The 144179-nt window shown below is 39.0% G+C and overlaps 1 protein-coding gene across 5 annotated transcripts; it reads left to right on the forward strand.

Annotated features, from left to right (window-relative positions):
- The first annotated feature begins 3914 nt into the window (after positions 1 to 3914).
- NDFIP2 (Nedd4 family interacting protein 2) lies at positions 3915 to 81660 on the forward strand. Of its 5 annotated transcripts, XR_009536791.1 has the most exons (9): positions 3917 to 4264; positions 39784 to 39949; positions 43945 to 44078; positions 47012 to 47105; positions 55013 to 55137; positions 60088 to 60154; positions 62855 to 62960; positions 68488 to 68613; positions 81205 to 81660. XR_009536791.1 is itself a non-coding variant. In XM_060129225.1 (8 exons), exons 1-7 carry the CDS (start codon positions 3944 to 3946, stop codon positions 62956 to 62958), a joined length of 1011 nt encoding a protein of 336 aa, XP_059985208.1. In that variant the 5' UTR covers positions 3917 to 3943; the 3' UTR covers positions 62959 to 62960; positions 68488 to 68825. The 5 variants fall into 5 exon arrangements, 2 of the variants coding, with proteins under 2 accessions (XP_059985208.1, XP_059985207.1); XM_060129225.1 differs by lacking the exon at positions 81205 to 81660 and having other exon boundaries at positions 68488 to 68825; XM_060129224.1 differs by lacking the exons at positions 68488 to 68613; positions 81205 to 81660 and adding an exon at positions 64359 to 65896 and having other exon boundaries at positions 3918 to 4264.
- The last annotated feature ends 62519 nt before the right edge of the window (positions 81661 to 144179 follow it).

Consider the following 144179-nt stretch of genomic DNA (forward strand, 5'->3'; position numbering starts at 1 on the left):
AAGAGACAAAGGAAGTAGATACCTGATTGTCAAGTTGCTCGCTTTACAAGATTTCCTCTCTAAAATTGTAGAGCTGAACAGATGACAGGAATGTCAGAACCAGTTAAATAAGGAACACCATGTGAAGCTAAAATGAGGTTCGAGCCTACAAACTGCTTAAAAAAATCCACATACATGGTAACAGAGATAAAACTGCAGTAATAATTATGCTTATTTTCATTTACTAAAATGACGATAGTGTCTTGTATTTTCTAAAATCTACTTTAGAATTTAATATACAGAAAATAATGGCTAGTGAATTTTTATTAGGTAGAGATAGAAATCTTCAGACAGAGAATGTGATTTTACCTCTTTTTGATCATTCTCTAGATAAATATACAAAATCATACATATTCCAAATGCAACAAACTGTTAGGACCTATGGTCACACTAACCATCAGTAGCTACTTGAGGAGTAGTTCTGTGTTGTAGAGGAAGGGATATAAAAACTAAAAATCACTGAAGAAGTAAGGAAAATTTGGAGCATTTGCCTACCTGTGATTTAGGCCAGTGTAGATGGTCATGTGCAGGCAATGGTATGTCTGCTGCTTTTTTTTTTTTTTTTTTTTTTTTGCAGTACGCCAGCCTCTCACTGTTGTGGCCTCTCCCGTAGTAGTCATTGAACATAATTTTGATAATAACGTTCTATCACTTTATATCTTATAAAAAAAAGAGTTGCCTGCCAACATTTCAGTTCTACTACAAGGATCAAGCCATCAGGCACAGCAATTGTCTTCTGACAGTGTGCCCTGAGGGGGATTCAGGATAGAGAAAACCAGAAAACATTCTGTGCTTTGAATATACTGGCCCTTAGATAGTTAAGATGCACATCTAAGGAAAAATTTCAAAGGACCCCAGATTCTTGCATCTTCCCATACGTAGATAAGCGCTAAAATCATTTTAACTTGAGATGTCTGTTCTTTGTGATTAGCAGTAATCTTTTTATGCTTGACTACATGTTTTTCCCAGCAAAAATAGTTCATAGATATCCTGGCTCCGCCCTTACCTCTTCGGAGCAGTTCCTCAGAGCTATCTGAGAAGCTGTCTCAGAGCTGCAGTCCTCAGAAAGTTCCCTGAGTAAAACTTAACTCACAACAATGTTTTGCGTTTTTCTTTCAGTTGACAATATTGGTACTTGTCTAGGTTGGGCTCTCGAGGAAGCAGATGCTGATATGAAGTTATGAGTGCAGGAGCTTTATTGGAGAGTTAACATCTGTGAGAGAAAAAGGATTGGGTGCGGAGAGCTGTCACATCATACTGCAGAGCTGACAAAATCTCAGCTAGTTCAGCAGGGAACTCTGAAGCAGAGATTGCCCCTTAAATGGGTCCAATGTGAGGCAAAAGTGGGGCTAGACTACTGCCTTGTTTAGTAAACAGCAGGGTGCAACCCTGAAGACAGCATGACCTCAAGGTAGAAAGCCAAGCCAAGGAAACATCAACAAAACTAACAGCTGGATGGCGCTAGGCAGAGTGTGCTTTCATGACAGGGAATCCAGCCATCTTATCTCCATGTCTGTCACACTGGCAGTGTGGCACTAGTTAAATTTTTGGTGGCTGTGTATTTGGAGATGAATATTGATTAGGCCAGAACAAGAGATGTTAGTGAAGTGTACTCTAATTCTAAAATCCCACTTGAGTTTATAGTGGTAGACCACCACCAATTCCTTAGGTAACTAGACTTGTCATCACCAAAAGATTAAATATCAAATTGTCGCCACCAAAAGATTAAATATCAACATCTCAAATGTTGCTTAAGGGCTCTAGAATGATAAGAATATCATTACCCCCATATCTTCCCCAAAAAGTTGCTCCTAGTGGGACAACTCAGGGCCTCTGCTTGTGATGGCCCATTACAGGTCACACTGGCTTCGTGGAGAAATGGGCAAAAGGAGCTCAGAGTAGCTCTTTGGAGAACAATGAGAATCTCTTATTTCATACAGATCAAGGAGGTGGCATTTAAGGAAGTCAGATTGGCTCTTTGTGACACATCACTTTTTTTTTTTTTTTTGGTCTTCTGCAGAAGTTTCACAGTAGTGGTGGACAGAAAGAGACAAGACTTGTTTTGTTTGTTTCTTTGTTCGTTTTAAGGGTGTATTATACCATGGTGCCTAATATAGTGGAGGCTCTGGAGTCTGTCACTACTTACGAGTGATTTGGCTTTGGACAAGTGGCTCTCGGTGCCTTAGTTTCCTGATTTGTTAAACCGGGATTGCAATCATGCCTACATCATGGAACAGTTGTGAGGATGAAATGAGATAACACGTGCAGTTCCTGGCTTGGGAAGGGCTCAATACGTATTAGCTGTTATTCTACTTCTCTTTCCCCTCTTTCTCTTCCTCTCTTCACTGAAGACCCCCTTTCCTGTTGAATTTTGTCACCTCTCTAGATTAGCAAAACATTTACAAAACTTGGGAGGAGAGTAAAATTGAAAGAATTTGTTACTCTAACAAGATTTAGGATGTTTGCTTTTTGTCAGGACGTTGGTTTTCACCGGTATGTTCCCATTACTGTTCAGGTGTGCTAGGTGTAAAGAATGGCCTCTGTCCTGAGCAGCAGTCTATTTGAAAAACAAATGGACATATAAATGATTAATGAAAGTGCAACTGCATATAAAATTAAGTTCTAAATGAACCGTACAGACCATAAATTGTGTAGGAATCTAATTTCATTTTGCTGAACTGGGGGTTGTTTTGATCATTGAAAGGTGATACCATTTGGGGTGAAATTCTGTGAGAGTGAGTGCTTGTACAGTAACACAATGAAATGTCATGTTTATTATCTTAGAGTCTAAAACACATTAAGTTAGACCTAAAGAAAGTTTAAGGACATTTAAGTATGACAATATCATTGCCTCTTATTGTTAGCCTATTAATTAACACTCTCTAACCACCAAATGTGTCAAGATGGCAAAAATATGAAGAACTGCTCATCTATTTGAATAAAGCAATCAGAGGAAGGCTTACATTTTTTCAGCTGATCTCTCAATGAGTTTCTCTCTTTATTGTATTTTTGCTATTTTAATTAGGTGATCAGGCCCACCCAGTAGCCTTCTTCATTCCAGGAATCTCCTTTGGCGATTCAGGAGGGAAGTTAAGTAAAAAAGATAGCTGAGCCAGGTCACGTGGGATCATAGTTTTCAGGGTATAGAAAGCAGGTCTTTGGGTTAAAGAGTACGCTGCCCCATCATACTCTTCTACTTGCTAGAGAAACATGCTTTGCACCCCGTGGGAGATACTCACACATAGTAGGTCATGTGTGGTTAACCGGATACTGAGATCGACTGACAATGTTAAACACGGAGTAATTCCTTACTGTTAAACCCTTTGGAATTATTGATATGAATATGACCACAAGAGTCCTATATTGTTTCATTATTTTCTTGTATCCTTCCAGCAACCTAGTGCTCTAGAGGCTAGAGGCCTCTTTTCTTGGCGAGATACATGAGTATGACTGAAGAGTCCCTGTTGGATTCTTAAATCTCTTACTACCAGCAAGGGGACAAACAAAACAAGCTGACAAGACATCCCTTAGCTCACTGATGATTCTGAATAAGAGTTTTAGGAAGGTCCTAGAGACGGATCTCTGTGCCTTGTCCTAGGCTGGGTGAGTAATACGAGGAAGTGTTGGGAAACAGGGTGACCTGTCCTCAGGTGTTCTAGGAATGCGTCCCCGCTCTCCTCGACATCTGTATCTGTGCGCTGTGACTGTGCCTGCGCGAAACCCGTCCAAACAAAAAGACCAATCAAGGACGGTGATGTTTTTTCCCCTGATCCTTTTGCCACCACCCACTCCGGACAGGCTGACAACCTAGATTGCTCCCTGGGACTTGCCTGACTTTTCCACCTCCACCCACCAAGCTAAACGCCGCCCCCACCCCCCGCCCCCCCGCCGACTCGCGACGCGGATGGGACGGCGGAGGACCCAGCGAGCATGCGCGACCATCCCGAGCATGCTCAGTAGCGCTTGCGGGGCCCCGGACCTTCGGCCCAGAGCTGCGGCCGACGCGGAGGTTTCGGCGGCTTCTGTGGCGGTGACGGGAAGTGAGGTGGTGCGGCTGGACGACCGCGGCGGCACAAACAGAGGCGGAAGGGTCGCTGCGGCGACGACGTCGTCGACCCGGGTGACCGAGGGGGCTGAGCGCCGAGGGCACTCGCCCGCTCGGAAGCCGGATCCCGAGCCGGGCAGGATGGATCATCACCAGCCGGGGACTGGCCGCTACCAGGTGGTGAGTTTCTGGCCCCAGCCCGGGCCTCCTGCGCCGCCGAGGACCCCGGGATTGCCCCCCGCCGTGGCCCCCAGAGTCCCTTTCCTCGGGTTATTCGCGCAATGGACGTGCTGGCTAATTTATTTTTGGCTCTTCTGGCAGGACCTTGCTTCCTTCACACCTTTCGGATGGAGCCTGCCTGTGGCTCCTTTGAGACCTTTCTTTCCACACCCCACTCTCCTTCGAGGTCCCCATCCCTCCGCTGTTAGATACCCCTACGCCTCCCTTTAAAACTTGTATCTGTTTTATGTCTCACTTTCTCGGTCATTTCGTTATGCCCTGACCCAGACACTTCAGAGATATTCCTGCGGATTGTATACTGGAAATGAGTTCACATACCTGCTGGGAAGGTGTCGCCGTCATAGATGGAGTCGGTGGGGAGGAGGCAGGTGTAAGCCCTACGTAGGGTGGGAAGTGAATTTGGTAAAAAAAAAAAAAAAAATGTGGGCTTAAAAATGTGCAACTGTAGAGAATAGTCGTGGGGCTGAACTTGTTTCTCAGCTCTAGTTAACCTTGTCATTTTGTCCTTTTCTGTTTTGTTAGGATTAAAAGTGATTGCCTTCTGTTTTCTATCACTTTTTTTTTTGGTAGGAGGGGAAACAGGAAGTTTTACTTAAAAAATGCTAATCTTGTTTGAAAATTTTTCTTTAAATACAAGGTTTTCCAGCTTAACCGTATAAACCTTTGTATGTTGAAATGAGTGAAAAGTGCCCCTCTATGTTTTCCGTGTCAAATTTTCTAATTTTTTTTTCTCTGATACTAATTCCGGTGGTGTCATTGGAGATTCCTACGTAAACCTTATTTAAAAAATGGACCCAGCAATAGTTGACTGTTTCGTTGCAGCTAGGTAGCATGTTATTCTGTAAACTTTGAGGTGGAAATTTAGTTAAACCTATTTACTGAGGGAGAGGAGAAAAACATTAATATGGAGCACAGACGATGCAATTTAATAGTACTGTTTGTGAAATTTACAAATATAGATATGTTAGTGCAGATTTCATGTTTCAGATCTATTTGCACAGGAGACACTAAGTTGTAAAGTAAAGAATTTCTATTAATAAGTGTATTTTGACATATGCAAAGGCTACTGAAAGATGAAATCCCAATGTATGTAATTTTGCATTTTTTTTTTAAGATAAAAGCTCAGGAGGCTTCCACTTCATCTGGTTTACATCTGGTAAAACCTCCAAATGATGTATATTCTGAATTCTGTGAAAATTTATCAGTATTTTTGGAATGGTTTGGAAAATGTTGCCAGTTTGGGAAGGCATTTTTCAGGTTGTTAGTGTATACACATTTTATTTTTTAAGGCATTCCTATTTTTGCAGATGTTAGTAAAAATAAAATGCAATAGGTAAATATTGAATACCTATTGCATTTACTAGTGGGATTTCTTTTCTCTAATCTCTTTTCTTTCCTGTTGCTATTTGTTTCCCTTAATGGTGTTAACTGATTCGAATTCTTTCTCTTTGGGGGTTTTGCTTATCAGAATCCACCATGTTCACATATGAAAATCACTACTCAAAACTTTTTTTTTTTTCCTTCGGTACGTGGGCCTCTCACTGTTGTGGCCTCTCCCGTTGCGGAGCACAGGCTCCGGACGCGAAGGCTCAGCGGCCCTGGTTCACGGACACAGCCGCTCTGCGGCATGTGGGATCTTCCCGTACCGGGGCACGAACCCGTGTCCCCTGCAACGGCAGGCGGACTCTCAACCACTGTGCCACCAGGGAAGCCCTCAAAACATTTTTAATTGATGTATTTGTGCCTTAAAGTAATTTATTATAGTGTCACATTTGCTTTCAGTAGTTATGATTATTATTTTTAAGAATTCCTAACACCAAAATGTTGGAAATTGCTGTCAGCTTTAAGATATTTTCTTTTTCTCTACAACTCCTTTCAAAATAAGTGGACAGTATCTTTTTTTTTCTTTTTTTAGTAAATTTATTTATTTATTTTTGGCTGCATTGGGTCTTCGTTCCTTCATGCAGGCTTTCTCTAGTTGCGGCGAGCGGGACTGTTTGTTGTGTGCGGGCTTCTCATTGCAGTGGCTTCTCTTGTTGCAGAGCACGGGCTCTAGGTGCGCGGGGTTCAGTAGCTGTGACTCACCGGCTCTAAAGCGCGGGCTCAGTAGCTGTGGCGCACGGGCTTAGTTGCTCCGCAGAATGTGGGATCTTCCCGGACCAGGGCTCGAACCTGTGTCCCCGGCATTGGCAGGCGGATTCTTAACCACTGCGCCACCAGGGAAGTCCCAACAGTATCATATTTTATTGCCTTTTTTTCCCCCCCAAACTGGAGATGTGTCCCACAGAGACTTTGGATGGGTGGAGGTATTCCTTCAGAGCAGAGGGCAAAAATCTGCCCTTCTAAAGATACTTCTTGCTTCAAGTAGGTAGGACATCAATTTGTTTTCCTTGTAATGTGAAGTGTTTGAAAATCTTAGTACAGTTTACATTCAGATTTTGATTCCAATTCCTGTGTAATTACGTGGTAATTTCATCTGTCTAGAATAACTCTTAGTTTTGTTGAGAATGGCCTGATTAGTAACTTTACCTAGGTATATGCCCCCCACCCCAAACTACTGGAGATGTGTCCTACATAGACTTTGAATGGGTGGAGTCATTCCTTCAGAGCAGAGGGCAAAGGAAAAAAAAAAAGCATCTGAGGTGGTTTGCAGCAAGCTAGGGACCAATCTACAGCTTACAGCTCTGGCTTGTATAATGAACACAACTGTTGTGTGGCTGACTTTAACTCAATTTTGTTTTTTTTTAAAAACTCTGGAATGATTAATAACAATGGAGCAATAAACAGGTTCAGTTGTTGAATGTTTAGAGCTGACTAAGTAGGAGACAGGAAAACATGCTTGGTGTTGAAATGGTATACGATATTAATTTTCCACTTATTCATAGAGTTAAATTTTAGCTTTCCGTATTGGTAAGTTAATGGTGATGCCTAGGACCATCAGAATGACTTACTACCATTAACCAATTCACAAGCTTTATGTGGAAACTACTTTTTCTGTGATCTCTCCTCCATTGTTAAAAGTGTCCAAATTTTGTTAAGTGATAACAATGTACAGAGCTACAAATACAAAAAGCCTTGACTTGTTACCCTTCTAATTTCAGAAAAAGCCAGGTAGTTCCATTGTGTTATGGGAAATTCAATTTTGTCTGGTAGGAAATGGGCAGTGTTGCCAAACTATGAAGTAGGTGACTTGGCTTGGAACTGTTATGCCACATTCTAACTTTGATGTTCTCCCTTTTAAAGGTTTTGTGTATGTGAACCACCAAGCTGACTACTAAGCTTTCAGAGGTATTCTGTGTATAAGTTAAATTGGCACTGTGGATTGTAGCAGTAGTTTCCCAAACTGTGTCATTCAGAATGATGATAATAGATGGTCTTAGAAGATTTATAATATATATTAGCATATAAAGACATACATTTGTACATTTAAAACCATGAGAGCTTCTGCCGTAAAGACAGTGATTTGGATTTGTTTAACTTAGCTCTTCCTAAACCTTGACCACAGATTTTTAGAGAAAACTTTGATTATATTAACATTTCCAAAATGTTAGTTTTCTATAAAAATAATGAACTATCCATACTGTGATGATATAGATACTTTGCTGTTATATATGAATTAGAGTTGCCCTTGATAAATCAGCTGGTAAGGAGGTTGACTATTAATAGTTAACAAAAACCCTCACATCTTTTAAAGTTATCTGGGCTTATATTTAGGTTGTGCTGATTACAATTTGTGAGCCCTTGGCTTAGTTACATAGCATTTTGAGGCCTCAGTTTCCTCATATTAGTACCTACCTCATTAGGATTATTATGAGAATTATATAATGTAGTGCAAGTAAAAAATACAGTGTAGAGACTGGTACATGATAAATATTATGAATAATGTAAGGTAAATAAACTATAAAATATTGTATATATTTCAGTTTTTGCTAGTGACTATGTTTTTGTCTCTTGTTTTATTTAGCAACATGAATATCAACTAGTTCTTTGTTGTCCATGTCAAGAGCAGTGAAAAGTCTTAAGATCTGATTTTACCGTGTTTACAAGCTGATAGTCTGTTAATTTTTCATGGTTGCTGGCAGAAAAACAGGAGACTCCCAGGTCAGAATCAAATGACATTATTACTCACAGCCCTGCAGACTCATGAACATCAGCATATTTGTGCTGGTTTTCCTTGTAACCAGGTCCCATGAGGGTGATGGGTCTAATGGAAGAACAGAGTGGATCACAGCTGAGGAACTCAGGACCAAGGGTCTAGTACCTTTTTTTTTTTTTTTAGCAAGCTGCAAACATTGTAGCAAATAACGAACAAGCTAGTTCACCTCTCTCTGAGAGGCAGTTAAATGCTGTGGTAACCTTGACCTTCTTTCACACTCAGCAAGAATGTGCAGGGATACTCAGGCCCATAGCAGCCTGCCTTACCCAAGAGTACATTTTATGGATGAGATAATATATGGTGATTTTTAGGTGCAGTTGTTTACTTTTGTTTTCCATTTTAAAGAAGTATTTCAGTCTTTTACTTTACGATGCTCCCTAGTTTTGCCTTCCTCTCTTGGCCCAGCTAGATTCCTTTGATCATCACTTGTTTGTTTCCTTTGAACTTATCAATATCCTTTATCTGGTTTACATTCTTACCACACCTCTTTTACATCATCAAGTTCCATTGCTTAATCTATTAGGTACTTTTCAGTTGTCTTCTTGCTTAAGTTCTTTTACGTTGACATTGTGAACGTTCTCCTTGAAACTCCTTCCTCATTCCTGAAATGAAGGAGCTTTCTACTCTTTACTCCCCTGACTTTCCTTCTCTGCATGAACTCACTTTGTACTTACTCCTCAAATGTTGATACTTTCTATGGCATGGACTATTGTAATAGCTTGCTTAGTGCTTTCTTCCTTCATCTGACCATCCTTCTGTGTATTGTTTGCGCTGCATAAATTGTATTTGTAGAATATAAATTTGATTTTCATTTCTTTGCTTAAAAATCTTTAGTGGCCTCTTACTGAATATCCTCCCCTGCTACTTTAACATTAAAACTTTCAGGGAATTCACTGGTGGTCCAGTGGTTAGGACTCTGCACTTCCACCTCAGGGGGCACGGGTTCGATCCCTGGTCTGGGAACTAAGATCCCACATGCCGCACAAGGCAGCCAAAAACAAAACAAAACAAAAAACTTTCAAATATATACAGAAGTTGAAAGAATTGCACAGTTAACTTCCATATACCATATACCAGTTGTAGGGTCTACAATTCCCAACATTTTGTTGCATCTGTGTTATCGTATATCTGTCAATCCTTCTTCTTCTTATTATTATTTTTTGAGCTTGTTTATTTATTTATTTGTTTATTTTTGGCTGTGTTGGGTCTTTGTTTCTGTGCAAGGGCTTTCTCCAGTTGCAGCGAGCGGGGGCCACTCTTCATCGCAGTGCGCGGGCCTCTCACTGTCGTGGCCTCTCTTGTTGCGGAGCACAGGCTCCAGACGTGCAGGCTCAGTAGTTGTGGCTCACGGGCCCAGTTGCTCCGCGGCATGTGGGATCCTCCCAGACCAGGGCTCGAACCCGTGTCCCCTGCATTGGCAGGCAGACTCTCAACCACTGCGCCACCAGGGAAGCCCCTCCATCTTATTTTTTGAGCTTTCAAAATAAGTTGCAGATATCAGTGTACCTCACTGCCAACCACATGCTTATCATCAGCCTGGAGTTCAATATTTATGGTTTTTTCCTTTAGGATAAAATTGACATATAGCGAAATGCACAAATCTTCCATGGCCAATTAGATGAGTTTTGACAAGTACATACATCTGTGTAACCCAAACCACTTTTGAAATATAGAGCAGGGATCAACAAACTACATTCTAACTCTTGTTTTGTAAATAAAGTCTTGTGGTAGCACAACCATGCCATTCATTTACAGTGGCAGAATTGGGTATTTGAGGCAGAGCCCAGAAAGCCTGAAATATTTGCTATTCTGCCCTTTACAGAGAAAGTTTCCTGACCACTGGGAAAGAACATTACTGTCACCCTAGAAAGTTCACTCATGACCCTTCCCTGTTGATTCCAACCCACCAGGTGATCACTATACTGTTTCGTTTTTCACTTCGAATGAGCTTTGCCTATTCTAGAATCATACAGCATATAGTCTACAAAGCTTCTTTCACTCTGCAAGAAGTCTAGGAGATTGATCCTGTTATTGTGTGTATCAGTAGTGCATCCCTTTTTATTGTTGAATAGTATTTCATTGTATAACTTGTACGAATATAGGGCAGTTTGTTTATCCATTGATCTGTTGATAGACATTTGGGTTGTTTCCGGTTTTTGGCTCTTACGGACAAAGGGGTTAGGAATATTCTTGTGCAAATCATTTTGTGGGCGTACGTTTTCATTTCTCTTTGGTGGAATTACTGGGTAATAGGGTAGGCGTATGCTTAATTTTATGAGAAACCATCAGACTTTTTTCCAAGTCTGTGTACCATTTCCAAGTGTACCATTTTACACTTAGACCAACAATGTATGGAAGCTTTGGCTGCTTCACCACCTTGCCAAACGTTTGGTGTTTCAGACTTTTTAATTTTAGCCATTCTGGTGGGCTTATTGGATTTTTTTAATATGAATTTATTTATTTTTGGCTTTGTTGTCTTTGTTGCTGCGCGTGGGCTTTCTCTAGTTGCAGCGAGCGCGGGCTACTCTTCGTTGCTGTGTGCGGGCCTCTCATTGCAGTGGCTTCTTTTGTTGCAGAGCACGGGCTTCAGTAGTTGTGGCACATGGGCTCAGTAGTTGTGGCTCACGGGCTTAGTTGCTCCGTAGCATGTGGGATCTTCCCGTAGCAGGGCTCAAACCCGTGTCCCCTGCATTGGCAGGCGGATTCTTAACCACTGTGCCACCAGGGAAGCCCAGGCTTATTGGATTTTGAAGTATAAGTTTCTGTTCTTAACATACAAGTTCCTTGAATGGACCTTTCCATACCTATACAATGCCACATCTTAGCAATCCCACCCCCTTCCTCTCCGCCCCCCTGCCTGTCTTAATTTTTATGCACTAACTGCTGGAGTTCAGCAGGGTATACTTATTATTAGCTTCAACCATAATGTCTTCTCTCTTACTTACTTCCCTGACTTTACATGTGTTTATTTCTCACCTAACGTTCTGTACCACACCCCTGTGGTTTGTTTGCCTTATAAAATCCTGTTCCTAGATGTAAAAACTCCTACGAAATTATAATTGGAAGAGGGAGGCAGGGTGAGTTTCTTGCATCTGTCATCTCTACATCACGGCAGAGGAAAAGTTGAGAATCACAACATTAGAGAACTTGTTACACTGAATTGTGTTTTTGTGTATCTTTGTGTACCTTCTAGACTGCTGCTTTTCCTCAGAGGTGCTTCGGGGCTCTGTGAATGTCTGATTTTTATTTCATCTTTAATAAAGATTTTAAACTTTTAAAATACTGTAACTCAGGAAATTCACTCTCAGATGTGTTTAAAACCAAGTTTCCATAGCTTGAATATTAGTATTATGTTAATTTGTGTTGCCAGGGTAATTTGGTTTTGAATGGACCCCACATGGAAGTTTCTCTGGCTGTTTCTGTGCATGTAGCAATAGTAACTGAGAGTGTGTTATTAGTTTGATTGAGTACAGTTCATTTAAAAAAAATTATACAAATGAGTAAGCTACTTTAGAACACCTGAGCGGTGCTGAGTCAGATGCTAGCCATCACTTAGGCATATTTGAACAGTACATGATCCAGTAATGGTGTAGTATTTGTGCAGTAACAAGTAAATGCATTGGAATTATATCCTGAAAATAACATATTATAGATAGTTTATGTGTGTATCTTGTGTTTTGAGTGCCTCTTGTCAGATTGATACTTAAGATAAGGTATGGGAGCAGTTTTTAGATATCATTATTTTTTGTTTGTTTGTTTTTTTGCGGTATGCGGGGCCTCTCACTGCTGTGGCCTCTCCCATTGCGGAGCACAGGCTCCGGACACACAGGCTCAGTGGCCATGGCTCACGGGGCCCAGCCGCTCCGTGGCATGTGGGATCTTCCCGGACCGGGGCATGAACAGATATCATTATTGATTAACTGTGAAACTGAGGTCCTATAACTCATTTATTCAATATTAATTTATAAAGTATCTCTGTCAGTCAAATTCTGTTTTAGGTGCTGGTGAACAAGACAGTTAAGTTTGTGTCTTATGGCTCATACTTTGGTGGAGGGGAGGCAAATAAATAAGTGAGCATAATTTCAGATAGTAATAGATGGTTTAAAGAAGGTAAAGCAGGATGATGGTATAAATAATACATTTTATCGATAATAAAATAATAATAGAATAATAATATCTTTTTGCATTATGTCAGGAATATGCTGAGAGCTCTGCTACGTGCTTTACACACATGAGCACATTTATTCCATAGAATAATTCTGTGAAATAGGTAATGTTATGATCTTCATTTTGCAGATGAAAAAAATGAGACATAAAGAGGTTACATATATACAGGCATGTGTGTGGATCTAGGTGTGATGGATCTGGTATTCAAATCTAGGTGTTTTATTTTTATATTGCTTTGTAACAAACTACTCAAAACACAAGCATTTTATTATGTTTCAAGATTCCTTGGTTTGGCTCTGATCAGCAGAGCGGTTCTTCTGTTCCATGTGATGTTAGCTGGGGCTCCAACCATTTGGGGGCTTGATTGGGTTGGAACCTCCAAGATGACTCATTCCCTTCGCTAGCAGTTGTTGATGACTGTTGACAGGAAGCTCAGCTGGCACTGTTGAATGTTGATCATTTCAGTTCTCCTCTGTGTGTCCTCTTCATGTGCCCTCTCACTGTGACCTTGGCCTTTCATATCACAGAAGGAAGAGGAAGCTGCCATTCCTCTTAAGGCTTCAGCTTAGAACTCCAGAATGTCATTTCAGCTGCATTCTGTTGGTTAAAGCAGCCGTAAATCCAGCCCAGGTTCATAAGGAGGGGAAATAAACCCCATTTCCCAATGAGGGAGAGGCAGTGCACGTACATGGAGGCAAAAAATTGATGGTGGCATCTTTGGAGATGGTATGCCTCACCAGTGGGTTTGACTCCTCAGTGGATTGGAATCAGGATTATTAGGAAACTGTCCACTCTGCAGGTGTGACACTCAGGCCAAGACTTGATTGAAATGTTCTAGCTGATGAGTATTTCAGGTGTGATAAGGGCCTGTCGTGCAAATGAGCTTGTTGGTTTAAGAAATAAGAAGAGAGCTGTGTGCCTAGAGCAAGGTGAAGGGGGATGGCTCAGTGGAATGGGACAAAACAAAGAAATCAATTTTATGATAGATTTGATAGAAGAATGGAACTCTCGTTTGTAATTTTTGTTTCGTGAAAGCAGTCAAGTCCGGTTACATATCTTGCAAGGTGCATTGCCAGATGAAAACGTGGGGTCCCGGCCTTGGGTAGGAAAGCCAGTCTCCACTTCCGAGAGGCCTGCTGTCTTAGCCCACAGCACCCCCAAGGGATTGCAGCCTCCATGCCAGGACTTGCTAGATACTGCTTTGCTTGGGAATGTATCATGGTGACGCCTGCCTGGGATGGGCATAGCTACCACCTTGCCGTACTCCTAGTCATGAGGTGGTGAGTTGAGCTGAGCCAGGGCGTTCAGCTGCCTGAGAATCTTTCCTGGGGAGGCAGACTGCCTGTGAGCCGAGGCACCAGGTCCCTGGCACATGCTTTTTTGTCCCATTGGAGTTCACTTATAAAACTTGGATTCAAAGATAAAATTATTAAGAATTGAAAGGTGACCATAGAGCATTAAACCCCAAGCATGAGGCCCTCCTGAGGCAAGGTTCCACGTGACTGCACTGGCCATGTGTTCGTGAAGAGGGCCCTGAAAGGAATCTCACTATGACGGTGGTAGTGGTGGTGGTGATGATCTAGAACCAGGGGTCAGCAAACTTTCTGGTAAAGGACCAGATAGTAAATATTTTAGGCTTTCCAGGTCATGTGGTCTGTGTCACAGCTGTGTGCCAGATCTGCTGCTTTAGTGCAAAAGTATCCATACTTAATATGTATACGAGTTAACATGGCTGTGTTCTAATAAAACTTTATTTACAGAAACAGATGGTGGGCTGGATTTGGCCTGCTAGCTGTAATTTGCCCACCCCTGGTGTAGATGAAAGAGGAATGCACCTCATAAAGGCCTTAAGTTTGGGCCTGTTGCAGGATGCTTCTGACAAATTTTTATTTCACTGAGTCTTGAAATAAACCCTTAGGAACGTGGTAAAAGTTGTTTTGCATCACTTACTTTTTGTACCTGGTAATCAGGCAGGCACTTGGTCTATCACTAGAATTGGTGTGGAGACCCCGGTTAGAGTATAAAATTTCCTATGAGAACAGCAAAGACAAGTTTCTCATGTCTGATGGAATCTTCATTCTGTTGGAGTGGTCACCTCATTGAGGCCATTTAAAATCACAATACCCCCTTAACAGTACTCCCTAGCCCCATTTCCTGCTTCATTTTTCCCATAGTACTTATCACGACCTGATAATTTCAAATCTTTTACGTGTTTAATTCCTACCTCCTTCTTTCCCCTGAGTGTAAGCTTCATGAGGACGGGTATGTTTTGTTCACTGCTGTATGTTCCAGTATCTGGCATATGGTAGGCACTTAGGAAGTATTTGATAAGAATGACTGAATGAGTGGTGCTAGCTCAAGAGCAATTCCATAGACTCAAAACCTTGCTTATGTTATTTTATTCTCTTATTTTTATAAGAATTCTTTTTTTTTTTTTTGCTACTGAGACTTGGGCTCTCTCAGATTGTGTGTGTGTGTGTGTGTGTGTGTGTGTGTATGTGTGTGTGCATGTTTTGCATTACCTTACAGCTTAACAGTATGTTGCTTAGTGTCTGTGTCTCTCTCCTCCTTCCTTCTCCCCTTCTCCCTCTCTCTCTGTCTCTACACACACACACACTTATTTTTATAAGAATTCTTTTTTTTTTGCTACTGAGACTTGGGCTCTCTCAGGTTGTTTGTGATATATGATTGGCCCCATAGGGTTGTTCAGTAAGGAACCCATGAAGCCATGTGCAGTGGTCCTGCTTAGTACCTTCATTGACTGTGGAGTTGTGGGTACTGCTTTGATTTTTCTCATCTGCTTTATATTGACTACTTAGAGACTATTTTCTTTTTATTCTTTCCTTAATGTCACACCTACATGCTAAAACACTGTCTGATATATGTGTATTAATAATATATTATTTTAGAATTTTATACATATTCTACATGTGTAGGCCTGACTTAAATTTAAATAACTATGGAATACATTCTGCTGACCTTATTAAATGTAAATTTACTCAAAAGATCCTTGTAGTTAAGGCTAGCCTATCTACCATTTGGTTATATAAATCATCCTCTATGTTTTCATGCCATGTTGTTGTTATGGTTTCTTCCAAAAGTTTGATCACTTAGCTGGAATTAAGGTGTAGGTAAAATTCTTGTTAAAGACATGCCAAGTGCAAGTTGGGAAATACTGCAAGTAGTCTAAGATTTACTATCAGATTATTTCAAGGTTTTGACTTTTAAGATTTGAATATCAGCGATTTAGTATTATAAAAGTTTAGAAATGTGCTGTGGTTTAGTTTGTCTATGATGTTTCTCCAGACTTACCCTTTACATTATGTAAAGAAATTGTGCTATTTGGCAGAGGCTTTGAGAATAAGGAAATAAACTGGATAGTTTTACTTCTTTACTAATTTTGAGTCTCGTAGGACTTGTAGCCTGTTGGATGTTAGACTGAAGAAATCCAATAGTTTTTAGAGAACATTTGTTCTCGTTTGGGTAGGGCATTCATTTATATCAGCATGACTTTTTGTGTGATTTCCCCACAAGGGGAAGGATTAACACTGGAAATAACACTTGAGACCCTTTTAAGTTTTTGTTTGTAACCTTAGAGAACAACATGAGCCTCCGCTAACCTCACCTTGCTTACTTTGTTACTGCCCTGCACGCGTGCCGTGTCTTGAACTGTAAACTGTAATACTTTTGTTCTCTTGCCCGGCTCCTCTCCAGGCACCACTCCCGACCATGATCTCCCCTGCCTTCGGACTCTTCTGGCTTTTGAACATGTGATTGCCCTTTTTTCTTTTCGTTCTGCTTCCTCCGGGATGAATTTCTATTCTTTATTCAAATCTGTTCAGATGTTCTTTTCTCCAGAAAACCTTCCCTCACCGTCTCCATTTCCTCCCTTTTTTTTTACCAAGTTCAGTGTATTCTTTTAACACTGTGCGCTTATCCCTATCATAGTCCTTATTCCATGGTATGTATTTTGTAGGCTCAGTGGGAAGTAGGGCTTAGGTCTATCTTGTTTATAATAGTATACAGTGTAGTTCTGGGCCCATTATATAGTGCCTCGTAAATACTTACTGAAGAAATAAATGAATGCTGTTTCTGAATGATTTCAAGTGTATCCATGAGGTTACTGATATATTTATAAAGTGAACAGTTTTCCAGAGTTCTCTTATGTAAAAGTAACAGTATGTTGCCCAGCCCATACAGTGTTGATATTCTGAATATCCATAATTAGGGTATGTACTTTGCTTTTAGAATAGTACCGAGAAACCTGTTTAGATGAATTCTGGTAGTTTTACATAATTCCTCATCTGACTGGTGACTTGCATTTGCCAGATAATTAACCATGGGTAGGTTATTTGGCTTACTTATGGAAAAAGGAAAATAAATTGTTTCCAGATATTGTGGAAGTAGTTAGTGATCATTTTCTTCAACCGTCTCATTTTACAGAAGATTGCCTGAGGGAGGTCTGCTTAAGGTTATGCAGCAAAGCTTGGAGGACAAATTTTATTCTATTACTTGTAAACATGTCAGCTGAGTTAAAAGGTCCTGGGAAACAGAACTTTCATTATAGTTAACTTTCTTTGATTGACGGCAATGCCAGACATGAGGAGCATGGATGGTATAGGATGAACCTGGTAGTTTCCAATCTTGGCTTCTCACTTACAAGCACTGTAACCTTGGGCTGATTACTTAACCTCTGTCTGCCATAGCTTCCTCATCTGTAAAGTAAGGATAGTATAGGTACTTCCCTCATAGAATTATTGTGAGGATTAAGTGTATGAAAAGCTCCTAATATTTGGTTAAATTGATAATTAGTGTTCACATTTTATGACTTTTATTTCTTTATTGATTTTAAATTTTTAAATTTTTATTGAGGCATAGTTCATTTACCATGTTGTGCTAGTTTCAAGTGTATAGCAAATATATATTGATATATATATCAGGATATTGAGTATAGTTCCGTGTGCTATACAGTAGGTCCTTGTTGTTTACGTATTTTACATATAGTAGTGTGTGTATGTTAATCCCAAACTCCTAATTTATCCCTCCCCCACCCCTCTTGTGTATCTGTTGTTAATTCTTTGCAGATCCTCTGGTCATTTTTCAGAATTTGCTTTCCAGCTACTTTTTTTTTTTGCATGGTCACATGCACTGGATAAGTATTAGTTCCTTTATTTTGTTCTTTGAAGACATTCTTCCTAGAGCCCTCCATCCTCCTGTTTCTATCTGTAGTATTTGTTCTCTAGGCCTAGTACACAGCTGTCATACTGAGACTTCCCTTCATCACTTTACTATGTTGGATCGGCTATTTTTTGAATTCCATTTGATTTCCATTTATTTGGGATTTTCTTGTATATCTTTTAAAAAATTTCTAATTTAATTTTTTTGTGGTAAGAGACTGCACTCAGTATGGTCTCATTCCTTTTAAATTTATTGAGACTTGTTTTATGGACCAGTATATTATCTTGGTGATGTATTATGTGTACTTGAGAAGAATGTATATTCTTGAATTGTTGGATATAGTGTTGTATAAATGTCATATCAAGTTGGTTCATAGTATTGTTCTGATCTTGTGTCTTTACTGATTTTTGTTTTTGTTTGTTTGTTTTTGTTGTTGTTTTTGGCCACATCACACGGCTTGCAGGATCTTAGTTCCCTGACCAGAGATTGAACCCAGGGCCCGCCAGTGACAGTGCTGAGTCCTAACCACTGGACTGCCAGGGAATTCCTTGCTGATTTTTGTTTTTGTGTTATTCTACTAGTTGCTAAGCAAGGGGGTGTTAAAATCCGCTGTGGTTATGGAGTTGTCTATCTCCCTTTAATTATCTCAATTTCTTGCTTCCTATGTTCTGAGATTGTTGTGAAATGCCCCTCTTTATCTCTGGCAGTGCTCTTTGTCTTCAAGTTTGTTTTATTTGATATTAATATAGCCATTCCTGTCTTTTTTTTTTATTTCTCTTCTTATTTTTTTCATGGCATATCTTTTTCTGTTTACTTTCAACCTGAGTTCTTAATGTGTGCCTTTTGTTGGTGGCATATAGTTGGATTTTGCTTCTTTATTCACTCTGACAGCTTCTGCCTTTTAACTGGAGTGTTTGTATTTAGTGTAATTATTGGTATGGTTGGTTTACTTCTACTGTTGTATTATTTGCCTTCTGTTTGTCCTCTTTTTTTATTCCTCTTTTCATCCTTTTCTGCTGCCTTTTGGAACATTTGATCAAAATAATTGTTTTAGTTTCCTTTTCAAAATTTCTATTGCTTTTTAAGCTATTCCTCTTTATATTATTATTATTAATTAATATTAATGATATTATTATTTATCAATTATTAATGTTAATATTATTATTTTTATTATTTTTGTGCTTGCTCTAAGATTATAATAACCAGTGAAAAGTTAGATATATATATATATATTATACACACACACATATATGTTTAACATTAATGTCATATGACTTCATGTAAAAAGTAGAACTTTGTGACTGTATACTGTGTACTCCCTTCCCCCTGCCAAACTTGATGCTATAGTTGTCATATGTACTACCTGTACATTCACTGAAATCCCCAACAAACATTATCATTTTTGTTTTAAATAGTAACACATTTTTTTTTCTTTTAAACGTTGAGCCTTCTTTTAATTTATTTATTTTTATTTTTGGCTGTGTTGGGTCTTCGTTTCTGTGCGCGGGCCTCTCACTGTCGTGGCCTCTCTTGTGGAGCACAGGCTCCAGACGCGCAGGCTCAGTAGTTGTGGCTCACGGGCCTAGTTGCTCCGTGGCATGTGGGATCTTCCCAGACCATGACTCGAACCCGTGTCCCCTGCATTAGCAGGCAGATTCTCAACCACTGCGCCGCCAGGGAAGCCTGTAACACATATTTTATAAAACTTATGAGGAAAAAAGAATCTTTTATATGTACTTAGACTTTTACCGTTCCCTATGCTCTCTCTCCATTCCTGAAGAAACAAGTTTTTCTTTACTATCAATTTTTTTTCAGTCTAAAGAACTTCCTTTATCATTCCTTAAAATGCAGATCAACTCTTATCAATTTTCTTTCTTTTATTCGAAATGTCTATTTTACCTTCATTCCTGAAGTATTAGATTTTTTGTTTTGTGGGGCAGTGCTGTGCTCCGTAGCTTTGGGATCTCAGTTCCCCTACCAGGATTGAACCCAGGCCGCGGCAGTGAAAGCGTGGAATCCTAACCATTAGGCCACCAGGGATCTCCCCTATAGATACATATTTTGGGTGTAGAATTCTTGGCCGAGTTTTTTTTCTTTCAGCCCTCTAAGGTTTTGTTCCATTTTCTTATGATGACCATGATTTCTGATGAGGAATCTGTAGTTATTTGAATCATTGTTTCTCTGTATGTAATATATTGGTTTTTCAGGCTGCTCCAATAACTTTTCTTTATCTTGATTTTTAGAAGTTCTATTATTATGATGTGTCTAGGTGTAGTTTTCTTTGAATTTGTTCTGTTTTAGCCTCACTGAGGTTGAATTTGTAAATTTACTCCTTTCACTACTTTGAAGAGTTATGGACATTATTTCTTCAGTTTTTTTTTTTTCCTGCTGCAGTCTGTTATTTCCTTTGAGTCTCAAATGACATGTTTTCTAGACCTTTTAAAGGTTTAGAGTCCCTGTGGCTCTGTTTGTTTGTTAGCTTATTTATTTTTTCAATCCTTTTTCTTTACTCTTCTTTAGAATGGATAAATTCTGTCAATTTAAATTCACTGTCTCTTTCCTCTATCTTCATTGTGCTATGGATCCCACCCAGTGAATTTTTTATTTCATGTATTTTATTTTTCCAGTCTAAAGTTTTTATTTGGTTCAATTTTTTGTTTTCTATTTACCTGCTGAGATTCCCTGCCGTTTCATTGATTTCAAGGTAATATTGCTTTACTTCCCAGAACATAGTTGTAATAGCAGCTTTAAAATCTTTGTATGGTAACAGTAATCTGAATCATCCTAGAATTGGCATCTCTTGATTGCCTTTTCCCTGTGGAGTGATTTATATTTCCTAGTATTTTGTATTTCTGGTAATTTTGGATTTATACTGGATCTTCTGAGTGTTTTGCTATGGTACTCTGGAAAATGTAAATACTGTCTCCCATTCTGTGTGCAGTGGTTCAGATCTAAGCTTAATTCCTTAGGCCTTTACTCATCTGTTTTAGTTCATTCCTACACATGCATGGTTCTAGGGGTAGTGATTTCCCCTCACTTTCTGGCCTGCCTGGGCTCCATTTGTTGCATGCTTCCTCCAGCTAGAAATAGCAAGGGTTCTACTGAGGCTTTAGTAGCCCAAGACAAGGTGCCTCTCCACAACTATGGTTCTGCCTTGCAGCAAAGCTGCAAAAAGAACAAAAAGGGAAAACTCTTTGTGCAGGTTGCTTCTCCAAGGTTTAATTTCCCTCCAAATCCCTATTTTCCTTAATGTTCAGAATGCTCAGATAGTTGTTTTTCATATTTTGTTCAAGGTTATAGTGGCTGTCAGTGGGAGGGTTGGACTGTTGGGGGCTTATACTGCCATGCTGAAACTTGAGCCAACTAAAGATTTTTGAGGTTTTTGTTTTTCTATTCCCTGTATTAACTTTCCTTCTAATATTTTTGTTTTGTTTTTCTTTCATGTTGGAGGTTTTCTTTAAATTTGGGTGTTCTTTCTTTGCTTATTTATATTCTATAAGCTGTGTTTGTGTGTTTTTGACTTGTTAATCAAGGCTTGTGTCACTTCTTGGTGAGCCAGCCTTTTCATTGGGGACCTCCCAAATGTCAGGGTCTGCCATTTAGTTAGGAAGCTATGGCAATAGTTAGGTAAGCAATAATGGTGGCTTGGATTAGATAATTAGTGGCATTAAAGAGAAGTAGATGGGTGAATTCAAAGGTGTGTGTAGTGTATGTGTGTGTGTGTACTTGAATCAGCATCAGAAATACTCATAAGGGTAATCCTGTGGAAGGGTAGATTACTACCTGTGAATTTTTTTGGGAGGCATCTTGACATAGAAAGAGTCTGAATTTAGAGACAGTAAAATCTGAAACTGAATCCTGTCTTTGCCCCTAACTAGGTGTGTCAGTTCAGTTATTTAAAGTTTGTTCCGCCATACTCACCTCAGAGGATTGTTGTAGGAACTAGAGTAGATGCTATACATAAAGTGTCTTTGTTTTGTTTTTTTAAAGTAACATTTATTGAGCCTTTACTATGTCAGGCATTATTCTATGTATTTACAGGTGTTATTTTTTGTAATCCTTGTGAAAGCCCTGTAAGAAAATAGACTCCATTTTGTAGATGATAAAAATGAGGTCCAAGCAGGTCACAGAGTTGGTAAGTGCTGGAGTCTAGATTTGAGTCTTAAAAAGTTGATTCCGAAGCCTTTGTACTTAACCAGTATGCTTCATATCCTTAGTCCAACGTAGGTGGTTGAGGATAGTCTCAGAACTGTTCATGCCAGTATTTTGTTAGTTTGCTTATTGGTACATGATATATTCCTACGTAGTGCTTTTCACTGACATATTAATTAAAAGCAAAAATTACTGTAGTATGTAATGAAATATTTTTAAGTCCTCTTTTATCAATGTTTAGCATGCTAAAACATTAAGCATACTAACATTTATCAGTGTTTTAGTATGCTAAAACATTTAAGGCTTCTCTTTAAAGGAGAATCCAGTCTTTCAAAAGATAAAGTTAAAAACTTAGTTTACCAGAGTTTCTACCCCTCCAAAACTATTTGGTAAATTCGTTTTATTATGTGTGCTGAGATGGGTTTGCTGACAGTTGGAATTTGCGTACCATAAAGAACCACCTATGCAGTTTCTCTCTGGATAGTATTTTCGCTCTGGTTTCTTCAAAGGCACAAGTTATGACATATTTTTGTCTTGTGCATCTTTGCTCCTAGTGCAAATCCATGCAGTAATGAATTCACGTGTGTGTAAATTTTTACTAGAAAAAGTCATGTCAAGTGTTGTGGAAAATCTTGGTGTAACAGTGTTTTTTTCTTTTTTTTATTGATAAATACCTTTAGAAATATGGCATTATAGTGATCATTGTAACATGAGAATAAGTATACAGAAATAAAGAAATCAGTTTAGGGACACATAAATGTCAACTTTTTGAGAGAGAGAGTGTGTGTGTGTATTTGTATGTGTATTTAGCTTTTGATATTATGAAATTATTCAGATTATGTATTTACTTTTACAGCCAGTTTTTGAGGCTTTGCTTTGGCATGTAACACTTTGATGGATGAACCCTTTAACTATTGCTGCCAATGGCATCTTGGCATTTTCTGTGCTTCCTGGGTGACTAATCAACAACAGCATGTCTTGGTAATTGATTTTACTGTATTTAGTTTTGCTTGAGGATTCCGTTCTTAGCTTCTCTGTGTTTGCTGAGGAAAGAACAAAACTAACTCTGAAGAAGGTTCGTATTTCAGGCCTGGTCCTTGCTGGTGTTGGCTCCCTGGTTTACCTGTGATACAGTATGCAAACTTTAATTTTCTTTATTCCCCCTGTTGCCACTCTAGTCATACTGTATTATGCCCTTGCCTCAGAACCCTAGTTGTTAGAATTTAGAAGTTCTAGGGACTGATGGGTTGGGATTTGCACCTATTTCCTGCACCCATGCTGTATTAGGCATTTAGTAACCATTGGTTGAGCGACTGATAACTGGCTGACTGACTGAAAATGAATGAATTGCAGAAAGAAGATGAGGCTCGAAGACTCAGTCAGAGTTATACAGGAGGTGGTATATCTAGAACTCGAATTTAGATTTTTTGGCATCAAACTGTCTTCTATTCATTTAGCAACTACTTGATTATCTTAAAGAATGTGAAATCAAACTAGACAGTACACTATAGTAATTTTTTAAACGACAAATGAATGCTTGTGATAGTAACTTTAACAGTATTACATGGGATTAGTTGTCTTATGCCTTTGCAAATGAAACTAAATCAAACTAATTAATGACGTAGACTGGAGCTTCAGTGTACTCTCTGTGTAAGAGGCAGTATCCACAGCTCTGGATTCAGTTTTTGCTAAGACTCTTTAAAGTTGGCAGAGGAAAGTAAGGACCCCTACAAAAGAAACAATGAATAGTCAAAGGTAGGAGGAAAACCAGGGACTTCCTTGGTGGTCCAGTGGTAAAGAATCCTTCTTACAATGTAGGGGACGCGGTTTTGATTCCTGGTCAGGGAACTAAGATCCCCCATGCCGCGGGACAACTAAGCCCACGCGCCACAACTACTGAGCTTGCGTGCCTCAACTAGAGAGCCTGCGTGCCACAAACTACAGAGCCCACGTGCTCTGGAGCCCACACGCCACAACTAGAGAGAGAAAACCCTCACGCCACAACTAGAGAGAAGCCCGCGTTTTGCAACGAAGATCCCGTGTGCCGCAAGTACAACCTGACGCAGCCCAAAATAAATTAAATAAATAAATAATAAAATAAATCTTAAAAAAAAAAAAAGGTAGGAGGAAAACCAGAGGAACTACTTCGCTGGCAGCTAAAGAAAAACCAATTAGAACTACACTCAACTGTGTTGAATGTACACCATACCCTCCATATTCTTGGGTTCTGAAATCTGCGGATATGGAGGACAGACTGTACTATGCCATTTTATATAGGGATCTAAGCACCTGTGGGCCTTCAGTATCTGCAGGGTGGGAGTGGAGGGTCCTGGAATAAATACCAGGATATCCAGGGACGACTGTATTCAAGATTTTTGATAGGATGAGTAGGTTCTTGGATCTAACAATTAGGAAGAAGGTCATTGTTCTTAGTAAGAGCTGTTTGAGTGAAAGCCAGATGGTAATGGATTGGGTAGGAAATGGGAATTAGAAGTGCACAGATTTTTTTTTTCTTCTTCTAGGATGTTTGTTATTGAAGGAAAAGAAGGACGAGATGAGATGGAAATAGTTCAAAAAGCACAAGATAAAAATTTAAATTTTAGCTGTGGGCAGGTTTTTTCTAAGTATGGTGTGAATAAAATATACATGTGGGCAGAGAGAAAGAAGTTAGTGGAGAAAAGAAAGGAGAGACATATCATAAAGAAAAAACAAACAAACAATCCTTTGGGAGGCAGGATCTTCTCTGTACAGTTATTTGGCATTTAGGAGTAAAGAATATAAATGGAAGCCGTACGCTAAATTTAGAGCTTCAGGGGAGAGAAACTGAAGGAGTTTTTGCTTGAAATCCTGTTTTCCTCTGAGAAGTAGGAGGCAAAGATTTGGACTGAGAGTTCCATGGTTGGAAGCGGGGGCTAGAAGAGTGGCGGAGCTGAAACGCCTGCCATGGTGATGACTAGTTCTGATGGCCCTGCTGGAATTGGAAACTAAATTTGTACTTGGCGCCCGTCTATACAGTTACGGGATTTGCTTCTCTCCTTCTACCAGGAGATAGTAGACAGACTCACCCCAAATTGGGTGTTGGTGGGGTAGCTGTGGCAGAGGATATGGGAACTAGGAAATTGAGGGTGAGTGTCATGCAGGTTTTTCACTTTATAGTCCAGGCTACGTAGGATGGAAAGTAAACCAGGTGGCAGCAAATGGAAGGCCCAAGGAATAGACTAAGTGGAAGTAAGGGAGTAAAAAAGGCCAGGAGGTTGTGACCAGGAATTAAGAGGTAGAAATCTAATAGTTTCTAGTAGAAGCAGTTCTAGATGACTCTCAGGTCAGAGAAGTAGAGAACTGATGGAGTTATTAGACCATTCAACTTTGCATATTATTGCTTCCTGTTTCATAGCTGAAGTGTTAAGTTGGTTTAGCTGTCTTGTATTATAGTAGGAATAAAGGTAGAGGAGATGATATTGGAGGTAGGGGGCTGGCTTGTAAGTTTTACTCATTGGGGAATGATTTAGACCCTTGTAAATACTAAGAACAGGATGAGAGAAAGTCTGGCAGGCTGTAGAGACAGTGTGAATTTCGAGAAAGGCTCTTGACCTAGCATTGGCTGTATCCAAGAACATTTTCTTTGTCTTCTTGTTTCCAGATAAGGGGTGGTGGTGTGAGGATTAACATTTCGCGTTTGAGAGGCTTTTGAGGGATGTAGTGCCATCCAGGGAAACTAGGATTTTGATTAAATGTAGAGAAATCATTTTGTAAACTGACTGAAGGTGTAGAGGTTTTTAATGATCATATAGGTCTCTAGTGATAGAGTGGAAGTTAGAAGCTGGGATTGTAGAGTTTTAAATTAATCTGTTTGTTAATACAACATTTTTTTTTCTATTTTCTTGCCATATAGCATTTTGTTTTTTGAACTTTATTTTAAAATAATTTTAATTTTAGACTTACAGTTAAGTGTGGAAAAAATAGTACACAGATTTCCTGTACACCATTCACCCAGTTTCCTCAAATGTTGATGTTTTATCACATATGCTTTGTGATATTTTCTTTGTATATATGTGTATATATACACATACGCTATATTTTTTTCTGAAGCATTTGAAAATGAGTGGCAGACATGTTATCCCTTTACATCTAAATATTTCAGTGTATATTTTCTAAAAACGACATACTTTTACAAACTATTGTGCAGTTATCAAAATCAATGACATTTATGCAATACTGTAATCTATAAACATATTTTACCAGTTTCCCTACTAGTGTCTTTTATAGCAAAAGAAAAAACTTATTTTTAGATTAGAATCTAGTCCATGATTAGCTATTGTGCTTAGTTAGTGTCTTTTTGTCTCCCTTAAGCTGGAACAATTCTTTAATCTTATTTGTCATGGATTACATTAATGTTTTGGAATGATTCATATCAGTTATTTTATAGTATACCCCACAAAGTTCCTTTAAAAAATTATACTTTCACCCATTGGTTTTAGAACTCATTGTTTATGATTACCTGAAAGAGTTATAACGATGGTTGTCAAATGGTGATTTCCTAATTCTGTCATTTCTTCTGCATTTATTATGTAGGATTCTATAAGGAAGAACTCCTGTAGCCTCCAGTTTATTTATTCATTTATATTAGTATGAATTCATGGATTTTAATTTTATTCTATTGATTATTGTCTCATACTATCATCATTTTGAGGCTCAGATCATCCCAGATTTGACTATCTGCTCGTATGTCCTTGTGACAAGTCCCTATCATTTTTGCACTTTCCTGCCATATAGCAGTTAGATAATGTGAATGTATCTGCTTTCTAAAGTTTAGTTTGGATGGAGGAAGCACTGTCTATGCTTTATATGTAGGGCTGCAGTGGAAGAATGGTGACCGATACAACAGTTATTGCCACAGTAGCTTACTGCTGCTGTGCTGAGTGCTTAATGAGCATTTTCTCAGAGTTGTTTGTGGAAAGTTTGTGGAGGTTTTTTATCAGCTGGACGTAGAATAAAGCAGTTGGAACATTGGTGGTGTGTTGCTCACAGTGTTGGTGTGCCATCCTCATTGAAGTTCTAAGGAATAGATAATATTACTGACTGTGAAAATAGATTATGTAGACAAATATATAATGTGATTAACAACTAGTTAAGACAGAAGGGCACCATGAAGAAAACTCTTGTTATAGGTGGGAAAGAGACAAAGAGAAAGCCTTTATGAATCATTTTGACCTCCAAATGAGTTTCACTAGAATATCATAACACTCAAATGGTTACATGCTGGTATTACTTTATGTATTAGTACTGTTAACTGGTTGATGGAAAATAACAAGCATCGTCTATCTGGGTTTATGTACCTTTCTTTTCTTGTAAAGACAAGAATGATTATGAAAGGTTATTGAATGGATATAAAGTCTGTGGTGATTTTCTTTCAGTTTTAGTGTCATTGAGCAATTTTATAAATGTCAGTTTTCTAACGTGTAGAAACTTACTCCTGTAAGCATAGATGGAAATCTCTTTATCACATATGTCCTACATTAAGAACAAAAAAAGATTGTTTCATACTTTCTTTCATCTCTGTTCTAGAGAACTTAGAAAAAATACAGAATAGTTAAAAAAAACCCCAACAAAATACAGTTTTCAAGCACCCATGCTACCCATTTGTCTGTTAACAATCATTTTGAAACTGCTAACAGTTCATCTTATTTAAAATAATATGAATAATATATGATTTACACACACACAATTTTGTTACTTCTTTAACACTGTATCATGAGCATTTCCTATTTCATTAAGTATCCTTTGGAAACACCACCTTAAATGGCTGTATAGGATTCTATTATATTGATACAGTGTGTTTATTTTATTTTGGATGAATAGATTGTTTTCGGTTTTCCATTTTTATAACACTATGATGAACAACTTTACAAAGAAATCCTGTTTTAAGTTTCTGATTAGTTTCTTTGGATGTAGAATTTAAGAATTCTCTTAAAATGAGAATTACTAGGCTAAAGTATATTCTTATAAAAAGTGATATATACTTATTTTTTTAAATACAAGCAGTGTAAGTACAAAAGAAGCAATCTAGGCACCCAAATCTTACCAACCAGAAATAAATTATGTTGATATTTGGTGAACACATTTCCATTTGTGCTTATGGACAGGAATAATGTAATAAGAATGGGACACTACTCTTTTTTTTTTTTTTCTCTCTCTCTCTATTTTTTTTGTCTGCACTACATGGCATACGGGATCAGATCCCAGACCAGGGATCAAGCCCATGCCCCCTGCAGTGGAAGCGTGGAATCTTAACCGCTGGACTGCCAGGGAAGTCCCACTATTCTATTTTTTTTAAATGAGAATACAAAATACGATTTTGTTTGGATTTAACAGCAAGGAAAAAAATCCTTAAAGAACTGCTGAATTCTAGATAAAGGTTTCTTTACCACAGAGTTGTTAGGTTCTGTAGGATTTCACTAAAATTAAAAGAGTATAAAAATCAGTAAGAAATTGGAGTAATTTTTAAAACCTCATGTTTTAATTTTAGATATTAGAGATTAAATCCCTGCTGTGAAAGATGAGGTGAGTGGTATTAATACTTTCTCTCATGTTTTCTTTCCCCAGTTCCTGATTTTTATGTTGCTTATATTTTTACTTTTTCAGGTTTGCTGTCTGTTTGCCAGCGGCTATTTATTTAGTCTTTAGCTCAATGTTTAGCATTAGTTTTGTCTTTGAAAGGACTCAGTGTTAACCACCATATCTTTTCTCATTGCTTTTCTCCTTATTTACTTTTTATTTGCTTAATTTTATGATTGCCTGGTTTTCATCATGGAGTAGTTTTTCCCAAGGACTCATGGATGGTATATATACTTTATACATGGAAGACAACTTGGCTAGCTGGCTTTTTTTTGTTTGTTTTAATGTAAATATTAAAACTATGAAACATTTCAAGCATAAAGGGAAGTATAAAAAATGATGTAAAAGATATTTCTATATCCACTGTGGAGATAACAGATGTTATCATGTATTTATTACAGTATTTTACTATTTTATACTTTCTCAGCTTGCTTTATTCACTTACCGTGTTTTAAAGATTTATCTATGATGACTCATGTAGGTCTAATTAATAAGTTTAAAATGAATTGTTATACAAATAGTGGAATAATATTTATTCATTTTGTGCTGACCAGCCAGTTGTTATCAGTGTCTCACTATTACAAATAGTACTACCATGAGCATTCTTATATGTGCCTCTTTATGTGCAAGTGTGAGAATTTTCTAATATTGACGTTTACAAGTGGAATTATTGGGTCCTACACACCTTCAGCCTTACTAGGAATTGCCAAATTGATCTGCAAGGTGGTTGAATGAATTTATATTCTTACTAGCAGTAGTTCGACTTCTACTCCATTCTAACACACCGTTTTTGCGTCTTTAATTATTAGAAATATTTACTTTTTAAATTAATAATTTATGTTCTTCCTGTGTGCTGTTGTTTCATTTCTTTTGTCTAATAAAATCTGTTTTTCCTAGAGTCTTCATTTTTATTAACTTATATCAAAAGGTCACCCCTGTTGTGACCTGTTTTTGGTTTTTGTATCTCTATTCTTTAATAGTAAACTACTTTTTGATGGATAAAAGTCCTATGTATGAACATTTATTACTGTTCTGTGCTCAAAGTCACTGATGCTTCTTTCTTCAGTGTGTAGAGTCTCAGGTAGTTTATGCATTGACCTAGCCTTGCCAGCTCTTTGATTTTGTGTTGGGAGGGGGCAGCTCTTTGTGATTTTTGTGACTTTCTTTACTATTGACTGTCTTGTCTAGCTGTGGTAAGAATGTCTCTAGAGTAGTTACTCTAAAAACTTGGGTGATGTGGGGATGGAATTTATATTCTTCTTTAGCGTGTGTTAATTCAGTTATCTGTGGTTTTTGGATAACACCGTTAGTTTAATTCAGTAAGCTTTGGGGGACAGATATTTACTTATTAAGTTATGGTGATTGCCCGCAAAAGTTGAATGATTAAATATTTCAGGTTTCTACTATGTGTAAAAACACCATGGGAATCATAGAATATATGAGTTGTGATTATTGATCTTGAGATGTTCAGTGCATCCATTACTTGACCAAGCTCTCTCTTGCCTTTTGGTAGAAGAAAAACTCTGGGAGGCTTAGGGGACTGCATATTTAATGTGAAGCTTATTCTGTGTCCTAAACTCTGCTACTTGTTTTAGGGGATACCACGATGAATAAAGCATACTTCCTAAATTTCACATGCTTATGATCTGACTAGGAAGGTAATAATATTCCCAGATCTAATTAAAGGATCTCTAAGCTTCTAGGGACTCATGAAGTACAGCACAAACTTGGAACTGATAGTTTCCTGGAAGGAAATGGTTGCAGTTAGAGTTTACTAGCTCTTGTTTTTTATTCTCATGCCTGAATAGTTTTGCTTTTAAAACCTCTTGAATGTTCAGATTTTGATTGCTAGAAGGGGGCTAATTTTAATATTATTACTATAATTTAATATCTGAGATTCACTTCTCTATTATGAAGTATACTCTTTAGCCAATTTTGCTTTTTAAACTTTACCAGTTATGACATTTCCTGACTTATTTTGGTGCATGCAGGTAAAAAACTTTCTGGAGAATCTGTCAAAGGGTTCTTATTTAATTTGATTATGGAAACAGAAGAGAACCTTTTATTACAAGTTGCCATTGTCATTATATTTATCATTGTTTATGTTGGATAGGATATGTTGACTGAAATAAACATGCACGACATAAACGTTGTGAGTTCAGTTTTATTCAGGGACCTTACTGAGGACTATAGCCTGAGAGATAGCCTCTCAGCTCCGAGGAACTGCTCCAGAGAGGTAAGGGAGGAGCCAGGATGCCTATGAACTTTATTTGCTGGGCAAACCAGGTAGTCAAGATAAAAAGATTACTGCTAAGCACAAAGAAGACATCTGAAGTGAATGATTTTGGTGCTTTTCTGTGTATGGGAAGATGCAAGAATCTGAGGTCATTTGAAATGTTTTCTTAGATATGTATCTTAACTATCTAAGGGCCAGTATATCCAAAGCACAGAATGTTTCCTGTTTTTCACCATCCTGAATCCCCCTCAGGGTGCACTGTCCCTGGGCCGTGGCAGTAGCTAATGGCTTTATCCTTACAGAACTGGAATGGCAGGGAACATTTATTTCTTTACAAATACCAGTATGTTAGCTTATAAAAATCAGAACACTGAGCTATTTTGAAAACTCAGGGTTTGAATAGTTTTGTAAATTCAAACATTATCATTAAAATTTTCTTCTGCTTATAAAAAATGCGTAGGGGCACCTTCTCCATCGGGGTTTGTAAATTATGGCCCCCAAACCAATTAAGGAAATCTTAAACCCTGGAATTGCTCTGTATCATTATTTCCACAGCAGTTTTCTATATCCTCTAAGTGGATAATCTTAGCTTATTTTATTGCCCACCTTTGACACAGGCACCCTGCCCAGGAGGAGGGCCAGGCTGGTTGGGAAGCAGTTGCAGTGCCAAAGGAGAAAATTATCCTGACCAACATAGGTAGTAGGGTGGGCTCAGTCCCACCCACATTACTGTGAATCTATAATGAAAGAGGGATGGAAGGGATTTGAGGGAGACAATCACATGTCTGCCACAGATAACTTAATTGCTTAAGACCACAGCATAGTCATCAACAAATATATCTCAAAAAGCTGCTTGAGTTGTAGAGGACAAAAACCCAAGTACTGGCCAGATTTGAAAAATGCAGTCTTTTAAAAGTAAACTTGTGGGAGGGAGGGAGACGCAAGAGGGAAGACATATGGGAACATATGTTTATGTATGACTGATTCACTTTGTTATAAAGCAGAAACTAACACACCATTGTAAAGCAATTATACCCCAATAAAGATGTTAAAAAAAATAAAATAAAATAAACTTTGTACATGCAAAAGAAAAAAAAAAGTAAACTTAAAATATGTTATGTAACACATATTTTGGTATAAAACCACGAAAGATGAGGCTGAAGCTGAACATCTTCCTATGATAAAATATATAGACAGCTATGGCGTACATTATGGTCTTTTCATGCTCAATTCATGTGTGCTAGATTGAGAAATTAGCGGGAGACCAAGAAGGTAAGTGGGGGATGGCAGGGAGCAGTGCCCCGTAGACAGACAACCTTAGATGAAAGTATGAGAAATTGCCAGCCCAGCCGCTCAAATATCTTTTTCTCCTTTCTTTTTTTTCTTTTCTCTCTTTTTTTCCCTTGGACTATGATAATCTGTGTTAAGATCATATTGACCTATTGCTAAAGAGGCATAATTATAGGGCAGATTTGTAAATATGTATTTTCTTAGGTAAGATCTGAGTAAGCTAAATGGAATTTTGAAAAGTGTATCTTTCTGTTGATATAAACATTTAAGAATAAGGTCAAATATTTGTCATTTAATTAAAGGACTATGAACACGACTAATGAGCGTACCATATAGAGGACTTTGTATTCAAAGAGAGAATCTTAGGATCTAGCCGATTTACATTGCAGTTTTAGCATATAAAAAGGAATTTAACTGGAGGCTGAATTCTTCTGAAAATAGCAATTTATATAAGATCTTTATCCCATCTGTTTGGTTTCTTTGTTCCTTGGAGGTCATTGGGATGTAAATATACTCTAACTCTTTCTCCTTTAACTTACTAAGGTAATAACTAGCTGTTACAGACTTCACAGTACTTGGGTTATAGCAAGGTTATTTCTCCAGTCTTTCCATTTTATACTGTTGTGACTGGTGACCTATATTGCGTTTCCTTTTAATTTTAACCAAAGTTGATTCCAAATACTTTGGAGCTTATTTTTGTAGTGTTCAGCAAGACAGACATAACCTCCAGTTTTGTAGAGCTCTTACTTTAGCTGGAAAAACAGATTGTAAATGAATGAGCACATAAATAATTGCTATTGTAGTAAGTGTGCTAAAGAACAGGGTGCTTTAAGATTGTGTCCTAATCTACTTTTGAGAGATAGGAAAGATTTTCTTGAGGACTTGATTTTTTAAAAAAATGTATTTATGGCTGCGTTGGGTCTTCGTTGCTGAGCGGGCTTTCTCTAGTCGCGGCAAGCAGGGGCTTCTCTTGTGGAGCACAGGCTCTAAGGCATGCAGGCTTCAGTAGTTGTGGCACGCGGGCTCAGTAGTTGTGGCTCGCCGGCTCTAGAGCGCAGGGTCAGTAGTTGTGGTGCACAGGCTTAGTTGCTCCGCGACATGTGGGATCTTCCCGGACCAGGGCTCGAACCCGTGTCCCCTGCGTTGACAGGCGGATTCTTAATCACTGCGCCACCAGGGAAGTCTGAGAACTTGATTTTAAGCTAAGACCTGAACTGTGTGTAGAAGTCAACTAGGCAGTGCAGTATGGGAGGAAAAGAATTGTACATAAAGAGCCTAGAGCCCCTTTTTAGTATGTGATTATGTTTAATGTTGTTTTAAGAAATGAATTAATGAGTGGGTATCTAGGTCAGAAGCTCAGAAGAACTGTCTAGTGTGGCAATATAAATTTGGTCTTATGTTCTTTAATCACTCTGTTGCCCCATTAATTATCCCTCTCAATTTTTCCTTTAAAAAAACAGATACAGTTCCTCATTTGCATTCTTCACATATATTTTTCCTGTGGTTACAGTTTCAGATTGTGTCATTTTTAATAGAAAGTTGTATATACATAAACCCTGGGAAGGTATTATAGTGATATTACATTTTCTGTGGAAAAAGCTTTTTTATCATAGGATATAGTGTTAGGTACATTGTTGCCTGTGAGACATGCCAAACCAGAAATTAGAGGACTTTTGCATTTTGGTTTTATTTATTAAAAATTAAAAAATTCAAAGTAATTTATGCTTAGGGTGAAAAATCAAATAGTAGAGAATGATGAAATCTCTTCCCCACCTGCAGCTCTTTGCTGTTTCTTGTGTGTCCTTCCGGAAATTTTGGTTGCCTATATGTACTACACAAATAATCTCTTATTTATTTATTTATTTATTTTGGAATTTGTAGGAAAAAGCTTTTTAAAAGGAAGTTTTACTGAAATATAGTTGATCTACAGTGTTGTGTTTATCTCTCTCATTATTTAAAAAGACTCAGTTATACTGTATATATTCTTTTGCACCTTTCTTTCAGTTGACATATCATGAGCAGACAGTAACAGTTTAAAAATGAAGTAAGAATCCTTTTTGTTTAAAAGACACTTTGTTATGTCTTCATAAAACATCTGATGATACTTGGTTTTTAACAGTTGTTTTGCAGACTTGTTCAGGTGACAGAGCATCTGAAGCCCACTGTGTTCTTTGTAGAACACCATGAAATAATGATATTCTCTCATACTAACAAGAAAGGTTTTTATGAGCAGAAATATGCCTGTATTATATTATGAAATATAAAACTGTAACCAAACTTCTGTACTTCCAAAAGAAGAAGCTGAAAATTAGGCACGGCAAATATTTTTCCTTTAATATTTACTTGTTGCTTATGCGCTCTTTCCTAATCATTAGTATCATTTTCGAATCATTTGCTAATCATTGCTTTATCATAGGCTAGTTCTCAGAAGAAAGGTATCCAGAGACAGCAAAAGTTTAGTGGAAAAAATTTGGTGGGGAGTAAACCTCAAATTAAGATTCTGTTCATTTGCTTAATGGTATGTGTGTGCGTGAGGACGACTGCTGTAATTTAGTGTTATTGGTAGAAAATCTAGCTCCCTTTGCTAAGCAGCACTGTTTTGTGGGACTCTGTCTTCTGAGCTATTGGTTTTAACACTTGGGCTGTTTGTAGAAATTTCTTAGCACCTTATCCCTAGCAGCATAGATAAGGTAGCTCACTTTCTTCTTGGGTGACTAAAATGAGTAGCTTGACTCTACAGATTGATTTTACTGCAACACATACCTGTTAGCTTCTCTAAATCAGGTGTTAGATAAGGCAACATTGAATGATAGAGGCTACCAGAGGTTTTTTTCTAGAATCATGTTATCTTAGAGTCAGAAGGAACCTTTGTCATCTACTAATTTTGTACAAAGGCCAAGAATCCCATTATATGTCAGTTGACCGACCGTACAATTTTTTTTGAGAATGAACGGGGTGGAGAAAACGCTAAATTGAATGGGGCTGTGACACAACAGGTGTAAAGTGGGACAGTCCTGGGGAAAACAGCTGTATGGCCATCCTAGTTATAAAACAGTCTTGCCAGATAGTCAGTCATACAAAATCTGAAAGGATTTGTTGCCCCACAGAAAACCTAGTACTCTAAAAATTAAAAAGTTCTAACTAAAAATTAAAAATTTTTTTTATTGAGCTAAAATTTATCTCCTTGCAACTACTAACTCTTCTTCCCAGTTTTGCCCTTTGGTAATAAATGTAGTCAGAATATGGCAGTATACAACATATATTAGTTCTTTAGAAACTTTTTTAAATAAACAACTTTAGAGATAGCTCGGTTTTTATTTCCCAAAAATCTTACAGTTCTGCCCTGTAGTTCAATTTCTGTGCCCAAACTGAAACAAAAGAAGAGAAAAGAAATGAGAAGAAAGGTGAAAAAAAGACCATACAACTGGCTAACCTACCAGGCCCTGGTACAGGGCACTGTTCACTAAACAACACTTGACTGCACTTCCATAATTCTCATCTTGGTATGTTTAGAAAACATTCACTGAGATCTCTAGCTTCTCAGAAATAAAGTTTCTAGTTATTACATTAGTATTTTATCACCTTAAAATAGAATAAAGGGATATGTATAGGAGACACGCCAATTAAAGTAAAAGAAACAATAGTTTATACACAGGAAGGCTAGACCTCCAGCTAGCTAATCATAATGATTACAGTTTCCTTATCATTAAAAATACTTAATATACATCTATAAAAACTAGCGATAGATAGATACGTTTAACAAAGCCCTCTTGTCATCCTTTTACCCTTCGGACTAAAAAACTGTGGTTTAGTGTGCAACTTTTCATCACCCTGGTCACTAGATTAAAGATATTTTAATTTTCATGTGCTATTGCCCACATTTTTTTCCAGGAGGCTCATAAATAGGACAAGCTGGGAGGATAACTTTTTTTTTTTTTTTTTTTTGGCTTGCGGGATCCTAGTTCCCCAACCAGGGACCGAACCCTGCTCCCTCTGCAGTGAAACCGCCAGGGAATTCCCTGGGAAGATAACTTTTGAGGTGATGTGTGGATGGAACACAGAGCCTGGTTCATTACTGAATATATGTAGGTCCCACCCCACTCCTCCCCCACCCTTTTTTCTTGCTGTTTAGGTAATTGTTATAGAATGTAAAATAGAACCATTTAACAACATAGCAGCATGATTAAGGAAAAATTTCTACAAATTGGCATTGTCTAATTTGATAAACATGTAACTTAATTTGAACCCTTGTAAGAACTTAGGTAAAAGGCAATCAAATGTCGAAAAAATTAAACAATAGTCAATCTAAGAAAATGGAAATTCTTTTCCCCTGCATCGGCAGGTGGACTCTCAACCACTGCACCACCAGGAAAGCCCAAAATGGAAATTTTTATTCGAGCCAGTCTAAGGATTATAAACCGGGAGACAGTCTTTCAGAGAGCTCCTAGGGCTGTTCTGCTGGTTAGAGGTCAAAGCACAGTTAGTTATTTAAGTTTTTGAGACAAAGTAACATATTGGCAGTTTACATAGTGCAACAAGGTGAGTAGTGGGGTCATTGTGGCTCTTTACAGAATTGAGAAAGGAATGTTATCTCCTAAGGAGTTACCTTGCTGGCACCAGATGGAAATTAATTTTTTTGAGTGAGGAGGCATTCCTGCGTCTTCTAAGGGGATCTAGTTAATGTATAGTGCAGACGTACAATGCACACTAAAGGGGAGGGGGTAGTGCCTCAAACGGCAGAAAAATTTTTATGTTAAAATTTTCTTGTCCTTCCTTAAAAGTAATTTTGTCTCATCACACAGTAGGTTAATTTATGGAGACACCAAAGATATCAAAATACAGTGTTGCATTTAAAGTAAATTGGAAGTTCTATGCTACAGTGGGTAGAGATTGTTGACTGAGTTATTGGGTTTTATGGTTAACACAGAGCAACTGTTCACTGTAATATATATATATATGGGGGTTTTTTTTGGCTGTGCTGTGTGGCATGCCTGGATCTTAGTTCCCCGATCAGGGATCGAACCTGTACCCCTGCATTGGGAGTGCGGAGTCTTAACCACTGGGCTGTCAGAGAAGTCCCCTATATTATAATTTTGTAAAAATAAAACTGGAGGTATTAGGTAAGGCAGTTGAAATAAATTGGTGTGTTTTATAAGTTCCAAAGCTTTACTTCTGAGATCATATGTAAAAGTATCTTTAGTTATTCTTTTTATTGTAGTTATTTGAATATATTTTGACAGGTTTAAGCAGAGAGTTGGTCATTCTGGGGAGTGTATTTGTATATTTGATGTGGTAGGGGGTGTTTCCTGTGAGGAACTAGAGGAGAGTTGTTTGTCATGTAGGATTTTCTCTTTAGTACATTTCATCTACATTTGCAGTATTAATAGTAGATATGGAAAAGTGGCTTCCTCTTTTTTGACACCATTATTATTTGTTTAGTAATATTAATTACTATATATACTAAATATACTAATATATTCTAAATTACTAAGTATATGCTAAGTATTGATCTGTACTTTATTTGCCTTAACTTGTTCATCTGACATTTTTGCTCTTAAAAGTGTTGTCAAAGATGACTACATTGGGAATTCTCCTGGGTGCCTTGTAATGGGAAACAGAAGATGCTTTATGACACCAGGGCAGAGTGTTGCTATTCAAGAGGGTGCTCATTTAGTGCCTACTTGGAAAAGTGCTGCAAGTAAATAAATGTAAAAGCTCATACAGAGTTGACTTTATGCTTATTTGACCTTAGAATTCAGTTTCTGTGAGTGGATGCTATTGTATCAACTTTGGTGCTGTTGACTGAAGAAAAACACATAACCTAAAAATTGCGAGTTATGTTTTATTTGAGGACCGTACTGAGGATTATAGCCCCAGAGACAGCCTCTCAGATAGCTCTGAGGTGCTGTTGCAAAGAGGACGGCGAGGAGCCGGGGTGCACTGGAGTTCTTGCTGGGGTGGTGGGGGAGAGTAGGGCATGAGAAGATTACCGCTGATCACACGAAACAGACATCTTAAGTTAATGATTTCAGGGCTTTTCTGTGTATGCGGAGATGCAAGAGTCTGGGCTTATTGAAATTGTTCTTTAGATATGCTTCTTAACTATCTAGGGCCAGTATCCTGTTTCTCTCCATCCTGAGCTCCCCTCAGGGTGCACTGTGTGGGGTTGGCTGCAGTGGCTGATGATTTGATGGTGGGCAACATTCATTGTTTACTGGAATGGCAGGCAACATTTTTTGTCCATAGTGTTATGGAAAAAGTTGTCTTCTTAAACTTGAGATGATTTTAGGTTTGTTTATACTGTTTTGTTAAAAGTTATAATACCTTTATGAACTCCCAAAAGTGTTTTGCTAGTGTAATCGCTTACCAAGACACATGCAGACAGCAGTGAAGTAAATTGACCTCCTGTTTTACTTGGCATATTTAAAAAAATTCTTTAGAGGCAAGTGAGTGACTACTTATTGGACTGACAGAGTACCACATAATTTCTGCTTTTGAGTTTATAAAATAAAGTATATTAAATAAAAGGGAAGAAGGGTGGAACTAGTATTTGTTAAATGCCTTCTCTGTGTTAGGCATTATGCTGGATGATTTTCAAATATTATTTTACAATTCTGTGAGGATTTTGGTTGCATTCAGAACTTACATATGGAGACACTGAGGTACAGAGAAACTAAGTTTATCGATGCTCCTAGAAAGTGGAGTAATATTTCGCCTATTCTTTCTAAAATCCAAAAATGCATTGTATCACAACACACAGATTTGCTCTGTGACAAAATTTCTTTCCCTCCCTCCCTCCCTCCCTCCCTCCCTCCCTCCCTTCCTTCCTTCCTTCCTTTCTTCCTTCCTTCCTTCCTTCCTTCCTTCCTTCCTTATAAATGAAGTAAGAGGTGTGCAGCCACACTGCTTGGGTGTGATTCGTGGCTTTACCCTTGCTAGCTGTTGTGATGTTTGGCAAGTTACTCTAAGTCTCTACACGTCCAGGGTGGTTTTGGTTTGGTTTTTTTTCTTTTAATCTGTCAAATGGGGATAACAGTCTAATAGTCTCTATCTTACAGGTTTGTTGTGAGGATTGAATGAGTTAAGTGATAAAGATCTCAATATAGTATCTAGCATTTCTTGAACTTTCAATAAATTTGTTGTAATGACGTTTTTCAGAATTTTATGTGCACACTGACTTATTTTGCTTTATTAGTAATTCTTTTGGTACTTGGGAAAACCTCCTCAGAGTATTCCACGTTTTTGGAATGTATATATATTGTTATTCTATTTCATTAATTCATTTTACATTTCTAGTTATTTTAGATACTAGTGTAATAGATATGGTATTGTGGTTGTATTAGAAGTTTTCTTTGCAGTACACAGTGACTGATGCGTGGTAGACAATATTTATTGTAGGATTGAGAGAACTTGAATCTATTTGTAATCATGACTTTTTTCCTCTATAAATCCTAACAATTTGAACTTCATCCTTATTGTAAAGAAACTATAAAAATTCTAAACTTCTTAATGACTGATTATGTCTCTTAAAAATTTTGTTCATCTTTTTAAATGCTATTTTACCTTGTTTTTAGCTAAAAAATGATTCTTTGCCTGAAATGATCTGTAAAAATTTTTTTTTAGGTTGATTCACATTAATGTTTTCATTTTCCTTTGTTCTCTTAGCTTCACAATGAAGAGGATAATTCAGAATCATCTGCTGTAGAGCAGCCGTCAACTTCAAACCCAACACCACAAAATGTGCAGGCTGCTCCTTCAGTATCTGGACTTGAGACTGACTCTTCTCCTCCACCTTATAGCAGTATTACTGTGGAAGTACCTACAACTTCAGGTATTGTTGTTTTTAGTGTGAAACAACTAGTAATGTTTTTTGTTTTTTTTGCGGTACGCCGGCCTCCCACTGCTGTGGCCTCTCCCGTTGCGGAGCACAGCTTTCGGATGCGCAGGCCCAGCGGCCACGGCTCACGGGCCCAGCTGCTCCGCGGCATGTGGGATCCTTCCGGACCGGGGCACGAACCCGCGTCCCCTGCATCGGGGCGGACTCTCAACCACTGCACCACCAGGGAAGCCCTAGTAATGTTTTTAATAGCTCGATTTTTTGTTTTGTTTTTACCAGTATGGTTTTGTGTAATTATCAAGTCTGTTAATGGGCTTCTTCGGTTTTATGATTATTTTAAAAAAAGTTTTTCTAAAGGTAGTTTATAAAATATTTCATAGATTACCTGTCTCATTGTTTTAAAAATTAATTTAAAAGTGTAGCTTGTTAAACTTTCTTATGCTTACTAGAATCCCTTCCCAGTGGATTAGCCATATAACTTTTGGAAGAAATAACCATATATACATATATATTCATGCACACATATAATGCATACACACATGAATATATAAACATACCCATGTGTGTGTGTTTACTTATATAGTCGTAAACAAGGTATTATTAATGATGAATGTGAGAATGTGGTAAGTACATGTGAATGGAGGTGAAGCATACACATAATATCCCCCCCACTCATGGTAATATTTCCTGGATACAAGGCAGTGATTACTGCTTGCTACTCATCCTTGATGTGATTACTGCTTGCTACTGCTTGATCTCATCCTTGCAGGTCATTCTGAAGAACTACCCTCATCTATTTCTCTGGTCACAATTTGTATTTTCCCAGTAATGCTAAGTTAATCATTCTATGATGGAAGATGCTGAGAGTGAAATTGCAATCCCTTTGTTGTGGCTACTGTTGCTATTGCTGTTTAACAGACTACCTCGAACCTAATGGAGTAAAATAACAATCATTTATGCTTGTTAATTCTCATGGTTTGGGGGGAATTGGGCTTCTTTATGAAGTTCTCTGCTAGGGTCTCATGTGATTGTTGTCTGATGGTGACTCTGGGATTGGAGGTAATTGCAGGCTTCCTTACTCACACGTTTGCTGGCTGATGCTAGGGCCTCAGCTGAGGCTGTTGGCCAGAACAACTATATGTGACCTCTTGTTGTGGCCTGGGCTCTTCACTGAATGGAGGCTGGCTTCTAAGAACAAGCATTCTGAGAGAAAGCCAAATGGAATCTGTGACATTGCCTCAAAAGTCACAGTGTCACATCTGTCACATTCAAGCTGTTAGAAGTGAGTCACTTAGTCTCTATTCAAGATTATTGAGGAATTAGTCTCCACCTCTTCATGGGAAGAGTTTCAAAGAGTATCACCACCACAACTGTATACAGCCTCTTCCCTCTACCACCCTCTAGAGCTTCTCCTTTGACAGTCTGCCCCATTTCAATAAATGGCTCCAACAGGCCAGAAACCTGGGAGTCATCTTTTTGGTACCTTATTGTAAAATTACATGGTTTTTCTCCTTCAATTTTTGTTGTAATGAAATGTATTATTAACAGATTTCTTCTTTAAGCTAATCCATCCCTTTATTCTTAGAATAAATTCTTTTTGTCATCATGTTCTAGTCTCTCCTGGATTTAAATTTGTTAATATTTTTTTAGAGTTTTTGTGGCTTTATTAGTGTGATCTATGACTTTATGTGCTGTCTTTTTGGTTTGGGTATTAATATTATGGAAGCAACATAAAGTGAATTGAGAAGCTTCTCATTTTTCTGTGATCTGGAATAGTTTTGATAATGTAGCATGACATTTTTAAAGGTTAGATAAATTTCAACTGTGAAACAAGTGGAGCCTGGTACCTAGAAGTTCAGTTATTCTCACAGTCTCCTCTGTGATTTCTGGTCTTTTTAATTTTTTCACCTGTGCTAAAAGGCCATTCCTGACTATAATTGAGCACAAGAACTGAGTAATTCTAGAATTTGGGGTTTCTGTTTAATGAAAACTGTTGATATTATTTTTCTTCAGCTTTTTAGTCAGTGCTGTTATATTATAGGCATGGGCAGTGCCCGTTTTCTGTGGAGATTATGTTCTTCAGTAGGTCACCTTATGGCTGCTTTTATAGATCTGAGCAACGTCAGTTATAAAAGGTGACATTTGCATAGCGTTGCACAGTTCACAGAGTCCTCTTGAATACTCTTCTATTTCGTCCCATAGTAGCAAGTAATAGCCTCGCTGGGTCAGTTTTATGGATGAGAAAGTGGAACTTCACAGTGCTTAAGTGATTTGCTTGAGATCACATAACTTCTAAGAAGAGGAGCTGGGATTGGAGCTCCCCAGACTTTAAATTCTGTGGTTGAGAACCAACCACTGCCTCAAAGGGTAGAAGAAAAGTAAGGAAAATTAACAAGTGAAAATTAAAGGTGCTCCTTCCCAACTTTCACCTGTTATTGGTGGAGATATTTTTTCTATCTTGGGTCTTAAAATTTTTCAGAAACTTACACATCTATTTTTAATGTAAGGATCTCATCTCCTTGGATATATATATATGCCATTGTTCCAGTTTTAAAAATGTATAGTTTTAATGTTATTGTTTAAATTCATAATCATGGTTTTTACTTAAATTTTGCTTCTACTCCCATCTTCAGAGTTAAAGAAATCTATTTACTTGACGGTATATGGTGTTTTTACATCCTAATAATAAGTCTTTTCTAAGAATTTATGACTCTTGTGACTTTTGGTGGATAACATTCAGTATTATACTCCCACTAACCACTTCCTGTTATTAGATTGAAAATTGCCTAACTTCAGATCCTTAGCTCTTATTGATAGCATTAAAAATACTTATTTTAAAACCTATGTACAAAAAAAAACCCTATGTATATTAAAACACAACAGGAAAAATATTGCTGGAGTGCAGTGTTTTTTCATGTGGAAAATGCAAGAAAATCTGATAAAGATAGGTAAAATTGTAAACAATGTGGAAGACGTAAAAATGCTGTAGTTATGATGGAGGAAACCACAGAGGTGATGTCAAACGTTGTGGTGTGCACTACTTTTAGAATCTGCCTGTTTTTTATGTTGGTGATTCTAGCGTAAGTCTAATCAATTGATTGACCTGTGTGTATGATTTTACTTATACCAAAGTTGGCAATAAATGATGCAGTTTTTTAAAAAAATTAGCAGTCTATATTTAATACTGCAATATACTTCTGGAGATCATATTTCAAAAATAGCTTAAAAATTGGGGAGGGAGAAATTCTTCTAAAAAAGAAAACCTAAAGAACTAGGTAGATGGGGGGAAAATGGGAGAAGGGACAAGAGTAAAAAAAGAGTTAAAAATCATCAATCTTTTAGCAAAGAGAAATACTGAGTTTTCTTAGGAGTTGTTAAAATTGACCTGTGTAGAAAAATTAACGTCTTATATATTATCAAGTAAATATGAGAATAAATAAATAATAAAGTATTTGGAGTCAGGAAATCCCTGGCTTCTGCCACTTATTGATTGTGTGATACTGGGCAAATCACTTAACTGAACCTCAGAGTTGCTAAGGTTAATGTATTTAGCAGTGTTATAGTAAATGGCTAGTGCTCTTTCAGTGTTTGTTACCATTATTCCTGATATTTTTACTTTTTGTCTGTGAGATTATGGGCAAATAAAGTCTTTGAGCATAGCAATAGGAACATAGAGGATGCTCATATATGGTGAGGTGAGTTTACCTCCTTTGTGTTGCCCACATTTTCAGAGTCTCATTCTTGATGTTCTTGTTTGGTATATCAGCCGTTAGATGACATTTGTCAGTTCTTTCTCTTGATAATAAATATAGGACTAAAATAATATATACATTGTAGTAGTAATTTATATGTTATATAGCTTATAACATAGAACTACAAATAGTGATAGTCTTTAGTGGCGTTCTGTAACTTATTAAATTATGTTCTGGCTATAAACATAATATTAGTTTGTTTTAATGGTTATCTTTTTTAAAAATCCTTTTCTTCAGATACAGAAGTTTACAGTGAGTTTTATCCTGTGCCACCTCCTTACAGTGTTGCTACCTCTCTTCCTACGTATGATGAAGCTGAGAAGGCCAAAGCTGCTGCAATGGCAGCTGCAGCAGCAGAAACATCTCAAAGAGTAAGGCAATGTTATCATTTCCTTCTGAGAATATTATTTGTGTTAATTGATATGTATATTCAGTAATATCAAAAGTAATTCTTTGTGCTTGTAGTTTTTTTAGTATTTACTACTACTTATTTGTGTCATCATTTTTTGGCACTCTCCTATTTAAATTTACCTTCTGCATTCCTTGACCTTCTCATTCGATTTCGAATGGAATTTTGGCCACCGCAATGAGAAGCCTGCGCACCACAACAAAGAGTAGCCCCTGCTCGCCGCAACTAGAGAAAAGCCCGCACACAGCAACAAAGACCCAATGCAGCCAAAAATAAAAATAGAAATAAATAAATTAAAAAAAAGAAAAAAAAGTGATGTCCTATGATAAAATCTCTTGGACTGGTGTTTCAAAAAGAGTATGAAATTTTATATTCTTGCCATCATATTGACAGTGTTTTTTTGGCCTTCTACCGTGCTTTAATGTTTATTTCTTGAATTAACTTGAAATGATATAAAAATTCATTAATATGTATTTGATCATTGCCAGTTATTAAATTGACCATAAGACCATAAAGATATATGATTGCAGAGTTGAAGGGATCTTTTTGCCTAAATAATGAGCAATATGGTTTTGAAAGTCTTTTTTTTTTTTTAATATGATTATTTATTTATTTTTGCCTGCGTTGGGTCTTCATCGCTGTGCGCAGGCTTTCTCTAGTTGCAGCGAGCAGGGGCTGCTCTTCGTTGGAGTACGCGGGCTTCTCACTACAATGGCTTCTCTTGCTGCGGAGCACAGGTTCTAGGTGCGCGGGGGGCTTCAGTAGTTGTGGCGCACGGGCTTAGTTGCTCTGCGGCATGTGGGATCTTCCTGGACCAGGGCTCGAACCTGTGTCCCCTGCATTGGCAGGCGGATTCTTAACCGCTGCGCCACCAGGGAAGTCCCTGAAAGTCTTTTTCTTTCAGAAAAGCAATATCTGTAGTGAGACTACCATGATCGCATGGAAAGAACATTGGTATCCTGGATTTAAGCCTGCCTTGACCTAACTAATTATGTGATTTGGGCAAGGCACTGAGCTTCTCTGAGCCACAAAATTGAAAATTAACACCCAACTGAGGTTATGTATATGTAACATGGAGATAGTGAGTTTGTAAATCAGGTCATGTCAATCATTTGATCAAAACTCTGTAAGACCTCCCAGTTCACTCAGTAAAATCCAGGGTCCTTTAGTGGACTCTGGCTTTATTTCTTCCTGTTTTCTCTCTTATTCACTGTGGTTTCAACCATGTTAGCCTCCTTACTATTTTTGTAACATGCCAGGTCTGATTCCCTCTTAGGAACTTGGCACTGGCTTATCCCTCTGCCTAAAACACTCCTCTATGAGATATCTGCATGGCTCTCTTACCTCTACTTTAATTCTTTGCTCAGTGTCACCTTAATGAGGCTTATGCGACCACCATATTGAAAACTGTAGCCCTTACTAAACATTCTAAACATCCTTTCCTTACATTTTTTTTCCTAAACATCCTTTCCTTACTTTTTACTTTTTGCAGAGCATTTATATACCTTTTGTATAAGTAACTTATTTATTATGTCTTTATTTATTGTCCAGCTCCCCTCACTGGGATATAGGCTTCAGAAAGGCAAGCATCTTTGTTTTACATACATTCATACATCCCAAGTACCAGGAAGCAAAGTCTTATGTAGAATGGGTATTCTATCAATATTTGTTGAATATTGGAGGCAGTTAGTGATAACAGACGTTGTACGTGCTTCCAGAGAAGTTTCTCGACATTTGTAAGCAACTACAGTAATGTGTTTGTATATTATTTTTGTACACAAAAGTATTGTACTATATAAATGATTTTTACTTAATATATTTTGGAGATTGTAATTTATTTTTAAATCTTTACATTGCTTTTTGAATTTCATTGTTTTAGATATACAATAATTTATTTCATTGATCTCAAGAATTATAAACGGTCTGAGATTTTAGCCTACTTGCAAGGCAACTGATTAGCTTGTCACAGTTTTGTGGATGCTTACAGAAGACACAGGACTGCTGGGTCAGAGACAGGAACTTTATTATTCACAGCAGTAGTAGTAGCCAGGGTATTAGCATTTTCTCATGGCCGTTTCCTGAGCCTCAGGTCCTGCAGGGCAACTCAGAGAGGGCCAAGCGATGCCTCTGCTCGCAGTGTGGAACTCTGAGTTCAGGGGAACCCAATATTTTCTAATGGCCAATAAGCATGCCTACATCTCTGCTCTGGAGAGAGATACTATTTCTCCCTCCCAAAGCCATCTACTATATAAACATCCTTGAAAAGATAATACAGAAAAAACGTAGCCAATGCCTCTACCTGGGAGACATGTAGAAACATGAAAGACTCACAGAGAATTATCTCCTGACAGTTGCCCACTATTGATGTGCATTTAGATTGTGTCTAAGTTTTTGCTCTTATTAACATTGCTGTAGTGAATTATCTGTAATACATCATTTCTTATAAGTATATTTCATGAGCTGGAATTACTGTGTCGGAGGATGTGTACGTTTTAATTTTTGATAAATATTGCCAAATTGCCAACCATAGAGTTTGTACCAATTTAGAGTTCACCACTGATTATGAAAAATCCTCTTTCCATTTGACACTGATGCAGCAGTGTCACATCAATCTTTTGTGATGTCATTTTCATTAATTCGATGTTATTCAATTTTTATCTTTTTTTGTGTTTACTCTTAAAGTTACTCTTTTTAGGGGTGCCCATGAAAAATTAATACTTGTAATGTTTTTTGAGTCCTTATTATGTATCAGATACTATACTCATTATCTCATTTTGCCTATACAATACATTGAGGACATTAGATTTTATTTAAATTTTTATCTTTACACTTAAGATAATAAAGTTGTAATTATCAATAGTTTAGTGAGCTATTCTAATAGTTTATGTTTTACAGATTCAAGAGGAAGAGTGTCCAACAAGAGATGACTTCAGTGACGCAGACCAGCTCAGAGTGGGTAATGATGGGATTTTCATGCTGGCGTTTTTCAGTAAGTGAAAACTGAAACTATTTCCAAACTATTTGTTTGCATTTATTGGTTGTGTATGTATTTAAAGTAACATAGACAGTGAGGGAAGGCAGATATTGTCAGTGTGTGTCTTACCTTGTTTAAAATGTAAATTGATCCTGACGTTTAACTAGCTGTGATCATATGATACAAATCCTAGAATTTGTTAAAACGCTTATCAGGAAACTTTGTATTGCAGTTATTATGCTAGATGCTGACTGTATAGATATATATATAAGCATATTTAAAGCTAAATATGATTTTGTATGTGAAATGCTGCATGTCCATTTGGGGCTATAGGAGCATGTATAACGAAATGATAAATTCTGCTTTTGGAGCAGAGGACTTCCACTTGAGTGTCTTTAAACAGGAGGACGGTTGGAAAAGGAGATATTCTGGGGAACTGGAACAATGTGATTTGAGACACAGGAGTATGAAGTTCTGTCTTATTTGTGCAGAATGGCGAGTAATTAGAAGACCAGAAACCGTAAAATTTTAACTTTTTGCAACATTCTTAAATTAACATTTGACTTTATAAAGTAGACTTAAGCTACTTGTGGAAAGACTTCATTAGAGTCTTCATTATTTCAGTTCCTATCTCAGGAATGGCACATAGTACACTCAGTACATAATATTATGACACTCAAACTGTTTAAATTGATAAAATAATTTTTGGAAACCCAGTATTCAACTAAGTACATTTATTAGATTATGGTAGGGTTAATTTCTGCCCTCAACCTGGTTAAATGACCACGCTTTCATACCTTCTTTGATAGAATGCTGATTTAATTTATTTCAGCTGTAGAGTTAATTTTGAAGCTAGAACTGAGGAATATTTTACCTATGTAAAGTACCACATTCAACTTTAATAACAGACAAAAAAAAATAGACAAAATAGAAAATACATACTTCCTAAGTTGAGTTACTTTTGAGTCTGAAAATTCCCTTACCTTTTCCTCCATTTTCAAATGGTTTCTTGCTTCCTTTCCTTATTTCATTTCATCTACTGAAGAATAGTAGTTGAACCGCTCAGAAATGTGTGTGTGGATGGGCAGGCAGTTACATTTTTCTCTTCAGATTTACTAAATTATATTCAGGTTGGCAATCAGCTAATGTATATGCAATTTTTTTTTTTTTTTTATGTTGTACATGGGCCTCTCACCGTTGTGGCCTCTCCCGTTGCGGAGCACAGGCTCCGGACGCACAGGCCCAGCGGCCATGGCCCACGGGCCCAGCCGCTTCACGGCATGCAGGATCTTCCCGGACCGGGGCACGAACCCGTGTCCCCTGCATCAGCAGGCGGACTCTCAACCACTGCGCCACCAGGGAAGCTCCCTGTATATGCAATATTTATGTCTTGTGGTTTTAGTTATAATTTGTAGTTAGATATGATGTTAAGTATGATGAAAAGGAAATGAACACTTCGGCTACAAATAACTCTGTTTTGTACTGTTAGTCTAGTGAACTTTAATTTTTTTCTTAGTTTAAGTTCAACCTGGTAACCCTTTATATTAATAACAGGCTTCCCACATATTTTCTTTACAAAAAGAGTAGCATAAACATTAATTCCTTTCATGGTTATGTCTTTTAAGAAATCTTCATTGGAAAAAGAAAGGATTTAAATTTACTGTAGTTATTTGTAGTTAGTATAAATACCTGTTGCTTAGCAATAAAAACATGTTATTTGACACCATCTAATTATTTGACTCAGAGCTTAGTTATTATCTCTCCATTTCTATATTTCACTTAACCATGCTATCTTCTTATCAATCTTTATTTTTTAAATCTGACAGCATTTCACTGATACACCAGTGTTGTAAATGCACAGTAACCTAGGCACAAAAATAAGGTTGACCTTATTTTTGGCCACTGGTGCTACATTAATTAATATGAATATAAATATTTACATTTAATATATTAATGTAAATTACCTGCATTTTATTACATTTTTACTAAATTATGTTTCTACAGTTTATATCTTTATGCTTCCTGTTCTACAAATACTGCACCAGTATTATAAGAGTAAGATTATAAATTATTTTTCACCTTCATTTCCTGATACATTTCTTTGGGTAGGGTGTAGGCCAGTACTTCAGTTTATTTGCTTTAATGAGCATAGATTTATTTGTAGCCACTACCACCTAGTGGCTGTTCTACAAATTGCAACTTGCTATATTTTCCAAACTCTAAACTATCCAGTAGCTATTGTCTATGTTCTGTTCTATTGTCTATTTCTAAGGTCTGGAAATAGATTTTCTTTAGCGTGGTTTATAATTTAAGCATTTCAGGTTATACAAGTTGTGCAAATAAAACTGCAGTGATTATCAATAAGAATATTTCAGTTAAAACCTTCTGTCGGTTTCTTTCCTTCTCTGTTTTCAATGTCTACAATTCAGTCTCTTACCACATGTAACCCTAAAAAAAAGTTTACGCGTAAATTTGGTGAGATAATTGCTTGTCCATGTTCAGAAAATGTAAAGAACGAAATGTGTGTATCCCCTGATAATGTTTTGCTTCTCCTAATCCCTTGAAGTGTCACTGAAAAATGCCTTATGTTTGCCTTATGTGCTTGTATCTGAGCATACTTTTAAGAGATTTTGTCTCTAAAAGAATGGAATAGAAGTCAGTTATATGTTAGTTAAAAGCTAGAAATTAAGGTTTGGTTCGTTGGATAATTGACGTTCTGTGGAAATGACCTTGAACTCTAATGCTTAAAAATGTAATGGATTCTGTTTAGAAAACTTTTCTAAGGTTTAGCCTTTTGTACTGTGTGTGAATCTTCACGTCAGCATGCTATAGTAATAATTAATCACCGGCATTATTCCCATTTTAGACTTGAGGGAAACATAATTTAAAAGATATTAAGTTACTTGTACGTAACTTTAAAAAGAATTAGAAAGGTGTTTTGAAACGTGAATTCTGATTTGTAAGAAATTGCCAAACTCTTTCAGTTCTGTTCTGCATTCCTACCAGCAGTGAATGAAAGTTCCTATTGGTCTGATCCTCGTCAGCATTTAGTATTAACAGTTTTAAAAATTTTAGAAATCTAGGGCTTCCCTGGTGGCGCAGTGGTTGAGAGTCCGCCTGCTGATGCAGGGGACACGGGTATGTGCCATGGAGCGGCTGGGCCTGTGAGCCATTGCCGCTGAGCCTGTGCGTCCGGAGCCTTTGCTCTGCAACGGTAGAGGCCACAACAGTGAGAGGCTCGCGTACCACAGGAAAAAAAAAAATTTTAGAAATCTAATAGTTGTGTGGTAGTATCTCTTTGTGATTTAATTTGCATTTCCCCAACGATTAGTGATCTTGAGCATCTTTATTCAGTAAATTCTTCCAAGTACCTACCATGGATGAGTCATAAAAGTGACAGTTCTTAGAGGGGTTATCTGGGCACTACACATTGAAAAACAATGCATTGATGACTTATTCTGTTCATGTAAAGCTATGTTTTTAGATGAGGTCACATACTGTAAGTGAATCCAGAAAGGGGGGACATCTAAGAATTATAACTACACCTTAAGAAACTCATAATATTTGTGAACATTTTATTGAATTTGTTCTGTTCATAAGAAAAATAATTTTGTCATTTCATTGCTTATAATTTAGTGGAAATGTCTTAAAATTAATAAATTGTTAGCTTTATGTTTTTCTCAATGGCTGATAGTTTAAACAAAGAGAATTGCATGAGGATAAGATAGGAATTTGCCTTTATGCAGTTCAGAATCAAGTATAGTGAAACTGATTATTCTTTGGGAACTTACTGTGTTTGAAACCTGGTGCATTTATATATAATGAGGATTTTTCTGTGATAAAAAAATTTAATAAGTGCATAATGTTAGTATATTGGTATTCATTCATTTATGATACTCATTTGTTTATTTTCAAAGCAAGTATCAAAATTTAATTTAAAACTTTTTAAACTTTTCATTTCGAAATAATTTTAAATTTAGGAAAAAATTGCAAAAATAGTACAATTGCCATATAACTTTCATTTTCCAAGTGTTAACGTATGTAACTTCAGTCCAATGATCAACATTAGGAAATTAACATTACAAAATACTACTAACTAGTTTGTAGACCTTATTCACATTTTGCCAGTTGTCCCACTGATGTCCTTTTCTTGATCTAGGATCTATTTCAGGATTACACATTATATTAGTTTCTGTGTTTCCTTAGTCTGCCTCAACCCGGAACAGTTTCTTAGTCTTTCTTTGTTTCATAACAACTTTGATTCTTCTGAAGAATACTGGTCAGTTATTTTGCAGCATGTCTTTCAGTTTGGATTTAGCTCATGTTTCCTCATGATTAGATTCAGGTTTTGCATTTCTTTCCTTTTTTTTTTCTTTTTTCCCCCTCAAGAATACCACAGAAATGATGTGTTCTTTTCAGTACATCAAATCAGAAGCAATGATCTAGATATGTCTTAATTACTAGTGATGTTAACTCTCGTCAGGTTAAGGTAGTGTCCGCCAGCTTTCTTCACTATGAAGTTACTCTTTTCCCCTTTATTATTTATAAGTATCTTGTGGCTATTGAAAATTTTAAAGTGTAGCCTTACTAGTTAGTGGATAAACTACAGTGTACAATATTGCCTTCTAGATTATTCTGCTAACCTCTTTGGGTAGGTGGGAGGTGTATATAATGAAAAGATCACTGGATATAGGCATAAAAGACATGGATGCTCCAGTCCCAGCTATGCTTCTTACTTGGCTTGTGACTTTGTGTGGAGCCTACCTGTTCTCAGTCTTAACTTGTCCTTCTGTTCTTGTCTTCTTTCTTAGGCATGTATATGTTCACCTGCCTCTACTACACATTATTTCTTTTATGGATTTTACATACTTAAGGTTTAGTGTACAATTTATTAAATTCTCTTTTTTGACAACTGAGACAGACATGTCCTAGAGGATCCAGAATTGAGTGCTTTGCTCTTTCTGTACTGTGAAGACCTCTTCAGCTTTACTTCTGTTTTGTAGGCCAAGGGGCATAAAAAGTGAATCTATTTATGCTTCAGTAGTCACAACTTCTCTGTTTTCCTAGTGCTTAAACCAATTAAAGATGATTAAGTTATGCATTTGTCTATTCAGGCTGCCATAACGAAAACCCACAGTCTGGGTGGCTTAAACAATGAAAATATATTTTCTCACAGTTCTGGAGGGTAGAAGTCCAAGATTAAGGTGCCAGAAAATTTGGTTTCTGGTGAGGGTTCTCTTTGGGCCTGCAGTTGGCTGTCTTCTTGTGGTGTCCTCACATGACCTCTTCTCTACTTGTGTGCAGAGAGAGAGAGCTTTCTCGTGTCTATTCCTCTTCCTATAAGGACACCAATCCTATTGTATTAGGGCTTCACCCTTATAACCTTATTTAATTTTAGCCACCTCCCTAAAGGCACTATCTCTAAATACAGTCACACTGGAGGTCAGGGCTTTAATCTATGAATTTTGAGGGGACAGAGTTCAGTCTATAACAAATTATATCACATGAGCACAATTTATAGGAATTCATACTGCTGGCGGAGAGCATAAAGAAAACATGGTGGCTCATTAACTACTTTTTTGTTCTTTTGAATCTTATTTCTCTTTTGGCTACAATGATACATATAATAGATATCGGTAAATCTGATTTTGAAGAAATTGGACAGTGTTTAAATTATTTTTTCCCCAAAGCTAAACATACACATACTCAGGTGAAAATACACTTTTGGAATGTTTTGCTGTTTTGGGTTTTCTCCATCAGTGCCTCCTATGTTTCAACAACACGACATGCTTGCAAAATGATAGAATGTTTATAGCACACTGAGATAAAAGAGTAAGGTGCTCAGGACTGGTGGCAGTCTGTCCTCTGCCCCAGACCTCACCTGCCTGCCCTAAGGGCTGAGGAGAGACATATCTCAGCCTGTCATTAACACATAGGTAGCAACCAGTTGGGAATCTCTACTGCTGTTTGGTAATATAAATTCTTTAGTTTAAATAGATATAAAATTATTTTTTGTTATGTGCTTTCCCTAACCTAACACAAATATTAGCCAGTTTGATACAGAGTGGCTATGTGCAATAGATTATTCTACAATGATGGAAATATCCTATCTCTTTTGTACAGTATGGTAGAGAGTAAACAAGCTTTATTTATAGTAGTGTCTCTTGAAATTGTTTTGCAGGAAAGATGGGACCTAGTCTGTAGTGTGAAGAGATCATTTTGTATGGGTAGTGATGATGGCTAGCATTTTTTTAGCAGTCACCGTGTGCTAGCTTCTGTACTATGCTTAAGCTCTTTACATTCTCACTTAATCCTCTTATCAATCTTGTGAAGTAGGTACTTAAAGATCAGAGGACTGTGGCTCAACAGAAGTCAGCAGTGAGTCCAAGGTCATATATCTAGTGAGTGAGTACGATGTGACTCAAACACGAGTCTCTTATTTCAAAATTGATTTTTCTGACTATCACACCATATAGTACAGTTTCCCATAAATGATCAAAAAAGCTGCGACTAGAAAGTATTAGGAAGGAAGAAATTAACAGGAGTAGGGGCATTACTTCGAAGAAATAGCCATTTCATTTAAACTTATCCTAAAATGTTTCCTCTTTGTCTTTAGAATTCTGAAAAACTAGAATTTCTCTAGGTAATTTACTTTATTCTCCCTGAGGCTTGGTTGGAGATATTTAGGGTAAGAGACTGGGCACTGAACAAGATTTAGGTTCAAACTGATCTTTAGTTTTATTATTATTACTATTATTATTTTGATGATGTTGCTGTCTTGGACGTAAATAAGGTACTCTGATTATATCTCAAGGACCTATGTCAGAATGGTTTCTGCTATGAGAAATAGAAAACCCTTACTCAACTGTTTTAAATAGTTAGGAGATTATCTCACAAAACAAGAAGTCCCTGGATGAGCAGACCTCAGGTACAGACCATTATCAGTGCTGTGGCTCTGCTTTGCTTTACTTCGGTTTTCTTCACTCCCCCACTATTTGGAGTGATGGTTTAATCCTCAGGCTGATAGCAAGCTCCCTGCAGCAGTTCCAGGCATTACAGTTAAACGTGATACCCAGTGGAAGAAGGGCCTTTTCTTCTATTCTTTTTAAAAAACTTTCATTGTAGAAATTCTCAAACTAGACAAGAGTGTAATAAACATCTGTGTATCCATCTCCCAGCTTCAACAATGATCAATTCAAAACCACTGTTGTTTTACCTATATTCCATCTTCCTTCTCCTTGCTGTGTTTTTAAGAATGTTTTTCAGAAGTCCTATTAAAAAAAATTCACTGGCAAGGGATTTGGGCCTTCTGTGATTTTCCCAGACAGGACTCACCTTTGGGGGCTAAGTATGGGGTCCAGCCTTTCCTAAAAATACAGGCTCTAGAGGTCGGTGGGTTCCTGGGAAGGGGAACAACAGGTTTTGTTAGGTAAGAAGAGAAGGCAATGAACAGTATCTGCTCTGGGAACAATAGTTTATAATTTATTCGGCTCATCTTTAATATTGCTTTTTAATTTGGCTGGCTGATGATGGCTTAGACTAGACTTTTTGGGTAGGATCACATGGGAGCTACATTGTGACCTAATTTTTAACTGGTTTAAAAATGCAGCTTCAATAACAAATGTATGTATAAAAGAAAAAAAAATGCAGTTTCACCTTTTGGTGATAAGCTGTAAGGTATTGATTCTTGTTGACCAAACTGACAAGAAACCAAGCTTACTCACTTGTTAATGTATAGTAAATAACTAATACATTTGCAAAAGGTAAACTATAGTCTATAAACAAGACTTAATTAGTACAGAATTAAGAGAAAGAACTGCTGTTTCCATTGAGTTATGAAGTATTATTGATGTTTATATTATGTCTCCGTTAATTTGTTTCCAAAGTGTGGTCTTTAAAATAATTATTTCTCTTGCTTTCAGTGGCATTTATTTTCAACTGGCTTGGATTTTGTTTATCCTTCTGTATCACCAATACCATAGCTGGAAGGTATGGTGCCATCTGTGGATTCGGCCTTTCATTGATCAAATGGATCCTTATTGTCAGGGTGAGTGTCTTGATAGCCTCTATCACTTTTGTCTCTAAAATTAAAATACATAAAATTTCCTATGTGGTTCACAAATGTTCATTTTGTGTATATGAGCTCAATTATTTTGACACTTATTCTTAACTTCTATCCTTAACTATCATAGTGATCTCTGTGGTGTGGACATTTTATGACTGTATTATATGAGAGCTTGTTAGTATGTGGAAAGAAATTTTTGTTTGTTTGTTTGTTTTTAGTTAATTAATTTATTTTTGGCTGCGTTGGGTCTTTGTTGCTGCCTGAGGGCTTTCTCTAGTTGTGGTGAGCGGGGGCTACTCTTTGTTGCGGTGCGTGGGCTTCTCCTTGCGGTGGCTTCTCTTGTTGCGGAGCATGGGCTTTAGGCACGTGGGCTCAGTAGTTGTGGCTCGCTGGCTCTAGTGCACAGGCTCAGTAGTTGTGGCACACGGGCTTAGTTGCTCTGCGGCATGTGGGATCATCCCGGACCAGGGCTCGAACCCGTGTCCCCTGCATTGGCAGACGGATTCTTAACCACTGCGCCACCAGGGAAGCCTCAGTAAGTGGAAAGGACTTTGAAATCAGATAAATCTGAGTTTGAATCTCAGCTTTTTGTATATCAGTGTTCTAACTTTAAGTTTTTAAATTGTTCTGAGCATTAGTTTCTTCATGGTAAGCTGATAATAGCTGCCATTCAGTATTTTTGTGAGGCATGAACATGACATATTGAGAGTACCTTGCTCAGTTGCTGCACAAGTATATGTGCTCAGTAAATCATGGCTGCCACTATTGTGATATAGTGTAGGTCTGCCTAAAATCAGTTTTAAAACATAAAAATTTCCATTGGTTAGTGAAATTATCATGGACTTAAATATCTTCTCACTTTCTTTTTTATTTTTATTTTTTCTTTTTTGGTAACATTAAGAGCTAAAAAAGTACAGTACAGGCCTTTGAGGTGGTTGTGAGAACTCATCTTTTTTTCCTTTACATTCCTTCTAAGCCTTTCTTCTCATTTTCCTGTTGTTCTTGGAAATCACCCTCTGTCTATCTCGTTATCATTTACGAGGTAGTGTGTAGGGAGATAACAAGAAGTCCTTTTCTTTCTCCTATCTCAACAGCTTTTCTAGCCCCCGAATAATTTTTTGTACCCGTTGTACAGGCAGTAGTATTGTTAACATAATCTTCGCCCAGCTCTTTTCCTTTGCCTCTTGAAGGCCCCTTTTGGCTCCTTTTTACAAAGCTTTTCTCCTGATTTCTTTAGGTAAGGCTAGGAAAGTGGCTTTGTTAATTAATAACTCTTCTTAAAAGTTACCCACACATTTAAATGCTATATACAACTAATAAAATATATACTTTCTACAAATCATATATATTTAAACATTGATTTCTAGTTGAATGAGTCAAGTCCTCCTGAAATTTTCAGTAGAATCATATACTAATATGTCGGCTTTTATTAAGTGCTTCACACACTTCAGTTATGCACCTACATTGTCAAATAGATTTTAAAAATTACCCATTATAAAAATATTAAAACTTTGAATTTTATGTGTTTCTTCATTATTTTTAAACTTATTTTATTACTTCCCAGGGTTTCAGTAATCTTCTCATACCCTGTCTCTGTTCAGACTAGATTATAGGATTTGGTTATTAAACAGTTGATTCTTGGTGGGACCTGTGGACTGGCTTCTTCTAAGGTGATTAAAACCTGAGCCATTGTAAGAACTGCCCCCCTGGCAATTACTTGTTTCAATTTCATTTAAAAAATGTAGAGTGGGTTCCCACCATTAGCATAAATCTGTTAGGTGTTATGGGGCATGCAGAGATAAAGAGACAGCCCCTGCCTTTGCAGAAGTTATTACTAGAAAATCTTGAAAGAGTTGGAACTAGGTAATGTCCAACCTTGGTTATGTTAGTAATAGAATTAATTACAGTTATTCAAATGAGATTTCTTGTCTAAGTCACAGAACACAGAAAATGATTTGATTTTCTCAATTCTCCTGAAGTTATTGAATTGCTAGTATCATTCTACATTCATAAAAAAGAAATTAGTGCATTATATGCAACCTTTGCCTCTAGGATATCAGGGCCTAATTCTCTCTTAGAATCCCAGGTTGAGAAGGGGTTAGATTGTCTAGTAATCAACTCCAGTCAGTGTGATAAGATGGGGACCTTAAATTCAAAGACTGGAGTTTCTCTACGTTTTGTAAGGTATATAAGAGCGTCAAGTTTAATCACTGGGACTGTTGAGTTTCCTTTTAAAATACCTTTACTGAGTTAAGGTTAATATTATACCTGTAGTGTATATTGAGAATTGATATAAGAGAAGGATTTAAAAAAATCTTTTGTTATAGGGCTTCCCTGGTGGCGCAGTGGTTGAGAGTCCGCCTGCCAATGCAGGGGACACGGGTTTGTGCCCCGGTCCGGGAGGATCCCACATGCCTGCCGCGGAGCGGCTGGGCCCGTGAGCCATGGCCGCTGAGCCTGCGCGTCTGGAGCCTGTGCTCCGCAGTGGGAGAGGCCACAACAGTGAGAGGCCCGCGTACCAAAAAAAAAAAATCTTTTGTTATAAAATAACAGTAGCCACCATTCAGTGAGTACTTACTATGTTCCAGGCATAATTCATTACAGGCACTAAATTCTTTAACCCTGTCTGTATCCGTGATGCTGGAGACAAGCCAGCCATTTTATTGATGATGAAACTAAGAATAAAAAGTCTAATAACTTGCTCAGTGTCCCACAGTTTGTATGTGGATTTGAATCTAGCTTGATTTCAGTTCAGTGCCTCTTCTCCTAATTCTCTACTGCCTCTGTAACACTGTACTTTGACTTTTATTATAATGCTTAAGGCAATGAGTTTCCCTTGTAGTTCAATGCTGAGAGAAAGGTTTTCTCCTGAAAGCCTGGTGTTTCCTTTTATTAGATAATAAGCAATTTATAAATTAACTGCTGCTTTTCTTTTTGTTTCTGAGCTGCTGCGAACCTCATATTTAGTGTAAATATCTTTAGCCCAGATTCTGATATTATTTTTAAGGCTTTTGATGTTTCTATTATTTGTTTTAAAAGGCATATATATTTTATTAAAAACTGACAAGTCCTTTAGAAAGTAGACAGGATGTAAACAATAAAATACTGGTGTCATATTAATAAAATAAAATCAGATGAATTCTTTTTTTTCAAATTTAAATCAGATAAATTCTTATTGTTGGTTAATTTATTTTCCAAAATTTGATTTCTGCAGCCTGCGGTTGACCAGTCAACATGAGTTATTTAGTTATTTTAAAAAAACCAAAAACACAGCTTGGCTCAGCCCTATGACTTTTAGTATTTTGAAACACTTGACAACTTAGTAATGAGCCCAAAAGCTTATTAGTTTATCCTTTTTACATGGTAAGTTTTTCTCTTTGACTTCAAAGTGAAGGTAATTCTATTCTTCACTTGGGAATAAATAAAGAATAGCTGCAGGTTCGTATTTTTGGTGAAGAATGACATTGTTCTTTTCTGGTTGCCTCTTGTCGGGTAATATTATATATTAAATATATTTTAAATATTAGAAATATATATATTTAAATATATTTAAAAATTAGAAAGTTAAAAATGTATTGCTTAGGTTCTTTATTCCTTTTGTTGTTATAATCTCTAAAACCTGTATGAAAACCTTTTATTTCTAATTATTAATCATTTGATTAAAAAGTAGTGTAGTGCTTTACTACTTTACAAGCTATATTCCCACAATTTTCTGGTTCTCCCTTTATTGTACATATTTTAAAGGTGTAGGAGTATGTGGGATTTGCATCTATGATGGTACTCTGAAATCTCTAATCTTTGTAATTTCTAAAACTCTAAGCTGAGGACTTAGATCATGGTTCATATATTGTAAATACTTCCTGTGAGAATAATTTAAAAGCTTTTAAAAACAGATTTAGATAACCTTTAGTGGATATGCTTCCTCACTAGTAACATTACAATTTGTAAGCGTTTTTGTTATAACCACACCTATAAGATTTTTAAGCTTTTATGGAAATTACCAATGAATAGTTGGAAATAATAACCTATAAAGTTGGAGATAGATACATCTGAGGACAAATCTGCATTTAACAAACTCATTTTTAGTTAAATCAGATTCGGTTCAAAGACCAATGAAAACAGAGTAGATTAAATAAGCAGGAATATTAGACTGATTTAAAAAGAAAACTTTTCGAAGATAATAAATCATCATGTCCCTAGTCTAATCAAGGAAAAGATACCTGTGTCCAATATCATCAAACCCTGCCTTCCGTCTGTCTGTTCATATCCTCACTTCACAGAGAATATAAACTGTCTACCACGGCCACTAATAGGAACTGTTGAAATGCCGCTTCAAGGTTCATTTCGCTGTTCTCAGCTCACTGTTGGGAAATGAATGCTGGAGCATCTAGTTTGAAAATAAAAAGACTCTAATGAGTTGGGGGTCTTTATGTGCCTAGTATTCTTGGCAGTGATTAACACTAGGGGGTGTATAGAAGGTCAAAAGCTCTTCTTTTTAGAGGTCAGCAGAACATCCCCATCTGATAAGATTAAACTAATGTGGCTTTTGGTGTTAATATCTAAAGCAGCAGGTTGCTGTAGTGTGTTTGGGATGGTAGTTGTGGCTTTGAGAGATTATGAAAAAAGAACTGACATGTGAACTCCTTAATGAGAAAATGTTGGATTCAGATATATAGCACTTATCTTTCTTCTTTACAAGCAGTTTGAAACTATTTTTTGTTTCTAAAAGATTTTGCATAAGTGTGTTTGCTGTTATTTTTTCTCAAATAATTATATGTGTATGTCATTAAGTATTTTTTTCTTTTCTGTTTTTCTTTTTGTGCTGTTTTAAGTGCTAAAGATTATTTGAGGTAAATCATTCTGAAACTAAGACTTATGATTTTCAAATTTAGGTACACAAATACGGTTAATATATTTATGTTCACTCCACAGTTTTCTGATTATTTTACTGGATATTTCAATGGACAGTATTGGCTTTGGTGGATATTTCTTGTACTTGGTAAGTTTATTCTTAATGCATTTCAGTATGACTGATTTGCATTTAGTTTAACTTTGATGTTTCCTAAAAATGTGAGATGTAAATATACTGTTTTATAATTTATGTGGAAAAATTTTTTTCTGTTGTAAAATTCTCATATCCAAACACTTATATCATCTTGGCTATTCAGATAATTCTATGTAGCATTCTGGATTTGTGATTTAAAATTCAGAGCCTGTCAATTTAAAGAATCAGTGGTTGAATGATAAGTCAATCCTACAAAACTTGAAAATCCTAAAATGATTAAAAAATAGTTACCTTCAGCATTTATTTTGGAAAATATACATGCATAATTTTCTTTTAATGATCGTAGGAAGTGTTGAGAGGACGATAGTTGGATATTCTGTCCATTCTTTTATTTTTGGATCATTGAAACATTCTTGACACTTTGGAAGTGTACCCTGCATTAATCATTAATCAGTCAGGCATAAGGAAAGGCTTCATGCCTAATGATCACAGTACTTCTGTTGAGTTTTCTTCTTACAAGGCATGTCTTTTATTAATATTGATGAATTTTATGGATTTCCGATTTCCAATCCCTTGTGTTTTCCTCTTTAGATATATGATAATTAAGTTAATCTTAAAATCACATGATACCTTTAATCCACATTTCAAATTTATTTACCGACATGAAGAATACATTTTGTTTCTTTTTAGGTTTAAGAGCCCACATTTCTCTAGTAACATAATTATACCAGAAAATAGCATTTCAGTAGGTGGCAGTGTTCTCCTTGAGTTTATATTTAGTCCTGCTGTTGCATCTTTTGGATCTTTGGGGAAACAAAATCTTAGTGGTCGGTTAAGGTCACTAAAAATCCTAGATTGTTTCTCTAATAATTATAATGAAATTATTCTAATGTTGTGATTTTGTTGGGGAGGCAGACTTGTACAGAAGTTTAGCCAGTTTTTTGTATTGGTAATTGTTTTCTGACTGATTCTGTGCTCATTATTGAGTTTCTTCCTTAAAAGTGAAAAAATTGATAAAGTCTTTTAGGTATTTAAGCATATTGAATGAGATACTTGCTTATAAATATTATTAGCGGATTGAGGAGCCTTCGGAAGGCAACTGTGAGACAGAGTAGAATGCAGAGGGCAGCCCCAGTTCCATATCAGAGCCATAATCTAGCATTTAGGGGAATGTGAAAACTTAATTCATGATCAAAATGTTCGTCTCACATAATACTCAGAAGAGTGTTGAGCACATCATAGAATGCTGAGAAACAATAGCTGCTGAGTGATCGGTTTCTAGATGTGAATTGGCTTATTTTGGAAAATGCCTGAGCAGAACAAAATATGTCTTAGAATCAGCAGCTTCATAGACAAAAGAAAGGATTTCACAAATAATTTTGGTGTACATTTTTCAGTAGTACTTTTACGTTTGGATCACAATATCATTATCTTTGAACAGCATCTGGAAGGGCATGAGGGGAGAATTCAGAGTGGGGGTCACAAGTGGAAAGAGGATATGGGAAGCAGATGGGATCAGATTTAAGTGAAACTTATACCACTTGTTTAAGTCATTATTTGTATATCTCTTCTATCTTTCCTCTCTAATTTATTATAACCATGCTTCTTATTTTAGTGCTTCGATTATTGTCTTAGAATTGGGTTACAAATTTGAGTTGAGACTTTACATTTTAAATTGACAGACTCTACCTCCTGGTGAGGAAAGTTGCATGCGTACATATCTTTTGGTCCCTGCCCTCCCGCCCACCATTACCTAGTTAAAAATTTACTGGAGTCAATAAATGTTGCCCTTAGAATTGTATGCTTAAGTATATCAAAGACTTAGCTCTACTAATAATGGTAATGCTTTTTATACTTAGCTAATATTTTTCACCTGAAACTTTGAAGCATTTCACAGGCTTTGTTTAATTGATTACTAAAGATACCTGTGATTATTATAAATGATTATTAATGTAAATGATTATTATTTAAAAATACTATTTTACAGAGGAGAACACTGAGATAGATAGAAGATACATCTCAAATCATTTAAGAAATCACTAGTGGCTCCTTCCAAAGTCTTCTTTCTTGATTTTTCTCAACTTAATTTTTATTATAAATTAGTCTTTTATTACTTGAAAATAATAACTAATAAGTAAATTATTTACATAATGCACACATCTCTAAATACAAATCTTGCAGATGACAGGCACCTGATCTTGCTAGACAGGCTTGTTATTGGTTTTATCCCACAATTGTTAGCAATTACATGCATATGTTCTCTCTTGAATACTTTATATCAGTAAATATGTCTTAGTTTGCTTAGTAGTTATAGTAATTAAAGAGTTTGGTATAAAATGGGACTTCTATGAGTTGAATCAGTTTAAATGCATTAGGTAGCTTTGCTTTTTAAGAAATAATTTAGTAAGTGTGTATTTTTGTGTAATTTTGGATTTTCGTGGCTGGATTTACTTTACTTTAGATACATCTAGGTGTAACAAATTGAAAGAATTTGGGGGTGGCAGTTAAATTTTATTATATTTCCTTACAATAGATTTGTCATTATAATGTAAAATATATTATGGAATGACTGTAATCCTACACGTTAAATTCCTTAGACCAAGAGGATCTTGTTTATAATTGTCTATCTAAAATGTGTTGTGTCCCCTTTCTGTGTAAGAACATAACATATCTGTATTATTTCAACCTTCTCAGGCCTGCTTCTTTTCTTCAGAGGATTTGTTAATTATCTAAAAGTCAGAAACATGTCTGAAAGCATGGCAGCTGCTCATAGAACAAGATATTTCTTCTTATTATAGAGGTAAGAAATATTAATATATTAATTGTTTATTCCTTTTGTATTCAAATTCAGCTTAATGTGCTTAATGTGTACTCATGTTGTTTACTCAAATTCAGCATATTTAATAGATTTTTATACTGTTAACAGTCACTGAAATTAAAGAAGTTGTGAACTTTTAAGATAACTTCCATTTTAAAAATTGAATTTCATACATTTTAATTTTTAAAAATGTATTGTGAGTAAACTGAAACTTTAAATCAGACTTTTAAATTTCTTTTTAAAGCTTGACCACAGGATGTATACGAAGTAACCACCAGCACAGCATTTGAAAGCTTGAAAAACAAAATATGACAAAGCACTTACACACAGAGAATGGGCATTTTGCATAAAACAGTGTGAAATTCACATAGATATCTGGTGGATAAAACAAACAAAAAACCAAATCTGATTGAAAAGCAACTTGCCATGCACTGATCTTAACAAACTGGATCAATGAATAAAAGTTGTGTGAAGAAAATAGGAGCTTTGTTACTATTTTCTTAATGTGTGCCAGTTTGTATCAACAACCAAGGCTGCAACTTGAGTAAATGGGAATATAAAGAAACGAGCAGAGGTTGTCTTACTGGTTATCCAGTGAGTTTCTGGAGGCTGTGTCTATAGTAAAGGCATTTATTTATTGTGCAGCTAGTAGATCTTCACATGAAGAGACCTCATATCTCTACTCGCTCTACTATTGATACTTTTAAAGCAAGTACCATACACTTCATTGATTTGAACTTTTAAAGTAGTTGAACCGCATAAGCAAAATGTCTACTAAAACACTTAACTTCTGGATGTATCTTTAAGTACAAAATGCTTCAAGTTGCTATGACTTAAGTATAAATAAATTGTATGGTTTGTGATTTGGTTGCTTAAATTTTATGCTTATATGAGTTTTGCATAAGCTGACATGATTTACTTATTTCTGCTGAAGAGAACAATGATTACAATTGCATTTCTGGATTATATTTAAATATCACTTTAAATGTTCCACTAAGGTTTCTTCCTCCCCCTAGAAGATGTCACATTTTCTCTTTAACTGGTAAAATGTCTTTACAAGCAGTGACCTTAAGAGTTTGTCGGTATTACCTGTAAGATAAAAGGCAAAGTAATTTTACTAACTTAAATGATATTCTGTGAATATTCAGTGTGATTACCTTGTTTGCATTTTCAAGAGTTTAAACTCTAATGTAAATATTTTCTAGATGGTTAGAAGCCTAAACTTTAGAATATATTTTGATATATGCTACCTTATGTCATTCTTACCAAAAGGATATTATATACTTGATGTAATACTGCTTATAAGATTGGTTTTCATTATGCTGTCGTTTAGATAATTGCAACTTAATACATTTTAAGGCTAATTCTTTTTGTCCCTAGACTGCATCGACCAGACATTCCTTTCTTGTATCAATGTGAAATTTCCAGATCGTCTGTAAACCTGCAACTTTAATAAGATAGAAGACTACTAAAAGCAGAAGACAAATTAGTGAGGAAAAGATAGAGCTTCATAACTGAATGGCAGAGTGGTTTATGCTTAAAAGCCATTTCTGTTCATTCTCTTAAATATTTATATTTCATTTGTTTTGCACAGTTGCATATGTGCCCATTTAAAAGATTTGGGTATACTTGAAAGAAACCATAAAGTGGTAGCAGTAAAGTGCAGTCACATTTGATTAATCAGTGTTTGATATAATTGAAAGAGTTGAATGATAAACAGTCTTCCAGCGTGTAAATGCCATTGACTTCTGACCTGACATTTAACATAATAAAAATGAAACTATTAACCATGTCAAATACTTTAGTTTCTGGCTTTTAGATTTATCTAGTAACTCTACACTTGAAACATCCTTTGTTATATATAAAGTTTTTTGAAACCTGCAGTGCTGATTATTAGGCTTTGTCAGATTGTTGAACCAATATTTACATCATTATTTAGCAAAACTTTCTGTAAGTAACCATGCATAAATTACTTTCTGCATCTTTTTCTTAGAAATTATGTCTAGATAGATATCTCTTCATTCATTTTAAATTAAGTGAACTTAATATATATAGAAAATTTGGGTGTTAAAGATAGTTTTAGGACAAATTTTAAGAAAATGTGGGTATGCCACATGTCCTTTATAAGAAAATCTTTTTTTTTTTTTTTTTAGAGGGACTTGACAGTTTTAGGGTTTCTCAAATGAGAAGTTTGGTTTTTAGCATTGTTCATCTTAGAGATTCTTGCAGGAAGAGATTGTATTAGATAGTATATTTATTTCATTTAAGACATTTTTGAAAATTAATTTTCTGAATAAGATACTCTCATTTGCATTTTGTCTTTTAAAAAGCCAATAAAAAGTATCTTTAAATATCATTGTAATATTTTTTCCTTTAGATGTTTAGTTTAATTTAGCAAATAAAAACTTGTGCTTTTAATAGCTTCTTGCTTTCTGATTGTAGGATTAACTTGTAAAAATCATTTCCTGAGTTGAGATATGTGAAATATCTGTTTTCAAGTTATGGAAATGTGTCTGTGGAATATAGGGGTGTGAGTGTGTTGCGAGAGTGTGTGTGAATATTATTACAACTGGAATCTATTTTACATTCATAAGCTACTACATTTTACAAATCATTTTATGTCTCATCTGTTTTCTCTTCAGTTATATCTTTGCTTTTGAAATGCAACATTAAAAATGATGGGAATTATCTTGTAAACTTAAAAATCAGTTGATACAGCTATATAGAACATATGAAATATATTGCTTGTTTATTATTAGACACTGACTACTAAAAGATACATCTAAAACTATTCAGGGTCATTTTTCCATTTCTGAAAAAATAAAATTTATTACGCTTTATAACTTTTTTTGTATTTCTCTGTATTTTCTGATTTATTTCATTGTCTTTGATAAATAAAACATGTTTTGTTTTGCTAATTGAGCCTCCTATTTTCTTGTTTTCCCTCATTTATTCTCCTCCCCTGCTAGAATTTTTATTGTTTGTTAAAGAACCTGTGTTACACCCATTGAAGTAAAACAATAGCCTGGGGTAAAGAAACAAAATATTTGATTTAGTTGCCTGATTTGGAAATTAATTAAAGTTAAAATTTACTTAGAAGAAATGTGAACTCGTGCTAGGTCTCTTTATTGCACATTAATTTTCCTGTAGACCTGTACTTTGTTCTTTGTAATAGTTTTTAATGAAATTAAGCTATGATACATATAAGTTAAAATATCTAGATCATCTATCATACATCAATTTATTAAAATTTTATTTTTGTTTCTGTGGCGTTAATACTTAGTTTCTGCATGTGGATGTTGACCCAATGTCAAAACTTCACTTTTTGTTTTGATTTTTTTTCCCTCCAAATCTGTAAGATTCAAGTGTGATGTTACCTGATCCTCTTTAATTGGTACAATTCATTGGTAGTCTTAAATCTCATCATCCAATCAGGAGAATCAGAATATTATTTTAAAAAACAACATTCTCTTCTGGATTTATCAGATCCTACATACTTCCCTTCATTTCCTGTGAGCTTGGACAGAATAGCTGCTGTTGTGTTTTGGAGATACTTAATTGCCTTTGCACCCTGCCTTAAAGATTGAAAATCAAAATCCTTGTTAGGGTATCTATAAACAATTTTTGAATGAGTGTGAACTGGAGCTCAGAAGTTAATACAAAAAATATATTACATTATTTCTATTATATTTGAATAAGCTAGTTATGGCCAGAAAAATCCATTTTTATGTTTTTATGAAGTAAACTGCATTTAAGGTAAAAATACATTTTCTATATAGTGTGTTCAGGATACATCTTAGAAATTAAAAGACAAATTCTATTGTAGTTGGTTAAAATGAAAATCTCTTTTTAATAGAAAAAAATACTAATCTCTAGCCTTTTGAGTCTATAAGCTATATCCCATGCCTTTGAAGTTCATAAATTTTAACCTGTTAAGATAATAATCACTAATATTTCCAGCAAAACCTCTGATGACAGGAAAAGTGGAGTTCAGAAAGTCCAGTTGGAGAAAAATTCAGGGTTTCTTAATTTAATATAATTTTTTTCAACTGGTCTATACTGTCCCCAAAAGCACAAAGGTAATGATAGTGCATCTGATACTGTATTTAACTAGAGTGACATATATATCCTGAGTTTGCTCATAACAGATCTGGTTATTCCTATTTCCTCACCTTATGTAGTGCCTCCTCTCTCATAAGTGTCCTAATTTGGAGGAGAAATTATATGATCACCCTGTATATAACTCTACACTGTGCTGAGAAGTGACTGCCTAAACCCACTGCCCTTTGAGAGAAGTAACTGCAGTATTAGGGCAGGAGTCACCTAATCAGCCCTGCCTAGACACCCGTTTTTTTGGCCTGTAGAACACACATGGTACTATTTTTTTTTTCCTTTTTTTTTTTTTTTTTTTTTTAAATAGAAGTTGTATTGGAATGATTCCGCTTATGGTCAATAGTAAACAGTGAGCTTTTTGTATGTTTAAACTGCTGTTAATTGTTATTTTAATTGTTTGCTATTTAATTCTTCAAATAGTCATGAAATATTAGTGTATTATATTCTAAAACCTCATTCTTGATAAAGTTCAACTGTTAGAGGATAATGTGCCATTTAGTATTGAATGTCCTTGCCCATATATAAAACATGTTTTATATGTGTTAATAAAGTTCAGTAAATGTGGAAATGTGAACCTGTCATGCATGTTTTTCAAAATCAGTTTGATTCACAATATATTATCACCACCTTGGCCTCACAAAATGTTTATATGATCAAACCTATGTTACATGAAAACAACTGGCATGGAATTAGGTTGGAGTGTGGGAACATCATTTAACTTGTCACAGTAATTTGTATGTTGGGAGATAGATTGCAGTTTAATTTTAATAAATGCAAAAGCATCAGCTTTATGAAGATAATTTATGTTTCTTTCTACTTTGCAAAAGATTAGTCGTCACCATAGATCAGACCTGCTTATGGGTGTGTGTTCTTGTTTGGGACATATGGCCTAAAATGCAACCTTCCCTAAAGTTATTTAGAAAAACAGAAAAAGCTCATTCCATACTTCGTAAAAGTTAAGCAGTTAAAAAGAAAATGTTTATTTTGAACTCAACATGTTTGCTTGTTTTCACTTTTCTTTCTTGATGTTTTCAACTTAGCTTTCTTTTTTTTGTTTGTTTTTGTTTTGAGAGATTAAGCTACCTGCTTCTAAAAAACCCACTTAGTTTTCATGGAAACCATTAAAAAGAAAAATTCAGCAGCTAAATAGGGAAGAGATAGGGTTATTGCCCCTTTAACAGCTGAGGTTATAGCAAGCCCAGATCACACACTGGTTCACATAATCTTGGAGGTGGTTTTCCTCTCAAGCTTGCAAAACAAAAAGAACAAACAAACCCACTTTATTACTTTCCTACTCCTTCGTGTTTGTTTTAATTAAATCAGTGCTTTACCTTTAGTGACAGCGAGAAGGGCCACAGACTATCCTTCCTTAAAGCAGTTTCTTTTCTTCTTTTAGCTTTACCAGAAGCATAGTGAGATCAGCAAGTACAACAAAAGTTTGCCCAAAGCTCAGAAGCAATCTGGAGGACTCAGAATGTGAAAAGTAACAAATAACCTTGTTGGAAAGATGAACTCTTCAGAGGTATAAGAACTGTACTTGTGCATAAATCCCTAGTGTGGAAATATGTTATTTCGTTTCCATCAAACTTAGTTTTCTCAGCCATGTAAATTCCTGCATAGTGATTTGGTTTGACTAACTGGCATTTGGGCTGTAAACCTTTAATTCCCATTTTATTCATTCAGAGAGAAGACCTAAAGACCCTTAATTGCTGGCAAGCATTGGTGACCACTCATTCTAATATAATAAAGTGTGAAATATCACTTCCTAAATCCAGATTTTTAAAATGATGAGACTGTGGAAAGCGTCAGTTCACTGAGATTTATGAACCTTCTTTTTTCAAACAGGATAAAATCAAACAAAAGTTTAATAACATGTATACGTGGGAAAGACCCAGAAAAACTGAGTAACTCGCCAAAACCCTCACTGAACTCGCTGAAACCCTCACCTTAAATACCATTTTCAGCTGAGAGTTATGAACTTTTAAGAGACAGCTGGGTCGTACATATCCCTAATTCTACAGGATCTCCAGAGGTGGATTTTTGATTGAATGATTCTTTGAATATCTCTCTAGAGCTGTGATTGTTATTCAATATGGTGCATTATAGTCAACTGGGAATTGGGGGGAAATTAACATCCCAGCCTCAATTTCCAGAGGTTCCAATGCAATACATCTGCCCTGTGACAGCACATTTCCTTCCCATAGTTTGAAGTTGTGGATTTTGGTCTAGTAGTCCTGCTGATGCCTCTCTTATCATGTGTTTCTCTCTTATATCTATCTCCTTGTGTACAAGTGATAGGAAGTTACAAGTGTTAGGATCAACACATAAGTCAGACTTTGCAGGGCAAGGAAAAGGCACGTAATACAGATCTCAAACGGTTAATGAGCATTTCTGGAGTTCTTGCTTCATGACCTCTCTCACTGAGAGCCTTCTGGTTTTCCTGTCTTTAAACACACAGCGTGGCTCTCCGCAGGGCTGTATCTGCAGGGCAGTGTGGGAGCGTTGGGACAGAATAGAACTGTTTGTGCTGAGAAGGCAGTTACTTTCTGTAAAGTGAGCAGAATTGGATTAATTACCATATAGTTGATTTTTCTCGCCTCAAAAAAATATAATGTTTTTCCACTAGTATCTTCCCTTCTCTATCCTTGAGGAGCCTGTGGATGACTAAGAGAGGGAGCTTTGTGTAACAGAAAGACTGGGTTTTAGAGCTAGATTACCCCCGGACTCAATACCAGCTCTCATGCAAGCTCAGGCAATTTGCTTAACCGACACACCTCAGTTTCCCCATCTGTTTGTTGGGAAGCACAATATGTACCTGAGGATTAGGTGAGATTTATGCCAAAGAAAAAAGTAGACACTACATCTTTCGGCTCAGTGTGTTTGCTGACTGGGCTGCCAGTTAGTGTTAGCAAATGCCTCCAGGACCTGAAGTAAGCCCTTGCCTGATGTGGGCATTTTATCTGCCAGTCCCTTTGGAAAGGGTGATTATAGTAGCATCACGTTGATCGAGTGCTGGCTCCCTGTATCTCCTCTGTGGCAAGTGGAATTAAAGCAACAGTTGCCTAGATGATCATTGATTTTAAGGGGCCCAGTTATGCAAAGAGTGGAAGCGCTCCAGCTGGTGGGGCAGAGGAAGCGCACACACGTCTCTGGGCTGAAGCTCGGAAGCCTACAGGCCAGTCCCCTCAGAGTTCCACTGTGAGTTGATGAGATGCTGTCACTCTATCATTGGTGACTCATTGCTTTTGCTCAGGGAGCCAGTGCACTGAAATCCTGGTTGGCAAGTGAACAGAAAATAGGTTGGTGGGCAGGTGGTTTCTGATTCTAGGATAAATTACTTCACCAGCTTTCTCTTATGAATGATGGGTTCTTAGTCTTGGATTTCTTTATTTTTTTAATGTCTATGACTTTGAAAGGGAAACACATAGATTGGAGCTAAGTCCCTTGGACTCTACCGTGATCGTAGTTGGGGTGAGATGTTACTGAGTGTCAGTTCATAGTTCTTGAAGGGATCATGCTGTTGCCACCACATGAAATCCATCTCCTACCTTATTCCTCTTCCCATCTTCTTCAAAAAGAGCTTAAATTCTCTCTCTTTGGGGAAGCCTTTCTCATCCTCCTGCCCTGACTCTGGTCCTCTTGGTTCTTAGACCCTTCTATTATTCCCGTCAAGGCATTTATGACACTGCGCCATCACTGTTGAATTTTGTGTTTCTGTCCCCAGTGGTGGGTATTTTCTTGTATTCAGCTTTGCTTGCCTCCCCAGCACCTAGCACAGATCTTGACAAATTGAATGAATGGATGGATGGGGTGGGTGGCATAGCTGCTAGGGCCGGGATCTGTGTGTGTCCCTGGGTATGTAAGATGCTTTCTGCCCTTTAGCTCAGAGGCTAATGGAAGCAGATTTATAAACCGAAAAAGGTGCTAATGTGAGATAGATGGGAACAAACATCATGGGTCTGAGTAATTGATCTCAGAGAACTAGGGCACCCTTCACTGCACAGATGACACTGGAACTAGATCTTGAAAAGTTGGAAGTGTGCAATATGTTTAAACATTTCATATTTTACTATCTCTTTGCTCCTCCTCAGAAGGAACTAATTGTCTCTTCAGTTCCCGTGATACTGCACCTGAACCTCTTCGCCTTCTACTCTGGGTCGGAGTAATTTGCATTCATGCCTAGTCACTTCCGCTGAGGGTAGGATCCAGGCCCAGTGTAACTTCATAGTCCAGTGTGCCCAGCACACGCTTGCACCTTTAAAAAATCAAGTCCGAGATTCTCCACCTGTCGTTGGAGCCATTCACTTTACCGCTTGACATATTACTAACTTCAGAAGCCAGCAATAGTATAAGCACCCTCTTCTCCAAATATACGGGTACAAGAAATATATGGAATCAGTTGTGATATCTCCTTTTCACATATCTCTCAACTCCCTCTCCCTCTCCAGAAGTAACCACTGTTAACTATCATATACTCTCACAGACGTTTTCCACATACATTATTTTACTAGAATGGCCCTGTGTTCTGTGATGTCAGCATGACTTCTAATTTCATCAAGGTGAGATGTTCCCAGGCACAATGTTGGAGAGAATGTGCCTTTTTCTCTATATTCCAGGAGGCAGCTCTCAGGGGAGAGTATTATTTCTTCCTGCGAATGTAGTTTATTCCTGAGAAACCAAGGCTTATTTCCTTGGTCCTTTAGTCTCTAGATGAAGGGTGACTTGTGGCTTCAAGGCCTTTGGGAGCTGGGCTGCTCCAGGATCAGGTATTTGCAGCATTTAAATGTCCTGTCTTATGATCTCTTACAGCTGTTTTGGTGAGAAATTCTCTAGAACCAGGTTATTAGGTGGAAAGGGGTTGGGGTTGATGAGGATAACCAGCCTGGGTAGGTTTAGAGAAGAACAAAATGATTCTGGGTTTAAAGTTAATTTTCCTTGCTTCATGACCAAAATTGTGTCCCAGGGTTCTCTGACTAAAGCAACAGATATTTAAAGCCCCTCCTTTCCTTTTCCCAAATTTTTCCTGCCTTGGGCTCAAGTGTGACATCTGTAGCTTAAGCAGCTATCTTGTGCCATTGAGGCAACAGTTGGTAGACTAAGTATGTAGAGTGGTGAGGAAGGAGGAGCCGTGAGGTTCCCTGACATCATCGAGCATTGCACCAGCCCTGGACCCACCTACCTTCCAACTTTTTGCTCAATGAGAAAAATAAATTATTTGCTTGGTTGTTATTAGTCAAGTTTTTTACTACTGATACTTAAGAGCAATTCAAACTGATACACAGGCATAACTATCTGTTTCCCCAAAATTGACAGGAGAACTGCTCAGGCCATCAGAAGCCACCAACATGAAAAAGAAGTTAGAAGTCTTGCATGCCCACAGGGTTACTGACCATCCAAGCTCCTTGCACCTGGTTTATTGATTGTCAGTCAAGTCATTGCAACAGCAGTGTGAAAGCAGTGGGTTTACATCTGCTTTACTCTGCCCCTTCATTCTCTTGATTTTCCAGTTGGGAGCCCCACAGAGTGACGAACTTCTCAACAATTGCTTCTAGAGCTGGCTTAGTGGAAATGTCAACAGCAACAATTTAACCACTGTCTCAAAGATCATTCAGTGCTACCCACACTGGCCATCAACAAAACCTTGCCAGGGGAAGCGGGTGCCATTTTCAAATCTCTGCTTGGTAAAACAACAAACGGAAATGGCCAGCTGAAATAGGCACTCCCTTTACAGTGATCCAGCTCCCAAATGCGTGATCTCAGTTTTTAGTTTTAGAAATGAAACTATAAGTCTGATTCTTCTTTTGAGTCAGGAGGGTTCTAGGTAAAGACCCTGCTGCTCATACGGGCCTAAAGAAAACCCACAGTCTCCACTCTCACCTGCCCTGGTTCTGCCCTCCGGTCTAGTGCGAGGTGGACGCTGAGCTTCACGGGTTGTCCACACCAGGAAAGCCTTGCACAGATGCCTCCCCATAGTGGGTTTGCAGTGATTACTGCGGCTTTGAGTGCTGCCTCATGCTCCCCCTTAATTTTTTTTGTGGTACGTGGGCCTCTCACTGCCGTGGCCTCTCCCGCTGCGGAGCACAGCCTCCGGACGTGCAGGCCCAGCGGCCATGGCTCACGGGCCCAGCCGCTCCGCGGCATGTGGGATCTTTCCGGACCGGGGCACGAACTCATGTCCCCTGTCCACTGGCAGGCGAACTCTCAACCACTGCACCATCAGGGAAGCCCTTCCCCCTTAATATTAATCAGAAATACATTTTTCCCCACCCCAAATTCTCTTCCCCAGACAAAAATAATTTTTACCAGAGAAAAGTTAAAGCAGTAAGATATAAAGAAGCCCTACAGAGATAAACACCTCTTGCCTGCTCAGGGTCCAGATTCTGAAACTGACCACACTCTCAACTCTGGGTAGAAAAACCCTGGGACTGTTCACACTTCCTTGTTAACAGTGATGACCTCTTCCCTGCCTTTCTCTCCCCCTGTCTCTTCTTTGTTCTTACCTCCCTGCCTTCCTGACCTTTCTTCCTTCCCCCCCCCTTACCATTTCTTGGCTAACACAAACCTAGTTTATCATTGTCTGAAGGCAAGAGTAAAGGCTGAATATAAAATATTCTGCAAGAGAAATTACTTGTAATGCGAGCTTCATCCTGTGTATTAACTTCAGCCATTCATCTACAGTTGACAAATCTCTGGGTCCTCAAATTCTGGGAAAATGTTTCCAATAATGCTAATATCTTACATGTTTGTGAGTTTTTTTTTTTTTTAAGATTTAATGTGTACTTTTGCAAGGGGTGGGAGGTCACCACTTCTGATGTTTCATCTGTGTGGAGGGAATGTAATTGGTATAACTCCTGACCTCGTCCACCTCTTTATTAGCTCTTCCCCAGGGGAATAATTTATTTCATGGGTAAATCTGAAATGTAAATACCTGGGTATGCTCTGCTCAACTTGTCTTCTTCCTCTCTGCAGCTAGTGGTTCACAGGAATTCCAGTTGTGCTCTGTTCTCCAGGGATGCTCTGTTCCACCCCTGCCCAGGGAAGCCAGCCACGGTCCAGTACTACCTGGGGAGAGTGCATCTGCCCAATTCTGCCCAAATCTGGGGTTCCTCAGAAACTCACAATATACATCCCATTAGGTCTGCTGTTGACTAGATGTCCCATTAGCTGTCTTCAATACACATGCCTCAAACGCAAGACTATCTGAATTCTTATATTTGAAGTCTTTTAGGGCAGGATTTTTGGACAGATCCAGCAGGCAGAAAATCAGTAAGAACAGAGCTGAACTCAGCACCACCACCAATCAACTGGATATGATTGATATCATAGACTACTTCATCCACAACAGCACAATACACACATTCTTCTCAAGTTCACATGGAACATTCACCAAGGTAGACCACATTCTGGACCACAAAGCACACCTCAAAAATCTAAAAGGATAAAAATCATACCATGTTTGTTCTCATACCATGGTGGAATTAAACCAGAAATCAATAACAGAAAGATAACAGGAAAATCCTAAAATATGTAGCGATTAAACAACACACGTCTAAATAACACATGGGAGTCAAAGAAGAAATCTCAGGAGAAATTTAAAAATATTTTGAGTTAAATGAAAATGAAAACACAAGTTATCAAAACTTGTAGCAAAATTCTGATGCAGATGTAGTGAAAGCAGGAATTTTAGTTGTATTTAGTGGGAGGAATAGGGAAAGTATGTTTACTCCGTCTTCCTAGAAGCTGGAGTCCTCAGCTGAAATCTTTTAGGCAGTGTTATTTTATCTAGAACAAAATCTGAAGAAACTGTACCATTTATGAGATGACCACAATTTACACTCAAATTCCATTTAACTTCAAAGCCCAAATATTTTGCTCTCAAAACAGTTCTGACCAAATATGTGAAAGTCTATCCTAGGTAGGATTGCATTAAATCTATATAGATCTAGTTGGGAAGAACTGACATCTTGATAATATCAAGTCTACCCATCCATGAGCACGGAAACTCTCTCCATTTATTCAGTTCTTCTCTGATTTCATTAGTCAGAGTTTTGTAGTTTTTCACATATAGATCTTGCACATATTTTGCTAGGCTTGTATCTGAACATTACGTAGAACATAGCTAACTAAGAAAAGGTGGAGGGAAGAAGGCAGACCAGCCAGGAACCTTGGGACCAAGGAGACAACATGGGGGTGAGTTCCCTGAGTTTTCCTTGCTTTGTATATCCCAGACATGGAGCCAAAGAAGCCAGCATCCTGGAAACACTAAAGGCCACAGACACAAACAGCCCCCAGCAAAACTCTGATCTCTCTACAAAGGACCAGGAAAGGGCCAACCTAACAAGACAGAAAACTGTTAGACAATAGCCACTCTGCTGCAGCCCAACACACAGAATATAAACATGGTTTCATTGCTACCTTCACCAACGAAGTGAGGAGTCTAGACTTCCATGCTTGCCAGGCTGTAACGAGGCACCCTCCCTCCACTGGGCTGAGAAGGCCAGGTAGGGAGCTTGCACTTGGGTGTCAGAAGAGGCCTAGAGGGGAGTTAGGACTTTCGCCATCCAGTGATAACAACGCCACCCCTCCTCAGGGTTAGTGGACACCATGTGAGGAGCTGGAATAACCTTCCCTCCTCAGCAGTAATGAGGGGGCCCCCTCCTTGGGTGTCAGTGCAGGCCGAGCGGAAGACCTGGGCTTCCACTCTGCCTGCAGTAACAAGGCAGCAACTCCTTTTCCTGTCCAGAGAAAGCCCTCTAAAACAGAAGGTACTCATTAAGATCCAGTCTCAAAACATAATGTGAAACTTCCAGGTTTCATTCAAAAATCTCTTGTCATATAACAGGGATTTCAATTGTGTAGTTAACTAAAAATCTAAACCAGGAAAAATAATGTCAAGAAATTCTCATGTGGCTGTTCAAGTAAGTATGTAATCTTATAAGTCATTTAGAGTGGAGAAAAATCCAAGCAATTTTAGTCATTGGCTATTTATTTTAATGTATCTCAAGAATGCTAATAGAAGCAGGTAAAGCCTTATGATTATTAAGCCCTGAACTTGATGCTGTGTGGAAAGTATAAGAGCCAGAGCCCTCCCTGGTGATGGGAGCTTGGAAGGGGAATTCTAGGAGCAAGGTTACCCAGAGAACTATGAAGTAGTGACCTTGAATTATGAGACTAAAGAGCCCAGAGGTACAGTGGAGCCCATAAACTGAAATTTTTCTAAAAATACCTGGGAAATAAGGCTAGCAAGATTCTTGGAGGTAGGAATCATTTTTAGCTTTTACTGGAGAAGTGTTTTATGCTTTCCTAAGGAAGCAGATCATCTATTTAGTTGCCCATGTCCATAAAAATTAAAAATGCTTTAAAAAATCATAGATGTTTCCATCTCTAGTGTATATTGTTGTTGATCATGCCACAGATTTGGGGGTGACTTTTGAAAATCTTTAAAAATGGAAAAGATGACATTCTTAAGTAAAGAAAATAAAAAGTACTGCTAATTCCTTAAGTAATTTATTGTACATCCCTCTTCTCCAGGTCCAGCATTCTTTAGCATTCACATATCTGTAAAAGGTGCATGAGAAATGAATAGTTTGTTGAATTGTGTAACCGAGTTTGTCTTCCTTTGATTCTTGAGTGTGTTTACTTAAGGGTAAGGAGTAGCTGAATGTTCATTGAGGAGTTAGAGGGGTATTTGAAAGAGCAATGGTTTACATAAGCTTTGGGTTCTGCCGACGCTTCTGCCCACCCAGAATGCTCTATAAAACCCCAGGATGAGCCTTCCTGCATTTACCATATAAACTTTAATGAGTGACCTATTTGCAAAACTTGAAACTTTCTTCTTGTAACTTCTTTTTCCTTGTATTTCCCCTGCTGAACCTTACCAAATCTCTCTCTCTCTCTCTCTCTCTCTCACACACACACACACACACACACACACACACACACACACACACACACACACACACACACACACACACACACACACACACACACACACACACACACCATACAGCATAAAATCTTAAGTAAAAAGCCAAACCAAAACCAAAACATACAACCTCCCCCCTCCAAAAAAAGAAAAAAAACACCCAGCATTCACAGCAGCAGTCTACAGCACTTTTGTACTGTGATTTCAGAATGAAATTAATGAGGCACATTAATTTTTAAAAATAGTATCTACTTTAGCGAACGTGGGCATTCTAGACATAAAACAAAAGCTTCCTATTAAATGCTAGAGATTACCTAATTGTCGAAGTAAGGACAAAGTGATACATAATGATACTTAGAAGCAAAAGGAATAAAGACTTAAAGTTTAAATGTTGATTTAAAGTAAGCTACTAGAACACATTAATGCTATTCTCCATCCTTTAAGACAATTTTACAAATAGAGGAAATGTTTTATTACTTGTTCACACAAAGCAAATCCACCCAACCCTCAGTGTTTTTTCCTTCTCATTGTTTGCTTTGTCTTTCCTCTGGAATCTACATACAAGATGTAAACTAAATTCAAATCTGAATGAATGAAGACTAAAATATGAAAAAATGATTATTCAGTTATGTTGAATTAGTAGATCAGTCATTATTACAACTCCCCAAATGTGCACATTTATGACAAAGAGCAGCACAATAAAAACAGGGTACTTTGAGATTCTTTTTGTTGTTGTTATTGTTCTTTAGATACTTTTCAACTATTGAAACCCCAGCAAACAATACCAGTATAGTTGACTATGTCATTAAAAGCTCTAATGTTCTGAAGAAAACCCACTCTTTTTCCACATACTCTTTAGAGAATAAGAATAAATACTTTTTCAATGAGAAACTCATGTCCCCTATAATTAGAAAACTTCAGTGCTCTTTTAAAAAATTGCAGCAAAATTTAACATCATTTTATAAATTTTTGAAAAAAAAATCACTCCTAATCTCATTACCTTAATACAATTTTCATTTTGACACTTTCCTCCCAGGTCTTGACCCCACGCAGAGTTGCCACAAATTTTCAGGCAAGTTGTGTTCTCTTTTTTTCTAAAATAGGTTTTACCCTAAATTTTATTTCTATACAATTGTCATTTGTAGTAGTTTTAATAATCTTATTTATGGGAATTTATCACGTGGAAAAAATTCAACTGAAGAAAAAATTATACAGACGTTCATGACAGCTTTATATGTAATAATTAAACGATGAATACAATAATTGTCCAGCAGCGGTAAATCACAGCCTATAAACTGTATGGAATATGACATCAGTGCTTTTTTCAACAGTAGCCAAAAGGATGAAGATTCTGATCATGGTTCTTTGGTCAGCTCCAGGGACCCTAATGGTCAAGCTGACTGTCACAGCAGGCTGAGTAATCTTACGGCAGTGCCTTGTGTGTTATGTCTCGAACAAAGAACTTCACTTGACAGACAGAATGGGAGGAGAAGAGTAACGAATAAGGGAGCCCCAAGGATGGCCCAACCATTCATTGGCATGTAGAGCAGAAGAGAAGCGAAATTTGCCCCCAAATTTGGCAGTGCTACAAGCAGAAATGAGTTGACAAGTTGTAGACTTTATTCTTTCCCATCAAGCTCTTATATAAGGAAGCACTATTGTGGTGAGCTGACCTAGGTCACCTGGCTCTGAAATCCAGGATAGGAGAAAATAACCTGATAGGAAAAGACACTGTGTGGAGGCACTGTATTAAACTGCATTGAAACGCTGGATGCAGGCAGCCTGGGTAGGGCTGTTCCCATATAGGGCAAAATATTCAGCTCCCAGTGCAAACTGGAAATGTTCTTCAACAGAAAGAGGCAAGGTTGCGACTAATGCCTATGTTACTGTTGCAGTCCTGATCTACATCCACATCAGGACTACGTCAAATTGGCCAGGCAAATTGGAACTTTGGATTTTTGTTGGATAAGGTTGTCCCATTGGAAATATACTTAAGAAATGTTTTAACTTAACATCATATCTTTAACAAAGAACCCTCACAATATGTCAAAATTAAACTGAAAATAAAAATGAATCAGGGTTTTCATGAATAGGTTTGCTGTTCATCAATACATCATCAATAAACGTTCTATTTCACTTATTTAAGTTAAAGGAAAATGTCTTACATTTTCCCATACTTATTTTGAAATAAGATATCAAAATAATTGCAAACTTTTCTTTAGTGTAACGAGATGATAACCTAAAATATTAATCTATACTTCTTTCCTTGATCTGCCTGTGAGTCATACCATGCGTTCTCTAGCCAGGCAGCAGGGAAGGTAGTACTAAGTGTTCTCAGCGTCTGCTTATTATAACAGCAATGCCAGGACTATCAAGTAAGGGTCTTGAGTAATAAAAAAAAGTCAATTTTAGTTTCATGTTCTCAAATGCACATATGACATTCATGGCAGGGACAGTAGTTGAAGATAAAAAAATTTGAGTTGTAAGAAAATCAGTGTCAAAAATCAGAACTCTGAAGGACCCAAGTATAATAACCCTGTGACACAAACAAGAGGCATAGAAGAGTATTGGACAGATCCAGGTAACGCCCCAGCTCCAAGACTAGATAAAGTTGCTACAGTTGGGGAAGATGAAGAGAGTCGATAAGAGAGGATACATGGTGAGGGGATACATGTAGTTATAGTTCATTCCTTGATGTTTTTTGCATCAGTCTCTCTTTTGTTGAGGTGTGCTACTGCTTTGGAGTTTTGGTTGCATTAAGGATCTATGTCAGCGTGCCATTGTACACTTTTCTGTATGTTTTCTATATATTTATTTTACGTTTGTATATATTGTCTATTGTTTATAAGTATTTTGCCCTCTGTCTCCTCCCTTCCATCCACTCCCTTTAATGCCTGGGCCTTCGGCCTACAGCCTCTTATGGGCTCACTTTCTTCCTCTGTGGCTTCAGCTTCCAGAGACAGGAAACAAGAGGGGTTCCCCTAGTGTGCTTTAAAACCTCCCTAGAGGTCCCTCAGAGATTTGCCCTCACATTTCTTTGTCATTCACAAACCAGTCACTGACAAAGGCAATCTCATTATCACAGCAGAGGCAGAATTACCCAGCTTCCCCTGAAGCATATGGCTTCCCCAAATGCAGACTAAGGCAATTCTCTCTCAGAAGGAAGTGGAATAAGAAAAGAGGGCCCTTGCCACACAACCAAGATTATGGTTGCGAAGAAATGATGTGAGATATGTGAAAGAACAAAAAATGTTCTTATAGGTTGAGAACTTTGAAGCGTAAAATACAGGATATTTTCTAACTACTAGCGTACCAGGTTTCAAGGATAACTATGAACAACATTAAAATGATTAATCTTTTTGTAGACATGTTCTATAAAAAACTGGCACTTGAAATGTGCCTCATCCAGTACCCACTGTCCAGAATCCAGTGGAATGTAGGAGTTATGGGCAGTCTGTAGCAAGAAAGAAAGTTCTTGTAATTTCTGCTGCTTTACTGTTGCAATAAAAAGTTGCAGGTATTAGACTTGGAAACTGAGGTGGCAAACTAAAATTTCTGTTCCTCCTGTGACCTTGGAAAAATAAAACTTAGGAAGAAATCCATCCATCCATTTGAAGTCTTCTAGGAAAGATTACCTTGGTCAAATAATTGGAGCAAATCAAAAGCATTATATATAGTAATTCTATAATTATTAATTGGTAATAGAAAGATCATTATATTAAGTATAACAAACTTTCTAAACATTTATATTGTCTGATATCTAGATAAAATTAGAGAGCACTTTTATTTTAGCAACAAGATATGGTTTAAAGATTTAATTTATGTTACATAGAAAAATATGTTATATCTGCTGAGAGCGACTTTATATTGTGGCAAAAGACATTTTGGACACATTTCTTTTACTTTGTACTCAGAGCTGAACTTGTGGACTTGGTAGTGTTATTGTCAGTATTATACATCCACAAGGTCTTTTGATGCCAGAGTAAAGAATGGAAAAAATATTAAAAATTTTATAATAGAGTTTTATAAAAGAGTGGTGGCTGGGAATGAGGGATGGTGGTAAAACTGAGCAAATGCATATAACTTGTCCATATGTTGTGTCCATTTAAAATTGGAGATCATAAAAAGAAAGAAATCAAACCTCTTATCCTCTTTCAGTCCATAGATTCTTATCTTTTTTTTTTTCAGATGAGGTGGGGAGGTAGAGAAAGGAATTATAGACCGAGAAAAGACCCTGGGCAACGGTAAGAAGGTGAGAGAAAACAATATGTGCTAAAAACTCAAGCAGTTTAGTGTTTCTGTGCAAGAAGTAGGGTGTGATGAAAGAAGAGCGTGGAGACTTAAGTGGGACAGGTGACGAAGTCCTAGCACAAGAGATGGGAACCAGAAGAGCTGAAAGAGGTCAAAATGTGGGAGGAGAGAGGAGGCTCCTGATGGATCAAGTTTCCTAATAGGACAATGGGTGATGGAGTTAAGATTCCAGATGGTGGGATCTCCTGGGTGTGGATGTAGGAGAGCTTGTAGAGGATGAACAGGTACGCTCTCAATGCCATTCATCTCATTCACAGAAGACAGTTTTCCAAATTATGGTATACTTACTGATGGTAATAATTGTAAGTGGTGTCTGAATGAACACTTTGAATAGCTGTGTTATAGAAAAAATATCTTGGGGACTTCCCTGGTGGCATAGTGGTTAAGAATCCGCCTGCCAATGCAGGGGACACGGGTTCGAGCCCTGGTCCAGGAAGATCCCACATGCCGCGGAGCAACGAAGCCCGTGCGCCACAACTACTGAGCCTGTGCTCTGGAGCCCACGAGCTACAGATATTCAGCCTGCATACTATAACTACTGAAGCCTGCACGCCTAGAGCCCATGCTCCGCAACAAGAGAAGCCACCGCAATGAGAAGCCTGCGCACCGCAACGAAGAGTAGCCCCCGCTCACCGCAAGTAGAGAAAAGCCTGCGCGGCAACAAAGACCCAACGCAGCCAAAAAAAAAAAAAAAAATCTTGTATAGCACAACTGGGACCCTTCCGGATGTTATTGCCAATAAATAAATAATTAAAAATTAAATGATTTAAAGAGACATACTAAATGATAGTTCCAGGGTAAATGATTAGAGCAAAAATCATGAAGGTGCAATGTGAATGAAGGAGATTGGGAAACCTCACTTTAAGAGGTGAAGTAAGGTGTTGAGCGGAGAGAATCCAGGAAGGTGTGGGGCTGGAGGAGTGCAGTAAAGGCTTGGAATAGCCACTGTGGGAGTGGGCTATGGAGTTCTAGAGCAATGGAAGAATTGATGGGCAGTGTTGTGGGCCCCGTACTCCAGCCAATCTATGTAGCTGTACGAGTTGTTCCAGCAGCCCATCCACCTGCAGCAAGGACAGTGAATACAGCATGGATCCCAGGATGGGGTTTTGCTTGGCTTTGAGCAAAGATTGAAGACGCAGGGGAATTGAGATAAACTGAGAAAGGGAGCCCAGTGATCCAGCATGTAGTGCAATTCCATTTCTGGGGATATACCCCAAAGACCTGAAAGCAGGGACACCCACGTGCATAGCTGCATTATTCATAACAGCCGAAGGTGGAAGGAATCCAGTGTCCATCCATGGATGAGTGGACAAACAAAATGTGGTGTATACATACAATAGAATATTATTCAGCTTATAAATGAATGAAATTCTAACATATGCTACAGCATGGATGAAAGTTGAAAACATTATGTTAAGTGAAGTAAGCCAGACACACATAAAACAAATACTGTATCATTCACTTACATGATGTATCTGGCGTTGGAGGAGGTCATTGAGAGGATGTGACCACTGGTTGACCCAGTAACTGGACCAGGGCGGTTGGAGGCTCTTCACACCCTCCCCTGTCCTTTGAGTGTATGTTTCACCCACTGTTCACACAGTGGGAGCAGTTTTCAAGGATGCAGGCTTGAGAACAATGTGGTGTTGAGCTTATTCAGATGCATACCTGACTAAACCCCGTTAAGGATTCTATACACACTTAAGATGCTGGCGGGCAGAGGCGGACAGCTACTTGTCTTGCGGCCGCCAAGGCAAGCCTGGTAAGTAAATTCCCTTGCTTGTTAAAACTGCCACCTACCAATCCGGAGTGGGCTGCCTCTTTCTTTGGCTTCTCCTTGCCCTCTGGGTATGGGGGCTAGTTTTAGATTTCACCTGGGAAGCTCCAGAGTTTGCCATTCCACAGTTGGTGAACCAGCCAGGAGACCGAAGAAATGGATCTTGGGAAAGAGGCATCTGTAGGGAAAATCCCAGGTTGGTTGTTGGCCTCCGTGTGGGGAGGGGTGGCCTGGGTTTAGATGCCCGTGGACCACCGCGCGCGTCTGGGGGAGCTGAGAGCGCCGGCTGGCTTCCCGCGCTGGTTTGAGGAGCCGTGCAGGACACGCCGCGGGCTGGAAGGAAGCGAATGGCTGCACGGCGGGCGGCTTCTGCTGGACTGCTGGGTGGCCACCCATGCCCAGCTAGAGGCTGAAGCTGGAGTTAGAAAGCAGGAAGAAGAGCTGAGGTTACAGGAGGACTAGCTCAGGGCAGGCAGACATGGTGGAGAGCAGGACGCGAGGCTGGAGACCTTAGGTGTGGTTTTAAAACCCTAGGAGGGTGCTACCTGCCACGGCTGAAGGTCCGAGGGCTGGTGACAGAGGCTGATCGGGAGGCTACGAGCTGGAATCCCTGGGAAAGCGAGGAGAGTGAAGGGGAGGATGCTGTGACTGACAGTGAAACGGATGAAATGCCCCCTAAGACGTAGGTGCCATGGGACCCTAATAGAAAGGAAAGCAAAAGCACAGCGACAACCCCAGTCGACAGGGCAGCCCCTAAGTCAGGACACATTCATGATGAGAAAAGTTTCTCCCACTGAACTTATTGGTATAGCTGCTAAGTTCCTGCGAAAGGGAGGGAAAGTAAACAGGCAAAGTTAGTGTAGCTGTGGGAACAGTGGCATTTTTATGACTGGGTAAGAGGCAGAGAAAATGAGCAACATAGCCACACACCCTGCCCTTCAGTGTTGCCTGCGTGTTCCCCTGGGTGGGGTCACAGTATGTCCTCACTCTGTTACAGGTCGGATTAGTCTAGCCTGTGGGGAGGCTTGGCCCAATGAGGGGGCCCTCGCTAGGTATGTGGGACCCTGGAAATTTATAGAGGAGGTGCGATAAGTTCTTAGGGAGCTGGGAATGAGACAGACCAATCACACCCCTGTTTTTGAAAGCCCCGATCAGGCCACATTCACTGCAGGAATGAAGGCTAAAATACTCCAGTCTGCCACCAGCACCCAGCTTGGACACTGATATCCATGCTGAGCCCCTTGGTGGGCAAGATATCTGTGATGCTAGGCAGTCCACTGTTGATCTGGGGGGGAAATGACAAATCCTTGGAACGGGTACGGGCTATGGGAGAGACCCAAGATAGAAAGGGAGCTCAGAAACCCGAAAGGCTATACCAAATGGCTGTAAAGAATCCTGTAAAAGTAATGCGGAAGCGAATGTGGTTTGACCTCATTGCTGCCAGGACCCACTTGAAACACAGTGTTGGTCTCCTGTGGAAACCCTTAAAACCTGAACAGTGCAGACCTGCCCATCTGCCCCTACCATCCCCGATGCCCTGCCTGCCCCAGCAGAGGCCTCAGGGATACAGTCCTATTCAGGGTGCCCCCTGCCACCATGCCCCGGGTATAGGATGCAGGCCAAGATCACCTCCAGGTGAGGGCCATTGGAGGCTATCGGAGGCATCCTGTTGAGTTCACTATTCACTGACTCCCCCAGAAGTAAACAAAAGGTGACAGTTCTGGTTGACTGGAGCCAAATGTACTCTAATACATGGTCACCCTCTGAAGTTTTCTGGTCCCTTTAGTGCCATCAATGGTTATGGAGGGCAAAGGTCCCTTTGACACTGCAAGTTGTGTGTTCTCCCCCTCGAGAATACGAGGTTTTTATCTCTCCAATACCAGAGAACAGATTGGGCACTGATATTCTACAAAATCAAACTCTGCAAACCTCTGTCAGTGAATTCTGCCTCCAGGCTAGGGTAATCAAACCAGTGCTGAGGGATATGCCAACTGGGAACCAGTAAATCTACTGCCCCTGGGGAAGAGTGGTAATTGTCAAACAATGTTAACTTCCTGGGGGCATAAGGAAATAAAAGAAACCATCCAAGAACTGGGTATCTTATGTCCTGCCCTTAGTGCTCTCAACAGCCCAGTATGGCTGGTGAAAAAGCCAGATGGCTCATGGCAAATGATCGTGGACCACAGAGCACTGAACAAGGTACTGCTCCCACCCAAGGGGCTGTGCTCAACATTGCCACCATCTTAGATATCTTGGCTGCTGTCCTAGGAATGTACCATGCTGTACTAGACTTAGCAAATGCTTTTTTCAGTACACTGCTGGCCACCTAGTCATAAGATCCATTTGCTTTCACGTGGGAGGGGCAACAATTGCTTCCCCAGGGCTACCTGACATCCCATGTATGTCACGGGATGGTAGCCCAAGATCTGGCCCTGTTCGTCTTCCCCACTTCAGAAAAATGGCCTGTTACATTGATGATATAGTGTTAACCTATGAAGTCTTGTCGCTGCTGCAGGACCTTCTGCAGACTCTACTGGAACATCTGTGAGGGAGAGGATGGGCGGCAAACCCACAGAAAACTCAAGGCCCAGGCACCACTGTAAAGTTTTTGGGAGTTGTTTCGTTGGGCAAGACCCAGAGTGTCCCATAAGCTATGATTGATAAGGTGCAAGACTGTCTAACCCCTAAGAAGGTGAAAGAAGTGCAAGCCTTTGTAGGAATTCTGGGGTTTGGGAGGACTTTTCTTCCCACCTGGCACAGTGCCTCTGTCCCTTATACCTCCTGGTAAAGAAAGGGCACATGTGGGCCTGGGAATCAGAGCAGCAACCTCCCTTCAAGCAGGCAGAAATGAACTAGTGAAGCAGATGAAAGCTCTGGGCATCTCCCAAGCAGGCTACCGTTTGAATTAGAGGCATGTGTGACTCTGGAAGGTATGGGTTGGGCAGTGTGGCAGAGACAGCAGAAGGAGAGAGCACCCCTAGGATTTTGGTCTCGGTTCTGGAAGAGGGCAGAAACCTGATACCCCCAGAGAGCACTAGCTCCTTGCTGTGTACAAAGAGCCCCTCCAGGTACAGCCTCCCATGAAGGAACAATATATCCTGGCAAGAACTTCCCTTCCTATCAAGCGGTGGGTTAAAAATATGTTCTGTTGACCTACCTCTGTCATGGCTTAAACTCCCACGTTGATTAAATGACACACCCGTTTGTCGCACAGGAGCACCCTGCCCGCCAGCCCACTGTCTCTAGAAACGTGGGTGCTTCCAGGCCCTGTGGAGTATGTGGATCCTCCAGATGCCCCTCCCCGCCCCATAGCTGTGGCGGCCCCTGCAGCCCTTAGAGACGGAGGGGGGAAACTCCCACTGATGTCTGGCGTGCAGATGGTCTAGTTGGGGCCATCTGTCCACACGGACTGCAGTCTCTATTAGCCCAACACTGACACCATCTGGATGGAAACAGGAACGAACCGCAGCAGCCAGTGGGCTGAACGGGGCAGTCTGGCTGGCGGTCACTCAGAAGCCCTGGCCGTTAACCCTTTGCACGAATCGTTGGGCTGTTTTAAAGGGGTTAACCCTGGGGCTTGGACAGTGGGAAGCCGAGGGGTGGATGATCATGAATAAGTCCTTGTGGGGTCAGGATGTGTGGAAAGACACCCTCACTGTCTTCCTCATCCTGGCTCATAAGGTGCTGACACCCCCTGGCAATCGGGAAGCTGCTGCCCCAGCCTGGGTATGAACCCTAGCAACTGATCCTTCAGTAGACACAGCAGATTAGGGACTTAGAAAAAGTGGCAACCACAGCACCTGGGCGGGATGGCATGTTGCCAAGGATGCCGGCTTGCCCTTGATAGACAGTGATTTGGTTAATTTGGTAACAGCACGTTCTGTGTATTCTAAACAACACCCATGGCAACTGCCAAAGGAGTCTGAAGCCGTTCACTGGAGTTTCCAACCAGGGACAGATTAGCAAATTGATAATATTGGCCCCCTCCCTCTCTGAGTGAGGGCTCTAAATACGCCCTGTTTTGTGTGGACAGTGCATGTGGCCTAACCCAAGCTTTCCCCTGCTGCCATGGAAACCAGACTGCCACCATTAGCAGATTAGAGAAGCTGAATACCACGTACAGATAACCTCATCAAACTGATAGTGATCGAGGGTCACGTTTCAAAGGTCATGATGTGCAAGACTGAGTAAAAGAACATGACGCTGAAGGGAGGTTCCATCTCCCCTATGACCTGCAAGCAGCAAGGTTGGTAGAAAAGGAAGAAAGGAATATTAAAGCAGCAGCTTAAATGGCTAACAGGTAAAGCCGCCTTGGCCTAGTGGACTAAAGTACTATCCCAGCCTTTATACATTCGCATGAGCAACCAGTACAGCGTTGCCCCATATGCCCTGGGGACCCCTGCTGAAACACCCAACACTATAAAGTTATGGAAGTCACGGGAAACAACCACTGTCCCGATTCTTACCGTGGATCCACGTGCTAAGCTGCGGTGAACACCAGGTCCCATCATGCCTGGGAAAGGCGTTATCCACTGGAATTTGCAATGTGATGTCCCACGAGGATGGATGGATTACTTTGCACCCTGGCCGAGGGGGAAGCCCTCAGTTTTTACTGGGATCCTGTTGTCTTGCTGCACACCGAATCTGCTGAAATGCACTCTACCTGGAATGGCACGTGCAGCACTGAGAGACGGGAGAAGGTGCGGGTCCTTGTCTGGCATCTCCTCCCAGTTTTGCCTCCCCAGGCCAACATGGAGGGTCTGCACAACTGGGTCAGACTTCTAACGCTGCAGCCCCATTAACATCTAAGGGTCAGGCCACAAGCGTAATTCTTGTAGAAGGGGAAGACCTTCGCATGCAAGTTCTTACTAAATATCTGTCTTTTCAACATTTGACTTCTGCTGCCCTTATGGTGTTTGGTCACAGAATGGGCACCTGATGGAAATATTTTTCTTCAGCGGGCCCACTTGAATGCCTGGCAAAGGAATCAATCTAGCTATTGGGTATGTGAGCAGCTGCCTCTCTCTAGCTTGTCAGGATTGCCACGGTGGGCATCGCCACTCCAGGAAGGGGATTGGAAGGCCCTAAAGCAGTACATTAAGGAAGAACAAACTAGGACTAGCACTCTTAATTCGTCTGATATCACCCACACTGATCCGGACACCTGGCCTGTGACACACGCTATCAAAATGCATGGGTGTTCTTTTTCTGTCAGTTAAACTACACAGGCAAGCATCAACCTACTGACCGACAGGGCCCTAAAAATTCCATCACCAGACCGATGGGTAACTATACTCAGACTTGGGGTGGGTTCATGTCACTCACCCAGGTAATAGACATTTGAGCACGTGGGCACCCCTATGTTGGGAATAGAAAAATCACTTTAAATAGAACCAACACAATTGTACCAGGAATAAGGGATGGATATCACTGGAACGGTGCAGTCATTCTATCACATTAAAGGATAGTGACTGGTGTGGCATTGACTTGTTGCACCGCTCACGCCCATGTATTTATTGGGTCACCCCCAGTGGGACCCAGTGGTTACATGGTACACATCTGTTGCTGCGGCTGCCACCTGGGAGATTGGGCAGCTGTGCCCTGGGTTTTCCCTGGGCGCAGGAGAGAATCCACCCCATAGTAACAGACATTGCCAACCTCCCTCTCCTCAAGGCCAGGTGCGCATGTTCCCTTTTCCACTGGTACAATCATTTGGCCACCATCTTTGTCCCTTCCATTGGCCTGGAACAAGGCTTAAGTAATAACTGGCAAAGCCTGTCATTACCGAATACTGAAATCTCTAATGAGAAAAGCTGTCCTCCAAAACAGGATGGCCTTGGACATTATTACTGCCTCGCAGGAGGCACCTGTGTCATTATCCAAAGAGACTGTTGTGTGTTCATACCTGATGAGTCTGCTCATGTGTCATCTTTATGAAATCACATGAGGACACTAGTGAACACTCTGAATGATCTGACCCCTGGCCTAGGGGACTTAAAAAATCAAAAGTTTGGATGATGGAACTCTTAATGGAAAAATTCTTACTTATTTTGGGAATCATTTTCTTAATCTGTCTTTTCTCTTGCACGTGCCTATATCATTGCTGTGGTATCGGCTTCCAGTGCAGCCAGAGGGCCACCGAATGAACTACCTCCACGCTAGTGACACCCCTTGCTGACCGCTCAGGGCACATTGCAAAAAACGAGGGGCCTGTAAAATTGTAAGAGCAGGTTGTGAGGGGTAGCGGGTTGGAGGAGGTCATCGCGAGCACGTGACCGCTGGTTCACCCGTGAACTGGACCCGGGCAATGGGAGGCTCCTTACCCCCCGCCCCTGTTCTGTGAATGTATATTTCACTCACCATTCCCACACTAGGAGACATTTTCAAGGACGCAGGCTGGAGGAAGCAGTGTGTTGTTGAGACCATCTGAATGCATACGTGACTGAACCCCCTTAAGGCGTCTGTATAAACAGTTAAGATGCTGGCGGGCAGGGCGGACAGACACTCATCGTGCGGCCCCTAAAGACAAGCCTCATAAGTAAGTTCCCCTGCTTGTTAAAACTGCCACCTACCACCCTGGAGTGGGCTGCCTCTTTCTCGGTCCCTCCCTGCACCTCCGTGTAAGGCGCCGGTCTCAGATTTCACTGGGATGCTCCTGAGTTTGTGAACCAGTACCTAGGATGGTCAAGTTTGTAGAGCCAGAAGGTAGAAAGGAAGCTACCAGGGGCTGGCAGGAGGGAGAGCGGGGAGTTATCGTGGATGTGGAGCTTCGGTTTGGGTTTGGGATGGTGAAGACGTTCTGGAGACAAATGGTGGTGATGGTTGCACAATACTGTGAATATACTTAATGCCATTGAACTGTACTCTTCAAAATGGCCAAAATGGTACATTTTATGGTATATATATTTTATCACAATTAAAAAAAAACCCAGACCATGAATGTATTAACTTAATAAGAAATAACCAACGCGGTAACACAGTATTGATGTCTTGCAGACTCTGTCTTCACCACTTGGGCCCCTGAAACAGCCCTGACTGCACCGAGGGTGTCACAAGATCTTTTAAAAGCTTAACTCTCTTCACTTCTCAATTGACTCCCCTCTCAAAGAGACTCAGAATCAGGCCTGGGTTGTGTAAACGATGCCTGTCCTTGTTCTGGACCTCTCCCTCTCCTCAGGAGCCCCAGCCCACTGTAAATATAACCTCCACCTCCTTCTTTAGCTACTTTTCTTGTCCCCGCCATCACAAGAAAGCCAGGAGATCACATGCCAATCAGTTTAAGAGGTGCCCACAGGGGTCACCAGCTCCCCATTTCAGGATCCAAGTTTGAGCCAGGAAGGATCCACTAGTAATAGAAAGACAGATCACAGTATGCTGAAATTAACTTTTTACTTTGTGTTTATTCCCCTTACAGGAAGCTAGTAGAAGGGAGGGGCCTGACTCAAGTGTGTGTATTCCTAGTGCCTAAACCTGGGCCAGACATATAAGAGTAGGCGTTCAGCAAATCTGTTCAGCTGACCTGGGGATATTCAAGCCAGTTAAACTAATTGAACTAACATCGAGTAATCCCTATATTACTTATCATGCTGTGTAACAAATTACCTGAAACTCAGTTGTTTAAGATAAAAATAATCATATATTAACTTTTATGATTTTGGTGTGTCCAAACTTCAGGCATAGCACAGAACAGATGGCTCCATGGTGACTGGGGCCCCAGTGGGAAGGCTTGAAGGCTGGGGGCTGGAATCTTCTGAAGTCTAATTCACTCACATGTCTAGTGCTTGATGTTGGGTCACCACCTGTGGCCTTTCCATGTGGCCTAGGCCTCTCCCCAACATGGTAGCTGGGTTACAAGGGTAAACATTCTAAAGGAAAGAGAGAAAGCCATATATTGCCTTGTATAACTTGCATCATTTTTGTAACATTTAGGACAGTTACAAGGTGTGTCTGGGTTCAAGGAAGGGGAATGTGGACCCTAATGGAGGTGTGTCAGTGTCACTTTGTAAGAAGAGTGGGATGGGTTATACATTAAACGTGGCCATCTTTGTAAATTACATTTGCCATAGTGACTATAGTGGGTCAGGCCCTGTGTTAATGCCTTTTCCTAGGCTTTTCTGTAGAATATCTACTTAAGTTCTTTTAGATGATTGAATAGAAATTAACAATAGCAACATTCTTTTGCTCTTGTTCTTCTAGTCTAAGTTCTCTTAAGTCTAAAAAAGCAGAAAATAATTGGCCATCTTCTTCATGATTCAATGTTGATTTACTTATTAATGTGCATGTTCAACAAGTGTTGATTGAACACCAAAAAGCCAGGCACTAAGGTTGGGTGCTGAGGAGAGAGGTGAACAAAACAGAAATGGTTTCTGCCCACGTGAAGATTGTGGTCTGGCTGGTGATGGAAGAAGGCCTTGTGGCCATCATTTTATGTATGTGCAGAGTCAAGACAGAGTCAAATAATAGAATCATAGATTGATAAGGATCTAAAAGACTTTCCTGAAGACCACCCTTCTTTCTTGGTAGGGCCATGTCAACCAGATGGCTGGCCATTCTAATTTTAAAGCTATCCAAGATATGAGAGGACGTTTCTGATGAAAAAGCCTCATGGCAATTTAAGCTAATTTTTCTCTTATGTGGTTTCTGTGAAGCCACAAAAGTAGTCAGGTCTCTCCTTACAGACGCTTGTTACATATTAAGTAGTTTTTATTGATCACTTATTAGCTTTTTCCTTTTCTGGATAACCTTTCTCAACTTCTTAACTTTTCTTCATGGGGTGATTATCTATTCTGTAACCATTTAAATATTTTGTCTTCTTTCTGTAGGGAAACTCAGACTGTACAAAGAATTTTGAATAAAGCCAAGAAGCCAAGAAAGTGAAAGGATAGCTTTCATGCCTACAAATGCTGTATTTCTGTGAGTACACACGGATCCCACTGACTTTTAATGGGATACCAGATTGTTTGTATGTATCTTGAAGTTCATTGACTCTTTGATTCCTCTTCTTTGTAATGTGGGCTCCAACTCATGTTTGTAACCTTGCTCTAGTTTGTGCTTTGCTCTTTTTAAAATTTTTTATTTTTTATTGAAATATCGTGGATTGACAATATTGTATTCGTTTCAGGTATACAGCAAAGTGATTCAGTTATACATATATATATTTTTTCAGATTATTTTCCATGATAGGTTATTATAAGATATTGAATATAGTTCCCTGTATAAATCCTTGTTGCTTATCTATTTTGTGTACAGTAGTTTGAATTTGGTAAGCCCATCCTCCTGGTCTATCCCTCTCCCCCTCCCTCTTTCCTTTGGTAACCATAAGTTTGTTTTCTAGTTCTGTGAATCTACTTCTGTTTTGTATATAGATTTGTTTGTATTATTTTTTAGATTCCACATATAAGTGATATCATATGATATTTGTCTTTCTCTGACTTCACTTAGTATGATATTCTCTAGGTCCATCTATGTTGCTGCAAATGGCAATATTTCATGCTTTTTTATGACTGAGTAATATTCCATTATATATATGTATATATATATATATATATATATATATATATATATATATATACACCACATCCTAAACCAATCATCTATCAATAGGCATTTGGGCTGTCTCTGTGTCTTGGCCGTGGTGAACAGTGCTGCTATGAACATTGGGGTGCATGTATCTTTTTGAATTAGAGTTTTCATCTATTCAGGATGTATGCCCAGGAATGGGATTGCTGGATCATATGGTTTGTGCTTTGCTCTTTTTGTGTGTGTGTGTGTGTGTGTGTGTGTGTTAAGTGTTTTGATATTTTTGTGCTTTGTTCTTAAATGTCCATGTTAATCCCCACCATCAGAATTAATACCTTAATTAAAATCAGTGCTGGGATCCTGTTTTCTTGTTTTGCTACTTTATATATTTTAGCATCCTTTCTGCCCTAGCTTTGAATGTTTGAATTTAATATGTTTAGAGAAAGCTGTTCTAAACACCCTTGGAACTAGTTTCATTCATTCAGCATGATTGAGCACCTATTAGGGGCCAGCCACTGTGCAAAGTGGTAGGGGTGAAATGCTCAGCAAAACCAGGCGTAGTCCCTGCTTTCTCAGAATCTAGTGTCTGGTCAGGGAGCTAGACTTAATTAACTGAGTTACATACCAAGAAAATGCTTGCTTAATAAGAGACAGAACTGTGTGCTGTTATAGAAAGATGTTAGGCAGAGATATTCGGGCATTTTAGTCAAGTGAAATTTTAATTTTTGAACAGTTTTAGATTTATAGAAAAATTGAGACGATACTACTGAGCTTTCTTATCTACCTGGCACACAGTTTCTCCTATTGTTAACATCTTACATTAGCATGGTATATTTGTTACCATTCATGCACCACTATTGATACATTATCATTAACTGAAGTCCATAATATATTCAGATTTCCTTAGTTTTCACCTCATGACCTTTTCCCGTCTAGATTTTGTCTAGAATACCACAGTACACTTAATCATCATGTCTCCTTAGGCTCCTCTAGGCTGAGAGACTTTCTTAGACGTTCCATGTCTTTGCTGACCTCGACAGTTTTGAGAAGGTGCTGGTCAGGTGTTTGGTCAGGTGTTTGTTTGTAGAATGTCCCTCAGTTGGAATTTGCCTGCTGTTTTTCTCACGATTGGACTGGGTTGATGGGTTTTTGGGAGGCAGACCACAGAGGCAAAGTGCCATTCTCATCACATCCAATCCTTGTGACTTATCAGAGTTGATGTTGCCATTGACCACCTGATGGCGGAGGTTGTATCAGGTTTCTCCATGGTGAACTTACCCTCACGATCCCACGCCGTCCTCCTGGAAGGTCATCACGGTGCTCAGCCCACACGTACGGTGTGGGCAGTTACGTGCCACCTCCTTGAGGGCAGAGCATCTCTGTAAATTATTTGGGAATTTTTCTGTGTGACGGATTTGTCTTTTCTCCCCCAGAAAGTTTATTTGAATAACCAGCTTTGTCATCTTCCAGCCACGTGACCTCTGGCAAGCTGCTTTACCTTGATGAATTTGTCTCCTTATGTTTAAAATCTGTCTTCTTCACATAAGTTTTTGAAATATGGAAGTCCAGAATGCTTTGTGCTTTATGAACTGTGACTATACGAGAGCTTTAGTCATTGTTTCTCTTAGTTCATATTTCTCGTCACCCGAGAGAGCCTTTCCTGGGGGTGACCTGTGGGGTGCTTTCCCCCTGGCTGTTGGGGAGGAACTGTGGTTTCAGGGCGTGGCTGCTGGTCGGGGACACAGACCCTCGGGCCCTGGTTGGCAGTTCTGCGTATCTTGAAATTTCTTACCTTTCTGCCAGGAAAGCTCCTCACCTGGGTGATGGCTGTGGTTAAAATTACCCAACAGAAAGCTCTTTAGGGCTGTTAACCAGGTCAGAGGTATGAGGAAGAGAAGGGCTTTTTCTAATCAGGGAACAGGCAGGAGGTCAGGAGCATTTTGGTCCCAGGATTTCAGTCGAGGCCACCTTCCCTACTACCCTTTGGGTCATCCTCTCTCTCTCTTTGCTTCTCCCTCAGACTTTCTTAGGAATATTTTTGGTTTCAGATCTGTGCAAGTTCCTCACGCAGTTGCCCGTTGTGATTAGGATGATTGTCTTTATAAAAGACACTTGAAAGTCAGGTTGGAACAAGGCACGCGGCACGGTCTCTGCAGAGGATGTTAAGCGTGTTGACTGGAAGCCTGCCTGCCAGGACAAGATCCCTCTGTGAACGCGGCACACAATCTGCTATTGTCTCTGGGGATAAGACGGTGCCAGTAAAAAATGCGAAGTCCCAGCCAAGAGGAGGAATACTGCCTTAACTGCTTCACCACTAAAAGTCATTAGGGGAAGGGAGAGAGAGGGCAAAAGCCCTGTCCTTGGTTTTCAGCATGCAAAGACACCCAGAGCACAGACGTGAGTGACCAGAGCAAAGCCCGTCGCCTGCCCTGGTACTGTGGAGCCAGTGGTTCCCTCCCAGGTTGGCACCTGTCAGCATCAGAGCTCCTCTCTCCGTTCGGAGCCTTTCTGATGCTGCCAGTGGGGAAAGCCAGGGGCCCCCTCACTTTCCTTTCTGCCTGCTTGTCTTGGTCCCAGAAGCTGTTACCTCAAGGATATCCCTGTTCCAGGACTTGGTCTGCTTATGCCTTATGCAGACTGCCAGGTTGGCAGTATTTGGGGAAATACTGGCTTCAGCCACTAAGGGGGTACAGGACTGAGCCTCTGGGGCAATGGTTCCCAATGGTTCAGAGTTCCCTCTTCTCCCTTAGGACAACAGCCTTCAGAGGAGAAGTTTCTGAGTCACCAAGATGCTTAGCTAGGTCCCATTCTAGTTTCATGCACTACAAGTTTGTCTGTGTTGCTTTGTGGACTGTCTGTGGTAAAGGGATGTGCAAATCTGCTCTGGTTTTAAAGTTTGGGTCTGATCCTTTCCATATCCGAATCATAACTGGGTCTGGTTGCATGATGGTTTCTTTCCTTCTAGTTCTCTCTCTCGAGTGTGTCTGCTCACCTTCCAGAGAAGGCTGGACCTCACATGTGAAAAACTGTAGAAAGGCTCGAAGATGTTCTCTTTCTTCAGAGAGAATTTCTTTAGATTCTGGAAGGCAGGTAGTAGACAAGCAGATCACCTTAAACCAATTAGAGAACAAGCTGACTTGGGGCCGAGTTCCAATCTTTAAGGCGTCTCTACTTGGGGTTTGCCCTTACTTGAAGGTGTAGGAAATCTCACTTGAAACCCTGAAATGTTTGCCTGGGCACCTCCACGTTGGCAGCCCCCATACTCTTTTTTTTTTTTTTTTTTTGATCTCCCAGTGCAGTAAGGCTGCCAATAGCTCTGCTCAGTGTTTCAGCCACTTAGCAGAGCACCTTTTGGATCTACTTCCTCCTCTCTTGGACTGCACCACAGACGAAGGGATGAGTGTCTCAAGAGCAAAAGCGGCTTATTTTCCTGTGTTTCCCTTCTCTCTAGGATCTTGGCTCCTCACACCTTGGGTCTCCTGATGGTCTTGAGCTCCCGTTGTTGACTCTCCTGTCCCATGAGACCGTTCACGGTTGTGCTCAGTTTCTTTGCATCTCAGCAGCCACTTTCTCTCCGGCTTCTCAATTAACTTTCCTTCTACCAAGGATCTTGACCCCCTCAAGCTTTTGGCTACTTTTGTAGTCCTTCAACATAATTAAATAGGCTGTGTGTGTGTGTGTGTGTGTGTGTGTGTGTGTGTGTGTGTGCGCGTGTGCGTGTGTGTATGTGTGTGTGTGTGTGTGTGTGTGTGTGTGTTGTCCGGCTTTTCTGGTTTGATAGAACTGGTCTGCTATCAGCCAGATAGCAACATCCTGCCCTCGCTTTAAATGCCACTGGTGGAAATATTCTACACTTTCCCTTCCTTCCGCCTTGTTTTAAGCCTTTAGTTTTAACCCAAGGAACCAAAAATATACTTGTTTGACTTATAGCTTAAATGTAACAGGTCTCATATTTGGGATTGTGGATGTGTTTCTAAAGGACAGGGAGTCCATATTTCTTGCTTCTCCCATTGTGACCTACAGGTTAAGTGCTCTAGAATAAAAGCATTTTATAGTTACCATCTTACTGGTGAGAACTTCCTACTCCCTGGGAATCCAGCTGAATCATTCGGGGTGTCAGCCAGCCAGAGTTTTCCTGCCTGACACAGAAGAGACCATCTACATCTCACTTGAGACGAAGGAGAAAGGAAGCCAAAGGACAGATCCCTTCAGTTTCTTCAGCTCTAAAATGAACAGGATGATGCTAGATGATCTTAAAGTCCCTTCTGTTGGCGAGCCCACCTTCATTCTTTGGTTCCTTTATTAAGGATTTTGTTGATGTCTGCATCTTTGTTTCCTCTGGCTGCTCACATGTTCAGTGGTACTGTAGTCTGGGTTTTGACGTCTGCATTAATTCTGTGCATCACTAGCTGAGTTTCTTAGGGCTACCATCAAAAATGACCACAGATTGGGTGGCTTAAAACAACAAAAATTCATTCTCTCACAGTTCTAGAGGCCAGGAAGTCTGAAATCAAGGAGTCAGCAGGGCTGGTTCCTTCTGCAAGCAGAGGGAGAACCATCCCGTGCTGCCCTCCTAGCTCCTGGGGGCGGCTGGCAGTTCTCGACTTTCCCTGCCTTGTAGATGCATCACTTCAATCTCTGCCTCCACCTTCCCTCTGCCACCTTCTCTGTGTCTCTACATCTGCTCCTCTTGTAAGGACACCAGTCCTTGGACTTAGGGCCCACTCTGAATCCAGGTTGACTTAATCTCAAAATCCTAACAAAGACCCTATTTCCAGGTGGTCACATTCTGAGATTCTGGATAGATGTGAATTTTTGGAGAACACTATTCAACCCTCTTTAACCACCGAAATCAATCTTAAAGCAACAAGCTTTATGAGGCAGGAATTATGTATGTCTTGTTCACCGCAGTATCCTCAATGCCCAATTCAAGGCATTTAACATTTATTGAATAAAAGAATGAATAAAGTGGAAACAGGGTCTAAGTGGTAGGAGCTCAGTACATGTGGCCAGCTGTGTTCAAATTAAGATGTCATCATGGGCCCATCTTCTATGGTGCTTGCTTTTTGTGTTTTTAATGTATTTCTATAAGGTTTTATGCTCCATTGGGTAGATGGAAATGCAGTCCCTTAGTGAAAGGTGTACGACTTTGCAGTCTACTTTAAAAAAATTCATCTTTATATTATTTCCTTACTTTTACTTTTTTTTATTCTTATTTCTCTTTCTTTTGTTTCCTTCCTATCTTCTGTTGGATGAGTTTACTAGCACCAGTTACAAGTCCTCTGTTTTCTGCCCAGTTCTCCTTCCTTTTCAACTCTTTTTTTCCTTTTTTCAACTCCTTTAATTGTGCTTTTAAAATATACGTATACACACTGACATACACAAACTACTACATATATATGTATATGTATACACATATATATGACATATGCACACTACTATATGTAAATAGGTAACTAATAAGGACCTACTGTATAGCACAGGGAACTCTACTCAATACTCTGTGATAACCTATATGGGAAGAGAGTCTAAGTAAGAGTGGATATATGTATATGTATGGCTGATTCACTTTGCTGTACAGCAGAAACTAACACAACATTGTAAATCAACTATGCTCCAATAAAGACTAAAAAATATAAATGGATGTGGAATGTAAATAAATAAACATATATATATATATATAATAAATATATATTTCAATAAGACTTAGATGAAAGGAATCCCAAGCGTTTAGGTAGATTCTAATCTGAAAAAAACAGAATGATACTTACTGATTTTATAATGTTTCCTCGAAGAAAGAAGTAGCTCATTTTGTATTTTAAATTAGTCATCAGAGGAAAAGAATTCCATGTTTTCCAGCATCCAGTCTTTTAAGGTATTACTGTCTGCATCGTTTCTAAGTATTAAACTAGGACATAATGAGGGAGGCAACATTATACATAATAAGCTGCTAGCCATCCAACTAAGAAATCCTTTCTCACGCTATTTCCTGCAGGGTGAGATTGTACGGATGCCTGCAAACATAACTTGCCGCACTGTTTGAACATCCCTATTACCTTTCTGAGCTTCAGATCTAGTTCTTTGATTTGTTCTCTCAAGCTCCTTAAGGCTTCTTCTGTGCCAGTTTGGATGGTATTTAGGAATCTGGATGAATATGCTCATTATCTAATACAAAAGTGACATAAAACACTCCTGCCACGAACTCTGCCACATAACCATACCCTGCTGAACTCCCGTGATTCATTCGGTACTAGATTAATAGCATTTATGTTATTCATAGATCTCAGTTGACCTTGATCTGCTAGAAACTCCCGCCTTTTTATCTCTGTTCCATACTGGGGAGGTTTTGTCCCACACGAACAATGGTTCTTTTGTACATCAAAGCACGTGCCCCGCACCCCGGCAGCATCTCGAGTTTTAATTTTCCTTGCATGCATAATATGTATCTCTCCTCTATTCAAAGTCTGTTACTTCTTACCTATGTTTAATTGATGGATAATAGAATTTTCTATTTATTTCGCAAACGAAAAGTACTTAAAAATTAACCTTTCAGTATCTGAATAATAAAAGAAAGACTGCAGCTTTGTGAATGAAAATGTTCACAAGTGATTTTGTCTTCTCTTTTTCAAATTTAAAAAATGCAGAGAAACGCAGAGATTAAGTCTCACATATCTCTGTTTGTCCAGCATCTCTCAAATAACAGTATTTATTTGTCTCGGAAAACAAGAGTTTTAAACACACTGAAATATCTGTATTTAGGTTGAGTATTAAATATATATATAAACACACACGCACAGAATCTTTCTATGGGAAAGATACAGACATTGAATGAAGGTTTGTGGACAATAGTTGAGGGTTTAATTCAGTGAGTCAATTCTGCCATTCCTTTTAGAAAACGTCTTTGAAAAGCACTTACCAAAAACCAAACAAATACGCACAAAACAAAACAGAATCTAAAAACAAAACCCTCATAACACAGGAATTACTCTGTAACGTGAATCTTCCCTACTGTCAATAAGATACCTTAATTATAAAGTACCTGCTTTAGTGGGATGAACTGGGAGATTGGGATTGACATATATACACCAATACGTATAAAATAGATAACTAATAAGAACGTGCTGTATAAAAAAAATGAAATAAAATTAAAAAAATAAATAAAGTACCCCCTTTAATTAGCTTACTTTTTGTATTTGTAATCAGTGAACACTTACCTGGTATTTAGTAGTTCTGTGTAAAATATTTTGTTCTCCAGCAATTATTCTAGTGGCAGCAGTAGGTGGGTAAAATCTTCTAAAATTTTCTTTCAAGGAGTCCAATTCAGAGTGTTAAAACAGTCTCTTGTTTTTACTTGTGGATTCAAATTTTTATTAACTTATTGAACGTATTTATTGTTCTGGTATGTTACTTCTCTGTGAGAAGGCATAACTATTTCTGATAGCAAGATGTGTAGTGAGAATTGTCTACCTTACTTAAGAAAAATTATCCGAATTCTTAAACTTTAGTGTGACTATATGGCACCTGGGTAGCTTTTTACAAATGCAGATTCCTGGGTTCTGCCTTGAGAAATGATGATTTAGTAGATCTGGGGGTAAGGACCCAAGTCTGTGTTTTAAGAAATCAGCCCTGTTGATTCCAGTGTGCTGAGCTATAGATCATATTTTGAGAAACATTGTTTTAAAATATTATGGAGCAAGGAGCTTGGTTCTATTGCTGGGGAACTTAGAGTCCGCAGGTTTGAAGGATGCAATGGAAATGTATTCTGGAATGCTAATGTTGCACCTGGAGATGAAACAAAGATACATAAAATATATAAACCAGGTAGAAGAAATAGTTCACAGGTCTGGATTTTAATACTTTATCAAAAGCAGGAAGGGAGAACCCTTGCAGGGACTGGTGTTGACGGTGGTATGGAATGCAGAATGTTGGCTGAGCTGAAGGTGGTAGGGCATTTTCCTCTTTACCTCTGTTGGACTTATTTAAAATGAGCTGGGCCCCACGATTACTCATGCAAAAGACTGGGACAGGCTAAAATGGCTCCATGGGAATAAAATTATGCGCCAACCCATCTACACTTGTTTTTGTTTTTTAAGTCTTCCCATAATTGTGCCATAGGGATACTTTGGAAATGAAGTGATTGAAATCAATAGTTTAAAACTCCTCCAGGGATAAATTTCTCATTTCCCCAGATGAATAGATGTGGGCTACTCATAGTCTGGATTAACATAATTAGTGCAGCGCCTGTTTTAAAATTAGATCATATAGTTAATTGTTTTTCACCTACATTTGGCTTTAGTTAATTACAGGAGATAATAGGTGTGAAAGTGCCTGGCACAGAATCAGGTGTATGTTAAGTACTGAGGTCCAATAGCCTGTTTAGGATCGCCTCTTGGATAACTTGCAGCCATCTCAAGCTCAATATAAGCCAAACTGAACGATCTTCTCTGCCTCTTCTTCAGAGGTTCCCTAAACCAACCAGTTACTCAAGCCAGAACCATCTGTTTCATCCTTGATGTCCTTCTCCCCTCCGAGTTCTTTCAATTACAAGCCTAACTGATACACATCTCTTAAGTCATTCACTTCATTCATTTATTCCTCAGTAAACCAAACAGTTTATGAGGTTTCTAGGCGGCTTATGTGTAATAGACCTCAAGGTCCAAAGAGCTTAGTACATACAAGGAGCAGAGAGGGTCGGTGTGTAAGCGGGGAGGAAGGGGGTTCCAGAACGTGAAGGGCCCTTTAAGCTGTCTTAAGAGTTTTTGAAAGTTTATCCTAAGGACAATGGGAAAAGTTTGAAGAGTTTCAAGTGTGGGAGTGACATCATCAGATTTGAGTTTTAGGAAGAATGCTCCCTTCCTTTCTCTGATTCCATTTGTCACAAGACTAGATCACAAGCATTTTCCCCCTGGAGTATTACAACCAGTTTCCTCGCCTCGTTCCTTCTCTCAAAAGCATCCTCCAAACTGCAACCAAACAGAGCAAAACCCACAAAAAAAACCCTAGAAATCTGAGGTTCCCACTCTTGTTTCAAATCTTCTAATGATTTCCCAATGCCCCTAGGATACCATCCAAATCCCTTGACAGGGGTTCCAAGGTTTAGGGTTCCTGTTTACCCTTCCAGCCTCTTCTCTCACCACTTTCCCTCTCACACACTCCAGGTATGCTTAGTTTCTTTCAGCTATTCTAACGAACCGTACTCTCTCTCACCCAGACCTTCCTGTTCTCCATGCCTGGGCACCAATCCTGCCCAGCCCCATTTGGACGGTGAATTCAAGCTTCACTTCTATAGTTTTTTTTTTTTTTTTTTTTTTTTTTTTTTTTTTTTTGCGGTGCGCGGGCTTCTCACTGTTGTGGCCTCTCCCGTTGCGGAGCACAGGCACCGGACGCGCAGGCTCAGCGCACGGGCCCAGCTGCTCCGCGGCCTGTGGGATCTTCCCGGACCGGGGCACGAACCTGTGTCCCCTGCATCGGCCCTGCGCCACCAGGGAAGCCCACTTCTATAGTTTTTGACTCCGTGAGGTTTCCTGCTCATGATCGCCATCTTTCCTAGTTGTAACATTTATCACTTTTCCCCCGCTCGTCCTGGTTGGTACTTCACCACAGTTCCTCACATAGCCCTGTCCACCCGGCAGGCTCTCAAGACACATGGCAGGTTCTCAGTACACACCTGCGGAATGAATAAATGAGCGAATGCCTACTAGCTGCCTTCCCTTTGCTTTTTACATCATATCTTCCTTCTAAGAGTTCACTGGGAAAAGGAATATCTCAACAATGACATACTTGCTTTGTGTTTAGATGACAAATTTTACAGGGTTGGGAATAAGGGTAACCATGTTAAATTTTAGACAGGGATGTAGGATCTGATAGATTTGGCAAACAAGGAAAGACTTAAGGGAAATTATTTCTCTTCTAAATGAGGGATGCTAAATGATTGTTATATGGAACCGATTTAATCCTTTGCCTAAGGTTTTCACTTATTCCTTTCACAATCATAATAATTATTATTTGAAACATGCTTTATATTTTATAAAGTGCTTTCCAGACACCTAATCTCATTATCCTAACAACCCTATATTATTATTACCCATCTCATGCATTAGGAATTTGAGACCTAGCAATGATGCAAAGTGATTGTTCAGCGTAAGTGGTAGACCAGGACTTGAACCCACACCCTGACTTCAAATCCAGTGCTCTTCTGCTGTATCACACTCCTTCCCTAAACGCCTGAAGGCAAGAACCAAGATAGTTACTTCCGGGCACGGTTTCATGTGCATCATTAGTTAATTCAGTAAAAGTTGAAAACAAATGGGAGGAAAGGAAAAACAACAGGGAACTTGAGTGCTTTGGCTGAGAACCAGATGCATCTCTGAAATATTTGCCTGTAGAAGGAGCCCTAGCAGTGTGGCAGATGTGCCCCACCTGATGTGGTTCTCACTAAGCAGGTAACCACCTGAGGAGGAAAACTCTTTTTTTTATTTTAACTAAAAAATTTTTCTTTTTACATCTTTATTGGAGTATAATTGCTTTACAATGGTGTGTTAGTTTCTGCTTTATAACAAAGTGAATCAGTTATACATATACATATGTTCCCATATCTCTACCCTCTTGCGTCTCCCTCCCTCCCATCCTCCCTATCCCACCCCTCCAGGTGGTCACAAAGCACCGAGCTGATCTCCCTGTGCTATGCGGCTGCTTCCCACTAGCTATCTATTTTACGTTTGGTAGTGTATATATGTCCATGCCACTCTCTTTGTCACAGCTTACCCTTCCCCCTCCCCGTATCCTCAAGTCCATTCTCTAGTAGGTCTGTGTCTTTATTCCTGTCTTACCCCTAGGTTCTTCATGACATTGTTTTTTCCTTATATTCCATATATGTGTTAGCATACGCTATTTGTCTTTCTCTTTCTGACTTACTTCACTCTGTATGACAGACTCTAGGTCCATCCACCTCACTAAAAATAACGCAATTTCGTTTATTTTTATGGCTGAGTAATATTCCATTGTATATATGTGCCACATCTTCCTTTTTCTTTTTTCTTTTTTTTTTGCAGTATGCGGGCCCCTCACTGCTGTGGCCTCTCCCGTTGCGGAGCACAGGCTCTGGACGCGCAGGCTCAGCGGCCATGGCTCCCGGGCCCAGTAGCTCCGCGGCACATGGGATCCTCCCGGACAGGGGCACGAACCCGCATCCCCTGTATCGGCAGGCGGACTCCCAACCACTGCGCCACCAGGGAAGCCCACCACATCTTTATCCATTCATCCGATGATGGACACTTAGGTTGTTTCCATCTCCTGGCTATTGTAAATAGAGCTGCAATGAACATTTTGGTACATGACTCTTTTTGAATTATGGTTTTCTCAGGGTATATGCCCAGTAGTGGGATTGCTGGGTCGTATGGTAGTTCTATTTGTAGTTTTTTAAGGAACCTCCATACTGTTCTCCATAGTGGCTGTACCAATTCACATTCCCACCAGCATTGCAAGAGTGTTCCCTTTTCTCCAAACCCTCTCCAGCATTTATTGTTCCTAGATTTTTTGATGATGGCCATTCTGACTGGTGTGAGATGATATCTCATTGTAGTTTTGATTTGCATTTCTCTAATGATTAATGATGTTGAGCATTCTTTCATGTGTTTGTTGGCAATCTGTATATCTTCTTTGGAGAAATGTTTATTTAGGTCTTCTGCCCATTTTTGGATTGGGTTGTTTGTTTTTTTGTTATTGACCTGCATGAGCTGCTTGTAAATTTTGGAGATTAATCCTTTGTCAGTTGCTTCATTTGCAAATATTTTCTCCCATTCTGAGGGTTGTCTTTTTGTCTTGTTTATGGTTTCCTTTGCTGTGCAAAGGCTTTGAAGTTTCATTAGGTCCCATTTGTTTATTTCTGTTTTTATTTCCATTTCTCTCGGAGGTGGGTCAAAAAGGATCTTGCTGTGATTTAAGTCATAGAGTGTTCTGCCTATGTTTTCCTCTAAGAGTTTGATAGTTTCTGGCCTTACATTTAGGTCTTTAATCCATTTTGAGCTTATTTCTGTGTATGGTGTTAGGGAGTGATCTAATCTCATACTTTTACATGTACCTGTACAGTTTTATTCCAGCACCACTTATTGAAGAGGCTGTCCTTTCTCCACTGTACATTCCTGCCTCCTTTATCAAAGATAAGGTGACCATATGTGCGTGGGTTTATCTCTGGGCTTTCTATCCTGTTCCATTGATCTATCTTTCTGTTTTTGTGCCAGTACCACACTGTCTTGATTACTGTAGCTTTGTAGTATAGTCTGAAGTCAGGGAGCCTGATTCCTCCAGCTCCATTCTTCATTCTCAAGATTGCTTTGGCTATTCGGGGTCTTTTGTGTTTAATACAAATTATGAAAGTTTTTGTTCTAGTTCTGTGAAAAATACCAGTGGTAGTTTGATAGGGATTGCATTGAATCTGTAGATTGCTTTGGGTAGTAGAGTCATTTTCACAATGTTGATTCTTCCAATCCAAGAACATGGTATATCTGTCCATCTATTTGTATCATCTTTAATTTCTTTCTTCAGTGTCTTATAGTTTTCTGCATACAGGTCTTTTGTCTCCTTAGGTAGGTTTATTCCTAGGTATTTTATTCTTTTTGTTGCAATGGTAAATGGGAGTGTTTTCTTGATTTCACTTTCAGATTTTTCATCATTAGTGTATGGGAATGACAGAGATTTCTGTGTATTAATTTTGTATCCTGCTACTTTACCAAATTCATTAACTCTAGTAGTTTTCTGGTAGCATCTTTAGGATTCTCTATGTATAGTATCATGTCATCTGCAAACAGTAACAGCTTTACTTCTTTTCTGATTTGGATTCCTTTTATTTCCTTTTCTTCTCTGATTGCTGTGGCTAAAACTTCCAAAATTATGTTGAATAAGAGTGGTGAAAGTGGGCAACCTTGTCTTGTTCCTGATCTTAGTGGAAATGCTTTCAGTTTTTCACCATTGAGGACGATGTTGGATGTGGGTTTGTCATATATGGCCTTTATTATGTTGAGGAAAGTTCCCTCTAGGCCTACTTTCTGGAGGGTTTTTATCATAAATGGGTGTTGAATTTTGTTGAAAGATATCTCTGCATCTATTGAGATGACCATATGGTTTTTCTCCTTCAATTTGTTAATATGGTGTATCACATTGATTGATTTGCGTATATTGAAGAATCCTTGTATTCCTGGAATAAACCCCACTTGATCATGGTGTATGATCCTTTTAATGTGCTGTTGGATTCTGTTTGCTAGTATTTTGTTGAGGATTTTTGCATCTATGTTCATCAGTGATATTGGCCTGTAGTTTTCTTTCTTTGTGCCATCCTTGTCTGGTTTTGGTATCAGGGCGATGGTGGCCTCATAGAATGAGTTTGGGAGTGTTCCTCCCTCTGCTATATTTTGGAAGAGTTTGAGAAGGATAGGTGTTAGCTCTTCTCTAAATGTTTGATAGAATTTGCCTGTGAAGCCATCTGGTCCTGGGCTTTTGTTTGTTGGAAGATTTTTAATCACAGTTTCAATTTCAGTGCTTCTGATTGGGCTGTTTATATTTTCTATTTCTTCCTGATTCAGTCTCGGCTGGTTGTGCATTTCTAAGAATTTGTCCATTTCTTCCAGGTTGTCCATTTTATTGGCATAGAGTTGCTTGTAATAATCTCTCATGATCTTTTGTATTTCTGCAGTGTCAGTTGTTAGTTCTCCGTTTTAATTTCTAATTCTATTGATTTGAGTCTTCTCCCTTTTTTTCTTGATGAGTCTGGCTAATGGTTTATCAATTTTGTTTATCTTCTCAAAGAACCAGCTTTTAGTTTTATTGACCTTTGCTATTGTTACCTTCATTTCTTTTTCATTTATTTCTGATCTGATCTTTATGATTTCTTTCCTTCTGCTAACTTTGGGGTTTTTTTGTTCTTCTTTCTCTAATTGCTTTAGGTGCAAGGTTAGGTTGTTTATTTGAATGTTTCCTGTTTCTTAAGGTAGGACTGTATTGCTAGAAACTTCCGTCTTAGAACTGCTTTTGCTGCATCCCATAGGTCTTGGGTTGTCGTGTCTCCATTGTCATTTGTTTGTAGGTATTTTTTTATTTCCTCTTTGATTTCTTCAGTGATCACTTCGTTATTAAGTAGTGTATTGTTTAGCCTCCATGTGTTTCTATTTTTTACAGATCTTTTCCTGTAATTGATATCTAGTCTCATAATGTTGTGGTCGGAAAAGATACTTGATACAATTTCAATTTTCTTAAATTTACCAAGACTTGATTTGTGACCCAAGATATGATCTATCTGGAGAATGTGCCATGAGCACTTGAGAAAAATGTGTATTCTGTTGTTTTTGGATGGAATGTCCTATAAATATCAATTAAGTCCATCTTGTTTAATGTATCATTTAAAGCTTGTGTTTCCTTATTTATTTTCATTTTGGATGATCTGTCCATTGGTGAAAGTGGGGTGTTAAAGTCCCCTACTATGAATATGTTACTGTGGATTTCCCCTTTTATGGCTGTTAGTATTTGCCTTATGTATTGAGGTGCTCCTATGTTGGGTGCATAAATATTTACAATTGTTATGTCTTCTTGTTGGATCGATCCCTTGATCATTATGTAGTGTCCTTCTTTGTCCCTTCTAATAGTCTTTATTTTAAAGTCTATTTTGTCTGATATGAGAATTGCTGCTCCAGCTTTCTTTTGGTTTCCATTTGCATGGAATATTTTTTTCCATCCCCTCACTTTCAGTCTGTATGTGTCTCTAGGTCTGAAGTGGGTCTCTTGTAGACAGCATATATATGGGTCTTGTTTTTCTATCCATTCAGCCAGTCTGTGTCTTTTGGTGGGAGCATTTAATCCATTTACATTTAAGGTAATTATCAATATGTATGTTCCTATTCCCATTTTCTTAATTGTTTTGGGTTTATTATTATAGGTCTTTTCCTTCTCTTGTGTTTCTTGCCTAGAGAAGATCCTTTAGCATTTGTTGTAAAGCTGGTTTGGTGGTGCTGAACTCTGTCAGCTTTTGCTTGTCTGTAAAGGTTTTAATTTCTCCATCAAATCTGAATGAGATCCTTGCTGGGTAGAGTAATCTTGGTTGTAGGTTTTTCTCCTTCATCACTTTAAATATGTCCTGCCAGTCCCTTCTGGCTTGCAGAGTTTCTGCTGAAAGATCAGCTGTTAACCTCATGGGGATTCCCTTGTGTGTTATTTGTTGTTTTTCTCTTGCTGCTTTTAATATGTTTTCTTTGTATTTAATTTTGGATAGTTTGATTAATATGTGTCTTGGCGTGTTTCTCCTTGCATTTATCCTGTATGGGACTCTCTGTGTGTCCTGGACTTGATTAACTATTTTCTTTCCCATATTAGGGAAGTTTTCAACTATAATCTCTTCAAATATTTTCTCAGTCCCTTTTTTTTTCTCTTCTTCTTCTGGAACCCCTATAATTCGAATGTTGGTGCGTTTAATGTTGTCCCAAAGGTCTCTGAGACTGTCCTCAGTTCTTTTCATTCTTTTTTCTTTATTCTGCTCTGCAGTAGTTATTTCCACTATTTTATCTTCCAGGTCACTTATCCGTTCTTCTGCCTCAGTTATTCTGCTATTGATCCCGTCTAGAGTATTTTGCATTTCACTTATTGTGTTGTTCATCATTGTTTGTTTCATCTTTAGTTCTTCTAGGTCCTTGTTAAATGTTTCTTGCATTTTGTCTATTGTATTTCCAAGATTTTGGATCTTTACTATCATTATTCTGAATTCTTTTTCAGGTAGACTGCCTATTTTCTGTTCATTTGTTAGGTCTGGTGGGTTTTTATCTTGTTCCTTCATCTGCTGTGTGTTTTTCTGTCTTCTCATTTTGCTTACCTTACTGTGTTTGGGGTCTCCTTTTTGCAGGCTGCAGGTTCGTAGTTCCCGTTGTTTTTGGTGTCTGATGCCAGTGGCTAAGGTTGGTTCAGTGGGTTTTGTAGGCTTCCTGGTGGAGGGGACTAGTGCCTGTGTTCTGGTGGATGAGGCTGGATCTTGTCTTTCTGGTGGGCAGGTCCACGTCTGGTGGTGTGTTTTGAGGTGTCTGTGGACTTATTATGATTTTAGGCAGCCTCTCTGCTAATGGGTGGGGCTGTGTTCCTGTCTTGCTAGTTGTTTGGCATAGGGTGTTCAGCACTGTAGCTTGCTGGTCATTGAGCGAAGCTGGGTGTTGGTGTTGAGATGGAGATCTCTGGGAGATTTTCGCCATTTGATATTACGTGGAGCTGGGAGGTCTCTTGTGGACCAGTGTCCTGAAGTTGGCTCACCCACCTCAGAGGCACAGCACTGACTCCTGGCTGCAGCACCAAGAGCCTTTCATCCACATGGCTCAGCCTCCTCAATTTGGGATGATTCGTTGTCTATTCAGGTATTCCACAGATGCAGGGTACATCAAGTTGATTGTGGAGATTTAATCCGCTGCTCCTGAGGCTGCTGGGAGAGGTTTCCCTTTCTCTTCTTTGTTCTCACAGCTCCCGGTGCTCAGCTTTGGATTTGGCCCCGCCTCTGTGTGTAGGTCGCCTGAGGGTGTCCGTTCTTCAGTCAGACAGGACGGGGTTAAAGGAGCCGCTGATTCGGGGGCTCTGGCTCACTCTAGGCCGCGGGGAGGGATGGGTACGCAGTGGGGCGGGCCTACGGCGGCAGAGGCCGGCGTGACGTATCACCAGCCTGAGGTGCGCTGTGCGTTCTTCCGGGGAAGTTGTTCCTGGATCCCGGGACCTTGGCAGTGGCGGGCTGCACAGGCTCCCGGAAGGAGGGTGTGGATAGTGACCTGTGCTCGCACACAGGCTTCTTGGCGGTGGCAGCAGCAGGCTCAGCGTCACCTGCCCGTCTCTGGGGTCCGCGGCTAGTCCGCGGCTAGTGCCCGTCTCTGGAGCTCCTTTAAGCAGCGCTCTTAATCCCCTCTCCTCGCGCACCAGGAAACAAAGAGGGAAGAAAAAGTCTCTTGCTTCTTCGGCAGCTCCAGACTTTTCCCGGACTCCCTCCTGGCTAGCCGTGGCGCACTAGCCCCCTTCAGGCTGTGTTCACGCCGCCAGCCCCAGTCCTCTCCCTGCGCTCCGACCGAAGCCCGAGCCTCAGCTCCCAGCCCCGCCCGCCCCGGCGGGTGAGCAGACAAGCCTCTCGGGCAGGTGAGTGCTGGTGGCACAGGTCCTCTGTGTGGGATTCTCCCCGCTTTGCTCTCTGCACCCCTGTTGCTGTGCTCTCCTCAGTGGCTCCGAAGCTTTCCCCCTCCGCCACCCGCAGTCTCCGCCCGCGAAGGGGCTTCCTAGTGTGTGGAAAGCTTTCCTCCTTCACAGCTGCCTCCCACTGGTGCGGGTCCCGTTCCTATTCTTTTGTCTCTGTTTATTCCTTTTTCTTTTGCCCTACCCAGGTGTGTGGGGAGTTTCTTGCCTTTTGGGAGGTCTGAGGTCTTCTGCCAGCGTTCAGTAGGTGTTCTGTAGGAGTTGTTCCACGTATAGATTGATTTCTAATGTATCTGTGGGGAGGAAGGTGATCTCCGGGTCTTACTCCTCCACCATCTTCCCCCTCTCCTGGAATCTCTCTTGAAACACTTTTTTGTCTAAACGATTTCTGCATGTGCCATACATTGTGCTGATGATTAAAGGGCCTCTCCTACTAGTGTTGGAGGGTCTGCTGCAGAGGCGGAGGGTGGTTGTGGCTCACCGCAGGGACAAGGACACTGGCAGTGGAAGTTCTGGGAAGTACTCCTTGGCATAAGTCCTCCCGGAGTCCGCCATTAGCCCCAGAAAAGAGCCTGAGGAAAACTCTTAAGGAGGGAGGCTTCCAGCTGCTGTCAGAGTTTGCAATCTTTAATAGCCAATCAATCAACAGAAGAAGATAAAGATTCAACTGGGCACTTAATGAGATGAAAGGAAAAATAGAAAGCAGAGGTTGAAAAGAAAAAGAGATAATTCTTGTCATGATGAAACTTGTAATCTTTGAGGGAAATATATAAGCCCTCAAACCTCTACGAACACCATGAGAATAGCTATAACTTAAGAGCAGATGATTTATGAAGAGTCTGTGCCAGTGGTTCTCAACCTTGGCTGCACATTAGACCTTTAAAAATTCTTTAAAAATTCTGCTGCCCAGACTGCAGCCCAAACCAATTAAATCAGAGTCGCTGAAGGTGGGACTCACGCATCAGTAGTTTAAAAAACTCTTCAGGTGATTCCAATGTTCAGGCAAAGCTTAAGTGTGAGAAATACTGCTCAGAATACTCTTTTAGCTGATTTTAAAAGGAGTTATCCCAATCTTAGTTTTACGATTCCTGATGCGGTATTTCAGATTATTTTAATGAGTGCTGAGAAATTCCCAAAATATTGAACCAAAACTTCCTTTGAATCTACTTTCACTAAGTGAGCACATTACAACAACCAATGTCCACTAGAGCACTCATTAAAGCCCAGCACAAGGCTAACAGCTTTTTCTAATTTATCTCATTTAAACCACAGTCCTTCCTTGGTATCTTGGGGGATTGGTTCCAGGACCCGCAATGGATATCAAAAGCCGCTGCTGCTTAAGTCCCAAGGTGGGCGCATCCACGATTCTGCGTGCGCAGACTCAGCCAAGGAGGGGTAAGTAGTACTGTCGTGTTTATTGAAAAAAATCCGCGTACAAATGGACCCCTGCAGTTCAAACCTGTGTTGCTCAAGGGTCAACTGTAACTGAATACTCACAGCCCTGAGGTTTCATTGTTATCTTGTTTGATGATGAATAAGCTGAGGTGCAAATAAGTACATTACCTGTTTAAACTCATATAGCTCTCAAGGAGTGGCAGAGACAGAATTTGAACTCTTTTGCCTGAATTTACGGTTATCAGTTTTTAAACCATTCTGCATATTCACCAGGGAAAAGAGATGATATTAAAGCAAATAACAACAGACCTTATATCCAGATAGGCTGGGCCTTGCTGGGACTCATTTTACAGCTAGAGTACATAGACTTAGGTTTCATTTCTGCTGCTACTTTCAAAACCTTCAAAAATATAATTTTTAGGCCTCAGTTTTCTTAATTAGAAATGGAAGATGACGTTATTTACAAATTTTATGTATTTTTTTTCATACATACTTGTCCTTGTTGAAAAATTCAGAAAGTTCAAAGAGGCATTTAGAGAAAAGTAAATCTCCTTTCAGTTCCTATCCCCCAGCCACTGGTTTCCTCCAGAGACAGTGGTCTGGAGGTTTTATTGTATTCCAACAGGGAGAATGGAATGACCATGATCGATTTGCACACTTCAAGACTAAGCTCCTAGGGCTGGGGAGAGGATTAGCGAAGTACGGCCTGTTAGCAAAACAGATGTTGGAGAACGATCATCATATAGAAAAGCAAGAGTGCTGCCATGGTTTAGATGACTTGTCACTTATTTAAGCAATGCCCTACTGATGGCAATTTCCAAACTTTTGCTAATACAAACTATGTTACAGTGAAGATCTTTATGTAAATATTGTTTTGCACATATGCAAGTATTTCCACTGGATGAATTCCTAGAGGCGGAATTTCCATAAGTATGTGCATGTAAATTTTGATAGATATTGCCAATTGCTTTCCATGAAGTTTGGACTCATTTACACACCAGCAGCAGTTTAATTCCTGGTTCAGTATATACTTGCCATCACTGTACCTCATCAAACTTTTTGAACTTTGCTAATCTGGTGGGTGAAAAATGGAATTTCAGTAGAGTTTAGCATTTTAAAATTACTCTTTATTGAAGATCTTTTCATATTTTTAGGAGACATTTGTATTTATTCTTCAGTGACTAATCTGCTTCTAAACTTTGCTTGCTTTTTTGTTGGTCTTTTCTTATTGATAGTTAGAAGGTCCTGGTATTAGAGAAATTAGACTTTTTTTTGACATTAATTGCAAATATTATTCTCAGTTTGTTTTGGGCATTTTCTTTCTTTCTTTTTTTTCCTTAACTATTACCTCTCTGATCACTAGACAGACTGCAGATTAAAAGCTTTAACCCTACTATGGACAAATACATATAAGGAAATATATTCTGAAAGTTTTCAGATTAACTAAATTTTCAGTGGCCCACATGTTTAACCACCCACATCCATAAAATCTTAGTTGTGTTGTGTTATAACGTAAGTTTCCGTACTGAGTTTTAAAAAGTTTTGTTTTAAGGTTACTTATTTATTTAACTCTAACTTGGATTACAATCTTTTCTAAAGAATGATGATTAGATCCAAAATTAGTTCCTTACCACCATAGGTATGGTGTCTCAAAAGCATTTTCCACAAACCATTTTGTATCACATCACATAATAAATAAGTATATCTAGTGTTTTTATCTCTCTACTTCTTGTGAGTGTGCAGCCTATTCCAAGAATGCCACTTTTCTTTTTATAAAAAAATTACTTAATGACCCCTTCACTCATTTCACCCATTCCCCATCCCCTGTTCCTGCTCTTGCAGCCACCAATCTGTTCTTTGCATTTATGAGTTTGTTTTTTGTGGGGTTTTTTTGTTTGTTTTGTTTTTGGATTACACATATACAAGAAATCATATGGTATTTCTATTTTCTGAATGACTTCTTTCACTTAGTATAATGCCCTCAAGGTTCATACATGTTGTTGCAAATGGCAAGATTTCCTTCTTTTTTATGGCTGAGTAATATTCCATTGTGTGCACGTGTGTGTGTGTGCATGCGCACGCATGTGTGATGTGTGTGTGTGTATATATATATTTTATATCTCACATTTTATTTATCCAGTTATCCATTTGATGGACACTTAGGTTATCTTGGCTATTGTAAGTAATGCTGCAATAAACACATGGGTACATATATCTTTTTGAGTTAGTCTTCATTTTCTTCAGATAAATACCCAGAAGTGGAATTGCTGGATCATACAGTAGATCTATTTTTAATTTTTTAAGGAAACTTCATACAGTTTTCCACTGCAGCTGCACCAATTTACTTTCCCATCAGTAGTGCACAAGAGTCCCTTTTTCTCCACATTCTCACCAACATGTTATTTATTGTCTCTCTGATATAATATCCATTCTAACAGGTGTGAGGTGATATCGCATTGTGGTTTTGATTTGCATCTCCCTGATGATTAATGATGAACATGTTTTCATGTGCCTGTTGGCCATCTGTATGTCTTCTTTGGAAAAATGTCTTTTCACATCTTCTGCTCTTTAAAAAATTGTTTTTCCTATAAAGTTGTATGAGTTCTTTATATATTTTGGATATTAACCCCTTATCGGATATATGAATTGCAAATACATTCATTTGTTCAGTAGGTTGCCTTTTCATTTTGTTGGTGGTTTCCTTTGCCGTGCCAAAGCTCTTTAGCTTGATGTAGTCCCCCTTGTTTGTTTCTGCTTTGGTTGCTTTAGCTTTTGGTGTCAGATTCAGAAAATCATCATCCAAACCTGTGTCAAGGAGCTTACTGACTATGTTTTCTTTTACAAGTTTTATGGATACAGGTCTTAGGTTCAAGTTTTTAATCCATTTTCAGTTAATTTTTGTGTATAATGTAAGATAGTGGTCCAGTTACATTCCTTTGCATGTGGCTGTCCAGTTTCCTCAACACAATTTGTTAAAGAGACTGTCCTTTCCCCATTGTGTACATGAATTGCAAATAATATTTCCAGTTTGTTTTTAGCATTTTGACTTGATTTAATATATATATATACACACATATTTTTTTACCATATAGAAATATTCTATTGTTATTTCATCAAATTTTGTGGTTATTTTTGTTGTTTTATTTCTAATTTTTTATTTTCTTTTTCATTTAGTTTATCTAATTTAAAAAATCCGTGTGCATGATTATTAGAATTAAGCTAAATTTACATACTAATTTAGGAAAAATCCAAGTTGATACTTTTGCCTTTCTATCAAAGAGCATGGTATATCTTTCTTTTTTTTTTTTTTAAACCTAGTTTTTATTTTTAAACTAAAGATGTTTGATTCTACTTCTCAGGACAAATTTGTATTTAGGAAATAGGAAAAAGTGTAATTTGAATCCCCCCCCACCAACTCTTTTTTGTTTATGATCTTTAGATTTGGTCAAAATATTTTCCTCAAGTCACTCACCAATTTTGTAACAGACATTAATGGAAAAAAATTAAGTTTACTGTCATGAAGTCTCGTGAATACTTGGTGCTGGAAGTCTGAGAGGGTAGATGAGTCCTTGCAATGCCAAGTCTACTTTTTTGTACTGAGAGACTTGGCTGGGAAACATCAACTATAAATACTAACTAAACAGTCCTTGTGATATCACAGCAGAGTTTTGCAAGTTCTGCTGGTGTGTCCTGTGGCTGTATTTCCCAAAGTTTAATATACCTTGTTGTGGCCTTGAGACTTCAATAGCAATGCCAGGTCATCCAGTTCAGGTAACACCATGGCAGTCAGCATATTAACATTTCATAACCAGCCTCAATTTCATGCCAACATTCAAAAAGGACAACCTAAACAAATACTTATTTACTTGTTTAAATCTTGTCTTAAATTCTGCAAACGAATCCTGAATCTTTTTGAGGTCAGCTTGGTGAGTAATAAAAATATTCTTACCGGTGTTGGGCATGCGCTGTAATCACAGTGTCATTGTTTTGGGAAGTACGGAGATTATGGCTAAATAATCCTTTCAGTTTGTAAGGAGCCACTGTGTAATCTTATGAAATAGTTCTGCCATCTTCACATGCTCTGGCTTGCCATTAAGTAAAGAACTTCCTCTCACACCTAACCAAACTTTCTGGATTCCTCACTGCTCTAAGTTTTAGAGTGCCTGTTTCTCAGAGATGTACTTGTTTCAGTCGAAATTCTTCCTATTTGTACCACATGTGCCGACACCTCTGTTGTAGAGATCAGCACTTTTTCTTTTAAAAAAGTATGTTTAATTGATCGTACTTTGGGGACAAATGGAAAATTTGAGGTTAGTAGTACATTAACCTTATTAATTTGCACAGATTTTTGGGGTAAGATTTATTATTTATTTGTTTTAGTTATTTATTTATTTTTGGCTGCGTTGGCTCTTAGTTGTGGCACATGGGATCTTCATTGAGGCCTGTGGGATCTTTCGTTGGGACGCGTGGGCTCTTCGTTGCGGTGTGCGGGCTTCTCTCTAGTTGTGGTGCGCGGGTTCCAGAGCGTGTGGGCTCTGTAGTTTGCGGCACGTGGGCTCTCTAGTTGAGGTGTGTGAGCTCAGTAGTTGAGGCACTGCAGGCTTAGTTACCCCATGATGTGTGGGGTCTTAGTTCCCTGACCAGGGATCGAACCTGCATCCCTTGCATTGCAAGGCAGATTCTTTACCACTGGACCACCAGGGAAGCCCCTTGTGCAGATATTTAATTTGGGAAAAACCTCCTGAAATATATTTGCTACCTTTTAACATTTTGCTATATTGCTGCACAAGGTCCAATCAGGACCCATCGGAAGTAAACCTGAATTTCAAAACCAGATAGAAGGAGGGCACTGACTGCTTTTTATTTATTTGATGCACAACTTTGAGGAACTCATCCCACTATCTGCCCATTAACTTGGCCAACTTTAAGTGTTTTTCTTGTTGTTTGTTTGTTTTGATTTGATTGGTTTTGTTTTTTGGTCCTCTAGGAAGAATCAGAAAGAAGGAGTGATTGATTGTTTTGGTGACTAGGTCCAAGTCCAAAATAAAACAGGGTTATGGGATAGAGAGGGACTAGGGGATAATGATAACTTTAGGTAGCATGTTCAGGGAAACATAGGCTATCTGAGCAGAGACACGGGCTCCTGAGGGAGTTAGCCACATGAAGACATGAGGAAAAAGCTTCCCAGGCAGAGGAATAGCTAGGGCAAGCCCCTAAGGTAAAGTCAAGCTTAGTGTATTCAAATGGAAGGTGGCAGTCTCAGGACAGACATCAACTCTTAGCAACAACGTTAATGTCCTTGCTAACCATTGGTGATGGCCACTTCTGTGAGCTACGTGAGCTACGTGATGTAGCCACCATTTTTGGCCTCAGCAGTGACAGAGCTGTCACTATAGAACAGGAGAGAAAGAAAATTGTGGATGGCAGATTGTAGCCAAGAAGGCCCTTCTTGGGGACTTTTCATTTGTTGAGGAATTTACCATGGGTTGCACTTTCTCAATTGGCATAGAATTGGAGAATACTCTTCTCATGACCCTATTTTTATCTCCAGGATGTGTTCTCTGGAAAGCTGGGGGTTATATAAGAAAGAGTCATTTAAAGAGGACTTCTGTATTTGTTGGAAAACCATTGTCAAGAACATTAGCTATTGAACCACACAGTATAAAATCCTAGATGATATTAATAATACTATTTTAGTCAAGAAATTGATGTGCTTCCACTTCTACATTCAAAGGATCAACATACGTGATTGTGTTTCTTATTTTATCCCTACCTCTCAGGATGATCAGAGATAAATTTCACTCTCAATTATGTTTTTAGAATATTTGCTTTCTCCTCAATACTTAAGTTTTTATTTTATAATTTCATTTCTTAATCAGTGTTAAGATGTTAAGATGTCTTTTTCTGTTGGGTTCTTCCAAGCTTTTTTATTTTTGAGAAAGATGAGGGACTTAAATAAAACATTTTATGGTAACACAATATTGTATTATAAGTATCCTAAGTATTTTCTATACTGTGCATTATGGCACAAGGATTTTTCTACATGTCACTAACCTTTTACTTTGAAATACTTCTCATTCTTGAATAGGAAAAAAGAGAAATTCAGATGATTAGATTGAGTTCTTTGTCTTTTGCCCTTTTTTTTCAAATAGAAAGGTTTGGGACACTGGCCATTTTGAGAACTGAGTGCTTTTAGAAAAATTATACAGCCTAGGTGAGGTTAGACGTGTTTTTGGAATGAGAAACTTGTTGACTGAGTAGAAAGAGTTGAAAGGAAGTTCTGAACTAGAAATATGAGCCCATGCCCTCCAAATACTTCCTCTAATATATTTAGAATAAAAATTTCTTTAATGTGATGTTGAGTTCTATTTTTTCCAAACCATTCTTTTCTTTTAAAAACTTCCTGGTATAGCATGTGACATTGTTTTTCCTAAATGTAGCATCTGTTACCTCTGATATTATTCATGAATGAATAACCAGTAAACTTGATGGCATAGAAAAAAATTACTATTTCTTAAAATTTCAGATGTACTAAGATGAAATTACTAAATAAGTAATAGGAGAGATCCACCTTGTATTATGTCACTATTTAAAGAAATCTTCACAGATGGGATGACCTTACTTGTTGACTTTGTACTTTAACTTATTGGTTTTGATTTGAGACTCAGGGGAGGATTTATTTTCCTTATTGGGAAAATCTTAGAGCACAGTCTTATGATAGTTCCTAAATAACAGTTTCAATAATTTCTACAGTATGAATAACTCGTTGAGAATATGTATTTTTCTTTCTCTAAGTCAATTTTTACACTGAAATAATAAATTTTCTTTTTCCAGTTCAGTAAATCTCAAACAGACAAGGTTATACTATATAACCTGTTAACTTATCAATGGAAAGTTCCAGATCTAAGTTGCTAGTTTGTATTTGTAATGAATGTGCTTAATATGGGATTATTGCATAAACAAATTAATGAACAAAAGAAATAATCCCCCTTCAAGTTCTGACCCTTTTGGGCCTGGTTCTATGTCTCTGTTTGTTACAAATTAGAAAATCACCGACATCTCAGGAATATTTCCCCCACGGTCTGAAGCACAGTTGACCAATGACATATGCTACAGATGGTAGATGCTGTAGATCTGGTGTGGGCATTCTGTCTCTGGCCAGCTTCATATGTATGCTAAAAATGTCTGAAGTGATCTGAGATAGGTTTCGCACTGAGTCTTGCCTTGTACAAACTTAGTCGAAACTTGACAGATTTCTTTGGAGTGTTGCTATATAAAATGGTGACATACTATAAGTCACCTAGAGCCACAAGCCTCCTCAATTATACAGGTATTAAACATCTGAAGATAACTTTTGAGAACTTTGTAGTGTATTTATTCTCAATGTTATAAAAGCTGGCACTGTATACAAATGAACCAATTTGTGCATGTCTACAAGAAATGTTGTATCAGTTTCACTCGAGGTAGAATTCTCTTGAAAACCAATAAGTAGTATTCTTTTTGAACATTATGTTTGTTATGATTAGAAAGTTACATGTTCTGCTTAGATTCACTAATCAAACTTCAGAAGCCTTGAGTGTTTCCTGGAGGTAACCCTGAGCCACAAACCTGTTGTTATGATCCACCCCATTTTAGAATATGCTCCATCTTAGAACACAATACTCTGTCAACATTTTTTTCAACTTGATTTATAGAAATTTCCTTGTTTTTCAGATTAGAGCCTTTATAAATGATCAGGTCAACTGACCATTTTAATAGGTGGAAGGTAGTCATGGTTGCCAACTGAGAGGCTTCTACAGATGGAATCAGCTCCCAATTTATTTACTGACCCAATGGCACAATGGACTCCACAGATCAGTTTCAGTATTTTGGAAGGCTTTTGTGATTTAGGACATTGCTGTGTTCACCAAAGCAGAATTTGAAAAATTTACACTAAAATATACATTTCAGAGTTCATCTGCCATCTGAATGAAATCCATTAATGATGTTAGTACATTAACATCAATAGCTCTGATTTCTCTTCTGTAAAATGAGGAAGTTAGACTGAATGAGTTCCCAAGTCTATGTGAGTTCTAAAATTCAAGATTTTTAAATATATTGTAGCTGTCATTGCAATCCTAAAATTTATAATATATAGTAGACTCTTGATATTCAGGAGGGTTGTGTTCTAAGATCTTCATGAATTCCCCAATTCTTGGATATGGAAAAACATCACATTTCCTAAGTATAGCTTCATGACGCAAGTTAACCGTCTCTTCAATATTAGCTGAAATTTTATATCTCACTTAATGGACATCAAAAAAAGTTGAGTGTGCACGATGACTGGTAGAGAAAAAGAAAGATTTATTCAGATAGGAGTGCTGGGCTGTTTCCTGGATCTCAAATCTGGCTTTACATCGCTTTGATCTTGGGAACTGAAAAAAAAATACTGGTGCTCAGGCTTTATCTTAGATCCATTGATTCAGAATCTGACTGGTAGGTAAGTACCCAGATAGCTTTAGTTTTAAAAAGCTGTGATTCTGAGACATAGCCAGATTTGGGAAACACACATAGGTCTAGCTAAGAGATTTGCTTGAAATTACCAGCCTTGTTATTTGGTGCCTTGGGAAAAATACATGTCACTGATTTGAGTTATTCTCTAAGAGTTTATACCTCATGTATTTAATCCTTGAATGCCAAAATTCTACAGTCAGGATTCACAGTACCAGGTGGTAGGAATCCTGTATTCTGTTTGGGGTAGATCACATCTTTAGGGATGTTAAGTTTCAGGCTGCATGCTTTCCAAGAGAACACTGACCTCTTGAGTGTGCCATCTGGTACCTCCACTCCATGCTACTCTATTTCAGGGGAAATGTGTCAGTGCCTTTAGGTGGCAAGTTAGTTAGATCATTAACAAGTAATACGATTCTTACATTATCATTCTTGCCTTATTGAGAATCAAATCCATCTTAATTCTTGTGGGTAAATATATACAATTGTGGGTAAAATATACATTTTTATTCCTGACCTCATTTGATATATTATGTTTACTGTTTAGCTGACTTTTGCATGACTGATCCAATATCTATACCATTTTGGAGGGCTATTATCTGCTTTCACATTAGAACATAAATTATCCCAATAACCAAGAATAGATACAATAAAAAAGACTGGGCTTATCACTCTAAAATACAAATATTTAATAAAATTCTAAGGGCTTGTTTCCTTTTTTGGAGGTAAGTGCTAATTTCGAATTAGCATTATATTATGCAAAGAGTAAGTGGCTTGTGCCAGCCTGTCATCTAAAAGAAGGCCCAGCCCACAGTAGAGGCTCGATAATAATTTATCGAATAATTTAATATGTTTGATTTGAGTTTTGACAATGAACACTGTTTTGAAAGTATATTTAAAATTTTCATTTGTGTTCATTCAACAATTTTTTGGGATGATTTACCTGAATGACTTGGGGTGCATCCAGCCTCAGGGACTTCAGAGACTAAAACAATGTTAGGTCTGCTATCCCCGCTCTACTTCTCTCTGCTTGTTGGCCACATTCTCCCTATTTCAGATGTGCTTCCTTCATGTGGTTGAGAGCAGGAGGTCATGGCCACAGGCTGCTTTAAGTTAGTGACCCCCCCACCCCTTGGGAAGAGGGAGCTCCTTCCTGTGCAGGGACCACACAGGTCCCTGCTTGGGTCACGTGCCCACCTCTGTGACTGAGGTCATGTGTGATACCCATGACTGATGAACTGGGATTAGAAGTTGGAGCCACACAGAGTGGGGAGCAGGGGGAGAGTGCAGTAGTTCCTCAAAGAAGCAGGAGTGTTGCTACAAGAACGTTGAAAATGAGACCAGGCAGATGAAAGAAATAGGTATCCGCAACACATCTTCCTGTTTACTGGGGTCTGAGCTAGAGGGTGGTCTTCCTGCTTTGAGTGCACTCAGTGAAGTGGAGAGAAAGACATGTAAACTGACAAATAGCAGTTCAAAGGGGAGGTGTCTAGAGGGGAAGGTTCAAGGTGCCATGGCCCAGAGAAGCCCGCTTATCTTGGGGAAGACAGGAATCCCTTCTCAGAGAGGATGTCATAAAGAGTGAATTGGAATTGGCAGAGAGGGTGTGTGTAGCACTCAGTAAACATTTGTTGGGTGAATGGATGAAAGAAGGTTGAGATAGCATTTGAGGCAGAGTGATCAGCTTATATAGAGGCCCAGGCTGTGAATGGTTGTCGTATTTGGGGAGTGGTGAGAAAGACATCGTGTCTGTCCTTTCAAATGAGAGGTATTTAGAAGAGAAGGTAGCGGGAGGAACTGAGTCTTGAGAGCTCAGCAGGTCCTTTCATTTATTCAACAAGTATTTTTTGATATGGCAAATACATGCCAGGCACAGATAATAAAAATAAAAAGAATAAATCTAAAACAATTAAATTTTGTTTGGTATGTGCGAATGAAGAGTCATATGATCAGATTTGAGTTTTAGAAAGAAAATTCTGGCAGCAGTGTATAAATGTGTCTTTCCAAGGTAAGGGAAGATATTTATTCATTTATGCATTCATTTTTACCATTTATATTCCACTCTAGCATGCCCATGTCTCTGAGTTTTTTGACCCCTTCTTTACTATTAACCATGATAGTTGTGGCATTTCTACTCATTTAGTGAGTGCTATCACTTTCTCCAAGCTTCCCAGAGCCGTCCTAGCAATGTAGGAGTATTATCTCCCTGGATCCTTGCCGGTAAGTGAAGTTGTGTATCCCAGAAGAGTGCTGCCATCCTAGAAACTCTTTCTAGTCCAGTTGTATGTTCTGCTCCTATTGATGTGGTACTTGGAATTCCATCTTGTACTCCTCCAGTTTCTGCTCGTACATCTTTGGGCCCTGAGGCAATATTAAGCTATAATCTCTTTGCTTTGTTAGCAGATCCAATACTTCTTCAGCAGGATTTTATTTTGACTTAGTCCTAGTTATTGTCTGGTGGCCAGGAAGTGGGAGTAGATCAAGAATGCTGTGTGTGTGTGTGTGTGTGTGTGTGTGTGTGTGTGTGTGTGAGATCTTATAAGGCAGAAGTTCCTTCATAATTTTTAAGAAAGGGAGGTCTGTCACTAGTGATGACATATTTAAAATCGTTTACAAACCAAATGGAGTAACTGTGGCTCAGGCATCCAAAATGGAGCCGAGTGGCCATTATGGGTGTGGCTTCAGACATGTTTCTGCATCACTGAGAAGTTGAATTTTCTGAACTGTATCAGATTCAAGGATACCACCAGCTGTACTCAAAACAGTTATCTGCTACCAGCTCCTAGCTGCAACCTTATGGTCTTGAGGTCTCCCCTTGTCACTATGTGACCAATCCTTGTTTAACAAGCACCCTTACTTCTTGCCAGCTCCAATCCTAATTCTTGACAAACAATTTGTGCAATTTTGCAGTTTTTGCCTAGATAAGCCTCCTCTGATTTGTAGTCCAGTGGAACACAATTCGAATGCTTCTCGAATCTCTGGCTCCCTGGCTAGAGTCCTCAACTTGGCTCGAACAAAACTCTCTTCTATTCCTCATCATAGATTGTTTAGTGACTAGTTGCATTGACACTAGCCTTTAACAGGGAGGAGTGGACCACTTCTGCAGGCCCAGAAGGCTCAGGAAAATCTTAGGATTTAATATTTTTTTTAATGTATCCACTCAGGTATCTTCACCCCGTATCTTACGTTCCCACTACTTCAGAATCAGAGCCCTGACCTTGGAGTCATGAATGGGTCAAGATTGAGAATACAACCTCTCCTGGAGCTCTGCTGCTCTTAAAGTAATTCTGGGGTTGGATCCTAAATTTTTCTTGCCTTCTGGTTGTAAAAGATGAGAGTCTCTTTGTGTACAGCTTAAGGAGTTCCCTGGCGTAAACAGTTATGCTTTAATTGGTGACAGTCACTCCCAGGAGTTTATGGTCTTTCCCCAAAGCATCTATTGATCCCAGCAACATGCATCCAAATGTCTGATATGTGGCATCAGCGCATGCATTCCCGGGCACGGAGGCCCAGATCTCCACTTGGGAAAGTTTTAACAATTGAACTGCTACCTGTGGGAGGGGCTTTCTGTGCTCTCCCTTCTCCCAGTGAGGCAGTCCTTATGTCCAGCAGGCCAACTGTTCATCCTTATACAAAATCCCTTCCCGGATAGGACTATATTTATAGTCCTTAAATATACAGGACAATATTTAAGCAACAGACCTTTCATGATTTTGAAGACTTTTGAGAGAGGAAGCATAAAGTCTGGATTACTGGTAGCATTTCTTCCACATGCAGTATTTACTTTTGCTAAGTCATTTTGTGACCTTGTTATTTCTAACAAAGCCTGAATTATTATAAAAAAGAACAAAAAGCTTACTTTATAGAATTCCTTCCCTGTTACAAATAATTTTGTATATTCTTTCATATTTTTACAAACATTTTCTTATTTTTGTCATTGCCCACTTTTACAGACAGGACACTGAGGCTTTTAGAAATGACTTATCAGAGTCCACACTTCCTAGAGCGTTTGACCTTTCCAAATACTACAAGACTTTGGATTTGTTGATGGTCTTTTGCAGCCAGATAATTTAGCAGTGTATCTATAATTCAGGAACAGAAGGAGGAGTGGGGAGAGTGGAGGAGAGAATGTGAAACTTTCTGAAATAAATCCAATTACATGGCATAAAAGAAGAGAAGCCTCATTTTGCCTTGGGCAGCAAAATACCTTGGACCCATGCTGGATATAGGAAGGGGGAAAAAGACCAAAGGGATGTGAAGAATTCAAGAGATTTACCCCGGGGTAGGGAAGTGATCCTGATGAAATGGCACCTGAAAACCACATTTGTTCTGGGAGGCCGAGACCAGGAAAGATGTAGACGTTTTCTTGGAAAATGTTCCGACAAGGAGTCAGGGAGATGATTGAGGGGGCTGGAGGAACTGACTTAAGAGGACACGTAAGGGAATTAAATAGGTTCATCTGGGCTTAGCGACAGCAAAGATAGGCTTTGATAACCATCTGCAATTATTGGGATGTATAAATACCAAGGAAGGTAACGTGCTGCTTGGGGTGGAACAAAAGAGTATAATTACCTGAAAATTAAGGCAACGAAAAGAAACCTGAATATGAAAAAATTCATGTTTACAAGAGTGTTCATGGCAGATCTGTTATAAACTTTGCGGCTTTAAAGGACCAATTTACCAGAGAGAGAAACTGTAGAACCTAGTTTATTACCTCAAAAAAGAATCTGGTTTTAATGCTATAAATTGTATTGAACCTGAATTTAACTATTATCTAAAAGAAAAAAAGAAAACACTACAGGAGTGCACTAAGCAGATGATGTGGTTATTTAGCTGGGTGCCAAAGATGCCCCTTTTGCCATTTATTCCTGACCTGTAGAGTGACCCTAGGTGACGAGAAGACACTGGATGTTCTCTCCAGCAGGGAGGTTCAGTGACCTAAGGAATGGTTGACAACCAGAGACCCCTGGAATGGTCAGCAACAGGGCAGTGGTTGCGCAGGGCTGTGGTTTCTTCTATGTGCCATTAAGAAGGAACTATGCCTTGTCACCCCATCTTTTGTCCTTGATGGTAACGTTTAACCTTCACTTTCAGATTCTGTCCTTGACATCTGGTATTTTGAAGTGCAGTGTTTACCTCTTTGTGCATTGTATGCTGTTTTTGATAAGCTGGTTAGAAAATTCTCATATTTTGTGAATATTTGCATTTCTTAACTATTACTTATAAAGTATTTTGTGATGGTGTATAGAATTCCTGATACATGCTTATTTTCACCTACACCCATTAGGGGTTGATTTGCTTTTGAGAGGAATTTGAGTCCAACCGTGGTGAAGGATTAGTTTCTTTAACCCTCAAATTTTTGTGGGCTGATATACTTTTTAGAATACAGTGAAATTAATTATGAGAAATGAAATGAAAACTCCCAGGACAGAGATCAGCTCTGTGCTCTGTGACCACAGAGGGGTGGGATAGGGAGGGGGGTGGGATAGGGAGGGTGGGAGGGAGGGAGGGGTGGGAAAGGGAGGGTGGGAGGGAGGGAGACGCAAGCGGGAAGAGATAATGGGAACATATGTATATATATAACTGATTCATTTTGTTGTGAAGCAGAAACTAACACACCATTGTAAAGCAATTATACTCCAATAAAGATGTTAAAAAAAAAAAAAAGGAAACTCCCAGGACATAAAGTACAAACCCTAATTTATTTTTTAGATTCAACAGACAGAATGTGCTTTGTAAATTGCTATAAAGGTTTCTAAACACTCTCAGTTCTGTGTTCTACAGAAAAGTCTAGGGTTCTACATTTGATTTTTGCCATTTGCTGATCATGGTGCCTATGGCAGCTCATTTACCCACCCAGCGCATGAGTTTTCTTACCCCTGAAACGGATCTAACAGCTCCTGCTCTTTCTCTTGGGCCTGGTGAAGGTCATGTGGCAGGAAGGGAGGAACTTGACTTGTAACTAGTGAGGTGCTGATTTCACGTTACAGACCATTGGTTCCTGTGGGATGTGCTTGAGATAGTTTTTATTTGTTCTAGCAAAGAAGTGAATTTTTCATTGAGTTAAATCTTTTACAGTTAAGGAATTTCCTTAAATTCCAAACTACTTAATTTTGAATGTTTTTCTTTAAGGAATATTTTTTTTACATTTAACTGGGCAGTCAAATCTTAAAGCCAGGGAGCCATTGGTGTAGGTCTCAAGACGTTATGTGTGTCAGGATAAAGTACAGGATTTTTTAAGTCATACACATTAGCCCCTTGCCCCAGATTCTGACACACCTCCTTCTCCCCAGGTGGGATATAATTTTTCAAAGTTCGTATGTTATGCCTCTTCCTTAAGGTTTTTGTAAGTGTCTTATAGGTACACATTAAAACAACAGAAGGGAGGAGGGATGGGGCAGGGTTCTTTAATAGAATTCAGTATCTTAGTAGGAGACGCATCACATTTTTGTGGTCAGTCTTCCCATTCAGCAGGAATGTGAAGGACCTGATATGGCAGTTTTTCATGATTGCAGGTCTGAGGCACAAACATAGGATTAAAGTGGAAAGACTAGTTTGTAGCAGCGTTGTTCACAACAGCCAAACGGTGGAAGCAGCCCAAGTGTCCAGCGATAGATGAATGGATAAATGTGATACATGCTACAACTGAATATTATTCAGCCTTAAAAAGGAAGGCAGTTCTGACACATATGCAACATGGATGAACACTGAGGACATAATGCTAAGTGAAATAAGCCCGACACAAAAAGACAAACACTGTATGATTCTACTTATATGAAATACCTAGAGAAGTCAAATTAATGGATATAGAGAGTAGAATGGTGTTTGTCAGGGGTTGGGGGGAGGGAGTTGTTGTTTAGTGGGTATAGAAATAGAGTTTCAGTTTTCTGCAAGATTAAAAGAGTTCTGGAGATTGGTTGTATGTCAGTGTGACTATACTTAATACTACTGAACTGCACATTTAAAAATGTACAGTTTATATTATGCATATTTTACCACAATTAAAAAAAAGAATATAATAAAAAATCCTAGGAAATTAAAAATTCCTGTGGTTTCCAAATCTTTTTTCTTTAATTTATGACCTTGCATAATCCACTGAATGATTTTTGAACTGTAATAACCTTGGTATTAGGACATCAGGAATATAATTTATACAATTAGAAATATTATCTCTCCAAATGACCCTCTGCCCATCATCAAGACTGTGTAAAGAGGGTTGTGGAAAGGCTAAAAAAGGCTGCTGGAACTTATCCGTTTGCTGGAACACATAATGCGTATATCACTTTTCTCTGATCTTGGCCGTGGTAGGGTACAGATCTCATTAAGTTTTTCACTATCCTTTCCTCAGTGTGTTTTCTTCACGGGTTTTCATTTCTGTCAGTCAGTGTCACCTGGCACTTCCGGTCTCATCCCTGCTTGACAAGGTTAAGCCAGGTGATGATCTGCAGTTCTGTTCAGCTTTATTTTCCATAGATTTCTCCTGATAACCGTAGCATGAACTCTAGAGTATGTGTTAGGAACTGAAAAGAAGCCAAAAGGTTTTTATTAGCATTTGTATTCCTCCATTCAGTAATTTTCTGAGGGACAAAAAGTGCCAATGTCCTCTATGAAAAAATGTAGTTGGGAGAAAAGCATTTTTTTCTCTTTTGCCCTACATTAAATAAAATTCAAAGTGTAATCTTACTGATGACATCTGCCTTTTATGCTGTCTCCAAATCAATGTTTTTACTGTTTCCCTTTATCCACATTTTAGAATATAATTAAATATTCTGCTGTGGGGAATTGCTGCGGTTAATTTGATCGTTAAGCTTCAGTAGACATTCTGGGAGTATTTGCATCTGCATCAGGTGTTAAAATAAAGATAGATAATGATTGCTTTTACTCAATTATTTTGTGTTGGATAGACATAAATATGACCAGTGTATATCTTGATTAAGCTCAGATCATAACGGAAAAATAAATGTAAATCCTCTGTGCTAATATGGCCCTTCCTTTTCTGCTGCACAGAGGATGATGTTGGTTAAGTGTTATCTCCTTTCAGAGCATTGTTAACCAACTCATTTGTCCAACTCAGCTGATACATTATTTTCTCGGTATTTGGAGACCGACATACTAAAAGACCACAGGGAACTTTATTTTGCTATTTTCAATAACTGGAGCAGATTATGAGTAGTTCCCTTAAACCAAAGTCCAAAGCTTTCTAACAGTTTGTAGGACCCATACCTTATCCTGAGTTAAGAGGTTCTGAAAATAAAGCAGCTTTCCAGAACTCATATTTGGGAACAGTTAGCAGGATAAGGATACCACCTGCACATTGTAAAGTCCGTTCTGGCCATGAAACAAGATGGCAATTCCTGCTAAGCTCTAGGGATGGAGTGAGGAGAGAGAGATCACTGACATGGAGGGGATGGAGGGGAGAAAGTGAAAACTGAGGATGGGCCTGTGTGAAGCCCAGTCCTTTCCCATAAGTTCACACATCAAGGACAGACTTGGGTCCGGCTCTAGGGAGGGGTCAGTATGGACATTCTTCTCTGCCAGGGAGAGTTAAAGGTACCTTCTGATAGTTCCTTTTCAGTGATGGCAATGCTCTGTATGAAAAGACAATCGCATTATGAATTTGTGTTTCGTATCAACGAAAGGGCCACCAGAGAATTGAGGCCACAGAAACACAGACTGAATTCTGCAGGAACCAGCTGGAATTGAGAGCTAGGGTTCTTCCTCCAAAGAGAGCTTTGAGCAAGAACTAGGATCTGGCTACCTGACGAAAATGTTTTCAGAGCCCAGTTACAAATGTACCGGGATGCCCATGCTCGCTGATCCAGGGAGGAGGTGGCAGCTGGAATGGGGTTAGGACAGGTAGGACTTGCATGAAGCAACGTGAGGTAAGATTGAGAAGGGGATGGGCTTGATTCTTCTCCCCTAGTCCTTTCTCCCACCTGCTGGTCTAACCTTACCTGAATTCCAAGGTTTATTTTTGACTTTAAATCAGAGGTCCCTGTAGGACAGGGTTTCTTGACTTGGCAGTAAGTCATTCCTGCTGATTAGGGGGCAGTGATCTTTTAGTTCTGATAACTGAGCTTCACTGTCTCAGTAACTTTCTGGAACTCTGTTGTCTTCTTCTTAGAGCCCCCAAATTTATCCAACAATTACTTATTGAGCACCTACTATCTACCAGTCATAGGGAGTACAGCAGTGAGTAAAACAGATAAAAATCTCTCCCTTCCCGTGATCTCTAACCCAGAGGTTCACCTGTCTGCTGCTGGTGTCCTTATGCTGAAGCTAATTGATCTGTCTTGATTGCAAGCCTCTTCACCTGTGGGTCCCTTATGGCTGCCATTCCATCCAGGTGTTTGATTCCCTCCTTTTAGATTTCCTACATCTATCCGACTGTTCTGCTGCTACCCACCTAGGCTCTGGCTCTCTGACTCTCATTCCAGCACTGGCTTTGCCCCACTCACTCCCCACCCTCACCTCTGTGAGCACACCTGCTTCCAGGTGTGTCTTCCCGAGTCCGCCTCATTCATCCTGGTTAACACGATCCAGGACGTAATGCCAAAAGGATGATCGTTTTCCAAGTGCAGTGTCATGAGAAAGTGTGTGGGCTGGAGACACATCTCGATTCAAATCCAGCTCCACTATTTAGCAAGTAAGCCGAAACAAGTTGCTTAAACTTTCTGAGTCTGTTTCATTATATGTGAGTTGCTCAAAATCAGGGTATTTGAGAGGTCTAAAAGGGAGACCACACATCACAGAACTCAGTGATGGTTCTGTCTCCTTTGGACAGCCTCTTTGTATCATTTGATAGTGACAATAACCACGGAGAGAAAACAGAGCAGGGGTAGAATTCCTATTCTGCAGATATAAAAACTAAGCCTCAAGAGGGTTGTGAGTTACTCACATCAAATAGTTATTGGTCAGAGGAGGAACTAGTATGAAAAGCCAAGACTTCTAACTCTGTTCAGTGCTTTTTTTCATTAAACAGTACTGCTTTTACCCGCCCAATAAATAAATAAATAAAATGAAACAATATAAAACTGCAAAAAACAATTCTACCACTACTTATTATATTTTTAAAAATCTTGGTTAAAATGGCTAAATAGCTTGTGATTCTTCTTTGCTTACTGTCAACTTTTTCTTGTTAATCTGAACATAAATGCTATGTGGGAAGGAATAAGAGTCATTGTTCAATAACCAAAATGTATTTAGTTTTCACCACGTAGCAGGTCCTGAAAGTATTTTAAATGTTGACTCATTTACATTCCTTATCCACATTTTAGGATAATAGAACTGAAATAAAGAGAACTTAACAGGAGCCTGTGTTTACAGAGCTAGCAAGTGGTTGATTGTGTTTGACTAAAGTCTGCCTGGCATTGGAGATTAAAACTGCTTATTTTCTTAATTATCTCTTTATATAAATATTGAGTATACTTTTAATTTATTGCTATCTGTCTTAGCATTTTATACTGGTAAGTTAAATATCTGTTTATACTAACTTGGAACGAAGAGCACAGAGCCAGCACAAAGTGAAAAGAGGACTTTAGATTTCCAACTTACTGCTAACAGGAACAAGCTTAGAATTCTACTCTGCTATAACCTTGGGCTATTTTTATGGAAAAGGAAGGATGACTCAGAGGGTAGAACCAAGAGCACAGAGCCAGGAGTTATAGAGAATTATTCCCAGGGAGTAGGACTAGACTGGGCTATAATCAAGAAGGTGGTCCTAGCATGGGCTAGGTGGCAGACAGAAGAGGAAGGGAGGAAAAGAACTGTAAAGGAAACAAGCACATCACTTATTTCATATGATTTTATAGTCTTTGTGCAAGAAAGGATTTTTTAAGACGTTAAACATTCAAACCATACATAGAATAATTGATGAATTACCACATTAAAATGAACAACTTTTGATAACTACAAAGAAAATGAAAAGATGAGCAAAAAGCTGGGGGAAGATATTATGAACATCTACAGCTACAAAGGATTGGTACTGTAAATATATAAAGAGTTCCTACTAATAAAGAAGAGAGACATACACAAATTGCCTCAATAGTAAAGTAGGTAAGACATGAACAAACTTGTCTTTTATGGAAAAGGATACTTGACTGGCTGACACACATATGAAAATGTTTACTTTTATTAGTAATCACTAAAATGAAGCATAAAACAGCAATGAAATACCATATAATACTTTCAAACGAGCAAAATGAAAAGTTAGATAGTACCAAGTGTTGGAAAGGATGTGGATCAATGGAAACCTCATCCACTGCTGGTGGGAGTGTTAACTGGTAGAGTCTCTTTGCAAAAGAGTTTACCTCTATCCAGTAAAGGTAGAATTTGTGTTTAGGACCCTTTGATAAAACTCCTGGAAGAATTCCTGCACGGCAACATTATCAGACATGTACAAGAATGTTCATAGTAGCATGATTCTGAGGAGTTAAGAACCAGAAAAAAACCCCTAAATGTTCACCAACTATAGAATGTATAAATAAATTCTGGTGTATTTATACTATATAGCAGTATATATAAATGAACGAAAGCTACAATGTCAACATAGATGAATCTTAAAATATATTAAGTGGAAGAAGCAAATCATGTAAGCATGCGTACTCCATGATTTTATTTATGTAAAGCTCAGAGCTGACAAAACTAACAAATTGTTTAGTGATCCACATATACAAAGTAAAACTATAAAAGGGAAGGAATGATTAATAAATTCAGGATGGTGATTGTCCTTGGAGGGAATGGAGAGGTGTTCAAGGAGGGGCACCCAGGAGTCGTGTGCTATATTGGTAACATCTATTTCTCTATATACATTCTATATAAAATGTATACAAAAGAATGTTTTATATACTATTTGGTAGGTAGATTATAAAAACATTTTTCAATGAAAGAAAAATATTGCCTGGAAAATAGCTATTTATTAAAAACCTCTTGCTCTTGTAGCTTTGTGACAAAAGCATAGACTATAGTCTCTCCCTGGTTTGTTACTTAAAATGACCCAGGATTTTTTAAAAGAAGACATTTCACTGTTTAAGAATGGGGTCATGAGTTTTGAAGCTGTTTCTCTGATCAAGAGAAAAAAAAAGTGAAGATAATAACTTGGCTTTGGTTCCATCCCACACTTAAGTTACTAAAGAACATTAGTCCACACTCGGCCATCTGCCATGCAATGTGCAACCAGGGCAGGGAAAGTAACTTGTGTGAATTCAGAGACTTATCTCTTTGACATTCTGGCCCAGAAAAGAGAAACAGAAATATAGTACTGTCCATTGAGCCAACATTTTCCCACAGTCTGTTTCAAATTTCATAGCTTTTGTTACAAGTAAGTTGATAATATCAGTCCTATTCCCAGTGGGCAAATGTTAATGTCATTTAAATAGAATACGAGGAGGGGATTTGATGAACCAAAAAACTTGCTGAAGGTATTGAGACATTGAAAGCGGAGAATGCAAGAAGAAAGCAGATTCTTTGCCCCACCATTTTGCAAATTATTTAACCGTGTGCTTGAGGGAGGGAAAGCAAAGAGGGTCTGTCTTTAATTATTTTGCTTTACTGTAAGTAGGTGTAACTCTCTCTAGAACACCGATTTTATTTTCTTTCCTCTTTCTCTTTCTCTGTCTTTGCTTTATTCCTTCCAATCTAAAATAATTCCTCTGAATATTCTTAGTTATAAGAATTGGATAGGGACAAAGTCAAGGTTAAAGATTAAGTGGGGTGGTTATAGATTTGTTTTTCCCTTTTGTTTCAAATACTGATCACCGCAGGCTGGGTGTGAGAATAACTTTTTTTCACTGCCACTTGCTTCAAGACTTAGAAACAGAATAAGCAAAGTATGTGACCTAAATTGTGGCTTTCCGATAGAAAGACTTTCTGTCAATTATCTTTTGTAAGTATTAAGTCAATGTTAAATGAGTGACAGAACTTGAGGAAACAAGAAAATGGGAATGTAATATGGTCTTTTTTGATGTATGAGGTCCTGTTCTCACAAACACAGACGTGGCTGTGTTTCTTCTATTCATATCTGTGTGCATGTCTGTGCAGCACAAAGTGAAGGCGATATTTGATGAGTATTTAGGATATTTTATGCACTACTAATTTGAATGCTTGGACTTACTACTGTTTGTTTGGTCGTGTAAGGATAAAAACATCCATGTTCTAAATTCTAAAATGTCATTCTGTGGTTTGGAAATAAGATTTTCTACGGTATTTCAGTTATAGGTAGTAAAATAAATAATTCTGCATGGTTGCTAAAAGGAATAGCAAATGCATTGTATCAATTATTTTTTAAAAGACCTCTACTCATGCCAAACAAAGAGTCACAGTAATTCTACTTTTCTTCTTGTAGAAAACAATTGGGATAGATTGAAACTTCCTAGGAATTTTTGACTGCAAAACAAGTTTCCATATGAAACCTGATTGATTCTCCAAAACCATATTCTAATTAGAAGAAATGGAATTTAAGAGATTGAAAAATGATTATCAGCATGGGATGATACATCAGCAAAAATAGTTTCTATTGGCTTGAAAATTTTACCAATCAGAATGTATTTCCAAAAAAAAAAAAGAATGTATTTCCAGAAAACTGCGATTAAAATATGCAAATTACTTTGGGCAAATAAGACATTAATTACAAACATAGATATTAGCATTCCAGCATGAGTTTGTTTCTCAAACTCAGGAGCAAAAGTGAGAAAAAAAAAAACGTGAATAAGTGAGCATTCACAATAGGATAAGAGAGAATTAGAATAATTGCAGTGAGAATGAGCCAGCTTGGCACTTTGCTTTTAGATCCTTTGTTACTCTTCTTGCAGGGTTTTCCATTTTAACATGGGATCAAACTTTTAAATTAAAGGGATTAAGCTCTTATTGGGGGGATTTCAGGCTTCACCCAGTGGGTGAGAGAGTTATCTGGGGAAGATATTGAGGCATTTTTCATGTCCCTAAACTCACACAGAGGAGAAAGCTACTTATTCTCTTTCTGAGAGATGATTATAAACTTCAGACTCGTTATCTTCTGCAGTTTGTAAACAGGCTCTGAAGGCAGTTTCCAGGAAAGAGTTCTAAGTTGAAACTGGTGGTTAGGGGCTAACTAGCCCCCTGAAGTATACTTCGAAGCACAATACCATATGTTCTGGTATATCTGATAAGAATCCCATTCAAATATTTCCACCTCTCAGGAAGATTGCCACATGGAAACAAGAATAGGAAGAGTTTTGAAGAAGAAGAAGAAACTGTTTGAGTTTGGCTCTCATGCTTATTAGTTGGGTGACTTTAGTCTCAAAGCCTCTCTAAGCCTCAGTTTCCATACCAGTAAAATGGGAATAAAATCTTTTGTGTGGGGGTGGTCTGACATTTATTAGAAAACATTTCCTGAGCTAACACAGTGGGTCGTAACAGAATTCTGATATTTAAGGAAGAATGAATGACACTGACCGTGTCTTGCTCAGAATAGGCAAACAATGAATGCAGTATTGGTACCTGTGATGTCAACCCAGACCAATTACTGGGCATCTTCAAATAATTATCAAAAATGGGTTAACAGGGCTTCCCTGGTGGCACAGTGGTTGAGAGTCCACCTGCCGATGCAGGGGACGCAGGTTCATGCCCCGGTCCGGGAAGATCCCACATGCCGCGGAGCGGCTGGGCCCGTGAGCCATGGCCGCTGGGCCTGCGCGTCCGGAGCCTGCTGCTCTGCAGCGGGAGGGGCCACGATGGTGAGAGGGCTGCGTACCGCAAAAAAAAAAAAAGGTCAACAAAATTATTTTTCATTGATGTGGTCCTCAACTGAAACAATGTTAAAGAGGAATAGATCCTTCCTCAAGGAAATCCTTAATCCCATTGGCATTATCTGCATATCTGATGCTTATTGGTACTTTACATTAATATCATAAAATTGATGCCATTTTTATTCCCTGAATTGGGATTCTTGTAATTGCTTTTCTAACAGTGAAGCCTGTGTATAATTCCATGCTACCTTAATTAAGAACCATGGGTGTGTCCAAGAACACTGCATGGAGGCCATCATTGATATTTGTTTATTTTCACACCTAGCTCCTGGCATGGGTCAGCATGGTTTGTCAAGGCTGGTCCTTGCATCAGTGCTGAGGTGTTGCCCCCTCAGCCCAGAGCTACTGTATGCAGGTTGGTTGCCCCTTATCCTCTCCGGTCACCCACCTAGAGATCAGGTTGCATTAACCCTCTGAATACAAATAGTTGGTTCTTTCTCTTATTGTCATGCGTGATAGCATACTGGGTAGGGTTTAGACATTAGACACCCAATGTCTGTTTAGCTTTCCTGGGTGAAGATGTTCCTCCCCACAACAAAGCAATCAAAATCATTTCTTACTTGCTAAAGCAGAGAAAATCAAAGTACAGTAAATCCCCTACACATGAATGAGTTCTGTTCCGAGAGCGCGTTCGTAAGTCCAATTTGTTCTAAGTCCAACAAAGTTAGCCTAGGTACCCAACTAACACAGTCGGCTATATAGTACTGTACTGTAATAGGTTTATAATACTTTTCACACAAATAATACATAAAAAACAAACACAAAAAATAAAGAAAACATTTTTAGTCTCACAGTACAGTACCTTGAAAAGTATAGTAGTACAGTACAACAGCTGGCATACGGGGGCTGGCATCGAGGGAACAGGCAAGAAAAGTTACTGACTGGAGGAGGGAGAGGAGGTGGGAGGTGGCAGAGCTGAAGGATCGTCAGCAACAGGAGACGGAGGGCAAGCTGCAATTTCACTCACACCTGACGTGGATGGCACAGGTTCTGGCTCCTTGCTGGATTCAATTCTATCGACCTTCTTGAAAAAACGATCTAATGATGTCTGGGTAGTAGCTCTTTTTTTCTCATCATAGATGACACAGTAGCACTGGATTGCATTCTGAACGGCTGTTAGAACCTTTGTGTACCGTTCTATGTTTGGGTCCTGTGCCTCAAAAATAAAGATACTGTACTACTGTACAGTAAAGTACACAAAAGCACAACCACTTGTAGAGGATGCACGCACGTGACAATGTACCCCAGACATGTGAGCTAACTTACGTGATTGGACAGGCGATTGCACAGTCGCATCTTTGAAAGTTTGCAACTTGGAGGTTCGTATGTAGGGGACTTACTGTACAAGTAGAATGTCTGGCATATCATCTTCCTACAATTAATTGAATTTCATCTCACTGGAATTCAAGTAGCTTCTTTGAAAGTCAGCTGAATGTTTTAGTCAGATAGATGTTCAGTACTTGAATGGCTCAAATTAACCTTTACTAGCGTTGAAAATTCTATGATGAAATCACAAAATGGATGGATTGAGCAACTTATACTGTCTTTAATACATTACCTGCCATATGACAGACAATACATTTATACATTTCTCAATGACAGCTCTTCCAGCCACTCCCCACCCTCTCAGCCCCAGTTTATCTTCTTGGGCTCTTTTTTGGTTTTAGAGCCTGGAAAACACTAGCTCATTGTTTGATGTTAAAACAAACAGTTTTCCAGAGTCAGATATGTGGTTCACTTATGGTAAATTTGTGTCTTCCAGCTTTATTTTATTTATTTCTTATTCTTCTGCACAATACCTTATTGTTTCAAGACAGCTTTGTAGTGTAATCTCTATGCAAACATGTTAAATAAGACGTTAAAACGCACCATTTGTTGTGCAATTAGTGTGAATAATCTAGGTGACTTGACAATCTGAGCAGATAGCTTCTACTCTAGGCTAAGTTCACATATTTACAAGCGATGACAGTATTGTTACAGCTTACTGCTCTGGAGCTTTCCTTTGATATCAATGTTAAGACGCATAAAAATATGGATAAAATGCATCTTAGAATTGAGAAATACAGCCACTGTAAAATGAGCCAAGTCCCATCCCTCCCCAATCCAAAAGTGTAACCAAGTTTTACTATCAGGGTGAGTGAGCACTTGAAGAAGATACTGCCTGAAGATCTAAATAGACATTTCTCCAAAGAAGACATACAGATGGTCAAAAAGCACATAAAAGTGATGTTCAACATCACTAATTATTAGAAAAATGCAAATCCAAATAAAAACTACAATGAGGTATCCCCTCACACAGGTCAGAATGGCCATCATCAAAAAATCTACAAACAATAGATACTGGAGAGGGTGTGGAGAAAAGGGAACCCTCCTACATTGTTGGTGGGAATGTAAATTGGTACAGTCGCTATGGAGAACAGTATGGAGGTTCCTTAAAAAACTAAAAATAGAGCTACCATATGACCCAGCAATCCCACTCCTGGACATATGCCTAGAGAAAACCATGATTCAAAAAGATACATGCACCCCAATGTTCATTGCAGCACTATTTACAATAGCCAGGGCATCAAAGCAACCTAAATGTCCATCAACAGAGGAATAGATAAAGAAGATGTGGTACATATATACAATGGAATATTACTCAGCCATAAAAAAGAACAAAATAATTCCATTTGGGGCTTCCCTGGTGGTGCAGTGGTTGAGAGTCCGCCTGCCGATGCAGGGGACGTGGATTTGTGCCCTGGTCCGGGAGGATCCCACATGCCGCGGAGCGGCTGGGCCCGTGAGCCATGGCCGCTGAGCCTGCACGTCCGGAGCCTGTGCTCCGCAACGGGAGAGGCCACAACAGTGAGAGGCCCGCATACCACACACACACAAAAAAATTCCATTTGCAGCAACATGGATGAACCTAGAGGTTGTCATACTGAGTGAAGTAAGTCAGACACAGAAAGACAAATATCATATGATATTGCTTATATGTGGAATCTTAAAAAAAGTGTACAGATGAACTTATTTACAAAACAGAAGTAGAGTCAAAGATGTAGAAGAAAACTTACGGTTACCAGGGGATGGGGGGAAGGGATAAATTGAGAGACTGGGATTGATATATACACACTACTGTATATAAAATAGATAACTAATAAGAACCTGCTGTATAGCACAGGGAAGTCTACTCAATACTCTGGAATGGCCTATATGGGAAAGGAATCTAAAAAAAAAGAGTGGATATATGTATATGTATAACTGATTCACTTTGCTGTACACCTGAAACTAACACAATGTTGTAAATCAACTATACTCCAATAAAAATTTTAAAAATAAAGTTATATCAAAAAAGAAAGATACTACCTTTAGAAACTTGTTGCAAAAGCCAAAGCCTGGAAAAGAGAAACTTAATTCTTCCCTTTCTCTTGGTGCTCAAAGCCATTCCATCAGCAAGTCCTGTCAATCTCCCTCCAAAGTACATCTCAGCTCTGCTCTGAGCTCCATCTGTCTGCCACGATCATATTCCAAGATACCATCCTCTCATCCTTGAGCCACTGAATGCCTGTGTGCCTTCATCTGTTCCCTCTCCCCCTCTGTCCTCCTTAGCACAGGGAGACTAATCTTTTAATACATGTGATCACATCACTTTCCTGTTTAAAAAACCTTTCAGTGGATCCCAGCTGTAAACCAAATAGAATCCAAACTCCTCCATGACTGGACCTTGCTACTTCTCCAAACACATCTTTGCTCCTCTCCCCCACCCTCCTTCAGTTCCATGGATTCCCTTCCCCTTCCTTGTTCCTGTCTGTCTCTTTCTTGGTCCAGAGACTCCCACCCACAAATACCACCACTTTTTTCTCACTGCTGACCCAGCATTTCTCAGGTCTTGGCTTAAATGACACCATAGAGAGGCTTTCCTGACAGCCCTGTCCAAGTAGGTTTCCTCCTCCCATGTCTCTACATCTGCCACTTGCATTTCTTATATTTTACCATTTGTTTCCTTTGTAGCACTTATTATCTGAAAGTATACACCTATTTGTTGGTGAATAGACTAACCTCTGTAAGGAGAAGCAGCCTGTTTGGTTTGGAAGTGCTTGGCAGGTAGTAATGATCCATAATTAATTATCTATGGGATAAAGGCATCAAAGAAACAGAACTCTAGACACAGAGAGGGCTAGGGGACTGTGCCAGCAAGTAGGCCCAAAACCTGAGGTCTAGAGGAAGAAGCATATTCAGTAAGACAGTATTTCCTAGTGGAAGGAATACTGGATGGAGAATGAGAGGTCTGATTTCAGCTCTTGGCTCTGCCATGTAATAGCTGCATTAATTGAATGAGTACTTAACCTGCCTATGATTCTGCTACTTCATTTTTATGAAGGGAATAGTAATGCCTCCTCTACGCATGAATTATTGCAAAGATTATATAAGACTGATGCCCATGAAATTGCCACACAAAGTTAAGTCATTACTCAGATATAGAGGCAAAGAGCCAGTTATAGGAATTGTTTAAGGCGGGGACTTTGTCACGGCAGCTGACCGAAGGCCAAACACGAGTCCTGGTTATAGGACCAGAGCCTGAGTGGCTGCAGGTGTGACTGACCTTGAGTTTCCAGAGCTACTTAATTCAGGATCCTCAGTTTTCATTGTCAGGGTCAGAATTTGTCTGCAGTTTCGCTGAGGATGAAGGTATATCTGTGGGTCCCAGGGCTCTGGCTATAGGTTTGAGAAGACCTCAGAGGAAGGAATTCCACAACCATCCTCCTGGTCCTTTTTCTCCCCTCCATGTACTCAGGCTCTCCTCATGCCGCTTTCACGCTACAAATATCTTCTCTAAAGAAAGGAGTAGAGAGTTGTTCACGATGTAAATAACTGAACAGCTGGAAGCACGTTTACCTTGTAACAGGTGGTCACAGTCTGAACCTAAATAAAAGACTTTGTAAAATTTCAGGCATTGCCCGATGAATTGGAAGGCATTTGGGAATAATTCGCTTTGTGTGTCTCCTCATCCCTGTAGGTTTGTGCTTGCGGCAGAGGGGGCGCTCACTTGTCTCTTAGAATTTGTGTTCCTCCTTCCAAGGTGTAGACGCCATGGAAGTGGCTTCCCAGTAAGGACTGCATGTGAGAGTCCCCTTGACTCTAGTTCCCTTGCCCACGTGTGATGTGTGTCGCTTCAACGCCAAGGCATCTAATCAGGGCTGTACCTTCTTCATGCTTCCTGTCCCTTCCCACTGCTGAATGCAGATGATGATATGTTTCTAAGGAATGGGAGAAGGGGAGAGCCATGGCCCGGGCAGAGCCTGGGTCCTTGACTCCTCGTGTGATGGAAAGCTCATTGCTGTCCCAGAACACACACCCTGGACTGCTAGATGAGTGAGAGATAAACTTGTGTTGGGTTGAACCATTGAATTTGCACACTGATTTGTTACAACCACTGGTGTGGTAACTGACACAGAAAGTACATCCTGAGATTAAAATTGAAGACAGGAAGCAATTCTGTTTAATATTCAAATTAGAAGATCTCTAATCATATCATAAGTAAACATTGTATGACAAATTATTTACTGCCCAAACAGATGTCAGCACCAGTTATGTAATCGAAAGATCACCGATGGGGGTTAATAACTTCCCAAGATGAAAATACCTATCAACGTTAGCAGAATAAAATGTGCTAATACATAAATCAGTTTGGAGACTTTTTTCTCCATCTCCTAAGAAGGTGACCAAACTGCCGAAGTTGAATTACGAAAACCTGTAAAGCAAGTTAAAGGCTTGCTTTGTAATCTTTGTATCCATCAGACAATGATGATTTATTTTTATTTTTGACACTGCATCTTCCTGTCCTTCTTTTCTTTGTCTGCCTTATTGTTTCTAATATTACTTTGAGAGTAAGCCAGAAGGTGGTAAAAGCCTATGTTTCTCCAAGTCACGGAAACAGCTGACATCCTGTCTCTATTAATGAGTAATAGACAGGTGGATATTTACCAGTGGCTCCAGCTGAATTATGACAAGACCCGTCATGAGCTAGGCTGGGAGGCTTGTCTACTGGGTGAGTTAGGCTGGTTCAACAGAACAGCTTCTGGGTTTCTCAGCAAGTGGGGACAGGTTTGTACGTTGCTGGCTGTCTCTAAATAGTCTTAACAGTTGTTTTTGTAAAAGGCCTTACAATTATTCTCTCTGCTGATGTTTGTTCTGTAGAAAATCTCTGTTAGGTCTTTTGTAGGTGAAGCTAAACCATGCAGAGTTTCAAAAAAATCGCCGAGGATTAACACCGGCATTAGAATTCAGTGTTTCTGAGAATTCTACATGTTACTGAGGCCCCTGGCAAGAAACTGGCTTTTTCCCTTGGAAGCTACACTAATAACGGCAGGGCGAAACAGTGAGTCTTCTTGGTGACACACAGAAATCATGCAGCTTGTTAAAGTGTTACCTGGGTGCTTCCCTGGTGATGCAGTGGTTGGGAGTCCACCTGCCAATGCAGGGACACGGGTTCAAGTCCTGGTCTGGGAAGATCCCACATGCCACGGAGCAACTAAGCCCGTGCGCCACAACTACTGAGCCTGCGCTCTAGAGCTCGTGTGCCAAAACTACTGGGCCTGCGAGCCACAACTACTGAAGCCCGTGTGCCTAGAGCCAGTGCTCTGCAACAAATGAAGCCACCGCAGTGAGAAGCCCACACACCGCAGCAAGGAGTGGCCCCTACTCGCTGCAACTAGAGAAAGCCTGCGCGCAGCAACGAAGACCCAGCGCAGCCAAAAATAAATAAATGAAAGAAATTAAAAAAAAATGTGTTACCTGGGTGAAATCTGTATATGGTAACCTTAGTTCAGAAAGCATCCAGGGTTTACAGGTATGATCCATTCTTTCATCAAGCTCTTCATTGAGCAGGTGTGAAGTATTACGCTGTCAGAAAGGCGGTGGACACAGAGTGGTTTGCTGAAGGGGTTGTTCACATCCAGTGTTCTCTTACTTCTGCCTCATCTACCCGAATGCACTACAGTGGAGGGAGGCACTGTATTTGGGAGTTACTCCCTAGGCCACTCTCAGTGTGTTATCAAGCCTGAAGTACATCTCATAAATATATGTCAATAAATATACAACGGAATATATGAACCAAGGAGGCGAGGTTTGAAATGACGGGATTGTAGAGTGTACTGTCAAGACTCCTCTTTCATTAATATCAAACTCTGGATTGTGCAACTCCCACATAATTCTTCTTGCAGGTAGTTTCTTTTTTCTTTTTTTTGAATTTTATTTTATTTACTTTTTATACAGCAGGTTCTTATTAGTCATCCATTTTATATGCATCAGTGTATACATGTCAATCCCAATCTCCCAATTCATCACACCACCACCCCCTGCAGCTTTCCCCCCTTGGTGTCCATATGTTTGTTCTCTACGTCTGTGTCTTTATTTCTGCCCCTGCAGGCAGTTTCTTAAATTGGGTCAACCTTGCTTTTGTATGCAGATATTTTGCACACTTGCAGTCCAGCATATTTAATAAATAATAGCAAAACTCCCTTGTGTTGTAAGGTGGGAACTCAGTAACCCTATAACCCTCCATAACTTTGCCAGTGACAAAAAAGGTGAAAACAGTTGTTTGGGGATTAAATAATATAGCAAAAAGAATAATAGCATTACCTTGATAAATATAAGGAAAAATGAGTTGCACAGGGGAATTGAAGGAGAAGAAGAACAAAACCTAGGCTATACGTATGTCTTCTAACATGGTGGCACAATTCCTGGAATGCTAGTGTTGACTCATTGGTCTCTATCCTAGAGAAGAAAGATGTTGACTGTAGGTTAAGGGTGCAATTTAGATTTTTCAGTTTGAGTCTTTATATTGAATATTTTAGAAGAAAGGCATCTGATCTAATTCAAAAACCATGGGCTCTAACTTCGTTCAGACTTCTGTTTATATATCTGGCTTTGTCACTCACCAGTTCTGTGAGTTTGGATTTAATCTCTCATTCAGTTTCCCTGTTTATAAAATACTTATTTCTACCCTCATTGTAAGGTACCCTTACACTAATTATTATTTTATTGCATTTAACTATGTAGTTTGACTAGTCTTTTTGAGAGTAAATTGTCTTAGAAGATATGTGAGAGAGTATATTTTTCCTTGTTTCATGATCATTTTGAAAGATTTTTAACATGTCAAGTACCATTATTCTGTTATTTACTCAACTTTAACAAAAAAGCTACATATTATCCATTATGTAATAAGTCATGTAAAATGTATGAGTTAGGGTTGCTTGTGGTGGACGCTCACTAGCTCATTACATAGCCTTCATCCCAAGCCTAGTGGCTGGAGATAGCAAAGCAATAAGAAGCAACAATCTTAAAGCTAGAGAGTAAGTCTACTCTGGAATATTAATATGGGTCAATTTAATTGAAATAGTTGTATAGCATCTGCAAATTTATGCATACATACAAACCTATTTCCTTAGAGAGCACGGCTGTCTGCTGTCTGTAGTAGCTATAAATATCACGTGAGAGGACTTTATTTAGTAAACAAATGGTGCTTTAGATTGAGTTGGTATGTCAAAATCAAGCCTCTTATTTCTAAAATTTTTTTACTAGTTGGTAATTTTACTGATGCTTAAATAGAACTGTGGGGGAAATGTTGTCTAGGACAGTATTTCTTAATCTTATTTTCTTAATGAAAGGTATTTAAAAAAAACTTTTTAAATGGAAAATTTCAAGCATGCTAAATAGAACAGTGTAATGAACTTTCCCGTACCCATGACCCAGCTTCAATAATTATTATTTCTGGGTCTAATCCTGTTTCATCTATTCCCTCATCAATTCCCTCTCCCCAAGTTCTAAAGATGTTAGAACTCCCCAAGTTCTAACATCTAAAAAGATGTTACAGAGTTCCCACATACCTCACACCCAGTTTCCCCTGTGATTAATGTCTTATATTAGTATGATGCATTTGTTATAAATAATGAACCAGGACTTCCCTGGTGGCGCAGTGGTTAAGAATCCGCTTGCCAATGCAGGGGACACAGGTTCGAGCCCTGGTCCAGGGAGATCCCACATGCCACGGAGCAACTAAGCCCATGCACAACTACTGAGCCTGCACTCTAGAGCCTGCGAGACACAACTACTGAGCCTATGCATCACAACTACTGAGGCTGCGCGCCTAGAGCTGGTGCCCCGCCACAAGAGAAGCCACTGCAGTGAGAAGCCCGCGTGCTGCAGTGGAGACCCAGTGCAGCCAAAAATAAATAAATTTAAAAAAATGAACGAATATTGATGTTAATATCAACCAAAGTCCGTAATTTATTTAGTTTTTCTTAGTTTTTACCTAATGTCCTTTTACTGTACCAGGATTCCCTCCAGGATACCATATTGTAGTTAAAACTGTTCTAACCACTTCACTACACTGCCTCTTGTCACCATGATCATAATGGTCACAGTCTGAATGACCTCAGAAACCCTGCCATCCTCCAGGGCTTAATTCTTCCTTTACGACACATTGGATTCATTTCCTCCTGTTTTCATCATTCATGAAAGTATGCAACACAAGGCTTGAGTTTCCAGGTAATTTGTCTACCAGATATGTCCTTTTAGGGCCCAGATAAAGGAATATAAAGAACCCAAAGGCACCAAGTTTCAAGGAAATCTGGATTTGGGGTTAGTTGAATGAGTGATCTCCTGCAGTACAAAACCATGAGCAGCCTACTTCTGCAGCGGAAGTGGTGTAT

Source organism: Lagenorhynchus albirostris, chromosome 18 (genome assembly GCF_949774975.1).
Source record: "Lagenorhynchus albirostris chromosome 18, mLagAlb1.1, whole genome shotgun sequence".
Classification (NCBI taxonomy): Eukaryota; Metazoa; Chordata; class Mammalia; order Artiodactyla; family Delphinidae; genus Lagenorhynchus; species Lagenorhynchus albirostris.

Coding starts and splice junctions, on each gene's coding strand:
- NDFIP2 (XM_060129225.1), top strand. CDS start 3,944: ATGGGACGGCGGAGGACCCAGCGAGCATGCGCGACCATCCCGAGCATG. Junction 47,106..55,012: donor TTTCATGCTGGCGTTTTTCA/GTAAGTGAAAAC, acceptor TCTTGCTTTCAG/TGGCATTTATTTTCAACTGG. Junction 55,138..60,087: donor AATGGATCCTTATTGTCAGG/GTGAGTGTCTTG, acceptor TTCACTCCACAG/TTTTCTGATTATTTTACTGG.